Here is a 144179-nt window from a genome sequence, read left to right as displayed (position 1 = left end):
CTACTGCATACGACAATGCATATTGAATACAATACAAATGAGTCATATGCTATTCTAGGCCCTGGGATACAGCAAAACAGACAAAAACCCCTGGGAGTTTATATGTTAAGGAGGGGTGACACATAACTTTTAAAACAATACGCCAATGTCGGGTATGATAGTGATAAACGCTGTGAAACAAAATAACACAGTCAAGGTGGGTCGGGAAGAGAGTTTCACTTTCCATTAGGGTGGCTAGGGAAGCCCCCACTGGGAAGGTGAGTGACATCTGAGCCAACACCTGGAAGAGGCAAAATGGAGATACATGGATGACCAGGGGAAGAGCTCTCCAGGCAAAAGAAACAGCAAGCCACAGGGTCATGACCCACCTCCCCGGTCCAATCTGTAAAATGAGGCGACTGGACAAAACGATCTTAAACCTTCCTTAGAAATATGCTGAGTATGTGGGAGCATATGAAATCAAAGGACCAGCAGGAACCTTGCTTGAAAATACTTCCCACCTGTAAGGAGGTCCCCAAGCAAATCTCGTAGGCTAGAATTTCTCTCAGTCCCATGGGAAGTTTATAGGTGTAATGTAAAAGAGAAGGGAGTGGCGAGAGATTGTTCTGAGGTCAAAGAAGCTTTGGAAACTGGTTTAAAATAGTTAAATAGGATTTAGTTACTTCAAGACTTCTCAGATCCTTTAATATGCCAACGTCCACACGATTATCTCAAAGTGAGTTGTAGTATCTACCTAATTTATTTGACCACAGAAGCCTTTTTTATGCAGAGCATCTGGGGAGACTATTCCTTAGAACACACTTTGGGAACTAGCGGCTTGAAAACTTTTTCTCTAAAGGACCAAATAGTAAATATTTTAGGCTCTGTGGGCCAAATGGTCTGTTGCAACTATTTGATTGTGCCATTTTGGCTAGAAAGCAGCCATAGACAACACGTAAATGGATGGGTGTGGCTGTGTTCTAATAAAACTTTGTTTATGGTGACTGGAATTTGGATTTAATGCAATTTTTACATGTCATGAAATGTTATTCTTCTCTTGACTTTTTAAAAAACTATTTTAGAATGTGAAAAGCATTCTTAACTCACTGGCCATACAAAAAACAGGCAGGGGCCTGGATTTGACTGTACTTTGCCAACCCTTGCTTTAGTGAGATGTACTATTTTCGTAATTTTTCCTTAACTGGTACATTTTTTTAAATGCATGCTAACAACGTACTACTTAAAGTCAACAGTGCTGGTATCTTGACCAAAAGGAAAAAAAAAAAGTGGTTGCAAATCATATTCAGCAAATGTCTTTGAGGCAGAAGAAAGATTGTTCAGAAGCATATCTTGGGGTGGCATATTCTGCTCCCCTTCACACCAATACACTGAGGTCTATCTTAGAAAAAAAGAGTGTCTTACTGGAATGCTTATGGGAGAGACTTCAAACCCAAGGACTTCCTGCTGAGATTTTAAGCCCCATCACCTAAAGGGAAAGGCTTGAGATGCTTGGCCAGCAAATGACAATTCATGTGGAATATCAACTTTTATAGTGCCAATATTTACTTTGCCTTTTATAAAGTACATAACATATATAAATGAGTCAACCTACCGAGAAGTGGCAGCTCTGCACACTGTCATTGGCTTTGGATCATTGCTTGAATTGAACAACATAATAATTTAGAACACAGACGCTCTCAGACTCACCGGAGAACATAAAATTCTTATCAAAGGACAGCGTAACCCAATTGCAAATGTAATAGAGGACATGCATTGCATTGCATTTCTCTTTCCCATTACATTCATTTGCTCTCCACTAGGGGATGTGATTTTGATAACTCTCTGCTCTTTATGTTGATGGTTTGCGGGGAACTGAGTGAGAGTAAGAGCTGAAAAAGAAACAAGACCTTCGCGTTCTCACATTACATTATACTTTCCAACCGTTTGAAGTTAGTGTAACCCTTCTCTAAGTACTTGGCAAACTTTAAACCATACATCTGTGAAGCTGGGGTTTTTTTTCCTTTCACATTACCTTTCACCTACTTTAAAATAAACCACTCATTGTTCAAGAGGGAAAACTCAAATTTGTTTTTCCAAAGTAATCTATAATGGAGTAAAACATTGCTGGAAGGTTTGCAATTAACTAATTTACTGTGCAATAAATCTCACAGGGAAAGTAAGTTAATGAGGGAATCATTTTTCGACCTTCAATATTTAGGCCTCTATTTGCTTTTTTTAATTAACAAAATGTAAACTCTTTTTTGAATTAGAAAAGCATATGAACCAGATTTTCTAAATGTTTAAACTATACAGAAACATATACAGTTAAAGGGAAAAAGTAATACCCACTTTCTTGTGTATCTTGATTTCTTTTAGTCTTAAAATAATAGAAGCAAATGTATAGAAATAAGAAGTTTGTTTGCAAATTGGATTAGATTTAACTCTTCGTTTTGCCTGTATATTTCCAGACTTTATCACTGGAAGAGATAACAAAAAACTATGTTAAAAATCATTACAGAAATACATATATATATATAAGGCCTAAAATGTGCCCCCCTGGTGTCAGCTTCCAGAAGTGATACGAAGATAAATAACCACATAGCCTTAACTCTGTAACAGACAGTCGTATCTAATAAAATGGAAACTTTCTACTTTGGCTGCTGAGGCCTTTCCTGATCTGACCTTGCCTGGTTTCCATTGCTCTCTTACACGTCTTGCCCTGGAACCATATGAAACTCTTTACAATTCTCCAAACACTCTAACCTTTCCCATGCTTTTATGCCTTTGCAAACACTCATCTCTCTACTTGTAATGCCCTTTCCCCCTTGAAGCACTTCATGAAGTTCTAGTCATCCTTCAAGTATCAACTCAAATATCACCTCCTCTTTAATCACTTCCAGGCCCCCGGGGAAGGAAAATTTGGTTACTCCTTTGTCCTTGAATCCACAGCACCCTCAGCACACTTAGGTAAAGTGAATGTTTTGTGTTTACTGATTTCTGTCTCTGTCTAGAGCTAGCTTCTGAAGAATGAGGAGTGGGAATTTGTCATCTTCACTTTCCCATTGACTATCCGTCCTGAGTGATGCGTGGTGCGCGATAATAAAAGTAGGTTGGAAGCACGGAGGAATGAGTGACTTTCTCTTTCTGGATGTTGGGGAACACTCCCCGGAGGAGCTGCCGTTGGGCTTTGACCAGGAATGTCTCAGGAATTCCAAGTAAAGAAAAGAGCACGTGCAGAAGCACGTGACTTGGTGAGGCAGCAGATGAGGCTTTTCAACGGGGCTTGCGCCAAGACTGGAAGACCTGACGCGCCACGCTCCAGGGTTTGGCCGCAGTGGCGGGCACGTGGAACGGGAGACGGAGAACCGCTGAGACACCGTTCTCATAGTCTGGGTAGCGACAGACCACAGCCTAGACTGAGATCATAGCAATGAGGATGGAAAAAAAACCCATTAAGATTAGAGAAAGATTTAGGGGATAGAATTGAACCTTGATTTGATATGGGGTCCTGGGGTAGAAGTAGGGTTTTAAGCGCTGAGTCATAAAATGAGGGAGATCACTGGCCATGGCTGTGTGCGGAGCAGATGGGATTAGGGGTGTAGGCGGTGGGGGGAGGGGGAATAGAATAGAACCACTGCCCACCCAATCTCAGCTACATTGCGGGTTCGGAAGACTTGGGGGGACGGCCCCTTGAGTCAACTTTCACTTATTACACTGCTTCCATGGGAAAAGTGATCTGAGTCCTAAACTGACTTTCAGACACAGCTTTGGAACACAGCCCGTGTGTAGCTCGGGACTGGCTGCTCTGAGGGATGTGGCAGGGGGGCCAGGGCTTGAAGCCACTGGAGTGCCAGTCTGAGTTAACTTCACAATAAGGATAAACAAGCACTGTTGTGTATCTGGAGAAATTACCACTTTGCTGCATCAAATAAAATTTGTACTTTTCCACTTCTATTAAGTGATTGCTACCAATTTGCTAGTTAATAGGAACAGAGATCAACTTTCACAGTGCTTTCTTTGCCTGCCAATAAGTCCAGAAGCTATCCATTTCTAGTAAATGATGAAAAGTATAGGATGACAGGAAATCACAGCATTTGTACTGTGAAAACAAATAAATGATGATATGGAAAATGAAAATCAGGTGTAAACAGGTAAATATAGAAGTAACAATCTGAAGGAAATGCCTTCCATCCCCTTTAGGTTAAAAAAAAAAAAAGATATGTGTCATCACTGCACGAAACAGTTTCAGAAGAAGGAACTATAATTATATACAATGTTTATAGTTAAACCCTTCAGTGTTCTCTGGAAAATAGATCTTGGCTTAATTGTATGGTAATTTATACTTAGGGCGCTTTACTGCAAAAGGAACAGGTTCCTCTACATTTATCCATCCTCCGGGAATGCTGGAAATGGGCACGTGCTCTGGATGGAAATAATGACGGCTGGGTTCCACAAGATGATTGCCAGAATCCAGAGCTTCTCCTGACTCTTTCAGCCCTTTATTGTCAAAGCTTATCTTTTAAGGCAAGCAGGAGCTAGACTGAGTATGGGGCTGGTTGGTTTTGCTCATCAGCTACAGAGCTTAGAGCCAGGAAATACCAGAAAGGCAACATCCAGAAACTGAGGTTTAGAACTAAGCAGTCCAAATGAAGTTTTAACCAAAAGGCTAAAATCGAGACTTGGAGAGAAAGCCAAGCACAAGTGGCAGAAGCAGATCCCAGAACATTGGAAGTCAAGTCAGGCCCATTCTGGGCTTTCAGTCAGGGTGCTGGGCAAGTTCAGACAGATGCCATAACGGCCCCATGGTAGACCAGGGCCTTGGAGGAGGCAGCAACTGAAGAAAGTCCAGGAGAGAGAAGTTGCCTTATGATGGGAACTGGGTGGGGAAAGGGGTTTGCAGATAGTAACTGACTGCTGAAGTGAGTGAGGCTTCATCACCCTGAAGACACAGAGTTGGCAGTCTCTGGGCATTAAGTTAGAGAAACCATATTTAAAGAGAGCCAAACACAAAGCATAGCAGAGGTCAGCTCAAATGGCAACATTTATTAATTTAGAAACTATTTTTTGAGTATTTATTGTGCTCTAGTCACTGGACAAAACCTTGGAAATGCAAATAGGAATCCATAGTGGCACAAGTGTGCCACCTTGTTCTCTATTCATGAATGAAGGACTTTTATTCCCCAGCTCTGGAAGTGCTCTTAGCAGAAAGCCTTCAGCTTTCAGGCCCGTAAAGGGACTGCCTGAACAAAGAAGGCCGCACCTCATTCCCAGAGGAGCCCACACTGCATGGCTGATCAAAGTGGGGCCCAGCACCCTCACCCCAACTCAGGACAATTCAGAAGAGTCATTCCAACTTCAGGGCTGCCCACAGATTTGACTGAGGACTCCATTGAAACTGCATTGCTCTTCAACCTCTCCCTCTGCCCAAACCTTCTTCCTCTCCTGCCCTTCTCTTGTCTTCTATAGGAATTGATGCCCAGTTTACCAGTCAACTTACTGCATACCAATCTCCATCTCAGAGTCTGCATCCTGGGGAACCCAACTCAAAGCAGTTGGTACCAGAAGTACACACAAACCTGGGATGGGGTTTCGGAGCTGGATCACCCACCACCCACTTGGAAATGAGGACCCCCATCACTGGTGGCATTGGAGCACAGGTAGCCCCAGCACAGATCACAGTGCTATTATTAAAACTGGCACCAATAATAAAGTGGAATGGTATTTTGTAGATGGATATGCACTAGTACTAGGTGTCATGTATCAGGTGTTTAAGAAATATGGCGGGAAATAGTAACTTATGGGCAGCTCTTGTTAGGCTGGAGTGATGCTTTGGAAAAAGAAAACAAAAGACCATGAGTGGCTGAAAGCTTACTGTGAAAGCCATATGGCCTCCTTGGTAGTACATAAAGAGGCTCTCATTGTCTGCAGTAGGAAAGCAGAGAAAGCCGAGACCAGACCCAGGACTTAATCATGAAAAGAACTGAGCTCCAAAAGAGGCAGGTCTGCTATGCCGAGATCAGGGCTCTGCTTGGGAAAGGATAGAACTCTCATATGGGATAGGAGTCATCAGAGTTGATGGCTCCAAAATCCCCAGATTCCTCAAATCTGAGCCTGCAGAAAATAACCACCTATCCAATTAGGAGCTACACTCCCTACTTTCTTGAGGATAATGCAGAGGTCTCCCCACTGAAGACAACTTGTGCTCTTCCCTTTCTCCCTTACCCCCTCCCCAAGATCTGTACCCACCTAACCTCTGACTTCAAGGATAATAACTAGGTTAAGTCACAGGTTAAGATGGGGCCATGCTGATGAGGAAGAAAAGGAACTATTACAAAGAAGCTGCAGGTCTTGGCCAGCATGTACTTGTAGGAGCCAAGAGACTAGGCTTGAGAATGAGTTAAGGAGACTGAAACACAAAGATGGATAAAAAAAAAAGAGTTTAGAGTTTATCAGCTTGAATCAAAATATAGGGTTTAACACCCTGGAAAAGACCCCAGGAGGTGTTGCAGGTATGCTACTAGGATGGCTTCTAGATGCATGGAAAAAGAGTAGCCCACACTGAGTGAGATTAACATGCTAAAAAGTGGAAGAAGATATTAAAAGGCTCGGAGAAGTGGGTATGATGTGAGGATATACCATGCAAGGCTGGAAAACCCATTGGAGCACTACATTCCATAGAATAGCCAAAGGATACATCATTTACCAAAGCACTGAGGGATGCACTGGAGAGAGGGGATCTAGCATTACTAAAAAGGTCAATTGTGGCTCTTCTCTCTAGGTCAGGGCTGATGGTGGGAGATGTCATTGAATTATAGGGATCATTAATAGCCATGGGAATGTTAGGACCCTGAAAAACAACTGAGGCCAGGTGGAAGTGCTTAGCTATTAAAAGGCAGGTGGATGCAATTATTGTCATGAGTGGTAAGACTGAAGGTGCAGCCAGGGAAGCCTGATCCACAAAAAATTATGGAGATAGTTAATAGAACACAGCCTCCCTAGTGGAAAAATAGATGGGTGGCCATCTATTAATAGTACCTAATAGATGGGTACTATTCAGTCTGTATAATCAAAAGAAGTCAAGGATGGAAATGTAAATATATGTCCACATAAAAACTTGCACACACATGTCTATAGCAGTACTGTTCAAATGTTCATCAACTGGTGAATGGATAAACAAAATGTGGTATATCCATACAATGGAATATTATTTGGCCATAAAAAAGAATGAGGCATTGATACATGCTACAACACAGATGAATGAACCTTGAAGACATGTGGTTCAGTGAGAGAAGCTGGTCGCAAAAGGCCACATATTATATGATTTAGTTTACACGAAATGTCCAGAATAGGCAAATATATAGATATAGAAAGTAGCTTAGTGATTGCTCAGGACCGGGTTGGGGGTGGGGGGTGGAGATAAGGTCGTGATCCCTAAAGGGCACAGCATTTCTTTTTGAGGTGAGGGAAATGCTCTAAAATTGCAGAGATGGTTGCACATATTTGTGAATACACTAAAAACCACTGAGTTGTACATTTTAAACAGGTAAATTGTATGCTATGTGGATTATATCACAATAAAGCTATTTAAAAAGGAAAAAAAGAAATAAAAGATGGATAAACAGGAGGCTGAAGATAGTTAGCTCAATAAAAAGTCACAATTCTTTGCCAAGTTTCTGAACCTGAACCAGTTTTCCAACTTAGAACCTAAAAAAAAAGAGGGAAGATCCACAGGAGGAAGGGTCCTGAAATACCATGGAACATGAAGAGATTCCCCCAGCCCAAGAAAACAGTAGCTGCGCACCAGGGAAAGTGCTAGAGTTAGCACTGCAGAGGTCATTGGTAACCTTCACTAAAGCAGTTTTGAGGTCAAAAGTATGATTGGAATGGATTCAAGAAAGAATGGAAAGAGCAGATTTAGTGACAATGAACACAGACAACTCTTTAAGTAGTTTTTCTTTAAAGAGAAATGGGTTTGTAACCAGGGAAGAATTGATTCAACAGAGTTTTTTATAGTGCCAGAAATAATATGTTTATGATGAGAATGGGCCAGTAAAGAGGGGGAAGTTGATGATGTAGAAGAGAAAGGGGAAGATTGATAGAGCAATGCCCTTGAGTGGTTGAGAGGATGGGATCTAGTGTATAAGTGGAAATAATGGCCTTAGACTGGAGTGAGGGTAGTTCACACATAAAAATGCAGGGACAGGCAGAGCATATGGACACAAGCTCAGGCATGTGTGTAGTTGCAACGGGAGAATGAAAATTCTCTTCTGATCGCTTCAATTTGTTCAGTGAAATAGGAAGAAAGGTTATCACCTGAGAGTTTGTAAGCGCCTAGGTTTTATTCTCTGTTGGGATAGGGGCCCACTGAAGTACTTTGAGCTGGGATATAATGTGATCAGACACAGATCTAGTGATTCTTGACCAGTAAAGGTGGTGAGACAGGTGGAACAATCCAGACAAGGGATGATGAAGTGTCTTGATTCTGGCAGTGGAAAAGAAAGGATGTGGTGTAGAGACTTAGGAGATAAAATTAACAGACATGGTTAGGTTTCCTAAAGTCTCTCCCCCTCTCCATCTCCTTACCCTTCTTTACTTTTCTGTATAGCACTTACTGTTATCTGACAGTATAATCTATTCTTGTTTGTAGATTGGCTGTGTCCCTCACCAGAATGAGATAGAATGTGAGTTGTGTTAGGGCAGAGACTTTGTCTTATTCACTGTTCTGGCCTCTGTTCTGGCCACTAGAAACAGTGACTGGCACTAATTGGAGCCTTAATCAATATAAGTGGAATGAGGGATTGGACGTGAGGGACAAGTTACAGGAAAGGGTTTAGGATAAGTTCAGAGTTCTGGTTTGGGTCGCAGGGAAAATGGTGATGTGGAAACACTTTGACAAATTCTGGAAGTCCATTAGACCTTGAAATTAGAAGTAACTAAACTTGGAGCAACTGAAGCTCTGCAGCTTTAACGTATACAGCCAGCTTCTCTTTTTACTACTACATGCTCTTCCAGAGAACTTTCAATTCTGTTGCTTGCCTGTAACTACAGTACTATTGATACTTAGATGATAATACTAAGTAGCATCATCTAATGATAATGGTTAAGAAGAATGTGAACTATGTCCTAGGCACTATTCTAATTAATTTACATGCATTAACTCATTTAATCATTTTTTTAAAGTGAAATAGGTATAATTTTAATTTTCTTACTTTGCAAATGAGAAAAATAGTGGCCCAGAGGTTGAATGGCAGAGACATGATTTAAGCCCAGACAGTCTGGTTCTAGAACCCATGCTTTTAATCTCAATGCTGTATTATTACCTCTTTAGATTGCTGCTGAATGACTCCCAAAACTCTATCTCTAAAGCAGATGTATTATTTTTGTTAACAAGTTACCCCAAAAAGGTCGCCCAAAATAATAAATATTTATCTCATACAGTTTCTATGGATCAGGAATCTGAGAGTGGCTTGGCTGGGTGACCCCTGCTGCAGGGTCTCTCATGAAGTTGCAGTCAAGATGGTATCAGGCGCTACAGTCATCTGGCTCGATGGGGCTGGAGGACTGGCTGCTTAGGTGTCTCCCTCACATGCCGCCAGGTTGGTGCTGATTGCTGGCAGGTGGCCTCAGTCCCTTGCCATGTAGAGCTCTTCAAAAAACTGCCTGTGTGTCCTCACAGAATGGCAGCTGGCTCTCCCCAAATTGAGTGATCCAAGAAGCAGCAAAGCAAAAGCCACAGTATCTTTTAACACCTGGCTTTGGAAGACACACACCACCATTTCTGCTATATCCTGTTGGTTACAGAGGTCAGTGTGGGAAGGAACTACATAGGGCATGAATACTGGAGGTGAGAATTGTTGGGGGCCATCTCGGAGGCTGGCCACTGCAGCAGATGTTGTTCCAAAGTCAGTGCCTATCTGAATTTCCACAGGTAGAGCATCCACATGTTCCACTATTTATCTTTTTTTCAAACTTGTTTCTTCTTCTGCACTCACTAATCTACTTCCAGTCATCAAATCTAGGAATCTGTAAAACACCCTACCCTCAAACTTCTCTCTCTTCTTCTCTCCTAAATATATTTCAAATCTCTTCCTAAGTTTTGTCAAGTCTATAATTTATAAGCATCTTGTAATTTGACTGACATTCTGAAATTCATATGTGCTATGGACTGAATTGTGTCCTCCCCCAAATTCATATGTTCAAACACTAACCACTGCAATGTGACTGTATTTGGAGATAGGAACCACAAGGAAGTAGTTCAGGTTAAATGAGGTTCTAAGGGTAGGGGCCTCATCCAATATGATTAGTAACTTTATAAGAGGCACCAGAGAGCATGCTCTTTCCACCATGTGAGGACACAGCAAAAAGAGCTATCTGTGAGCCAGGAACAGAGCTCTCACCAGAAACCGACCATGTTGGCATCCTGATCTCAGACTTCCAGCCTCCAGAACTGTGAGAAAATAAATTTCTGTTGTTTAGTGGAGGATTACCGGACTGAATGTCAATATTATGACATAGTATGAGTGTGTTTCATGTTTGGTAATTGCAATCATTGTTGCTTTTGTTGCGGTCATCCATGTACAATGCTTGGTATCAGTCTATTTATCTCTTGTAAAAATAAAATACAGTGTGTGTGTGTGAAAAAAAAAAATTTCTGTTGTTTAAGCCACCTACTTCATGGCATTTTGTTATGGCAGCCTGAGCAGACTAATACAATATGAAAACAGAAAAACCTAGTTTGTGATTGTTACTGTGATATTTTCATTCCTAGGTATGAGCGACTCTAGATATACCTCCTTCTAGGGCTATTCTGTGATGCTTTCTCTGAACGTCCTAGTAGGAAGGACTCTCCTCTGAGTGCATGTGGTTCTTTGTTAGTATTTCTCTTGCAGCATACCAAGTTATAATAGTTTTTTGGGTGTAGGTGAGTTATCCCTAAGTCATAATGTCTTTAAAGGAAAGGAATATTTTTAGTTTTAGTGTTATGCTTGATATTGCTATTGAAAGGAAGAAGCCATCAAAACAAAAAGCTTAATTTATGGCTTGCTAAGCAAGAGAGAGCTGTGCAGTGTCTCTCTAAACAAAGCAGAAAGCTAGAGTTAATCTTTTTTTTCTTTTTTTTGCTTTATTGAGATCTGATTGACAAGTAAAAATTACATATATTTAAGGTGTACAGGGACTTCCCTGGTGGTGCAGTGGTTTAGAATCCACCTGCCAATGCAGGGGACACGGGTTCTATCCCTGGTCTGGGAAGATCTCACATGCCACGGAGCAACGAAACCTGTGTGCCACAACTACTGAGCCTGCACTCTAGAGCCCGCGAGCCACAACTGCTGAGGCCTGCGTGCCACAGCTACTGAAGCTCACACACCTAGAGCCCATGCTCCACAACAAGAGAAGCCACCACAATGAGAAGCCCGCGCAACACAAGGAAGAGTGGCCCCCGCTTGCCGCAACTAAAGAAAGCCCGCACGCAGCAACAAAGACCCAATGCAGCCAAAAATAAATAAATTTATTTTTTTTAAAAAAGGTGTACAGCTTGATGTTTTGATATACAGATACATTGTGAAACCATCACCACAATCAAGTAAGTAATATAACCTTCATCTCACATAGTTACCATTTCAAAATTTTTTAGAGTTAATCTTATATAAAGTTTTGGAGTGCGAACTTCAGGGACTGGCCAACTTTCAGATGTGGAGTATATAGGGATTGGCTGACCTTTAGCTGTGAAAGTGTGATTACTTGAGAGAGCCTATACCTGACTGCTGGCTTTCAGAAATGTGGATCTGACGCTGTCTTTGGTTAATCAGGGTAAGTGTAAAACTGATCTGCCAACAACTTGTACTACGACTGAAGAATAACTGGGTCTTTCCTTGAAGCCTTTATTCTCCGTACCTAATATGGTGTCTTATTCAGTTAGTATTTGTTGAGTGAATTAATGACATTATTTTTTTCTCCCACTCATTTTAAGTCTACAAGAAACAATATGCTCTAAAAGTTCAGAGACAATATCTTAAAAAGACAAAAACAAAAAGTTTAAAGCCACATGAATGTCCAATAATAAAGTAAGAAAACTATGATTCATTCAGTCACTAGACTGTTGTGTGCCCTCTGAAACGAATGGTTATCAAGACCAAATCACAACATGGAAACATATTTTTGATATAAGAGTAAGTGAGAAAATGATACAAAAATACATAATAAAGCAAAAACCATACAAATAAAAAAATAAATAACACACCAGAATGATAATATTGATTGTGGTTTAAGGATGTGAAGTTATTAGGTGATTTTTTTTCTGTTTTCTATTCTCTAAGTGTTCTTGTGTCAATATTACTATTTATAATTATTTTTAAACATTTTAAAGCTATACTGACGATTTTCTCCTTACCTGTGGCACTTAAACACGGAACAGTAGGGTTGGAAAGGACTTTACACTTCCGCTAACTGTACTAACAAAGTTGGTTTCATCACTACCATGCAGGATATCTCCCCAAGTCACTGATATAGGACAGGAGAAAGCAGATCTAGACAGAAAAGAAAGATGAAAGAAAAAATTTGCCTGGAATAAATTGAGCTTCCCCTGAGTATGCTACGGAAGACAAAACATAAACATTTGTCGTTTAGTCCTCATCTTAAATTCCCCATCTACTCAAACTTGACGTTTTTCTCACTGTCTCTCCTCATGCTCCCTATTCACCTCACTGGCACTCAGACCTGAACTGGTTCCCAAACCAGTACTGATGCAGGCTGGGCATAAATTAAGAATGTCCTCCACTCACTCTCTTCTACGCCCCAGACTTGGAAAGACTTAGTCAGACCTATTACTCGATAGGCCAGTCACAGCTGAGTGACCATATTATCATCTGAGTTTCTTGTCTTACCCTCCCCCTCCTCCATGGCTTGGATCCTATGTCTTGACCAAGCCCTGGAAGCCCTCTCTCTTCCCTAAGCCCATGGTGTCCAACACTGAGTATGACTGGGGGCCAGAGGGACACCTCGACTTTTAGCTATGATTATAGCCACTATCTGAGGTGCTAATCAGAAGCAAGTATACGAAATTTTATTTAACATAGGAAAAAACCACTACTTTAAAAGTGCCGATTAGTAGGCAAAATATATTTAAAAAATGAAGACCGTAAGAGAGGCATTAGGAAATGGATCCCTTTGGTGGCAAAGAATTTAGAATATACTGATATTCAACACAGAATGCAAGACATCTCAAATCCTTTTGGAAACGAAGTGGAAAATTAATAAATACAGGAGATATTGGCATCCAAAAATGGTCATCTAAAATGGACTCATGTCATAGAAAAAAAGTTTGATTGCATTTTAATCTGAAAAGCATAATGAAATTATAAAAGTAAATATATTTTATCATAGTTTATAATTCCAAAAATCAAGAATTTACTACTTTATTGGCATCACTTTCTGATATCCTTCATAATCATGTTTGACTTTTACAGAATGATCATTTTTATAAGAATGTGAATGGGCTTCACCAATTTTCCCCAAAGAGCTCTATTAAATCTTTGGCTAATTAATTCTCTTCTGAAGCACTTACCTTGTTAATTTTTTCCTTCAGCTTTTAGGTACTCTGACCTGGCTAAATTTTGTTGGTCAAAGGCTTTGCCATCTCCAACATTACTTTCATCAACTTTATGTAATCCTGTATATTTGGCAAGATTTGTGGTTTCACTTAGAAATCAATTTGCAGTGACAAAGACTGGTTGACAGACAAAGACGTAGACCCAGAGAAGTGTCTGAGAAGAGTTCATTAGATTATAATTTCATGCTATGCCTTTAAACGCGGGGATTTGACATTGACTGCTCTGAAGACCCAGACCCTCCTAGGGCCAGAAGGAAACTTCCACCACTTAGTCAAACTCTCATAACTAAGCCTCAGAGAATGGAAGAAATAATCCCAGATCGCAGAACAAATTAGGAGCAGCTCAAAGCTAAATTCCAGATCTGCATTGTGTCCCATATAATCAACTGGAAAAAAAAAAAAAAAAAAAAAGAGTTGATGTTGACAAGACTCACTCTCTCACAACTCCCCCACTTGGAGGATCTCCCAGGAGAAGCCAAATAACTCCTCCCCAAACCCACTCAGTGACCCTCCCCGTGGAAGGCTAGGGCTAGGCGGAGAGCACCTGAAGCTTGCACAGAGCAATCTGACATTAAATCACTGTTCAGTGGGTTTAAACAAAGACAGCAGCATGGTTATTAGCTAATCCTGCAAACTGCTGTTTCAAAAGCAATGTTCAGGGGCAAATCATGGAAATAAAAACATAACCAATTCACATATCACCTAACAGGAAACAAAGGGAGCGGAATAACCCCTCTAAATTGTTCAGGGCTTCTAATCCTCCAAGCCAGCCTGCAAGCCTGAGCCTGAAGCCTCCATCCTGCCCAACTCCACCTTATTTGGCTTGGTCTCCAGAACATCTTTAGGGAGGGGTTGGTCTTATGCAAGCCTGATAACACTTTTCTCTGCCTGGTAGCTTCTTGATCCCAGCATCCAGGCACCTGGAGGTGAGGGAGAAAGCAAGTTTACCAAGAGGGAGATGAGTAATGAAGATACAAAAGTTTAATTTTTTTTTCCAACCGAGCAATCAAATTTGCCTTGGAACCAAGCCTGATTAGTAGAGGGGATATTAAAACCCAACTCTATCCCACTTGTAGAGAAATAACAAATCCTCCTAGTTGTTTCTGAGAATTCAGGATTACCTGACCTGAAAAATTCCAAATAGTGTTTTTTAGACTCCAGAAGAATTCTTCATTTGACCCTCAAATGATGTTGCTAATGGTGAGGAACTTGGAAGTAAAATTGTACCTTGCATCTATGTGATCTCTACTCAGAGGAATTTTTCTAAATTCCAAGTCCTTCAATGGTTTCACTTTGCTTGAAGATAAAAATCTACAGTCACTGAAGTTTTATAATTTGGGAGTTCTTCCATGGTCCGGCCCTGTAATTTCACCTTTCCAGTCGGCTTCCCTCTGTCCTTGCTTTCATCCCATCTCTGATCTCTCTAACTGCAGCCTCTTCTCCCTCCTCAGCCCTTTCTGCCCGGCCAGCGCCTTCTGATATTTTTTCCCCTGTCGGAAGGCTCCCCTGACACCTTGAAACTTGCTTAGGGGCCTCTCCCGGGTGCTCCCAGAGCGCCCAGCAATCCTGCCATTACTGCACTCCCCACTACCCGTTCACTTGTCTGTCTTCTCCACGGACCAACACGTTTCTTGAGGGTTATTTTACATTACATCCCCAATGCCTGAAAACTAACAGCCCCTCGGGAACTACTGAATGTGGAAAGAAACTAACTCTGAAGAGTACCTACCAGTGCTAGGCACGTAGGTAATTTAGACACATCTTTCTTTTAGTCCTCAAACAGCTCTAAAATATAAGGATCATTAACCCCATTTTGTGGATGAGGAAATTTGTCTCGAGACCCGTCACTTGAGCGAGGTATCCGTGGGGTAGGAGCACAGAGTCCGTTGTCTGGGGCTACGACACTCGCTTCCCAAGCGGAATGGCGCGGTCGCCTGACTGCCTGCAGCGCTGGTGGCACCGCCCAGGCCCGCGAGGCTGAGCCCGGATCCCGCCCCAGGTGCAGGCAGGTGTTAGTGCGCGGGCCCGCCCACCGCTGCCGAGGGTCCCGCCCCCGCCCGGATGCCCCGCCCACCCTGTGCCTGGCGGTGCAAGGAGCGGCGGGGTGTGCAGGACCTGCAGGGCTGGGGTCTGCGGAAATGCGGTGGAAAACGGCGGCACTGCAGTTCCAGCTGGCCTTAGGGACATGGCAGGTGAGAATGGTGTTCACCGAAAAGGAGTCGCTCGCAAATCTGAGACCCCGGTTCCCCTCAGCCTCACCCAGGGGGAGACACGTGGGGCCCGCAGAAAGCCGTCAGGCCGCCGTGCTGGAAGCTCCTCCAGTTCGCCTCTAGCTTAAGTCCGAGGGTGGTTACAAACCCCAACTGTCACGACAAGTTTGTTTTCTCGACAATATTCCAGCTCCGCCAGGCTGTAAACAATGAGTTTGCCTTAGAAGCGGCAGTTGAATAGGAAGAGCTTGAGAGAGCTGTTTGAGTTGAACTGCCAAGTCCGAGCGTTTGAAGCTCCTCAGCAGTCTGCTTGAATTGCAGCCCAAACTGTATCTTTTCCACAAGGGCTGGACACGTTTCAGGAATCTGGTGCTTCCTTGGAGAATGTTTTCCTCTCCCTGAACTGGAAGCTGCTCTCCACGCTCTACCCTTCTTTGCCCATCAGTTGAAACTTTTCCCATCAGTTGAAAGTGACCTTGTCCGGATGACGCAGAGCCCACCCTGCGTGGAGCAAGCCCACGGTGGGGCAACAGCCAAAGCCACACACACTGCCCCTTCTGATCCCACATCAATGTCTCACCAGGACATTCGCCGGGCATTTCGGAACCTGAGGCCTTGGTTCTGTATCTACTCTGAATTTGCCTCCTTGGACACCTACTGTTAGGTCTGGTGCCCCCCTCTGTGTTCCCAGAGCACCCTGTACATTTCTACCTCAGGCAGAGAACTCACATTTTAAATTTACCTATTTATTGATCTGTCTCCCTCACTAGGCTAGGAAACCTTAGGCCAGAGACATTCTACTGTTTCTGTGTCGGCACAGTGCCTGGCACTTAGAGGCCTGGTTGTGGAATGAATAAGTTCCTTTAGTAGTCAGGAAGGAAAGTTTCCCAATCACGTGGATTATCTCCTTGGCCTATGGAGGACTGTGGAGAACAGGTCAGACTGGAAGATGAATCCAGATAAAGGATGAGGCATTGGAAACAAGAGGACAACACTTTCTTAATTTGATCTTTTATACACTGAAGTCACTCAGGCTAGATTTTGAGTCAAAAAAACTGCAAATGACTGCATTTTACATCTACCATTCTTTCCTCCCCACCTTTAATCCACACTTATGTAGATATAAATTACTCTGGGAATTCTGGAACCGTTAAATTATTTATATTCAATTAAGAGATTTTCATCTTTAGCAGCCCCCTCCTTCTCCACATATTTCCATGCAGAATCAATATTGGGTATTACAGGGATAGTAATATTGGATGGTGGAGTTTTGATGACCATAGAGGCCTAAGTATGAGTTTTCATTTTTGTTTTATTTATTTATTTATTTATTTATTTATTTATTTATTTATTTATTTATTTTTGGCTGTGTTGGGTCTTCGTTTCTGTGCATGGGCTTTCTCTAGTTGCGGCGAGCGGGGGCCACTCTTCATCGCGGTGCGCAGGCCTCTCACTGTCACGGCCTCTCTTGTTGCGGAGCACAAGCTCCAGACGCGCAGGCTCAGTAGTTGTGGCTCACGGGCCTAGTTGCTCCGCGGCATGTGGGATCTTCCCAGACCAGGGCTCGAACCCGTGTCCCCTGCATTGGCAGACAGATTCTCAACCACTGTGCCACCAGGGAAGCCAGAGTTTTCAATTTTCAAAGGAAGGAATTCATGTTTAACCTCATCTCTGGCATTCATTCAGTTATAGATGATTTTTAAATTTTCACTTAAATATTCAAATAATATTGCCTTTTCTTGGGAGGTTGCATGCCTATTTAACAATGCTGTCATTTCTCAAAACATTTTTGGACATATTTTAGGCCACAAGAAAAGTAGATTTGCTTCTCAAATACCCCAGAATTCTGAAGGAAAGATGAGCGGGCACAGTAAATGCAGTGTTAAGAGTTGCCGCTCCCCCTCCAAATTTCTTAAATTCACAATTAGTATTCTTTCAACATGAGAAGACTGAATATCTTAGTTTTCTGAAACAAAAGGAACATGATTTATTGACCTTATTTAACCAGAGGAAACACATGGTGTCATTTAACACTAAGTCCAGATTTGGATCAAATTCTGAGAGTGAGCAATGCCTCTGATTGAACTAAGCATCTCCTGGCGGAAAGGAGTCATGCAAAGCTCGGTTTGCTCAACCGAGAGCAAAGCAGGCCAAAGTTTAAAATTATATTCCCTGGGTTTCTACAGGTTATTAAAATATTTGGCTAAATGGTCAAATACACTTAACTGAAAGTCACAGTATTTTCAGATACAACATTTGGAATTGAACTAATTGCTCTTCATCTGCTTCTCAAATGGATAGTGTGGCCCTCTCAGAGATTGCCTTGGCAGTGGGCTATGGACTTTGCAAAATCATAGACTAATGGAACACAGTTTCTGGAAGGATTGATTTTGCTAAATGGTCTTTAACTTAAAATATTTTATATAAAAAGACCACAGTATGAATAGAATGCAACATTTATACAAATTTTTAGGATAAAACAGGGCATTTTAAAAAAAATTTTGCTTGCAGTGCTGGCATCGTCTCTCCAATTGCCAAAGATATGTGTTCGCTTTCCTTTTCCTTGAGATTGTTTGGGAGAGGTTTAAGATGCTCTAACCTAATAGGTTGATCTCAGTCGGAATTCACTAAATGACCTCGAGAAAAGCTAGCTAGCCTTGACATTGGCCTATGTTTTGGTCATTATCATTCTCTTTCCATTTCCTATGTATGCTAACAACAAAAGGAGCTCATCTAAAGCTTATACTACCTTTGAGGACTGAGAGAAGAGTGCCAAATGGTTATGAACTCTCTTTTTTTTTCTTTCTTTCTTTTTTTTTTTTTCCAGTTGTCTATAAACTCCTAAGTATTGTGCATAAGGCTCACAGTTTCAGACCATGCTGGTTATCTCACATCGGATGTCCCTTTCGCAAGAGCGCCAATTCCCACACATCCACACCAGCTTCTCATATTCAGCATCCTTACCCCTGACTCAGAACTGTTCACATAACTCTACTCCCTCTATAGCACCTTTGGTTTCTCCTTCCAGCTTCTTTTTATGAATGTCTAGCTGCTTCTCCTGCTAGTCTATAGAGACAAGAGGTGAAAGCATGAGCTCGTTTCTGCTAAGTCTGACATGCCATTTCTGCATTTCCCAAGATGGCTAGAGGTAAACATAGTTCATGATGCCATTTCATATAATTTTTAAGCCCTGTATTTTCTTTAATTTTTTTCAATTATTTCAACTCCTCCTCCAGTGTTTGCACAAAGCCTGATAAAATCTGTAAGAGAAACTTTCTATAATCAAAAAAAAAAAAAAGGACCATGCTGTAAAAGTACTTGGAATATGAATAGAGATCAGAGTCTGAAGGATGGAAATATTTTAAAGATACCATTAAAAGCCTAACAACCGACCCTACTCTCCCCAACATGAGACAGAGTAAGGGCAGGAAGGAAATGACCAGCCCACTGAGAGAGAGAAGAGACACTTACTTAACAGACTTCTCATTATACTCTAGGGAATCAAAAGGCAGCGTCCAGGAAGAGGGCAGCACAGGGTGGAGAGACCCATCTTTGGACAGATTTATGGTCCCCTCATCCTCTGAAGACATTATGAGGGACATGCAGTCAGGTAAGTGGAGAGTGTAGAGAATGCATGACTATGGACTTGACGCTAAACCTCATCATTGACTATGGCACAAATCATGTTTCCCATCCAAGTACACAGTAACTTAATGCTGGGTCTCAAGAGGTGTGCAATTAAGTCGTACCAGCACTAGGCAGAAGTTTTAAATTAAACAGATGTGATGTGTATTAATGGCCTAATGTGACATCAAAGGAGCAGTTTGGGATTATTTTCTTTCTTTCTCCAAATGGGCTTTGATCAGGCTTTCTCTCTCATATTGCCGGGATTAGTGTGATGTCTAGAGGCTTAGTGTTGGAAATGGACTGCCACTTAAGGACTCGCTGTGTGGCTGTGACTGCCACTCACTAAATCCAATTTCCTGCGTAAAGACTGGACCATCATCAGTTCTACTTAAAACGGAACAAAGCAAAGCAAATGCAGGAAGGCTTAGGATACTGTACCAGCAAATAGCAAAAATAAAACTTTCTTTAAAGAGTGTGTTTCTATTATTTTATTTCATGACTGCTATTTTTCTAGCATTTTAACATAGAGGAAATTAAAAAATTGGAATTAATCTGTATAAAATCTAATACTTGAAAATGGCAAAGGTTCAGTATATCAATAAAGTACAGAGACCAAACAAAATATAGTCATTTGATTTAAAAGAATCCTCTTACTCCTTCTGTCCTACTCAGTGCAAATAAGGAAAGATGAGCAAAAATACACTCTAGGCCAGTAAATAAAATGGAGACCTTGAATGCCCTTTTTACTGTTGAGGAGTTTGAAAGAGAAACCTCTTCTTCTTGTAAATGTCAATTGATCTTATAAGCCTAACTGGTCATTTGTCATTCCTTTTGGCTTCCCAGCATCCAAGCACCACTTCCTATATTTGCAAACCCCCAGCTCCAGTACAGAAGCTGAAATGTTGGATATTTGCTTTTCCAGGCTACCAGTCTTCCGTATAGAGTGGAGGCATGTACTCAAGGTCCTCCCCATTAGATGTCCCTCTCCAGGACTTTGAGTTGGAAACTAGTGACACAAAAAAGTAGAGACCATACTGCCTCTGTTCTGACACAGGAGGCCACGGTGGTGGTTCCTGCAACCACTTCCCAGAGGCAGCAAACACAGACATTTGTTGTCCTTGTCCAAGACTTGACGTTAGTGGTACAAGTGGCAGTGTGTGTACCCAGCAGACTCCCTCCATAGCATGAGTTTGGGCATGGTTCCCAGATCACCTGCAACCTCTAACTCTGATCCTCTGGTTTCTGCAGAGTCTATGATCGACTCCACGCATTTTTTAAAAAATAAATGTTTTCTGCTTAAAATAGTTTGAGTTTGTTTCTGTTGCTTATAAAAAGAACCTTGATTCGTATAGAAATCAATGACAGGAGCAATTGCAGGCAAAAGCCTCTCAGGAAGCATTCAGAACCTGGGATTCATCATTTGGACTCTGTGGTGACAGCAATAAAAATCCATCTAGTATTAAAGGATGGAACTCTGAGAGCCCATGCCACACAGTGGCAAAACTGTTAACCAGAAGATCATCTGAACTGCTCATTAAAGACAAGACTTTGGAGAAACAAGTGGCAACTGACACAGAACAGTATGAAAGCCACAAGGAATTGAAGAACTATAAGTGGGGTAGTTACTGCTGGACTGCTTAAAGAAAGAGAATGTCCAGCTCAGAGTCCTAAATTGTTGGCCAAGGATCAGCTGAAAACAAAAAACTTTCTGTGATGGTACTTAAAAACACTTGTCTTTTGCAGCCACTGGGCTAAGGTAGATGAAACCAAACTAAAAGTTGGATCTTATTGATTGCCAAACTATATTAGTTGAATTCACAGATTCCCCACTTCTAAAAAGGGAAAGTTAGAACTCTGTCTGGAAAAGAATGTTGCCCCCATATTGAAATAGATTGTGTATGGAATCTGCAGCATATTCTGAGCCTCCCTTGCTAAAGAAAGTTGCCCTGCTTCCCTTCTTACGAATCTATCTTACTTACTTGAAGACCCTACAACAACTTAGCCGGCTTGCAAGAGTAAGTCAGTTCTTCACTTGCCCTCTGCCCTCCATTGTTTGCCAAAACATAACTAGAATCAGAGCCCAGCATGCCCTGAGTGGCCAGTTTAAAAAGTCGAACTGAGGGGAGATTGTTTTGCTAATTTATATTCGGAGGAAAAAAAAAAAAAAGATGGAATACCTAAGTGGTATTCTGATGGTGCTGGGTCAAATAGGAAATATTAAAATTTTAGGTTAGACTGAAATTATCAATGTGGGTGAAATTACCAGAGATTCTGAAATTACTGGGCTAGGGGCAATTTAATTGTATGCTCCATTTTTATATTAAAAGCTGGCCCACTGAAGCTAACTGAGGCAAACTATTGCCCAGACCTGCTGCAACAAATCTTCAAGTTGGCCTGATGATGCAGAAAGCCGTAAAAGCAGCAGGAACCAGGTTATTGTATCTGCAGTTGACTAAGAAATTCCTTTCATGGAAATAAGTGGACCCCTGAATCATGGCATGGGCTTTCGTTCTTTCAGCCTAAATTGGTATGAAAGATAGCCAGCTGCGTTTCTAGACTCTATTGACCTGATGAATTCATTATTCTGTGAGAGCTGTTGAGACCACCAAACTTAAGGTACACCTCTGTGATTAACAGTCGGGATCCTTAGGTATCTGACGGCTTACACCAACATGTATCCTTAATCATTTGTGTATATTTTGCAGCAATTCTGAAACTAAGTGAGGGAAGTCTTAGCCACGTCTGAGTTGTCATTCTCACCAATGTGCAAACATGGACCCGCTTTTGTGGACTGCCCTGGCTTACCCATGCCAACTGAAGTTGAGAAGCTGGAAATTCCTTAGTGTAATGTGAAGGAAATAATTCAAAGACTTAAGGAGACAGGAATGTTGGGGTAAATTTTTAATGGTGAGCTGCTTGCTCATCTCCTAGCTATGTCCTTCGAAGGGCTGGAAGACACTGTTCACCAACAGCTATGGGAAACCACCAAGACCTTAAGAAGTACTGGAAAGGAGAGCACCAGCATCTTTGAATACTGCTATAGTGGCTGTCAGGAAATAACTCAATTGAAACGAGCATCCTGATTTCTATGGGGAGAAAAAATATGACACATGGCATATGGCAGAGGCTCAGTAGAGACCACTAATGGATGGATGCAAAGTAAGTATCATGACAAAAATAGGCAGCAAGGGTCAGAATCATTTTCAGAATAGTCTGACCTACAGGCCTGGCAGAAGCTGATAAGTACGAGTTCCCCATGGCCAAATTATAGGGCAGCCCATGGAGGTCCTACATGATCTGTATAATAATAACAAACAAAACAAAACACCCAAATCTCCAGGTTTGGTTAACTGAGGCCTGTTTTGAATCACTCTTAGATTCACAAGTGATTGGACCTGATGAGCAGGAAATGGCTGATGATCTATATGCCTTAGCAAGACACTTGCATCCCAGAAAGGTAGATAAATCCTACAAAAACACAGGGGCCTGACATCACGTGATATTTCTAAGGGTCCAGAGACCTGGAGCAGTTGAGATATTTTCTCCTAAGTAAAGATTAAAATGATTGTTAAATAGGACTATTAAAAAAAAATTCACATATCAACATAATATCTTAAGCAAAGTCAAAAGACTAGGGGCAAACTGGGAAACATTTCTACATCTTGTATCTCAGACCGAGAACAAATTTCCCATAAAGAACTCTTTCATATTCATGAGAAAAAAATCCAGCAACTCAAGAATAAAATGGGAAAATGACCTGAATGGAAAATTAAAAGAAATACAAATGAGCCTTAAATTTATGAAAGATGCTCAGTTTGACTTATAATAAGTGACATGCAAATTAAACCTGCAGAGGTATCATTTCTTACCGGTTGAATTGGCAAAATGCCAAAAGCAGGACATCACACTCTGTTGGTAAGGTAGAACTGGCACTCTTATAATTTACTGGTGGGAGTATGAAAATGGAACAACCTCTAAGCTCTAAAATTTGTTTGTATTCATTCATCAAATTACAAATGCTTGTACACTTTCCTTTAATTCAGCATTCTCACTTCTAGGACTCTAGCCTATAGATATACTTGTGTATGTACAAAATGATACATGTATCAGGGGATTTATTGCAGCATTATTTGAAATGGCAAAAGATTGGAAATAATACATGTTACTAATAGGAAGCTGTTATGTTATATCCACACAACCCAATTCTGTGCAGCTGTGAAAAAAATTGTGAGTTTTATATATTGATATAGAAGATATGTAGGATATATTAAGTGAAAAAGCAAGGTACAGAACAGTGTGTATAATATGCTACTATTTGTGTAAGAAAGGTGAGGGGGAGTAAGAATATTTGTTGCTGTTGCTTAAGAGGGCTTAAAACCCCTCTTAGCTGACAGAGCAAGGAAATACATGTGTGTATACTAACCCATGTATATACACATATCTATAAATATTTTAATACATAATCACTTGTGTCTAAATTATACTAAACATGAGTTCATACCAGTGTCTCCAATTCTAACCCATTACCACGTGGATCACTTTAGCCTCCTCCCCTTGCTTCTCTGTAACCCCTGCTCTAACAGTGAGAAACCTGGCTCTCACGGTCCCTCATCAATTTAGTTAATTATTCAGTTTCAGCAGACATTCATGGTGGTATTAGAACTTTTAACACATACCACTGTGGGAAACAACTTTATCAATCAGACTACAAGGTTTGTGTGCAGTTCCTTTTTCCTTTAGTCTTACAGACTCCATTCATTTCCAAGGTTACATAGGTCAGCAACATTTTCCCCATTCCTTTCAGTGAGGTTCTTTCATAGACTTGTAACACTTTTAGATTCTTTTGTCACTTTCTGTATTCCATCCTGGGATCCCTTACCTCCTAAACGATCTTCTAAATATTTGCATACTTTAAGGATAACTCTTTGTGTTGTAAAGTTATATGGGTTTTGACAAGTGCAATGTCATGTATGCACCATTACAGTATCATACAGAATTCGTACCCTAAAAAATCTAGAGGTAACATTTTAAAAACGGCTTTATGGGGCTTCCCTGGTGGCGCAGTGGTTGAGAATCTGCCTGCTAATGCAAGGGACGTGGGTTCGAGCCCTGGTCTGGGAAGATCCCACATGCCGCGGAGCAACTAGGCCCGTGAGCCACAACTACTGAGCCTGCGCGTCTGGAGCCTGTGCTCCGCAACAAGAGAGGCCGCGATAGTGAGAGGCCCGCGCACCGCGATGAAGAGTGGCCCCCACTCGCCGCAACTAGAGAAAGCCCACGCACAGAAACGAAGACCCAACACAGCCAAAAATTAATTAATTAATTAATTTTTTAAAAAAAACGGCTTTATGAGATATAAATCACATGTAATAACTGTACTTATTTAAAGTAAGTGATGAGCAAAGTTTCAAATTGGAGATGCATCACTTTACAAGGTCTTCAGAAATATAAATCCCCTGAAGGAATATCATCTACTCACAGACAGACATAGAGATTTATAAGTCACAAGTCTGAAGCTTTTTTATTTTTATTTTTTAACTTAACAAAAGTAATACACACTCATTGTAGAAAAATGAGCAAATAGAGATAAATAAAAAGGAATAAAAATCACATATAATCCTACCACTCAGAGATAATCTCTGTAAACACTTTAATGTCTATAATTCTCTTTTAAAAATGTATTTAGCTATTTTTTTTAACAAAAATGGAGATAAATGTTTAATATTATTGTTTCGCTACTCAGTACTGCTTTGTGTTAGTCATGAGGTTGGTCCTAGGAATATAACTTTGTAACCTGTCTTTTCGTCAAAGAGTATTCAATATTATAAACATCTTTTCATGTCAATCAATATGCTTCTTTAACATCATTCCTGATGGTTGCATAGTATTTTATTTTATAGATATTACATAATTAATTTTGTAATCACAAATTACAAATTTGTATTTACAAATCTCCCATTTTGGAAAACTAAATTATTCCCAGAGTTTTTGCTCTTGTTTTGCTAAATCTTTACACACATCTTCAATTCTTTTCTTGGGATAAGGTGCTAGAAGCAGAAACTACTGGTAATCTTGTTAGACAACTTCAAATCGGATCTCCCATCACTTATCTTTGTTCCCTGGGCCCCTGGGCTACTGAGTTCCCTGCGGTGATGCAGATAAAGGGCCTGCTCACACTCACCACTGCCTCGGAGAAGATCTGCACGTCCCATGTCTCTCACCTCCAGGACTGAAGGTCACTTACAGTAAGGCCAGGAGGTTTCATTTCATCCATTGTCATGTGTGTATAATTTGCTTTCAAAATATTCAAAATGTATCAACAGAAAGAAAGTCTGAAAATTTTAAAGTTTTAGTCAATTTGCAAAATGTTTTCAAGTAAATTTTTAACCAGCCTCCCATTTTGTTCTACGTGTTAAACAATTTGGTGTATGGCACATTGATGTAGTTAGGCCAAATGTGGATTTTAAAATACAATATTTTGGGAATTCCCTGGCGGTCCAGTGGTTAGGACTCCGTGCTTTCACCGCTGAGGGCCTGGGTTCAAACCCTGGTCGGGGAACGAAGATCCCGCAAGCCTCGTGGTGGGACCAAAAAATAAAATAAAATACAATATTTTACATCTTATACCCACTTTATCAGTTCTGATTAATATCTCGGAATGTAATGTATACCATACAGACTCAATTTCCATAGCTGGAACATATTCTAAGAATTCTTTGCCCGTTGATTGTTTGGAACTAGAATGTTTACCCATCAAAAGCAATGTTATGAATGGTTCTCAGTCCCTAAATTAGCACATAAAATCCATCTCATTTATAGAGCAGCTGCAATATTAATCAGGAGTTCTGTGGTCAAGACCCCAACTTGGGTTACGCCAAGAAGGGAAGTTCCTCAAACAAGCCAGCCCCCTTCTCCCTGATGCCCAGTCCTGTTCAGTCCCTCCTGGGCACAGAGGCTCTGCTGCTGAACTGCAAACCCAGGCAGAAAATAGGCACCTCCTGTCGGGTGTGAAAGCCAGTGCCTGGCTTTGTGGGGGGACCTCTTACCCTCACAAGTGCTGGTTTGACCTTAACTGGCTCAGGCTCTTTAAAACTAAAAGGTTCCATCTGGGACAGGGCCAGCTGGGTAGCTGTGAGTCAAAGCAGCATGATGGGAACAGACGCCCCCTTGGACACACCTTGGTGAGAGAGGCCTGGAGTGATGCTCTCTCACATTTCACTTCCTCTGGGAATCTCTTCCTGACTCTCGGTATCTGGGTCAGGTGTCCCACCTATGGGCTCTCTTAGCACACAGGGATGACCCAGACTGTGGCACACTCACCTGTCACTGCGGGTTTACACATCTGTGTGCTTTACCTTGGCTCAGTGTTTCTCAATCTTGGCTGCACATTAGAATTTTCTGCAGAGCTTCAAAAAATCCTGGTGCTCAGGCTATCCCCCTATCCGATTAAAGCACAATCTCTGGAGGTAGAGCCCACACATTAGGGTGTTCTTAAAGCTCCCCAAGGGATTCTAATATTCAACCACTTCCCTAAACAATGAGTTCTTTGAAAGTGGGCACTTGCTTATTCATCGATGGTATTAGAGGAGTTAATAAATCTCTTAGAATAGTGCTGGCATATACTCAGCTCTTAACAGCTTGGTTATTATTATTATTATTATCAGCAGTAACACTGGCAGTAGCAGTAGCAGTAACTCCCCACTGGCCAGTAGGGTTCCTGACGCATAGTGGGCACCTTACCATCCACTGAACTCACACAAACTATATATTCTGAAGATAAAGAGAAGAGAGCACGAAAAAAATAATGTCTTAGAAGCCTGGGTGATTCCATGGACCCTTCCACTCTATAAAAATAGGCGCCAGAGCAATCCTGCAACTGGTGATCTGGGTTGGCTTTTCCTTCCCTCGGTCGTAGTCCTAAGTGCCTGCTTTCCAAATGAGCATCTTGTTGTCCTATATATGGGCAATTTAAGGAGTTTCTGAGTGTAATTTTGACTCTATGTGATTTTTACCAATGTAGTTAACAGGATAAATTCATTGGGAGTCAAAAGTCTAAGGTTCTGTTCCTGGCTCTGCCACTTATTAGCTGAATGGCTTTGAGCAAGTTTCTCCGAACTTTTGGGCCTCGTTCTTCTCTCCCGAGTTCCTCCATTCTCTGATTTTGAAACCTGGATGAACCCTGTCTTATACCATCTTGTCTGCCTCTGTGAGTCTGATGGATCAGTCTCCCCAGTCATGACTGTGCTGACCTCACTCCCGGCTACCCTGCCCCCTTGCCCGGCAAGGCTCTCTCCCCACCAACGCCCCATGAGGCCTCCCCACGCCTGGGGTGGTGCAAGGGAAGTTGTTAGTATCAGTCCTGAATAGTTCAGCAGCCATGTGAGTCGAATAGTCTTGGAAACCAGTTGCCATTTACACCGTTAGCCCAAAGGAAAAACACTCTGCTGTGGCCAAGGGGAAAGGGCAGTACCATAAACAAGTCTCTTCTTTCCTAGATGCTGGTTCTGGAGAATAAAGAGAGCTCTAGGAGTCCAGCTCAGGCTTTAGGGCATTTCTTTAAAAAAGAAAAAGGAAAAAACAGGACCATCTGATGTTTTACTCAGTCAGCTTGGCCTTTGCCCTACTTGTCCCGATCAAGGGAGGTTTCTCAGCCTGGAGGCCTCATCAGGAACAGCTGGACAGATGCCAAAAGCAGCCCCCCCACCCCCCCAAACGCCATACACTGTAAACAAGGTGTGAAGTGCTAATCAAACACACACATGGCATTCTGGTCAATTTTAAAATACACAAAGCCAATTGGAGAAATGAGGTCAATTCCTGTTAGGGATGAAATAACAGAATTGCCAACATTCTCTTGTTGTACTTATAATTTTAAATGAGAGTCTTTGGGTAGGACCAGGGATTTTTATTTTAACTATATACAGATATGTTCTAATGGGATTTGACCTGAACTTAAAAACCGTGAAGTGACAAATCTTTTAGATCCATGTTGTGCATTTGGAACTGTTGTATGTTAGTTTGGGTTTCTTTCGGTTTTGCTCTTGATTTTAAAGGGGTCGTGGATTGAGCTTATTTGTGGAGTTTCCTGGGTGTCAGAGTTTAATGAGATCAAACACACTCCAGAGTTGCCCATTAAATTCATCACCTAAGTCAGTTGTTCTTCATGACAAAACAGGATTAACAGAGCAGCAGCCTCTATTTTTTATCTCCATTTAGCCAACACATCTCTCATGGCTCCCAAAATCTTTATGGGTTAACAACGATCTCAATCATAGTTAGATAACTGTGAAATTCAGGTCGGCCTCTCCCTTGAGATGGTCAGCTCCATGAGCGCAGGGATGTTGCCCTGTTCATCACTCTGACTCCACACCCAACAGAATACCTTCCACCTAGCAGGTGCTCTCCCTATACATTGACTGAATAGTTTCTCCTATGTGGGTGGCTTACTCTCTGGCATTTGTTTTACTCTACAAATTCATTTATCTTTTTCCCGGACACGATCCAGTCTTCTCTTGAATGGAAAGGCCGGAGACAGTTCCTTCAGGACTTATGCCTCTCTGGAGGAGTGAACTGTGAAGGGTACTAGGAACTCATCAACACCGAGCCACCGAGGTCTTGTTGTGACTCCTCTTATAGGCAGCCACCTTTGAGAGCTTCTGGAACCATCTATCACCTACCACCTGTTCTCTGGTGGCACAGCTGCACTGGTCTGTTGCCACTGGTCTCCAGGGATCCACACAGAAGTGAGGTTAAACTGAGGTAGTACTTTAAGATACTTTTCAAGTGTCATCTCTGCTCATACTGGCTTGTGATTGCTGCACACCAGCTGAGATGCTTGTGCTGTCACTGAAGTGCCGACCTCACATCTCAACTTGTGGGCAGTGCCGAAGAGTTTCGACTGGATTTTTGCTTTAGCACATATGGAAGTACTACTGCCTCTTGTTGACAGTAAGTCTGTGACTTCAGTTTTCTTCAGGCCTTTTAGTTGCTCCATTTCTGTTCAAAGACCCACCCCTCCTCCCCCCGCCACAATGGGGTCATGGCCTTTTAGCCTATGAGTAGCTACTCTTGGCGGACTCATGAGGTTAGATTTTCCATAGTTTTTCTTTGCTTGAGGTAAGTTTCACAAGTTAGGAATCTGCTCAGACACCAGATTTCCTAATTTCTATCTCTGTATGATAAATAGAATTATTACCATCTGCAGTACTTCACCGTCTGAGCGAAGTCTGGTTATACCATTGGAGAAACTAATTCAGTTGCCTTTGAAATGACTTCCCCTCCTGTCTTCCATTTGCCATGTAGAAAAAAACTGACCCATGGTATTATGGGAGTGGATCAAAGGTACCCTGAGTTCACTGTTAATCTCTGGGACTGTATATGCAGGTATCTATATTTTTTTCTCTCTTGTGTTCTGCCCATTTTGTTACCCTTCGGGTAAGTTCAATCATAATGTCCTTAAATTATGATTGGATAGCCTGTACTTTAAATAATTTTTGATGGTATTGTAAGACTTTCAAAGGCCTCCATTGTTCATTGAATATTAAAAGTTTTCACCCAGGAACTCAAGCCATACACAGCACATGGTGGTAAGAGGTCAGGTTTTGGAGCCCAAAAGCCACTACTCAAAGGTGTGTGAACTCTATGCCAGTTTTCTTATCTGCAGAACTAGGATAGGACCTACCTCACTGGGTTGTTGCCAGGATTAAATGAGTTAATACATGGAAAGTGCTTGGCCTATAGTGAGCACTCAATACATACTATTATCATCTGGTCCTGGCCATGGAGTGTGGTAAACTCCATGATGGCAGGGATTTGTGTCTACCATAAGAGCGTAGTCCCAGGAGGAAGTAATCTTTCCCTAGACAATACTCTCATGGTACATTGTGTGAACTTCTCTTCAGCACTTAGCAGTCTTATCTATTTTGTGAGCAACTTGAGGAAGTTACCATACCATTTACTGCTCAAGACTAGAATATTACCTGGTAGTGTGTTTGCTGAAATCTACGTACACGTGATTTTTAAAAATGGACAGAAGACTTAATAACCTATTAGAGCATTGTCATTGTTGTGGCAGTCTTTCTAGGATTACCTCTGTGTGGAAGGCACAGTCCCGTCTGCAGTGGGGCAAGGGATAGGGAAGAGGCCCCATGAGTATGGTTAGCCTGTACACGCAAGTTTCCCAGTTATGGGCTATGCCCTCAACTTCTACCAGTCACTTCACATAGTGTGGGATTTGGACCTAGGTTTGAGGCATTTAGTTAGGAATAGCAGTAATACCTATAACATATCTTATAGGACTTGGTGTGATCAAATAAGGTAACATGTACAAGTGTTTTGATAACTATTATAGAATATTCTTCATTATTGTTGAAAACAAACAGCATACTTACATAAAAATGGGAAGGAGTAGGTTACTTGCTGTGTATATTAACGAGAGCAGGCAGAGGTTCATGTACCTATGCAAGTACCCTGAGTAGACTGACTTAAGTTTGAAGGACCATTTTGAATTATCCGATAACAACATAAGTCTCTAAACAAGATGATGAGAAAGATCGTATTCATGTTGAAAAACAACATTGCTTTTAAAGAATGTCAATAGTTTACCAGTTATCCCTATAATATTTTGTTTTGGTCCTTATAACCAGTGTCAGAGGCTGTGTAAATTATAGTATTTTCACTTTACCCCTGATAGCAAAAGTTTCAGAGTCTTCAAGCCCCACAGTAAGTGATGGCAGTGGGATGTCAGCTTGATGGGGAAGAACCTGCTTTTGAAATTTGCCACATTTAGCACGGTACAACGATGAAACTGTTGGAAATGTTCAGGCCTTGAGAACTTTGATGATTTTGGAAGACTGATCGGGATTTGGTCAATAGTTAATTTTTAGTTCAAATCAATGTTAAATTTCCTAAACAACATTCCAGATGTAGCCAGGGCTTTCCACTCCATTCCAGATCAAAGATGTACCCTCAAAGGGGAGTTCGGAGCTGTTTAACATACGCATGTCCCATGAGGCATCAGCTGTTTTTCGATTGGACAGTACATGGGCTCATGCTGTGTAAGGTTTGGATTGTAAAAGACAACTAAATCTCAAGTCCATATTCTACTCTGGCCAGTCTTGTTGAGGTTATATTATAGGGCTCAAGAGACTTGTTGGTGTCCAGAGAAAACACTTCAGCAGAGGGCCTCCTTCAGAAGATACTGCACATGTAGCTTTGCACAGTGTGACTTCAAGCTACTCAGTGGGCTGGCAGTTCATGAATATGATTCTTTGTATCTTTCATAAGATCTAAGGTCCTGATTCATGGGCACCCCAGTGATTGGAATCTCATACAGCTGTGATATTCTGATCATCATTCAGATCTTCATCACTGAGCCAATGAGATGCCTCTGTTGAGCCCTGGCTATAGATACGCTTACCTCTTAATTGGTAGAAAGTGGTGCTTAAATACAAGTTGCTACAAAGCTCATTTAAGGAGAAATGATCTTCAGCCCAGTTTCCTAGTCCATTTATCACTACGTTGGCTTCGGTAGCTCACGGAGATACTACTGAAATGCAGCAGTGCTTTTTCCTCAGATTCTGCCACTTAATCCACAGCTTTGAGAAAATGAATTTCTCTTCTAACTGGCTACATAGAGCATCATTTTAATCCTGTCTAAATCCACTATATACAGGAACTTGATTTGTAACTAATAAAAACATCCTTAAATGGAACTGAGATGTGATTTCTAATAATATCCTACAATGAAAATTATACTCAAAAGGTGATGTTTAACTCATAGACTACTTTATAGGGACTCTGTGAAGGTCATAGGAACTATAGTTTCAACATAAAATATACTTGAGACATAAGGAAATACGGGTAAAGTTGTGTCCTAACCCTAAGAAATAATTTAACAGCCTTAAAAGTCACGTTAAGTAACAGGACATCTTCCTGATTTAGATGCTATTTTTTTCTTTTGTTGTTTCTTAGAGAGGTTTCCTTTAGTAAGAATTAAGCACTGTCCATTCATTTACTTTGCATATAAACCAGTATCAACTTCACAAAGTTACAGTAACTCTAGTATTTAATGGTTTCACTTAAAAAAAAAAAAAAATTCCAAGTGCCAGGTTAGCTGTTTAGGAATTTTACAGAAGTAGACTCTGCTCAGATTATCTCCAAATAGCACACACACAGATCCAGTTTTGTTTCATTTTGTTTTGAACTTCTAACAGGGTCCTCACAGCTTAGATGTCAAGTCACCTAGTTCAGGAGTTTTGTCTTTGGTTAAAATATGACATTAAAAAATGCAGAGTATCTTTTCAATATCATCTTGTTTTGCTAGTGTCTTGATTCTGCAACTGTTTTCATTCGTGGTAGTATAAGTTTGCCAGTTTAAGGCTATGTTTATGGTTAGAAAAATATTAATTTTACTTATATCAGAGCTTTTTGTATCCAAATATGGCAAAAAATATTCCATGTTTGATTTGAAAAAACTGTAGTACTAAATGTCACAGAATTCTCATCTGATATCTAGTTCAGTAAATTTTTAATTGAAGAAGATTATCAAGTTTTTCAGGATTACTTAAATAAAGCAATTAAATGCCAACAGTTTAAAGCAGGATAGGGACCAACATGGAGACACCCTGCCAAAGACATGGTTGATTCCAGAAGCACCAGTGCACATGCAACCCTGAAGCCCAGGGGAAAGCAGTATGTGAATTTACCCATAAATACCAAATAAAGCCAGATTTTCAATATAATTGACAGTTGCCAGGACCAGGGATGGTCTAGTTGCCATTACAGGAGGTAAGAAAATGTGATGGGGGCCCTTGGGGCTGACCTTCTTTTACAACCTTAGCTGACAAGATGGAAATCAAGGGAGATTAAATGTAACTCACTGGTCTGCTGACCACCCCCTGCAGTTATCACCAATGTTTCCTTTTATTACCAGTCCTTGTTCTCTCTAGAGGCTATTTCTCCTGAGTATTTTACTGACTCAGACTGACTAAATCAGTTACCTAAAAGGTTGTACAATTCTGGTTCACAGGCTCCAGAATGACTTCAAGTCATCCAACATAAAGCACACCACCTCTTAGAGCAACTCCCTAGTAAGAGGTGCAATGTCTATAGATACAACATATGGTTTTGAGCTAAAATCTATAACCACTACATTTTGCACAAGGGGAACGATAAATTTCAAGCTCCACAAAATTAGTGTTCTACTACCATAAAGAAATTATACATAATAAAACACTGTTTTCAGATTTGCCTCACCAAAAATGATGTGTCAATAATTGAAGATATTATATACACAAACACAGAAGTAAACCATTTTCAAAGACAATGAAATCTACCTCTTATTCAAAATTTAGGACCTACCATTTAAGTTTGTGTGTGTTTTTATTTATAAAATAATAACTAATAATTTTCACTAATATAAGTATTATATTTTGGAGATCATTAAGAGAATATTTTGGAGAAATAAAACCAAAGGCTATTTTGAAGGAAACAGCAGTTTCTTCTGTGCTGTTACATGAAGTAAAATCATTTAAGAATGAAGCTGATACAATTCAGCTTACACACTATTATTGATGAGGATGGTCTACAGGAAGAGTACAGAACATAAAGTTCAAAGAATTATATCCATACTACAAAAGTTCCAAATGCCAAACCAACCTTAAGTTTAATCTGTCTACTGGTTACCACTGCAATCACCTTTTATTACTAGTACTTGTTCTATTGGAAGACCATTAAGAAGCCAAAAAAGTTTTAAATATATTAATCGTTAAAAACAACAAAGAACAGTTTAAAGAAAGAATATATTTGAACCATATAAACAAAAAGGTATTACATAAGAAAAAATAATGTAACAATTTATGTAAGTACCTAACATATGAGCATGCGCTTAACATCTAAAACAAAAAATAAAAAGGTAACATTGGTACTATATATATATATTTGACAAGTGTGCATTAAAGAATTCTCTAATATAAAACATTTAAAATGTGGAGAATACTTTTTCAAGATACAGAAAACAACTGTTAAGATAGGCACACCCACAACTCTTTAAAAACCGTGCTTATGGAAGATAAAATTGATCTGAGCATTCCTTCTCAGATGTGCAGAAGCTCTGAAATTGTAAATCATTTGATATTGCCTCCCACTTTTGCACTGTTTGAATTTCAACACTGATTGGTATGAATTACACAATTAAATAGTTTTTCAGTGTTTCTGCCAAGGTTCCATATAGAATGCATCTATTTAGTATGAATACTTAAAACAGCAACATCGTTTATATAAAAGTCACTCCCTTATATTCTTTTTATCCTTTTTTTAAAAAGGCACTATATTTAGAAAATAGTAATTATAACAAATAGTGCTCTGGAAAATCTGAAACTCCAAATCAATGTGCTCCATCAACCATAAGTAGATCTAAGAAGCACTAACTAAAAAGAACACGACTGTAAAAAGCTGATAAATTTAAAGATTATAAAATTGGTTTATTGTAAAAGCAATTCAAGAATACCCAGTTAAAATCTTATCCCAATGCCACCCAATACAACCAAGAAGCAGTTAAACACGTTACATTAGGAATAAGGACATAAAACAAGGAAGAGCACATCAAGGCTGTGATTCAAACTCAGAAAGAGGAAGGCTTAGGTCTCCTTCAGGTGAGTACAGAGGGTACGATAAGATCAAAGCACCATGTCTGTTAGGTACCATGGTGCTGCTTCAACACTGAGGTATAACTGGGTAAATTAAAGGTGAGAGGAAATGAAGAACTCCATATTTTTGTTTTGTGGGTGTACTTAAGTGATTAAAATTTTAGGAACAACTGACTTTAATGACAGCAAGATGCAAGACAAGTCTTTATTGAAGAAAAAGAAGCTTATAAAGTTCTCTATCAAGGTCCCACTAAGTCTTCACAACTCCCCTCCCACCTTCCCACCCTCTCCCCTAATCTAAAGCTACTCTGCTGATATATAAAATGCGATCTTAATTTGTGGCTTAATGGCAAATTGTAAGCACTCCTTCCAAGTAGCTTTGATCTTCTGCACATAAAAAAGCCAACATGCTGTATCATCCATCCATAAACTCAATTATGCATTCTAGGCAGAATTTCATTATTCCTCTAAAAAAATCAATACATCTGCACAGTGGCCATTTCCCCCCAGACTTAATTCAAGATTTAATCTTTCTTCTGTTTTCTTAATAATAGCCTTAGAGTCAATTATTACGAATGATCGACCTATGAATCATTATATACAACACAGTGATTGCATTTTGAGCACTGAAATTACTTAATATAAAACTTCTTACTTCCAACTTTTGCACTCCTCTAAATTGAAGGGTCAAAATGCTTAGATTCTGTAATCAAAAAGAAAAAAAAAACACTTGTCTTCCTAAGCTGAGGCTTTTCATAGCAGTTTTAGCCAGGAAAAGAGATTTTATGTCTTATAAACCCTTGAAAATAAGGGCTTACTCTAGAAACACTGAAAGACCCTTAATCTTAGAGGTGCTAGCTGATACCACTATAATTCACAACCAAGTATTACTTCATAGCTTATACTGAAGGTTTGATTCATGCTCATTTTGTTCCTTTAAAAATAGTCTTTGGAAAACATTATTACTCCTGTAGACACATACTCTAGTTATATCTCTTCCAGTAAAAATAAAAGTATAATCATGATTATCTCTATTTCTTTGCTAAATTCAACTACCAATATACATTAATCTGATCACTTTACCGGCTAACTTATGACCTTACAGTATTCTATATACTATCCAGGGTCAATTCTCAGCATATAGAAGCAGAAGCAAGTCTTAGAAGAATGATTTTGTAGGCAATATTTCAATGTAGTCCTTAATGTGTTCATTACAAAAGAGAACTAAAGTACTAGAGTTTACTTCCAAAACTAAGGCAAAGGTAAACTTTCAAAGCTAAAGGAAGGTAAACCACTATATAAAGCTTACTTCTGTCATGTACACTATGAACCTAACTCAGTGATTTCCCATCAAGACTTAAAATTAGTCTGAGGGACTAACCAGGGGATAATAAAGCCATTTCTCGTTTGCTTCTTTCAAATTCATCAGATAATATCCATTGTGTGCCCAGAGGGCATACAGGACTCCTCTAGACACTACCCATAATAACAGCCCTTTCTAGAACACTAAACTACCACCAACATCTGCAGACTGCCCCAACCAGATTTAAACTACCTGTGAAATATAAACTACTAGTCATGTATTCTAAATGCATACATTCAAAGCTACCATTTTAAAATAAATTGGAAAGTAGGGAAAACTTAAAAAAAAAAAGATACATTCTGCTATCACACTATCATAAACATTATAAGTGTGTGTGTGGGTATATATAGAGAGAGCAGATTACCAAGATTTAAATAAGATGGTAAAAAAAACCAGGACATGTAGATTTACCAAAGGAACTACAATAACTGTCCCAAGCTACAAGTATAAACATTTTCACTATAATGGTAATTTGCCTAAGTTCTGAGAAACAACAACAACAACAACAACAAAAAAAAAGAAAAAAACAAAAAAACCCCCCAAAACAATAAAAACCCCAACCAAGACAAAAAACAAACAAAAAAGAAACCAACAACAACAACAAACCACAATAAAACCCACCAAAACCTATACTAGAGTATGTGGCAATAATTAATATATTTCTATGGAAATTACCTCAAGCCTTATAAGCTCCTAAAATAAAATCAAGGTCACTATGTGACTAATGATAGCACTAGGAGGAAAAAAAACCCACTGAAAGTAAAACAGTCTTCAGCCTTGGTTTCAGCTATCTCTTCAAATCAGCGTAAGTACTTAATATCAGATACAACATTTTTGGCTTGTCAGACCAGTAAGTCATGTTTTTCCACTGGCCAAAGGCAGCTGAAGAAACAATTGCTTGAACAAACTAAATGCTGTGACGTGAAGCATTTGACTTCCAAGTCTGAGTATTTAGTTAAAATGATTGGTGAACATCTAACTGGGCAAAAGGAATGGCATCCATCATCCAAACAGGCTCACTTCCCCCAGCCCCCAAAACAAACAGTAGTTATAATAGCAAAAGAAACAAAAAAAGTTTTTTTTGATTCTTTAGAGCCAAATATGGAAGAGGTCAGCAATATATTAACAGCAGCAATGGACAAGGAAGAGCAAAATAGTGGATGAAAGAATCTTGCTGGACGTTTGTTCATCTTTTTCTGTATTAGCCAGAAGATCACAACCGGCTTATTTGGAAATTTCAGGTATATCTCCTTAGATCCTTCACAGATTTAGAATTCAGTCTACCTGAGGGCTCTATAACCATGTAAGAAAGCTTTCTTTATCTAGCTTGGTGGCGGCCAAAACAGACTCCATGTCATTAAGGATGTCAGAACTCAAAGCTTCTTGTAGGCTTGGCATCAACTCCTCTCCTTCTATGTTCATTCCATCTCCTTCCAGTGTTCCAAGGTCCACATTTGTCCCAGGAATGGCTTCAAGATAGTCTGGGAAACGGTTCTGCTGTGAGGGTAGGGTGCTTTGGTTGATAGTGTCACCTAGATGGAACAGGAAGAGAGAAAGAGAATAGGTCCTTTCTGAAAAGCTAACATCAGAGCTGTATCATGTGAGTATACATAAATGCACAGGGAAAGAAACGCATTCCTGACCGACCTCCTCCACTGGCCCACAGTTTACTTAAGGTCAAACAACCGACAGATAGCAAAGTAACAACGCAAGTTTCCTTTTGCTTCAAAATTGTTCAGATATTGAACAAGCTTGATTGCTTACTACTATGTGCTGAGCAGTGAAGGGGGTCCTGAAAAAAAATTCCTTGAAAAATTATATACAGCAAGAGAGAAAGAACAAGTATGACATAACAGCATCACTACTTGACTCTCTTCCAGGTATGCACCACCATAATAAGATAAAATATAAAAATGAATGGTATAGACCTGTCCTTCTCTGAAGTACACACTGGGGAACAGAATAAAAGAACTGCATGAAACTCTATTCCACCCTTGGGAGATTCACATTCACAACAGTAAAAACAAGCCTCCCAAAAAGTCCCTGGATAGATAAGTCTTCCTAGCTTTGCTTCTAGGTTTCCCAAACTTACCTTGCCAAGAAACCTTTTTGCCCATGACAATGTTAACATTCCTTAACACTTCAATGGAACATGCTTTCAGAAAAACTAATATAAACCATTAAGTGTTAAAAAGGTTTAGAGAGAAGAGAGAAATGGGGGGGACAGAGGAGTCAGGAAAGGTGTTATGAATGAGATGGGTCTGAAGCGACTCCTGTGGATGATTTAAGATTTAGATGAAGAGAGTGCACTGTGGATTCCCAGAAGCATCAAAGCCATGAGCTGGATGAGCACAGGTACAGAAGACTTGCCAAACACTTTTAGAAGCTGCCAGCTAAAGAACTAGCTAGCTGGAGAACTGCTTCATTTCCCCGCCAATTCGTGCCCTCTGATAGCTGCCAAGTCCAGGGTCACCGGGTAAGCTACAGGAAAAAGGGTTCTATAATTACCCCTGTGAGGCAGGTATTTCTTAGCTTCTGCAAGATCCCTGCAACTATTCTAATATTAAAGTAGGTAAGCCCCACCACCTAGCCTTTCCTACCTGGCTTCCTGAGCCCCATACCACCTAAATTGGACCAAAGACCCTCACAAAAAAGAGGGAAGCAGACAATGAATCACATATAGAGACATATGAATCACATATAGAGATCTTCTCCAAAATTAAGAACACAAATCCAGGGGCTTCCTTGGTGGCGCAGTGGTTAAGAATCCGCCTGACAATGCAGGGGACACGGGTTTGAGCCCTGGTTCGGGAAGATCCCACATGCCGTGGAGCAACTAAGCCCGTGCACCACAACTACTGAGCCTGCGCTCTAGAGCCTGCGAGCCACAACTACTGAAGCCCGTGTTCCGCAACGAGAAGCCACCACAATGAGCAGCCTGCGCACTGCAACGAAGAGTAGCCCCTGCTCGCTGCAACTAGAGAAAGCCCGCGAGCAGCAACAAAGATCCAACGTAGCCAAAAAAAAAAAAAAAAAAAAAAAAATTATTAAAAAAAAACAGAAAAAAGAATACAAATCCATATAACAGAGACTTCTAATAGGGTCCTCAACTGCTTTGTCAATTAACTCAATGTTTTAAATGCTAAAATATAAAATAAGTCATGTCAAATAGAGCTGAGATATTCATGACATTTAAAAACTGGGAAAAGACTTAAATTACAAGATGCCAAAAAAACAAACAAAAAAACCCCACAAAGCAAACTCAATTTGAATTGAAGTTTACAGGATCTTCATTGGTTTTCTTCTGAATAATCTTTGCTCACAATAGTTTAATTAGACCTGGTAATACAATGACTATTTCTGACTGAAAGCTAGATTACCAAGAGGAATAAAGAATACCAACCTGTATCCATTTCATCAACACTGTTCAAGAAGTCGTCTGGGGTCCGAGGGACACTGTAGCTGCTCATGCTTAGTCCGCTGTCTGTGCTCTCATCTCGAGAGTGATAGGTGCCACTACAAAGAATGAGAGTTGAAGACCAACACAAAAAATTTAAGAAATGATTTCAAGGTAAAAATATAAACACCTGCTGAGTACCAACATGATTCTCAAAGAGGATTAGTGAAAATTCTTGCCCTGCAGCATCTGAAACAAGCACCCTCCTTCAGGGCCCATACAAAGCTCTTTTGCTATGAGGTGAAACAGACAAGTTAATCCTAATTGAAACTGGCAACTTTAGGGGGCCAAAACTTCTCCTAAGGTTCTGGGCTTGGTGGCAATAAGGGAAAAGAAAGATATTTCCAGTTTTCCTAGGTGACAGAAAATTCTCTTGTGTAGATATTCTCTAGTATCATTTGAATCTAGGGGCTCCACATGGCTCATTTGTTACAAGGTCTCAATTCCCCAAGTGGCGGTGGTCACAGGCATAGGTCAAAACACAGCCTCCAGGTGGGTGGTGAGACAGGTCTGCACTAGATTCATGCTAAATTCCTAGCTCTCATGCAGAGAGTTTAAGCCAGAAAAATCAAACCAAAATAAAGAACCAGAATTTCTTTTTGGACTGGGCCAAAACAGATGAGTCACTGCCGATAAGAACTGAACTCCCTAGCTTGATCTCCTTGTTTCTGTTTGGGAAAGGCTCGGAGCCACAAACAAACACCTTAGCATGAGATAGGAGTCCTGAGAGTTCCAGTTGAAGGAAAGATTAAAAACAAAAAACAAAAAAACTACAAGGCACATACCTTGAGAAAAACAGAAAAATATGAGCCAAGACAGATTTTTACTTTAGGCTAAATGAAAAGTATCACAGATTTACATACAAGTATGGTAAATATCCTTAGACTATTACTTTCATAAATACGACACTCTCCTAACCTAGTAGCACGCAGACACCAGGTGGCATCGCCTGTAAAATTGGGGGCTCTACTAATTCTAGAAAATCTTATGGCAAAGTGTGAAATAAAGGCAATTGTTCTTAATGGTCTCTGAGTACAGTGCAAACTCTAACTTTCCCCACAGCTTGGACACTTAAACAGCTGTTTAGCTTACACAAAATTTAAACAAAAAATAACTAAGCTTTAAAAACAAGCTTTAACTGTTGCTCAAGGTCGAAAGCTCAGCCCCCTAAATTTCTTTCCTAAATTACTCAATGCACTTGCCTTGTTCTCCCTCCCCTTCACTCTGTATATTGCAACCACTAGTTTAATGCTTCTGTCAGATTTTGGCAAGATTCAAAAGCCTCACACAGATCCAAGAAAACACACATTTGCCTCTGAGACCATTTGTATACAATGCAGCTACTCTGGAGAAGGTCTCAGGATGTGGTTTGTTTTTATTTTGCCTGTCTTGATCTGGGACAAGGGCCTGGTCCTAGTCATCACTCTATTCCCACTGCTAGGCACGGAGCACATATCAAGACACTCAAGACTCTGTTACAGAATAGCTGAATTTACACAGTTGTTCAGAGTTCTTTCCAAGCCTCAGGGGAAGCACATGGGCACTCCTGAGGACTGAGTTCACACGGCCATTTCCCTGATTAGGAACTGCTCCCTGCCGCCCCCCACCTCCCTTCAATAAACATTCACTGAGCATCTGCTACTACGCGATAGGGATTAGACTAGTCTGAGGATACAGAGGTTAACGACAACAAAAATCTACAACTGATGCTTTCTGAGAGGCTCACAACTTCAGGGAGGGAGGTGAACAAACCCATTAATGAATCATATACAAGGGCTACGTGAGCAAAGTGCTTTCAGAACAAAGAGGAGTAAGCTTGAAAAGTACAGGGGAAAGGTTTCATGGAAGGGGACGTGGGAGCTGGCCTTGAAAGAGCTCAGAGTAAAAGGGAGATGAGGGGATGTTCCACCACCATTAAGAGTCAACTCCATGGCAAGTTAGGGGAACAAGTGTTTAGAGCTTAAGGAATATGTATAAATCGAATAATGGGCAGTGGGGAAACCATCAAGAGTTTCAGAAAAGAAAAATGTTATAGTCAGATGTGTGTTTTAGAAACTGGGGGTACTACAGAGAGTAGACATGGGGTTTTGCCCTGAGACTAACAACACTGGTAATGTTCCACTCTGCGATCTTTACCAGAAAATAGAATCTTAAACTGTAGCTCAGCTCTTATCGAAAGTTTTAAGAAAGAATCTGCACAAATGACTATCAGGAGGATATGCAGTCTATCCATTTTTTCCCCAAATGGTCTAATTTTATCCCTGGATCAATACAGGCCTTCAATAAGATGGGTACTGCAATTATATTGATCTGAAATTTCCTTTGTGGAAAAGAAAGTTCTGTGGCTATGACCTTTCCTAATTAACCTCAGTTTAAGCTTAGAACTACAGTCTTATATAAATACACTCAATTTTTGGCAGAACTTTAAACTGCATATGTCACAAGAGTAAATACAAACTTAAATACATTTTAGATGGCCTTTGAAACCAAACTTACCAATTAGGGCACCAGCACTAACCTTAAGACAGAGCAAATGACAGAAAATTCTACTGTACTAAATATTTTGGTATGACAAGGTATTTTGTTTTTCTTAGGATCAGGATGTTTTCAATTCAATTGGTGAGAATGGAAAGGGTAGCATTATAGCCTTCTTAAACAAAAATACCTCTAAATGTTTTAAAAAGTACACTGTTTAAAATTGGTTAAAAAAAAACAAAAGCAAAGACCAGAAAGCATTTGTTCCTTATTTTAAAAAGCTCAAACTCCATAAATATTTGACAATCTAGAAGAAAGAATTGTAGTCAAATCTTAAGTTTAAACGGCCTTCTAGGCAAAGAATATGTTCCGTCTCCACTTGCAGTTTTCAACATAGCCCTACATATAATAACATCTTTGCAATATGCCTGAAACCCAAGATTTGTGGTAACTCACTAAAAATCATCCTTAAACTATGTTACTTTCAATACTCTTTAATATTAATACATTATTTGAAAGAGGCACAACCTTCCTTTTTATCTCCTTGACCTACAGCCCTTAAGAACATGAGGCCTTACAGCGCTCCTGCAGTGAAACCTCTCAGGCTGAACACTTATGTGGAAAATGCCTTCTAATGATCCTTACGATGCAGCCCTAAGTAGCTTTAAGATGCAGTTCATTTGCTTTTATAGAAAGGCATTCACATGTTCCTTCATGATTCTGCAAGTAACTGTTTTTCAACAGTATAGGCACAAGCAAACACATGACTGTGAATAAGTATCCCCTCTACAAGTCTGAACAACTCATTTCCTCTCACATGAGCCAGCCTTCAATCCTCAAGTTTTACTGTACTAGCCATTTATGGAGAGATTCATTTACAGCTATGGTTTTTGGCCCACAAAGATGTTCAAACAGCTTATTACAAGTACTGAGGAGAATCACCTTAAAACTATGATCTTTTTCAGATGTTGGCCAGTAGCAACTCTTACCAACCTGTTAAGAAAGGGATCTGAGCTATTGGTCGTCATTGTTCTCAATTCCTGAGACATCCCAGAAGATACTGGATTTTGAGTCCCACCATCCTGCTCCAGTGTTGGTAACTGGCTACGGAGAGCTAATTCCTAGAAAAAAATCAACACAAATAAACAGAATCAATCTATTGATTAACAAATTTATCGTTAGGTTTAAAGTAATAAACTTGTACATATAAAGCTGAAGTATTAACATCTAAAAGTTAATGAGTTTCCCAATCAGAAGGACCAGGTTCTTCTATCCATTTCAAGTGATTAAACATTAAATTATATAAACTGAAAGTTTAATTAGTCTTATTAACCCCAAAACATATATACTTAACTACTTAGCTTCCTTTTGGTATTTTCCTTTTCTGGCAGACACTCCTAAATCCCTCCTTTGGGGTAGGATGGCAAGTCTGATCTTTAAAAAAAGAATTCTTCTTAAAGCTTATTTTTACTTAACAACCCTCATATGGTTTTATATGTTTGGCACCAGTAATAAAAATAAAGTCAAAAGAACAAAATTTGGTGATTTACCAAGACACCAACACTCCTCACTGCCCTCCTGCACTGTTTTACACTTTGGTATCAAGTAGCTCATTCTGACTTCAGGTTTTTCAATCTTGAGCTATCTTCTGGGGCATCCAACAATTTCTCAGCAAGATTCTACCTGGAAACTGAGCAAAAGCTATGGGCCATTACTACCCTGATCGTTTCAGAAGGGCTGCCTCAACGTGCTTCCAAACATTCCAGGCCTCAGCTTTATATTTGCCTGGGGCTTCAAGGCTAGTTCACCTCACTCTGGCCAACTCTTACACCTTCATTGCCACCCGGTTCTTTTCCTCATCTTTTCATCTGTTCGCTGTTCCCTGCCCTGAGGATTTCCACCGTGCCTCTCAAGCTCTCATAAACTCAACTCTGCTGGAGCATCAGCTTTCTCTCCCTCGACATCTTTGGTTTGACCTGAACTATGGCTTTTTATCACAAAGGATACTACCTCACCCCCTGCAGCCTTCCTGAGCCAAGCCTGCTTGCTGAGGCACACACCATCTCCAGCACCCTCACTCTCAGTCACCACTGGGTCCAGAAGCAGTGGAGATATTCTCTGAGCTCTGCACCACCACTTCTAGACTATGCAACAACCACTTCTTTTTACTCAGGTTTCTGCCTTCTAGATAACCCACGCTTTAAATGGGTTTCTTAACCGGAGGATCATGACAGAATGCAGAGGGTCTGTGAACTTGGATGGAGAAAAAAAATTACATCTTTATTTTCATTAACCTATAACTGAAATCTAGCATTTTCTTCAATTATAAATATAGGGAACAAACAGTAGTATTTACTATACCTTTGACTTTTCAGCTTTTCATCAATAGAAAACATTTTCATATCATGCTCTAGTTGTTGCAAATATATTAAAATACCATTTATGTTCATTACTATTTCAATATTATATTAATTTTAAGACATGCCACTATATCTTATTACTTATACATTATGTAGATGATTCACTCAACATGAGTTCCTTGAATTTCTGCATTCCAGTGATCTTCATCCCTACCTACCTCAATCACCCACTTGTACAGCCAAGACCTTGCTATTCAAAACCAAACCTACCTCTACAATCTTTACTCATGTCTGGGACAATAATCATTGTTTCACTTCATTGCAACTGCATCTATCACCCGGGAACTGTCAACATCCATGCATAAAATCTATACAGTAATCTAACGTTGAAATTCCTGGCTCTCTAAATTGCAATGATATTGACTACTTTACCATCGTATTTCAGTCATTAACTTCCTCGGTCACACCCTGAACTGGTTTAGAAACTTCTTCTCCAGAAATCTTACATGTACTCATCCCGCTTTCTGGAACCATATTTTTTCTTTCCACCCAGTTTCTTCTGCCTCCTACTATTCCAATCTATTGGCTCTCCTTCCCTACAAGTTTAAATGCAAGGCTGATCATTTTAAATACACATGATTACCTTTCAGATTCCTGATACACACATAATTTTATTTCAACACAGCAAATTCCAACCATGAATCAATATTAAAAATGTGCTTGCTTCATTTCTATACTGAGACTGCTAAGAAATGCTAGAGAAAAATCATACAACTATCCAGACTGTTATAAATTAATAGTCTTTGGCCTTGGCTGGGCCCTTCTTAGTACCACTCATTGTTTTTTGTTTTTTCTTGGGTCCTTGGTTACTTTTTTCTCACATTCTCATGATTACTACTCCAAATCTGGCACACTCTCTCAAGCCCCGTTCCCTTAAGTGCTTTTCCTTTTTCAAGCTCTCTCCCATTTAAATAAGAACACTGAGGTCATCAGGCACAATCTGTGGTTTTCTGGATCCTCCTGTCATCTCTTCCTGCTCCCCCAAAGCCATCTTCATTCATCACCTTTATAACTTTTCTTCCAGTCTCAGAAAATGGATTCCCTCCTGCTGTCTCCTGTTCTAGGCCAACCCACATTCCTAGCAGCTTCTGGGGATCCATTTTACTTGTTTTCTCTATCTTCTATCTTTGATGCACCCCTCGCCCCCATTTTCACCTTACAAAGTGAGAAGTGACTTTAAAACAAAGTGCACTCTCTGCAGGTCTGTAATATGAAATGTTTTCTCTTGGTACCATGTCCTTCCATATATTCTTGACTAGAACACTTTTCTTTCTTATTATTTAAGACACAGTTACCTTCTCTAGGTAATTCTCCAGAATGATCCCATCTCCTTCTTTGGATTGGATTCGATTAGACAGATAGACAATATGTCTTTCACACCCTGAGCATACGTATGTAACATGAGCTTAGCACTTATCACATGGTATTGTAATTATTTCTTCTCTGTCCCTTAAGGGCACAAAATGAATAAATGAATGACCATTTTGGAGCATAAAACAAGAGCTTCTAAATACTTTGAAGAATTTATGTTGCTATTTAAATATAAGGATGTTAAAAGTAATAAATTTTATTTTACTTTTAAAATATTTATTTATTTATTTATTTGGTTGGTTGGTTGGTTGCGCTGGGTCTTAGTTGCAGCATGTGTGTGGGATCTAGATCCCTGACCAGGGATCGAACTCAGGCCCCCCGCATTGGGAGCACGGAGTCCTATCCACTGCGCCATCAAGGAAGTCCCAAAAGCAATAAATTTTAAAGTGAATAAAATTATAGGCTCTGGATGAGGCTGATGCCTAGGGAAGGCATGCTCATATTTCTGTGTACCTAGTTTTGAAGTCCTTGCAGCACAAAGCAAATAAATCATTACTGAAATAACTTAATAAATTGGCTATAATTTTCATATTGTTTTTACAACTTTTATTTTATCCTTTTTGATGGTTTCCACTTATTCAAGGTTTTATGAAGTTAAAGCTAATTGTTATGTGCAAAATCTCCATGTTCTCGCTACTTTGAATTCTGCCACATTGCTTGTTTGAAGCTATCAGATTTTTACTTTTTGCTGCCTTTAACAACTGAATTTCTACTGTCAGCAGACACTGAAGAACCAACTATCCACATTTACAAAGAAAGGTAATTTAGAGATGTGAATAAGAAGGCCAATCTTTACAAGTTGCCTAAGAAGATATCCAACCCCCTGAAAGGCTATGGAAATACTTCTCATCAAATCTATATTTGAGCCAGGACTAACAGTAACTAACCTAGGGATTCATGTAAACTGAACTTGAAAGGAACAAGGGGAAAAAAAATGCCACTTTATTTACTGGTGGTGGTGGTAGGACGGTGTTAGCATTATCCACCAAATAGTGAAGAATATGGCATGAAAACAAATGTAATGTGATAAGGCCAATGATATAAATAACTTATACATAGATTATAGAACCCATATACCAGGTATGGATATTCAGCTCAGGTTTGAAACTTCTAGTTACAGGAAAAACAAACAAACAAAACCCCAAAACCAACCAACCAGGGTTGATTAGAAGTAATTTTTGAAGTATTATTGAGGTATAATTGATATATAATAACTTGCACATACATCATCCAAAAATGGGTATATTCTTACATAGCTCAGTATTTGCTAGAAACAAAATTACTTTAACTAAACTTGACTACTTGGTAGCCCCCTCCCCAAGGCATTCTTTCTTTCTTTCTTTCTTCTTTCTTCCTTTCTTCCTTCCTCCCTCCCTTCCTTCCTTCTTTCCTTCCTCCCTTCCTTCCTCCCTCCCTCCCTTTCTTTTCTTTCCTTCTTTCTTTCCTTCCTTTCTTTCTTTTTCTTATTAGTCATCCATTTTATACACATCAGTGTATATATGTCAATCCCAATTAATTCTTTTGTTAATATTTTCATCTGTGAACATAATTTATTTCACTGGGTTCAATAAGGAAGATGAAACATTTTTGTTGATATTTTAAGGAAATTGTCAAAAATCGGGGAGGAAAACCATATGTATTTATGTAGGAAAACAGGCCAACTTCCCCCCCCCCCTTAACATATATCAATAAGTTCAGAGTTCAACTGAATATAAAAACAGTAACATCCACTTCCACATAAACACACACACATGCATGCACACACACCCCCATATAGAGATGTGGAAATCTGCAGAAGTATCCTACTCCATGCTTTACCTAGTCAGACTTTGAAGGAGAGTGAATGTGGAGTCAGAACTAACTGAAAGAGCTCCTCCCTAAACTGTCCTGCTGCCAGTGAGGAACAGTTAAATCATGGGTTTCATAGTGAGTAAGCTTTGTAATTCCTTGTATCCTTAGCCAAGAACTGTAAATGTGAAAGTGAACATACTGCATAAAATTAATAATTTTAGAAGTAAAATATTAAAAATTTGTTTCAGAGTTGTACAGACTTTTTGCCAGTGACTTTAGAGAAAAATAACTAATATGGGTAAGTATGAAATGAAGTTAAATAATCTGAATTTTTTAATCAAAAATATTTCATATAAACTTTCTCCATTATATGCATTTAAAAATAATTCCTGTATATATCTACATGTACCTATGTAGAATAAACCCACTCTACTGCAATAAAGTAATTTTGTCAAAACACATTTTGGATGAATATGAACATCACTTTGTAATTGAGTAAATCTGGCATAGCTGTTTTAAAAATCAGCCTTGGGACATAATTGGATTGTCTACAAAAACTGATTTCAGTTGAAACACTTCATGTTGAAAGTTATGTCTATCTCTAAGGAGTTTTTTATCCTGAACAAATGTCTAATATTAGAATACTGAGCTAAAAATACAAGTTCGTTAAGCTTCTCTTTTTCCCAAAGGTAGTCAGAATAAACAGTTTGACAGACTTTCAAAAATGGAGAAGTAAGCAAGTTATAGGAAATTCAGCCAAAATTTATCATGCTTCTGTATTTCAAAGGTCAAACAGTTCTTTTAGAGTATTTGACTTTTTCTAAAGGAAGCAAATATTTTTAGCTCATTTTCTTCTGTAATAATACAAAAATGTGGTGGCTTTTCCCATTGAGCTTGTAAATCTTAGCTAATCTGGGACGCATGTGGAGTCAGAGCTATCTGCAACTATAAGTAAAACTGATGGTCCCAGCTTGGTCTGGAGGGAACTTTCCAGGATGGTTTATAAAGGAAAACATGATTTGTCTGGTTCATATAGCGGACTTTTATGGACTCAGGATGCAGCCATGAGCCATTGGTCTTTTTTGTATTTCTCTCCTCTCATTTAAATAGGAGTATCATTTCTCATAGGGTAAAAAAGATAACTTTAAGATAATATATATCTGGTAGTAAAGTATTTTGGCTCCATATAAAACTGATGCTTTGGTTCACATCATTTAGAAAAATAAGGAGAAAGGCAGTAGAAGAAGTCAGTAGTCTGGAAACATTTAGAACATCTCTAGGTTATTAAATTCTTTAGAGTATCCAAGAGACATGGAAGCATATGTCTACACAAGTCAAAATTTAGAAACAAGTCAAATATCTATCAGTAGGTGAACAGATAAACAATTGTAGTATATCCCTACAATGGAATACTACTTAGCAATAAAAAGGAACGAACTATAAATACAACATGAATGAATCTCAAAATAATCATGCTAAGATGAAAAAGTTATGATTCCATTTATAGAAAATTCTATAAAATTAATGTCAACTTTACTTTCTTAAAGCAATTTTATCTTCAGCAAATACTATGTAAGAGTGTTTCATTTCTGGATAACACATGGCACACAAGTGAAGGTCCCCCCTCTCCAACCTAATCAATTTATTTAAGGTAGGTAAGTTTAGCGAACTAGAAATCCAAATTTAGAAATGAAGAATAACTCTAAAATTACACATCTTTTAAACAGTTTGTCTTAGTAATTGCAGTTTATGTCAACAATTTTAAAAACAAACAAACAAAAAGCCATTTCTTCCAACTGTTCAAGATAGGTCTTGCCATACCCCATTTTCCAACACAGCTTTAAACAGTCACAGGATATTTAATTATGTTGGAAGTTATTAAAACATTTAGCCAAGGTTTAGAATGCTTTTTGTTTTTTAATATTTGTGCCATTTACCAAAGTACCTTCAACTTCAGAACAACCTTTTTGGCTAAAAAGATGTGCATCTATGATTCAAAGTCATAGAATGATTCACAGAATCATTTGAATCTATGATTTATTCAATATTAGGACTTCAAAAAGAAGAGAGATAAACTTGGAAAAAGTATTAATTGGAGGGCTTCCCTGGTGGCGCAGTGGTTGAGAATCTGCCTGCTAATGCAGGGGACACGGGTTCGAGCCCTGGTCTGGGAAGATCCCACATGCCACGGAGCAGCTGGGCCCGTGAGCCACAATTGCTGAGCCTGCGCGTCTGGAGCCTGTGCCCCGCGACGGGAGGGGCCGCGATAGAGAAAGGCCCGCGCACCGCGATGAAGGGCGGTCCCCGCACCGCGATGAAGAGTGGCCCCCGCTTGCCGCAACTGGAGACAGCCCTCGCACGAACCCAAGACCCAACACAGCCAAAAGTAGATAAATAAATAAATAAATAAATAAGAAAATCCTTTAAAAAAAAAAAAAAAAAAAAAAAAAAAAAAAAAGTATTAATTGGATTCTGAAATAGCTTTTCTAGTATCTGCTAACATAAAAGAGAGTTTGGAGAGGAAAAAAAGCCAAAACTTTGCTATTATTAAATTCAGAAAAAAAAAAAAACCTGTGGTGATTATTTTCACATGGCTCTGAACAGGGGTACTGTACTATTTTGCTCTATTTGACTAAAACTACGGACATCTGAATCTCTTCACCATTTCGGGCTAACAGTGTAGTACAATATCCTCAACATTAATACTGTGGGTTTAATCCATCATTAACCCAGTAACTGACCCTGGTGTGTATTTATTACTATCCATAAGGAATGGCAACTACACAATATTCATTAGTTGCAAAAAATTTATAGCTATAATTTCTATGAAGAGTAAAGCAATTATTTGCTCAGAGATAAGCTATTTATACACAGCAGTCTTGTTTCTATTTTCTGGGTCGTTTCAAGCATTCTGATGAGGGCACTTGGGGATGCGTTTTGACCTAGGCCTTATGAAGGAAATGGAGAATCTTAATCAGTAAAAGGGAAGGGGAAAAGTCAGGTACTCCTTATGGGGAAAAGCTCATGAGTGGAATCATGGCAACAAGACAGAGGAGTGCACTTGGCTGAAGGAAGGTAATTGGCTTAACCAGAATTGAGAGAGAGAAAGAAGGCTACTGACCACAGACCATAAATGAGCTAGGTTGCAGAGTTTAGGCTTGATCTCATAGGTATTAGGGAACCGCAGGTACTAAGAACCACATTCTTAAGCATAACAGAAGGTAAAAACATTCACACTCAGGGGGAACTATCTTTCCTCAAAGTGTTAGTTTCAAAAGACTTTGAAACAGAAGCTGGGATGCATTCCTAACCCACTGTCTCAAAGGTCTCCCTCCAGTCACAGAGGAGAAACTGATGTATTAGAAAGAGTTATACAGAGAAAACTGAGCATTCCATACATGCTGAATCTCATGGAGCAAAGACGATGTTTATACTTTTAAAAAGTTTCTTTTTCTGAGACCAGAAATTGCTTTAGAAACAAAAATAGTGAATAATCAAAATGAAATTTAAAAATTTAAAGCTCTATGAGGACAAGTTTTTCCAAAATTCTGCCAACAAACCCTAACAAATTAAGGCAATAATTTCCATTTTTAACTAAGAAAATATACTAACCCCTTTAAAGTTGTCTCAATTTTTCAGAATTTTGTATTAACCTCACCCATACTGACACTAGTTTACAAGACCAGAAAATCCTACTATACAGACAGGTTTTGTTAATCCTATGCAGAAGTACTTAAGGATAGCTTTTGAAACAAGTAATCTGTGAACATTCTGAAGTCTGGTACCTTCCCACAGCAAATGCGGTATATAATTACAAAACAATGCCACTGATTTCATGTTGCTTGTTAACTCATCTGCACTGATTTCTATTAGAAAAGTAAAAACAAACAACAAACAGAGCCCAAACCCTCCACAACACTGAACAGGAGTGCCTTGCGCTCAAGTATTGAATGGATCCATCTCTTTTTCTTCATTATTCCTTTTTACAGTCTGTTTTTTGAGACTGGAAAGCTCTTTCTGGCTTTCTTGATTATCCTGGTAACCTTATTTAAAGGCATCTTCACTTAAGATATGACCCTTCTTTGTGGAATCTTTCCTGGCATCTACCTTAAGATAATCTAGAAAATATGTAGGATGAGAAAAACACAGATACTTGCTTGATACAAATACAACCAGATTCTGGGTATTTGAGCAACTCCAAATTTAGCCCTATACTGGAATTTCATACGTTTTCACAATTGTGCCAGGTAAACACATTGACAACTGAATCTTATATAACAAGGCAGTATTTTATTCTCCACATATGCAAAGTTGAATTTAAAAAACCTTTTATAAAACCGATCTCTTTCAGGTTTCCTGCTCTGGCTTAGACAAATCTAAGGAATCAACTCTGTAATTTTAATACCATACAAATTTAACAGAAATTTAATTTACAAACCTTAACTTTTCTAAAGCTTTACTACTAAAAGAAGTATCTAAAAACTCCTGATAATTTTAATGAGCAACTGTTTACACTTATACTGATGTATGAAATAAAGACCTGAAAGTATTTAATTTATTTATCAGATTTAAAGTTTAAGATCTTAGTAGGAAAAAATAAAAAGGAAACAATTTCAAAACACTTTAACATGGAGAACTTTTTGCTTGATCCCGAATCTCATTTGAATTAATTTCTGCTCCTATGTTTCTACTTCATTTATTACAAATAAAAGAAACACTTCAGAGAAAAAGCAAGGAAAAATGTCTTCACTTTACATAAAGATCCAATGCCACAGTGCTCTTCCCAGTCAAATGTGGTATTAGTGGTCCTCATTGTAAGAATGTCGGCTCTGCTTTAGCAAAGATGACGTTCATTAGTTATTCCCTGGATTTCTTGATTAAAGGAGGCATTTACGAGATAGACAATGAATAGAGATTTTCCTCTCACAAAGTTAACTGGTCTCTATGAAGATTCTATCTGGTGCTCCAATGGACAAGTTAACAGTATCTAAAATGAGTGGAGTTCTGCCAATTCCACAGCTCATTCTTACACAATGCACTTGTTAGCCTAGTGCAGAAGAGCTCCACAGAATATGAGGTGTTTCATGGTTGCTTCTGGCAATCTGAGAAAAGTGCAATAATCCCCCAGCTCCTAATTCCTTCAAATCTGTGAACCCTGAACAAAGAGAATCTCTTTGGTTTCAAGAATGAGATTCTTTCCATGAGTCAGATAAGTGCCTATGTTATAGAAGGAAAAAATGGCCACAATCTTTCCATCTAAATAAGGTACCTTCACAACCAGTATTCCTTTGGGATCACCAGGGAGGAATGCTGATAAAAGCCAACAAAGAAACCCAAAACAGTACTCAGGTAGATCCTTTTCTCTTCTGATAATTTTAATATTCTTTCTTTGGAGTGTTCACTAAGAAAACCTTTTCCTTTCCTAGTAGTATGATTACAATTCTCAATAAGGTTTCCTAAAGTAGCCTACCCAAGTAAATAACCTGTACTACCTTTGTTACTGTTCAAATTATTAATTTCTATAAATCATTGTAAGTACTATTTTAGGCTATGCAAATAAAAAATCAGGCACACTTCAAGGCTGACAGGGTGTATATACTACATATCAAATGTGGGGAAAAAAAAAGACCTCAACGGAGTTTTGAATACTACTCTGGGAGGAGTGGGGAGGGAGCAGATAGTGTAAACTTTCTGGGAACAGCAATGTTAACTTAAGTATCATGGTAGAAAGATGCCTCAAAGTTACGCTGGGCTCATCTTCAGTGAGGACAGGCCCCTGGAGCACAAGTTTTTCTCTTTCCTAATTTAATATCTGTTTTCAATGCTAAAACATCAGATAAGAGCCTACCTGACATTTTGGAGAATTTGCTGTGCTGGGATTGATATTCCGCATTGCCTAAGAGTGAAAAATAAGATGGATAAAAATTACTTTAAGCCACATGGTTTGGCTGTGTAGGCTGACTTACAAATTGTATCCAGACATATCACCATAGCACAGAATTCCCAAGCTAGCCCAAGAAGAAGCAGACTAAGGAAGACAGGAGCCAACGGAGTCGCCACATAACACACGGAAACCTCAGAAGTGTTCAACAGCATTGAGGACAGGACAGTAAGACTTTAGGTGTCAGGGTTCAAATGAAACTGGATATTGGTCAGGTAGGTTCTTTACTTCTGAACATTAGATGAAGCAGGAAAAATATAATGTGATGCTTCAGTGATAAGAGAAACTATCAATGGAAGAAGTTCACAGGAAGCCAAAAGACTTAAGATATACTGAATTTATACTGATTGCTAAAAAACAAAACCAAAAAAATCTTAAAAAAATACACCATTAGTATAAGAATAGAGCAGGTCTGTCACTTCAACAAAAGAAAAGACAACAATAGGTAGTAAAGAAGAAATAAAGAAGTTACCTTTAAAGGAAACTATTCTGTCTAGGACCCATCACCCAGAGTAAGAGTGAGAATAAGATTTAGAAAAACTCTTTAGAATGAAGAATTTTATAAGTAGCAGCATTTTGCCCATTGGGCGGGAAGCGGGTGGGGGAGAGCTGACCTACAGCAACAACAAAATGATGGATGGCCCATTCCCAGACTTTAACCTTTCTTATTAATAAGGTTTCTTGGTTTTGGTAGTCTTTAATTCATATGTGAAATTATATTTGCATACGCCATCTAGTACTCAGTAACAACAAAATGAAAACAGGCTGCATAAAACATACCCTTAAATTGCTTTATTTCTTCTAAGAGCTATATAACTATAATTTTGATGGTGCTACCTTGTTCCGATGATAAAGTTTTATTTAAATGAAAAATATCTTTCCTTTATAGTAATATGTTAGAAAGTCCATCAGAGATACAGTAATCTTGTTAATGTGCTTCCTTTCTCTACCTTCTTAAAGGTGGATGAGGGAATATTTCTTTCAAGACCACTTCTTGACATCATATGCTGGCATCATCTTTCTTACTCACTTTGGTGCCAACCACACTAGAATTACACTGGCAGGTTACTGATAGCACAAACAGTTTAAAGGTGTGCCTGTCTGGGATTCCATGGCTTAGTTTAATTCTTAGGTACCAGTTCTTCAAATCCCAAATCTGAGTTCAATGACTGTTTCAAGTTCATGTATTTCCATTAACACGGGACACTATTAAAATAGAACACTCATGAAAAAAAAGTACCTTGTTCAAATGTCTACATCCTGGCTACAAAAATGTAGAGTATAATGATATTTTTAATGCCTATACTTGGAATGCTATGATTTAGGTGAGGAAAAATAGTACAGATACGTATATTTCACGTTCGCAAACAGAGAGAATGTCTCTGGGGGAAAAAAAAAATACAAGAAACCGATAGCTACTTACAACCAGAAAAGAGAACTAGAGAAATGGAAAAGGAGATTTCATTTTCACTGTACGTTTACCTTTTGTACACTTTCAAAATCACATCATGTTTATTATCCAAAATATTTACATAAAAATTTTAAAATATACTGCTTTGAGAAGATCACACTCCCAATATCTGAACTTAGATTTTATCACTCTGAAATAAGATAAAGTAAAAATTCATTTTGAGATGAGGGATTATATATTCTTATGGCACATAAAGACCAACAGTATTTCTGAAAGAAAACTGATAAAAATGGTCACAAAGTTTTCCAGCTCTCTAATGTTAGAACGTACCCATCCCAACATGAAAAAATATCCGTAAGTAGATAATTTTAAAGCACTGTGGGATCTTCTAAACTTGGAATAGCCTGTATTGTTTTAAATAAAACATCTTAGATTCAGCAATACTGAAACATTTATCATTTGAGAAATATCGTATTGTGTATTCCCCTAGACAAATAATTCATTTAAAGTAAAAGATGTTTCTCCCCAAGTGATGTCCCAGAGTTTCCCCCTTAGTGAAATCCTCAGATATACAGTAGTCTGCAATTCCATGTACAGACATACCTCATCTTATTGCACTTTGCAGACACTGCAATTTTATTTTAAACATACTGAAGGTTTGTGGCAACCCTGCGTCTACCAAGTCTATCAGAGCCATTTTTCCAACAACATTTGCTCACTTCATGCCTCGGTGTCACATTTTGGTAATTCTCACAATATTTCAGTCTTTTTCATTGTTATTATATTTGTTATGGTGATCTGTGATCAGTGATCTTTGATGTTACTATTGCAAAAAGATGACTCACTGAAGGCTCACATGACGGTTAATATTTTTAAACAATCAAGTATTTTAAAATTAAGGTATTTAATTTTACATTAAATTTTACATTAAATTTATTTAAATTTACGTTAAATTTTACAATAAACAATTTACATTGTTTATTTTAAGACATAATGCTATTGCACACTTAATAGACTACAGTACGGTGTAAACATTAATTTTCATATGCAACGGGAAACCAAAAAATTCATGTGATTCACTTTATTGTAATACTTGCTTTATTGTGGTGGTCTGGAACTGACCGGCAATATCTCCGAGGTATGCCTGTATATTTGAGGAAAAGCACCCTTGCTTCCTTCGATTTTTGCTTGACTGCAATGAATACGACCAAAACATCTCTTTGTGATACAGGTTTACAAGTTATAGCCTATGTGATCAAAGGCCAGTTAAGAAACTAAGACAACGAGAGCTGGACAGAATATTTCTGTGTCACTCTTGTTTCAGAGAAACAACATTCCTCTGTAACTAATAAATGCCAAAATGAAACACACCCAACTTTATGTAGGAAAACAAAACCCCAAGAGTGGAAGGCTGGTCTCTAACCTGTGGCCTCACCTGCCGAAGCAGTTCTTGCTGCTTCAGTCGCAGTCTCTCTTTCTCCATCTGCAACTGCTGCAGCCGCATCTGTTGCTGCTGGTTGGAATTGCCACCACCCATGACTCCTCCCTGAGGGCTCTGGGGGGCCAGGGGTGGTGGCTGTTTCACTGGAGCACTCTGACTGATTCTCTGGTTCATGGCTGAAATGAAACAGAAGATCTATCCTAAAAAACTAGCAAAGAAAAAGGATAATTTAGTTATTCAAAAGCAACTGGGGATATTCAACATAGCCTTTTCTATAGTCAGACTAGAAATAACCTAAAAATCCACCCATAGTACAATGGTTACATTAATTTATTATTATTGTAGTCACCTTTGTCGTTATCCTAGGATGCAAGGCAGCCATAAGAGAAAAGAAACAAGCAACTCTAATAGGCAGTGACATGGAACAGTCTAAGACATACTAAGTTAAAAGCATAGTACAGAATAGATAGTATTAAAAAAAAGGGGGCAGGTGGAATATATATTACATGCATATCCAGAGAATCTGAATTGAAGGACAGCCAAGAAGCACTTAACATCTGTTGGTTCTGGACCTGGGGAACTGGATGACTAAAGGACCGAGTTCAAGAGAGACACTTTTTATAACTTTTCAAGTTTGAATAATGTGAATATATTGCTTATTATAAAATATAATATATATTTAATTAAAAATAAATCTCTCTAACTGAGACAAAGCATTCTAAGCAGTAAAGCTCATCAAGATTATTAATCTTTAAATATAACTCTAATAAATCAAGTAGATTAAATGATCTGATGCATGCTCATAATAAATTAAGCCTACAAGAATCTGGATGGGACTTCCCTGATGGTATAGTGGTTAAGAATCCTCCTGCCGGACTTCCCTGGTGGCACAGTGGTTAAGAATCCGCCTGCCAATGCAGGGAACACAGGTTCGAGCCCTGGTCCGGGAAGATCCCACATGCCGCAGAGCAACTAAGCCCGTGTGCCACAACTACTGAGCCTGCGCTCTAGAGCCCACGAGCCACAACTACTGAAGCCACGTGCCTAGAGCCCGTGCTCTGCAACAAGAGAAGCCACTGCAAGGAGATGTCCGTGCACCACAACGAAGAATAGCCCCTGCTCGCCGCAACTAGAGAAAACCTGAGCGCAGCAACGAGGACCCAATGCAGCATCAATCAATCAATTAATCAATCAATAAATTAAAAAAAAGAAAAAAGAATCGGCCTGCCAATTCAGGGGACATGGATTTGATCACTGGTCCAGGAAGATCCCACATGCAGCAGAGTAACTAAGCCCGTGCGCCACAACTACTGAGCCTGCGCTCTAGAGCCCATGAGCCACAACTACTGAGTCCGCGAGACACAACTACTGAAGCCCATGTGCCTAGAGCCTGTACTCTGGAACAAGAGAAGCCACTGTAAGGAGATGTCCATGCACCACAACGAAGAGTAGGCCCCGCTCGCCGCAACTAGAGAAAGCCTGAGCACAGCAATGAGGACCCAACGCAGCCCAAAATAAATAAATAAATAAATAAATAAATAAGTTAATTAACTAATTAAAAAAAAATAGAATCCGCCTGCCAATGCAGGGGACACAGGTTTGATCCCTGGTCCGGGAAGATCCCACATGCCGTGGAGTAACTAAGCCCGTGCGCCACAACTACTAGCCTGCGCTCTAGAGCCCGCGAGCCACAACTACTGAAGCTCACGTGCCTCGAGCCTGTGTTCTGCAACAAGAGAAGCCATCGCAATGAGAAGCCTGCACACTGCAATGAAGAGTAGCCCCCGCTCACTGCAACTAGAGAAAGCCTGCACACAGCAAGGAAGACCCAATGCAGCCTAAAATAAATAAATAAATAAACAAACAAATAAATAAATTTATTTTTTAAAAAAAGAATCTGGATGGCATAGATTGGTCTCATTCAACAGTTCAGGTAGTCATTGTTATTTTTTTAGTTGAACATATAATATACCATTTGACAATTAGAAACAGACTGGATTCCTACACTAGTGAATTTCTGTCACTGATACAACATTGACCAAACTGTGGATTGTGGTAACCTTGGTGAACAGATGGAAGTTTTATTATGTGAAAATGGCAATAAGAATGATGTATCACCTTTTCAGACACATATTCAACTTTTTAAGGTGAAATTTCAGGTCATTGTTTCTACTAAATGTTTAATACATACTGACCAAAGAAAACCTCTGGCCCAAATGACTTCACAAACACTCGAGGAAGAAATAATACTAATCTTATACAACCTTTTCCAGAGAACAGCAAAGAAGGAAACTCCACAACACCTTTGAGACCAGCATAACCCTAATACCTTACAAGGACATTAAAACAAAGAAAAATTACAGATCACGTTCTCTCATGAACCTTGCTACCAAAATCTGAAATGACATTCACTGACAGCTCTCATGACATACTGGCTCCCAGCCAAATGGCAAACTCCTTCTGGTGATTTTTCACGTGTCCTCTGTTGAAGGTACAGAGGCTGCTTGGTAACTGCCAACTCTTCTTGGTGGCTACTTGACCAAACCTCCCCAGCCTTCCCCAGAGTCTGCCCATCTGCATTAAGAATCATCTTCTTTCAGGGCACACTGCCCTGGGACATTTGTTTACTGACATTTCTCACCTGATTGTAATTTTTTATTTACAAATTTGTATCTTCTCTTAGACTGGAGTGCCACAGGAATGGGGAGAGTATCCTAATTGTGCATATATTCTCAGTGCCTAGTCCAGCATCTTTGCACAAAACTTGTGCTGAAACAAACACTGTAATGTTTCTAAGTCAGTTAAGTATTCACTGAGGCAGAAATTTAACTATTTAATATATGATAATATAGAAATCCTACCAATTTCCCCTTAGACTGACCAACTCTTCTATGAGGCAGCATAACATTGATATAGAACCAAGGATATTAGAAGAAAGGAAAATTACAGACCAACTCTCTCCTAGAACACCTTGGTTCAATTCAACCTACTGAGATATTTATATAAGGTGATGGTATTTTTGTTCTTACTCTTCCCCTCAATTTTTTCTGTATTTCTTTTTCTAACTTCTTGAGTTGAACTTACTTAGTTTAAGTCTTTTCTTAGAGCATTTAAGTCAATAAATTTACCTTTAAGTACAGTTTTTCCTGCATGTCATACAGTTGAAATAGTACGTAAAATTCATGATTGTTCTACCCCAAATATCTGTAATTTCTATTGTGATTTCCATTTAACTCATGAGTTACTTAGGAGTACACTTTTATGCTCTCAAGCATACATTTAAATTTTTAAAAATAATTTCCATAAATAGAGAAGCAGAAAAAATAATATAGATTATGAATCCTCATGTAGTCATCATCCAGGTTCCCAATGATCAATACATAACCAATTTTGTTTTACATCTATTCTCATCGACTTTTCCCTCAATTATTTTCAAGCAAATAATACAGCATTTCATCCATAAATAATCACAATATGTATCATTCGGGTTTTTGCTTAGATTCTTAGATCTTATAACTATATTTTCTGTCTGATGCTGAAAAATTTGCTTCCAATAACATTAATATGTATTATCCTTCTATACATATGCAAGTATTTCAAAATAACATACAACTGACTATTAAAGTTATGATCAACAAAATGATTATTAAAAGTTTGGTCCTTAAGATATTTCATTAGGTGTATCCAGCCAAATCACTGTGGTTAAGTGTCATCTGAAATAATTCTCTGTGTGACTCGGCCAACTCAATATACAGGCTCACTTGTGGCGATGTGCTTCTGAATTTCAGACACTGGCTTTACTTGCCACTCCCCACTGCCCCTAGCAGTTTGTTTATTCCGTTTTTAAAAATCAAAGCAAACACACAAGATATGGTAGCATACCATACCATTCTTAGATATATGGTGGCATACTCTTAATACTTAACTTCATTTTGCCTTTTTGCTAATAACATATCCTTGAGACTACTCCAAAGCAGTATATAGAGGTCCCCCCCCACCCCATTTTCTTTTAAAAATAGTATAGTATTTCATTCAACTAATTTCCTGTTAGGTACCACAGTTTCAATTATAACCTATATGTTTAATAGCTGGTGGAGCAAGCCATATTTTTTTTGAAGCTAACTTTTTATTACTGGGATCTAATTTTATTGCTTTGTGGTTAAAAGAATCTGGTCTGTATACTGATTCTTGAAATTTGTGACTTGACATGTGGTCAGTCCTTGCTTTCGTACCAGGTCAGGGCCAGCCGGCTGCATGCCTGGCTTTCACCATTGAGAGTGTTTCATGTATCTCTCTTTCTTTGTTCTTAACACTTTGAGTTCCTGATATCCTGACCGGCTGACTGGTCCCTCGCCCTGCCCTTGCTCACTGCTTTGTGTGGTTTTGTTTTCTGACCAACAGAGATTTTTTTTAAAATTTATGATCCCAGTTAAGTCTTTCTGGTTATCTCTTTTAAATGTTTTGTCTGGCATAGCAGAGAAGGGATGTCAAAAAAAACATGACTCACTGCTTCATATTGTTCAAAGCCTTATTAATCTCTTTTACGGCCAAAAAAAAAAAATCATATTTATAAAATGTCTTTACAAAGAATAAATGGTTAAAACCTCAATAATTATGGTTTATAGTTAGTATTTTACAGGGGAATGGATAGAAAAAAAGCCAAAAAATTTTAATGGCTAAGATTTGCCAATCAATAACCTCATTTAATACAATTGCTTATACCTTCCGGTCACCAACATTATTAGATGCACAATTGACAGGCCTCATAGTATGATATAAAAAATATGGCCTTTAGAGTCAAACAAACCATGATTAGAGTTGGGCACACCAGTTCGTAGTTCATCTAATCCTCAGTTTCCTCAGCTATACCTGCGGACATTAACATCACCCTTTTGGATCACTGTGGGGCTTATAAGTAATATGTAAAGCATCTATTATAGTCCTGGAATACAACAGATGCTTTAAAAATGTTAGCCTCCTCCCTTTTCCGAATAGTTCTTTCTAAACTTTAAGATTACCAGTCCTGCAGATAATCATCTTGGCTTGAATTCCCATACCTTCCCTCCCCCATCCTTCCACTTCACCATGCCACTCACTGTTTCTAAGTATTCTATGATTCATAAAGACATGCATATTTATCTTTCCTGTAAGATCTAAACAGAAAAAAATAGGTGGGGGAGTTTGAGCCTTAGCCTAACCTCCCTAGGGATCCTTCTCTTTTGGTGAACATGTTCTTGGCATTCCCAGAGGGCACTCAACATATTTATTTTCCCAAAGAGATGTTTTCATACATTGCGTTATGTCAGGTTCAATCATACGAGTTAAATATGAATTGGGGGACTGATCTGAGTATCTATCACATATGGTGAACGTCTCACAAACTGAGGCCTAGTGCAAACAACTACTGGGGAAAAAATGTTTTCCATTCCAAGCAGTTAAATAAATTAAAAAATTTTTAAAACTGCTGGGAAATAACCCATTAGTAAGTGTTGAAATGATAAAATATGATTGACTTCAAAACAGATTCTAGAGCTATACAATGTTAAATATTTCATCTACTAAGAAACATTTTTAAAAAAGCTCTTGAGCTTTCCATACTGGATTTTTATTAAGTAATACAGCATTTAACAAGTTAATGTAAATATTTACTCCTTGTGAAAACTAATTGGACAATAACAGCACTGCATGAAAATAAACAGGTAAATATCCTCTGCTTCCCACCAGTTTCTCAGAATTAGATACCATTAGCAGTAATCATTAATGACAGTGACCACTGCTGATGGTACACTCAATTGGTTGGGAAGGTCTTTTTCAAATCTAAGCTTATCTGACTATTAAAAACCACAGAAAGCGAAAAATAGGGTATCAAAAGATGGAGTAAGAACTCCACAGAATTAAACAGAAATTTGCACAAAATACGCAATAGAAATAGTCTCTCTGGCTAATAATGCTGAGCGCTTTTGGCTGTGTTTACCTAAATGCTGTTACCTATGGATACAAGCAGTGCTACAAGTTTCCATATAAAGAGCTCACTTAAATGACCAATTCAAACAACTGTGTTTATCTACTGAAGCTGGGATTTCTTCTCTTCAGAAGCATCCTGTTCTTTACCTTCTATCTCAAGCATTTCAACAAAGCACAGAGCAGTGCACCCACATGGGGTGCAGCAGAGACCTCACAAGCAGGCAAGAAACAAAACAGGCTTTGTTTCCTGGGGGAAGGGGGCAGGGCAGCTGAAAAAGAAAAGAACTGCATTACCACCTTCTTCCCCTCCATGACCAACTACCAAAATCCCAATGTTTCCAGTTTTAACAAAATTTCTAAAAGGTAAAGGAGAAAACAAATCCCTAAAATATGACAAATTTTTTTTAAAAATGCTATATTTTAAATTCAGCGTCTGCTGCCTGGACTATGAAATAGTAACTGTTTCAAGTTTTTCTTAACCAATCAGTCCTGACAGCTTTATGGTAGCAAATCATACACTCAGCAATTACTGAAAAATAAGAGACCACCTTCTCAAAAACAAAGGAGGTCATCACCAGGGGTTCTTTCCAGATTTTATTCTAAACATCTGAATTTTCAAACTTCAGACAAATTTTAGATTTGCATAATTTGTATCTTCAACCTTGGAATATTACAAAGTACTACAGATGTAGTAATCAATCACAGACTTCGAGATAATAAATTCAATCCTAGTAACCTCATTAAGTGTAAATTTAAAATTAGAAATTTTTTTTGAACTTTTAAAACATTAACTCACATCAAATCTCCCACAACACAAGAAAGCACCTTTTTACTTTGTCTAATATTTTATCAAGTTTCAGATATTACATGGTTACATGTTAGAATGGCTGTATTAGTTTGTTTATAACATTTAGAAACAAATTTTAGGTTTTTCCCATACCTACAAGGGTACTTAAGACTGTAAAATTGTAGGCTTATTAAAAGAAATGAATGCTTTTCTAAAAACACAAACTAACAGGCCAACTCTGCCAGTCTTAAAACAGTAAAAACAAAACACAAAACACCCACTGCTAGCTAAGTATTTCAATATGACCTAGGGGATTGAATTGTCTACAAAAAGTTGCTACTAACTGGCACAATAATTTATGTATTTAAATATAAAATGATGGTTTTTTCAGTGAAAATTACTTACTATTTGATTCATACTGAAAACCTGTCTCTTGCAAAAGGAGCAAAAGGCCAGGGTCCTAATCTCATGACTGAATATACCTTTTTATTATCAATATGCAAAAGACATCTCCCAACACTCAATTAAGCTATTACCTAGATGATAACACCATGCCCAGGAATGACTTTTTAAAAAAAGTTATACCGAGATATTTCACCCCTTTGGTAATTTTAATATATTCATAGAATTGTATAACCATCACCACTATCTAATTTCAGAACACTTTCATCACCCCCAAAAGAAACCCTGTATCCTTTAGCAGTACACGTCCTATTGCCCCTCCCCCAGTCCCTGGTAACCATTAACCTACTTTCTGTTTCTTTGGATTTGCCTATTCTGAACATGTCATATATATGGAATCAATTTTGTGACTGGCTTGTTTCACTTAATATGCTTTCCAGATTCATCCATGTTACAGTATGTATCAGCATTTTATTCCTTTTTATTACCAAATAATATTCCATTGTACAGATATACTACATTTTGTTAGTCTGGTAATCAACTGATGGATATCTGTGTTATTTTCACTTTTTGGTTATTATGAATCATGTGGCTACAAACATTCAAATGTGCAGGTTTTTGTGTGGACATATGGTTTCCTTTTTTGGGCAATATATATCTAGGAATGGAATTGCTGGGTCATATGGTAACTATATGTTTAACTTTTTGAGGAACTGCCAAACTGTTTTCTAAAGTGGCTGCATCATTTTTCAATCACATCAGCAATGTATGAGGGTTCCAACTGCTCCATATTCTGGTCAACACTTGTTAATGCCTGTCTTTCATTTTAGCCATCTTACTGAGAATAAAGTGGCATCTCATTGTGGTTTTGCTTTGTATGATGTGGTTACAGTTAACCTCCTCTAAAACTCTACCCCAGGTCTTACCATAGGCAAAGTAATCTCTCCCTCCCACACTCTGTACTTCTCTCCCTTACCAAGCATCAACCTCCAGGCCCCCCAATCTGGGTTAAAGTATTTTAATCTTTAAACTGTTCAAAAATATCAATAACATCTTTTTTTTAGGTCAATTCGACACTGTCTTCCTTCAACCACCTATCAAAAGTCTGGCATGAAAATTTATTATAATGGTATTTTTCAAACAATACAATTGAGAATGGAGCTTAAAAAACATTCAACAGGACATTTTCTCCTCATCACCTCATTAAGCAGTTTGGGGCAGGACACAGGAGTTGCTAAATGAGGTGAGGAGGAGAAGGGAGAAAGCGGTCTAACTAGCCTTCAGCTCTCTCTGTCCCCTGGATATAACTGTGTTTTTTCCCTCTACTATGAAAATAAAGTTTAAAGGCTAGTTTGGAGAGAAAGTACAGATAATGAATCTATTAGTCTAAAGAGAAGGGGAATAACATTTTAAAATCTACCTGCCACCTTGAATTCATGTTAGATTAATGAGTAAACAGTTCCATTAATAGCTTTATTCCTAATTACATATAATGTATTACTATTAATCCTCTTGCCCTAGGGGAATTTATAATTTAGAAGAGATGAATCTGAGTTCTGACTGACAAGCACAAAAACTGGCCCTTTTATATAGTGTAGAGCTTGACTGGCTTCTTCTTACCTTTTAATGTCCCTCACAGCACCTTATTTATTATCCCTCATTGTACTTAACACATTTTATAATAATTATTTATTTTGTAGCCGACAACCCCCTGCCCGCCTGCTAGCATAGTACCTGGTACATAACTGGCATTCATCTGTTGAATGAGTAAATAAATACTCAGATAGTTTCTATCCCTAGTTAGTAGGATGCTATTAGTAATAAACAGGAGAATCTCCAAGCTGAAGCAAGTCCAGAATGAGTTCTGAAGCGACCTCAGCAACCAGGGTAGCAGAACAACATGAGTATAAAACAATGCAAAGAATATGAACCACTCCTCTTCTAAATCATTCAAATTTATTTCAGCAGAAATCTATTTGACTTTTCCCTCAAGAAGTCTATAATCTCTTTTTCTGTTTCTTATAACTAAGTCTCTGGGTTGTCACAAAAAGTGACATCACCAAATGGCTCTCTTCTCCAGCACATTTTATAAGATACTTGCTATTAATGCAGAGTTGATACAAATATAACTTGAAACATAGTTTTCTTTTAAAAATGAATTAAGTTTTCTTGTGTTTGATGTGAGGGGCTTGAGTAACACAAATAAACCATTAATTTAAATTATCATTCAGTGACTTTAAGTTTTAAAAATTCTATATGAAAAACTCATTATGTAAACAAAGAAAAACATCTCTTCACTGTATAATTATTTGTATCATTGAACCATCATCAAATAGAAACTACACATTAATTTAACTTCATTAACATGTATGTCTATTCACCCTTGGCAAGTAGGAGAGACTGCTTACCACGATTGATAAACTATTTTGACACCATCCTCCTGACTGTAACACTAAAAAAAAAAAAAAAAAACTAAACTGCAAACCTCAAATATTGAACTAATTTTGATATTCTATAACCTTACGTATTAAAATGTTCATTTCAGCTAGCGTCTGTTTTTTAAGTAAAAAAAAAAAAATGTAGTGACGGCAACAATGAGTAACAATCTCCAACAGTATGTTTTAAAGAGGACTTCACTAAGCACATGGCCTAGAATTATACTTCAAATCAGCTTACATCAGGCTTCCTAACATGGTAACTTTATGAGAGTTCTAAATTTTAGAAACAAAGCATACCAAAAATGCATCATCTTTAAGGCAGTAAAGCATGCATGTTTAAACTCCTGTATGTGTCAGAGCTTGACAGCGCGGACAAAACTTACCTATTCCATCTAGCGCTGCCCATCCCCCATCAGATTTGTTTGCCTGGGCATACCCACCATGTGATAAGGCTTATCTTTAAAGGTTGAAAGATTTCCTGGTCTCCTCTTCAAAAGTAATTCCCAGCTGTGACCAGAGGGCCAAAAGCTAAACTTAAGTGGTGCAATAAACAGTTCAAAAATATCTCTGAAACCTCAGTGCACTCAAATCCATAAAACTATTGAGAAGTAATCTTAAGCAAGGATCCAAAGCAGTCACTGAAGAATTCATAATCTAGCATATTGTATTAAATTAATTAAGGACTGGAAATATTCTTAAAAGCATCTAGTATATGAGTCCAATTAAGTCAAGAGAAGTCAGGTATCTTTCTGAATGAGTTGGTTACACTGTTGATACCAGAAGAACTTGGGTCTCTTGATTCCCAATTGAGTAGGTAAATTTTTCTACAACACAATTTAATTCATTTGAATTCACATGTAGAAAAGAGGATGCTAGCTAACTTCTTCTAATGGATCTTTGGAGGGCATATAAAATGTCAGGTCAGAGCAATGTCATAACTATTTTTCTCACTGGATAATGTGCATTTAAAAACTACATTGAGTATCACATTTAAAGAGGCATCCAGAGAAGGGAAGTAAACCGGTAAAAAACTCAGAACTCTTAATGCATAAAAAAACTGGAGAAACCACAGTTAAAAGAGAACACTCTGGGATTAGAAATGTATTCACAAATTTGAAGGGAAGTAAATTTCTGAGTAATAAAGGGACACATATTTTCTGGTCATTAGAACCTTCCTTAAATAGAATGGACTGCCTTCTAATGCGGTAAGCTCCTAGTCAAGGGAAAGGGAAAGGTCAAAGGTGAGGTTGGAAGGTAATCTCTTAAGGATATGGTAGAGGTGAGGCATGATAATTCATCTAGATGGCTTCACCTCTGTAATTGGAAACTCATTACCTTTGGGTAATTTCCTCAAGATGAGTCACAATACAATATATAAGTAAATGCTTCAACCATTGTCATCTTCCTCCCTCTGAAATTTCTGTGTGCTGGTATTGGTGACTTAGGTGTGCTTCTGAAAAGATTAACTGCATGTAATCTAAATTTCTTTAAAATTCTGGGTGTCAAAAGATCAAGTCCAGATTCTAGTTCTGTCACTTAACTATATAACCGTGGGTAAGTCACAATTTCCCTAGATCTCAGAGAAACTCAGATTTGGGGCAAAATCCCTACCTCTACCAGTATTTTTTAAAAAATATATGTTGGTGGCTTGGGGAGTCACAAGGACTGGGTGGCACTATGGCATTTAGTGGGCAACAGTCAGGGATGTTGAATGTTCTTCAGTGCCCAGGATACACCCTCGCTCCTCCTTTGAGAAATGTTGACTAGAAGAATTACAAATTCCTTTTCAGGGTCAAATTGTATGAGGTTTATTTGTTTTAAGAAGTTTTAGTTAGCAACAGCTCTATTTACCCAAAACACACTGAAACATCTTTTCCTCCCTACCCTAAGTAGTTAATAATATAATTCACAACCAAATACTGACATTTTAGGATCACCAGGCAAGATTTAAAAGAGGGTAAGGAAAACAAAACAAACAAACAAACAAAGAACTTGTTTTTAATGCACGAATATAAAGAGACTTGCTTCAATAAAATTCAAATGATTTGATGTTGGTATTCTAGGTATCCAAGACTCCATTAATGGAGTCACAGATTTAGTTTCTACAGCCTTTAGTGTTTTATCCTACCTCTACTAGAACAGACTTAGGTACATTTAGGTACATTTTCATCAAAAGTAAAATATTACTTATAACAGCTATCAGAAATATTTAGTCTTCAAGGAAAAAGGTTAATGAATGTCTAAACAGTTAAAAAATTTAACAGACCTTTAATTATTGATGCAAAATATTTCACTTTGATAAGAAAGATGTGCTGAACAACTTTTGGCTTTTGACTTAATAGCAAGTTTTGGGAAACTTTGAAACCAAGGACCAAAATCAACACCTAGGTTTTAATTAGCTGTGACATTTCCATGCACAGAATTTCTATGCACAGAATATTGTGGATAGTAATTATAAAGGATATTCTGAATTTGCCAACTAGGTTGTTTATTACCTCCTTTAAGTCTCAAAAGATACACCTTTTAATCCAAATCTCTAGTTCCAGTTATTTTATTTACACCAAACGTGTTTTTAATTCCAGTGGTACCATCAGCACTTATTTCCAGAAACACAGATTCTAACACTACTTATTATGTCCTTTTATATAAACAGGGACAACAACATTACATAAAGATCAGTTCATTGACCATTAGTATTCTGGAATAGATTTTTCATTCTGAAAAACAGGAATTATAATTTTTGTGTATGTTTTCATTAGGGCTTTTACTGGAAAATATTCAAATGGCTATTATTATGTAAAACAGTAAATAATTTTACAACATACAAGAAAATATTTAAACCTGAGACTCTTCATGTTTGCAAGTATAAAATCTCTAGGAAAAAGAGTGTTAATAAGAAATAATTTAATGACCTGCATAATACTCAAGCATCAACTTTCTTTAATACAGTGTAAAAACATTCCTAATATGATTCCTGAAAAACAAATAAAAGCCCTTCTTTTTTCGAAGTCAGTAAATATCAGCTAATTCTTACTGGCACTGGATGTCACTTCATGATTTGTTACAAATTACTAATCAATGCTGTAAAATAATATAAATGTCAATGATATATAGTTTTTAGGGAGGGGCAAGATAAGGGTATGGGATTAAGAGATACAAACTACTATGTATAAAACAAATAAACAACAAGAATACATTGTACAGCACAGGGAAATAGTCATTATCATATAATAACTTTAAATGGAGTATAAGCTTTAAAAATGTTGAATCACTGCTATACACCTGAAACTAATATTGTAAGTCAACGTAAAATAAAAACTCCAATAAAATTTTTTTTAAAGATACATAGTTTTTAAATGTTAAAGAATAAAAAATCAGATAAAAAAGAAACAATGCATAACTAATTATTTAATTTCCTGAATTTATATTACATGGATAATTTATTAACTTCATGTGGGATGTGAATTATTCTAAATATAATTATTCTAAAGCATCTGATAAAGAACAGAAATATAAAAGAGGCTGGTGTTTGAAGGAGGTGAGTGATAAAGTCAAGCTTGTCAGATGTAAGGTGTATCTTCTACTCTAAAATGTCAAAAGACAAAGGTCAACTTGACTTAAGGTAAAAAATGGTAAATACTTTCATATAGATTTGGGGAATACAGGAAAACAAATTTCACAACCATGAAGGCAATAACCTATCATTTGTTGGTGTCTGCATGGTTCAAAGGGTCAGAAAGGGGATAGTCTATATTTTTTTGGCAGATAAAATGCAATCCACCATAGAACTTCAGATTTCAAGGAAAACTCCTTCAAATTCAGCAGCTAACAGCTTGTCTCTATTTGCTGTCACTCTGGATCAGAGAAACCCACACTTTTTTTTTTTCCCTTTCCTGCTCCCCTTCAGTTACACTTGAGCTCTCTGACTGAAAAGGTCTGGAACAGATTAAAAGTCGGGCCTCAAAATAAAAAGCTTTGGCATGTTGTCAAGCCTGTCTGGAATACACATACACAGTGGGCCCAAAAAGGGAAACTAAACGCAGTAAGAGTATTTTATGAAAACTTTTCTTGGCATAGCTAACTGTACGCCGTGTGTACATATGTGTTGAAGGTGGGAGGGAGATTATCATTATTTTTTTTTTGGTACTTTCTCCCATTTAAAACAAAAGATCAACTGTGTGTGTAATTAATGAATCTACTTAAGCTCACAGCCAAGTTGTTTTATTTCATTTTTTATTAACCGAAAATACTTAAAAAAAAAAAAAGCTTTGTTCCAATTGCTGATTTCTACAGTTAGCTAAGAGTTAATCATCATTTTTCATAATCTCGTGTAGAGGGAAAAAAATCCCACAGTACCATTTTTTAAAATTTCCAAAACATGGACAAGCAGAATTCATTTCATTAACGATGATTTAAGGAAACATGTCTGTTATCGTTCTAGTCCATACAAATGGCAACATTTATTAAATTCTCTACCTTACTTGGTTTCCTGTTTCAACCACAAGGGCTTATTCAAGCATTAAATAGAATCTGAAGTTGCAAATTATTAACATGCCACATTACTTTTTTAACACTCAAATAGGTCTTGAAACTCAAAAGGCTAGCATTTAAGCCAAACCGGATATCTGTCAAAATGACAGTCTCTGCCCTGATCCCACCTTTGACTTTACTTGAATAGGGGATTCAATCAGTTCATAAAGCTGACCAATCAGTGAGCTTGGGGCAAACCCAAATGTTGGGGTTTTAAAAAGGTATACATATAGATATAGGAGAACTGCTCAGAACGTTCCTGACGGGGAAGTTATTTTACCCAACCAGCTCTGGATAGAGTTTTTCTTTCTCTTTTTCCCCCAGGACTGTGTTTTGATGGCATTCACAGAGTTAATTCCTCTTTCCCATAAGGGCCCCACAGTTGTTGTTAGGTCAACCCCTGTAAAGCTTCAAAGGTTCCGAGTTCCCTCAGTCTGACCTACTCAGTGATCTGCACATTGTTTTCATTTAGCTGCATCCAGTCCAAGACGAAAGCTTTAAAACCACAATGATCTGCTCCTTTTTAAATACATTTTTCCATGGCTTTGGAAAAATGTCTCAGAAACCCAACTGAAGAAACTGAAAACAGTGAAAAAAATATGTGTAAAAAGGCCCTAAAGAGCTTGTATACTATTATCAAAATATGCACATTCGGGAGGGGAGTATTTCTTTGTGCAAATGGTGATTTTTGTCATTTGATTTGGAGGGAAATATGGCTTTTTTGGGGTTTGTTTCCCAAATGAAAAACAAAGGAAAAACCCCCTTTACTTAAAAGGGGGGTGGGCAGAAGCGAAGAGAAGGAAAAAAAGGCTTTCATTGGTCTATCTCTAGGGTGACAGGGGTACCCACCCCCCCTTAGGATAGAAAACATTATAATACCCTGGCACAGGATGGTACTCATTGCTCTCTTAAGTTAAGCATAAGCAGACACCACGTTACTGACAAAAGTTGATATCCCAGGTTTTAGATGAAGCGACAGACTGATTATTTCTGTGGCTAGAAAGATCATTTTAAACACGATCACTGTGTTTCCCAAAAATGTGAAAGGAACAGTGAGTCTGGTTAGTAAACCACCACAACATTCCTCCAACCCCATCCCAAGAAGTCCAAGCTAAAAAGCTGATTTAGACCTGAATTTCTCAAGTTTAAAGTGAAAGGTATAAAAACAGTACTTGGATAAGTTGGATGGGCAGTCATTTTTTAAAATTATAAAGCAGTGCAATTTAATTTAAATGTACCTTCCCAAATTCACATACCAAAAAACAGTAATCAAAAATATCTAAAAAGATTTTGAGATGAACCTTTACCAAAACGAGGGTCAAGCCTGGGGTCTAGCCAAGAGGTGGTCTTGTTCTTATGGTTTATATAGTATATTTCTCCATCCTGAGTCATGGCTTGTTCCCATCCATCAGGAAGAGGACCTATAAATACAGAAAAAAAATCACGGTTGGTTTTTAACTTGGTGCATCTAAAAAAAAAAAAAAAAAGTGGGAGGGGTGCTAATTTAAAAAGAAAACACATCCTGACATAAAACAACTCATTAATGCAGAATTAACAATGTGTTCAGAGAAGAAAGGTAAACCTGTATACTTGATTCTTCTCCACTAAAAGGAAATTACCCAATAATAAAATCTACACTCCCAAAGACACAGATGTAAAAAAGGTCAGATTTTCGGAAAATGCTCTGGAAGTCATGACCCAAATAACTGTTATTAGTGTTAATATATGACATGGAGTGCTGCAGCTCAGGGACCATCCCCCAATCCAGTCAGTTTTGGGACAGTACCTTCCTAGAGACTCCAAAAGGTTCTTTAATAAGGAATATATGCAAGTGTTCTCAGAGTACCTACAGTATCATAAACATTCTGCTTAATATAAAGCACAGTTTAGCTAAGCCTGCCAAGTACCATTTATTTCCATTATTTATGTGACTGACTCACACCAAGAAAACTATAATAGAGAAAACATGGTTCAAAAAAGCTTATTCTTAAGCAGCCTGGAAGTTGCTAGGAGGTGGGGATTGTGGCTAGAAGTTTAAGTTTGTCAGAGACACTGGAAGGGGGCAGAGTAAACACCAAAACTGCTGGAAGGCAAATTTCTCAGGAAGAAAAAGAGAAATGGTACAAATTTCAAAGCTACAGAGTGAGGAAGTAATACCTGGGAGATAGGGCTAAAGAATATAGAAAGTATAAGAAGATTATTCTATCTTTATGAGGGTAGGGAGGCTAGACAGTTGCTTTTAAGAGGTAATAGCAATGAAAAGAGAGGGAGGCCCAGTGTAAACTACTAAATTCAGGCAGATTTCCTCCTTGTCTCTCCCACTCCCCCGCTTCCACTTCCCACTCCCACCAGGAATCAGGAAAGGCAAAGGTAAATTGGGAGAGTCTGAGTAAATGCCTAAAATTTTCCATCTGTGGAGCAACACGAATTGGCTGCTTACTGTGTGCCAATCACTGTGCTAAGTATATTAGGTACGTTAACTCGTTTAATCCTTACAATGACCAAGGACAGAAGCAGTAAGTAGTACTATCTCCAGTCTAATGGGGAAACTGAGGCACAGAGTGGTATAGTCGGTATATCACAAAGCTAGTGTCAGAGATGATACTCAAACTTAGCAGCCTAATTCCTGAGCCATTTTCCTCATAACAACACTTCTTTTTATTCACCTCCCACATCCAAGGTCAGAGCCTAAGTATGCTTCCTGTGCAAAAATGGAACAAGTTCTTTCTTTCCATACTGGCAGTCCAACACAGCCTTAAGAGTAACGCTGAAAGAGTAACTTTGGTTAAACAGACCGCTCACACAGGCCCATGGGACCCAAGGCCCTAATTCTAGGCCAGTTCCGTTTGTATTAGGAACAGACCAATTTGCTACTATAGTATCATCAAAGATCTACTTTGATGGGGTCAAAATCCTGTTAGGGAATGCAGGCATGTGGAACTGGAGTGTTCTGTACTCCTAGACAGGCCACAGGGGGAAGACCCTTCTCCAGTCCTGAATATGGAATTCTGCACACAATGCTAACCATGTCCAGAGTTGGACTTTGCTGCAGAAATCCCGTGTTTACTAAAAAGTGAATGGGAAGCAGACTTGTTTGACACATATAAATCAAACCAACCACTTTTCTCAGCAGCCTTCAGTGTCACTTTGGGTTCTATTTCCGCACTAGGAAGACAGAACTTCCAGAACTGAATATTAAGGGTTTGTTACTGACTTTAATTGCGAAGGTGGCTCAATTGTAAAATGCTTCTGAAAAACAAGTAATTAAAATTCTAACTTCCTAAGATATCATGATGATGAACAAGTCAACAGAAGTCACTGGATGCCTTTGGAAGCATCAACCCAATGGCCCTAACAGATCTCATTATAGCCTCCAAACCTGCCTCCTGAGTAAATGGATTCCCTACTTTTTTTTTAAAAAACAATATCACTCTCTACCTTTGTTGTCTGAGTTAGAACCAAGAACAGTATCTGGGATACAAATCAACTTTCCCTTTCTGTTCCACCCACCCCATGCTGTAGACTCCACTTACACTCTCATTGATCTGTTGCAGTCCGTCTCTAAGAATTCAACCATCAATAATTTTCAGCTCTTTTTCGTAACCACTACAGACCTTTGTTCCTTGGTGTCTGACTTCTTATTTCCTCTCCTCATTCCAGTGTCTCCTATCAAACAGCCACCAGGGTTTTCTTCTTAAAATACTACCCAATCAACATTTATATGTTACTCACTGACTTTAAAAACGTTTCCCTTGCTCTCTACCATCAAAAGGAAAATGCCAGCTGGACTCATTTCTTAATAAGTCTTCTTCACACACCCAACCCTCACTCTGCTCCCCAAGTTCTCACAAAATCATGCCATCTCCTTGTATGTACTATTCGTGTTATCACAGACAGCCTTCTGCCCCATCTCTTATAAACTCTTATTCACCTTAAAAGAGAAAGCGCAGATGTCACCTCTTTGATTCAGCCTTCCCTGATTACCCCACATAAAATCATTAACTTCCTCTTCTACTCTGTATTAACGTTTTAACAGATAGAGCTGCATTTACTTGCTTACATGTCTGCCTTCCTGACAATGACCAGGCCACTTATCTTTTAACTCATGTCCAGTATCTGAGTAATTGCTCACTAGATATTTAATGGAAGAATGAATATCCTGCCTTCTAATACTTTGAACTTTCTATAAACAAGCTTAAAATCATATAGTACATATATGGGGTTGGCCAAAAAGTTCATTTGGGTTTTCCCGTAAGATGTATATGGAAGATAAATATCACAAATATATCAAAAACTTCAAATTGTCTATGCATTCACACACTGACATGAGCCACAAACATTCCTTCACAGGGACTGTACTCAGTAGCCTACCACAGAACCAGATTTTGTCAAAAACTACAAAATTTTTCATACAAAATCGTATTTATATATTTATAATTCATATACATGCCCTATCTGTGATTTTAAAAAATAAAAGCTACACACTGTATAGACACTCTTAACTCATAGCTGTAGGCAACATTTTTGGATGGAATTTCTCCCCCAATAAAATCAACGGCATATTTTATGTACATGAAGGCTAAACTGCATAAAGACAGCTTCAGTTTCCCAGATATGCATCTCCTTTTAGGGCAGGTTTATAAATTTAAAAAGGCAAGACAAATGTACACCTCAGAATCACTCTCTTAGCTACAAGAGTTGTCATGTAATTTCTGTGAAGTTCTGATACATGCATTTATGTAATACTGGTATTGAAGGCAGTAAAGCAATATATACTTTTAATGTCATGGCCTAATAAAGGCTTCATTGTCATTCCAATCTGATTCTTGATATAGTGATTCATAACTTCTCTAAAAATTCAAATTTCAATGGGACACTGTGTTAAAGAGACTCTAAATAGATTTCTTAAAATATTTCCCTGAAATATCCTTCACATAAGACAAATTTCACTAACATTAGATTAAGTAAAAAGGGAAAAAAAAGAATTAAATATGGCACAAGATGTTACAGAAAAACCCAAAACAACTTTTTTTCAATTAATAAACTTATAAACAGAATATGGGAATGACGTTATTAATCCAGTGTTTTTTGCACCTTAAACCTTTTGTTCATAAGTGTATTCACTTTTACAGTTCATTTGAAATTTTTAAAAAATGTTTAAGTTTTGTAGAAATGCATAATGGAAAAAGTGAAAGTTTCTTGTAATCTATTCCCCGGGGGAAAAACTGAACAACTTTAGTTATGTGATATGTTCTGGATTTTTTTCTTGTGCACATTTTGTAACACACATGCATAACCACTGATGTCATGCTCTACCTGAACCATACTTGCTGTATTCACTTAATATATATTATAGACATCTTTTCTTAACACAACACATAAGTCTCTCTCATTCTTTTTAATGGCTTCACAGATCTTACTGCACAGATGTATTAGAATTCATTTATCCCTTTTCCCAGTGTTACATAGAATTGTTTCTAAATTTTTTTTGCTGTTATAAATAATAGTGCAATGCACAACCTCTGGGGGGCAGCAATGGCAGCAGCACCTCTACCACTAACTAGCTCCATTACTACCATCACACACCATGTTCTTATCCATATCATACAGATGAAACACAGTTACATTCAGACAGATTACCTGTCCAAGGTAAACAATAAAGTAAGCTTCCCTAAGGTAAAGATTTAAACCCAGGCAGTCCGACTTCAGAGTTTCTGCTTTTAAACCATACAACACGCTGCTTCCCAAAGATATAAATACATTCCCCAAAACTTAGGCAGGTGTTTCCATACATTAAATTTGCAAACAATCAAAAACAAAGCTCTAACTAATTTTAGACATGAGGATATAAAGGAGAGACAAGCCCGGTATACAAATAAAGAGCATAGTGATTTCTGCCTATTTTCTCATCATATTTCTAATTAAAGAATTAAATAATGTACATATGAAATAGAATAATTACTATATAGTTAATTTTATAAGCACTCAAATTGATACCAAATATACATACTAAACACAAAAGAATGCTTTTATATTCACTTATGTTGTTCATTTAACATTGGATAAAAATTTAATGTTGTGTGTAAAGAGATGGTCTAAAATAGAATGTCCTCTTTATAAAAAAAAAAAAAAGCTACTACTGATAAAGGCAAAGGAGTAGAGGAGGAAAGATTACCTTTAAACAGCTTTGCACCACAATCGAATTCTCAGTAATAGAAAAAAGAAAACTGAAAAGAAACAAATCTTCTATCTTAAATGTGAACTAAATAAACAACAATCGATCTGGGCTTTATTCACACACAAAAAGAATTTTCAGTTAAATGCTCTCTCTTTAGAAGAAATTTGGTGACCTGATAATGCAGGTTTCTATGTCATTATGTTAAACTAAGCTAACTGCCGAATAACCATAAGAAGCTGAGAAAGCAAGAGTGATATATTTTTCTGAATCATCAAGCTGCACAGGCTACTGAAAGTTTGATGCAAGCATCTGTTTGGGCTAGCGCTGGAATGGAGTAAGGTTAGTAAGTCTAAGGGGAAATCTAGGCTTCTCACAAAACTAGATTTATAATAAGAGGAGACTACAGGGACAGATCAAAATAAATGTAGAAAGCCTTTGAGTTCAATTTACGTCTTGATTTTAGTGTCATAAATATTCTAACTTCTCCAAGAAGGAGTATATAAAATGAAGCAAACAGAAGTAGCAATATTTTATTTACTTAAGATAAATACAAGCTGAGCCCCATCCCTAGAATTTGTGACGCGGTAGGTTTGGGGTTGGGCCTGAAAATTCCCAGATGATGCTGACGCTGCTGGTCTAAGGAACACACTTTTGAGAAACACTGGCCTAAAAATAACTACTTAGAATCCTTTGGCTGGTATAGAACTGTTTCTTGAATTTATGTAACTTGTATAAAACTATAATTATTCACTGTTAGGCATCATGGGCAGTTCAGAGGCCAAACTATCAAGCACTACATGTCTGAGAATGGCACATAGCCACATCTGCTAGAATAAGATGAGGCGAATGGCTCAACAGCTATGAGGATAAATAAAGTCATAAGAAGGGCGATGCTTCTTTTTTTAAAAAACGGAAATGGCTCAAGCAACTATCATGGAGAAGTAGACCAAAATACACTATCTTGTTTGTCCTCTGATGACCAGATGGAAACGAAGAGTAGGACTCTGGAGGCAAGTAAACTGATGTGATCCATGGGAATTACTACTCGTAACTTAGCTTTAAACCATTTTTAGCTGAGAACTCTTCACTTTCTCAGTTCAAATGAAGAGTCCTCTCTCTGTGCTGGCAAAATATTTTCTTTATTACCTAATGCCATAAAACTTATCACACAGTATTATTTATTTATATGCATTTTCTTCCAGGCTAGACTGTGAAATACCTAACACAGGAGTGTATATTTTGCATTTTTCTATTTTACTGTCGAGTAGAATGCCTACTACTCAGAAAGGGCAGGAATTTACATGTTGGCTGACATTCATGTAATCAAAACAAAATTCAATTAAAATTCTTTATTTATGTTTGTAAGAGAAAAATATCCTGTTTCATCCTCTCCACGTAAGTTCAATTTCTCCATTATTTGGTAACACTTAAATTGAAGGCACAGGGATATAGCAAATTCTTTTATTCAGTTAAATATTTATTGAGCCCCTACTATATTCAGCCACTAATCTAGACCCCTGGACATAGAGAGATAAGCAAAACAGTTCCTGTTTCATGGAATTTATGTTCTAGCCAGGAAGACAGACAGATATGTATAGTACAATGTTGGCTAATGATAAGTGCAGTGGGAAAAAAACAAAAAACAAAATGAGTGCAAAAACAACAACAACAAGCAAACCAGCATGAGTGCAAAAACAAAACAAAAACAAAAACCTGGAAATGGTCTTTTAAAAATGTGGACTAAGAAGGGCCAAACTGAGAAAGTGACCTTAAAGCTGAGACTCTAACACAATGCAAGCCAGCATGTGGTGATCTCGGGCATGAGCATTCCAGTCAGGGGAAACAGCGAGGAGGCCAGTATGAAGGGGGTAGAATAAGCAAGGAATGAGGTATGGTGATTCACTTTGTTTTTATGATCCAGACTTGATCAGAAAACCTCTCAGCATTTTAACCAGTAAATAATTGAATGGGTTATACCTAAAGGGGACCGCCAATACTAAAGGATAATAACAATTTCTCCAAACTCATGGACAACCTCTAAACATGTGAGAGTGGGCAATAAACATTTTCATCCCAGATTATGCTTACATACACTAGAGGTAAGCCCTCTGACATGGGAAAGATATGGAGTTTTCCAAGGCTGGGTTATCATGCCTAACCACCACATCAAAGTCTTTTGGAAAAAGGAGAAAAAAAATAAGCCCTGGGTCAAGAAGGTAAAGAGAAAGGGGTCATCATTTTAATAAGATGTAAAGAGGGTGAGAAATTTGAATTAGGACAAGCAAGAGAGAGCGGTAGGCTGTAATTAAAGTAATTCATAAATCAGAATTACTTACCCTTGGGGGAAATAAATTTTTATGTAGGATATACTACTACTGGTTGAATGATAACTACTATAACAAATACTAACTTCCTGCAATATTTTGAAAACAAATAAAATACTCTATGTCATAATACTGAAGGTGACTCAACATCAACTTCCTGCTCTTGCCTAAGGACCTTGCATAGTAATGACTAACAAACCATTCGCAATGTCTAATCAAGCCAGAAAGTCTTGATTATGCCACAAGTAAGATGAACAACCTCTCCCTCTCACCTGCCCCACAATTCAGGAATAAAGAAGTCACCCAGGACACTGAAAGTTTACTAAACACACCCCTATACGTGGTTCAAAGTACAGGGCTATCAAGAAGTAGATCCCTTAGAATGTAAGAGGAGTAGCTGGAGAAGAAGATGCATATACATCTTTCAAAGGAATCTAATTTTGACGAATTTGTTTTGAAATTCTGGTCTCTTATGATGAATCACAAACTGTATTATTATACGTAAGGCATTGTTCTAAGTTTTTTGCAAGCAAATTAACTCATTTAACAGTCCCATGGCATAGGTCTTATTATTATTCCCACTTTACAGATGAGGAAACTAAAGCACAGAAAAGTTGCCTCAGATCACTTAGCCCAGACTAGTAACTGGCAGAGCCTGGATTCAAACCCAGATAGTACTAGCTCTCTAGAACTTATGCTTTTAAGTACCACGCTGCAAATACGACAAACATTAATGAAAAGTAGCGTTTTTTAAAATTTCTTTTCCCAGAACTTTCATGAAATCCCATTGCTTCAGTCATATTCATATAGATGGCTCCTACATCTTTAATGCTTCTCACAGGGTCAAAACTAGTCTTTCTTCTCCACCAACTGGACACCAACACTTCACAAAACATGTCCTCATATTTTGAGTTGACTTTACTTTAAAATACAATTGCCCCTGTTCCTCAAATCAAACTTTAATGTAGACTTTCGTATTTCCAAGACTAAACTTTAGCAGTAGCCTACCAATTGGTTTTAATCAACTGCAACATTAAACATTGTATGTACCTTAAGAGCATCTTGCCTCACACCTTCTCTGGGGAAGTAGCTCTATGACTCAGGGGTCCCTAAAGCCCACAGGAAAAATTCTCAAATCTTAATTGGGTTATTCAAGGTCCTCTGTTGTCAGGCATTACATAACACACTGCACAGGTTCTGAAAGCATCACCACTACCATTCATACCCCTCCTCACCCAGTCTTCTTTCAGTCCTTCAAACTCTTCTTCCTCTCCTCTCTCCAGGACCACCCTGCAGGCACCTTTCTCCCCGCCCTCCTTGCTTAGCTAACACCTTACTCGTCCCTCCCCAATGTGAATGCCCGTTCCTCAAGAGGGCTTTGCTTACATATACAGTAGTTTCCTCTACTACTGCACCAGGTGCTCTCTCTTTGGTAAGATGATCCTATCACATTAGTAATTTAGTAATCCATTCAAAGTTAGTCCTGCTGCATGGCCTGTCTTTTCAGTACTTAGCAGGGTCATGCACTTTTCACCTCCACATATATCCCCAATGCACACACCCCAGCCTGTCTCCTCCTAGCCTCCACTATTTTTAGCCACTGAAATTCTACTCCATTTTCATGCTATACCTTTGCAAAGCTTTTCTCAATTCCTATCCCACTAGTAAAAGTCCTCCCCACCTGTGAACTGAAATTGCACTTGTTTTTGATTTCCTGGATGCTCACTGAAGATTGTCTTGTATTTGTTCTTTTACACTGAGTTTAATTCAGAATTTATCATTCTGCCCTAGAATACAGAAAAAGAGTTTTCTTTTTTTTTTTTTTTTTTTTTTGAGTGGGTATGTTCAATTTTGCAAGGTTGCTCAGGACAAGGATGTCATCATTCATCAGAAACTACCACCAGGTTAGACTGTGATTCTTTGATCTTGCAGACGTGTGGTTCTTAAAGTATTTGAGAACTAAAATATATGCACCCCTGACTCTTCTGCAGTTTTGTTTCCAAGGGAGTCTTTCATAAACATTAACATCTGAAATTCATATGCTTGATCTCATAAGTCCTAAACAATCCTTAATAAAATTCTGTCCGCACTACTAAAATTTTTAGGTAGACTCAATGGAAAAGGTTGTCATGTATAATAAACACTATAATATCACTGTCACTAACTTTGTTTGTGGCTTCAATAAGCAAAACACGGGACAAGCGTGTATAAATGCGTTTGTTGAAGAAAAAGCAGTTTATAAAATCAAGGTTTGGTAAAAAAAATGATTTCTCTTCTGGTTTCCAAAGTAACTTTTATTCTCAGGGTGAAAACTGATTTAAAGCGTGCAGCTCTAAGTTATGAGCTCAGGCTTTGTCATTTTTGTGTACTGGCCTAGAAGCTGGAAACTAAAAAGACTATAAATATACTGATGAAAATCTGCTTCAGGCAAATAAATGCAAGAGTGGTAGCCAAGCCATTTCTTTTTTTTTCCCCCTCGAGTTCAGGTGTTCTCCTATGTCTTATAAGTAGCTAGAAGATTCTTCTGCCCAACTACTAGAACATACTGATGAGCCCAAACCCCCTGTAGATCACAATGCAGTGTAAGATGAAACTCTGGCCCATACATCTGAAGGCTTAGATTGGAATTCTGGCAATGCTACTTATCTGTATTCTACTCACTAGCATATACTGTGTCCCCAAGCACTGTGCTCATGTCCCGTTTTAGCAGATGCCTCACTGAACTCTACTCATTTGCCTACATCCTGACATTTCTCCCCATCAAGCCCTAAGTCTTGAAGGAATCACCTTGATTTTTTTGGTCTTTATATCCGTAGAGCTTAGCACTACCACCAAATACAACCAAAGTTTGTTGAGCTGAAATGATTAAGAACTTATCTGTGAAAAGAATGATTGATTGATCTTGGTCAAGTCAGTCTCTCCGATCCTTAGTTTGTGCTTTTATAGATGATAGACTTTTTTTTATAAGTTGGTAACATTTTGCAGCATTTTTATATTAAATGAGCTCTCGTATGAAATGGTGGAGTCATCCATTTGTATTAGGCACTTAGTAAAGGTTTTTTCCCAACTGAAAATAGAAATATTAATAAAATAAAAGAAGGAATAACAAAGTGGATCTTTAATAACATTTCTATGGTTTTAAGTTTACCATTCTAGAGTCTTCTATCTGTGTAGTCCATGAACCAGCATTATAGCACCTCCTGCAAATCTGTTAGAAATGCAGAATTTCACGTCCCACCCCTGACCTATGGAATCAGAATCTGCATTGAAAAAAAATCCCCAGGCGATTCCTTTACACATTACAAATTGAGAACCACTGATTTAGAATACGGAAAACTAACAATGCTTACTTCAAAACTCTTTTATAGAACTACCTACCACTAACCCAAATTTTACCAGTATAGCAAAAGTACCACTTGATGTGTTACTTAGTTAAAAAAACAAAAACCGATCAACTTTGATGCATTATAAATGAAATTAAATTAAACTCTAGAGACAGCATACTTTAAAGAAAACTGTGAAAGGTTTAGATTCAGACAGACCTGGTTTCAAATCCTGAATCCAACATTTATAATTATTAGCCTTCTAACCTTGGGCAAGTTACTAATCTGCTTGATGCTTACTTTCTTTATCTAGAAAATGGAGATAAAGATCTTCTCAATTAATTGTTGAAAGGATTAAAGGAGAAAGTGCTTGCCAAAGGAAGGGTTTATAGTAGGTAATTATAAAAAAAAGTTGTTCCCTACTCTTTCCTGGAAGTTTTGCCATTTTGTTCTAACAATATATTCAACTTATGAAAATTTGTGTATAATATTGAGATAGGTTTATGAGAAAATACACCTGGATCTCAAAGAGGAAATGACTGAATAACAAAAACAGGGAACCCATAGAAGGTTTTCCCTTAGATAGGGGAAGAATCCTAGAGAGGAGTCATTTTTAATGGGCTCCCAAATTTTTCAGGATAAAGCTCAAACTTCTTAGTTGATCACACAAAGGCCTTCTTTAGATGTCTTTAGTCTCATCTCCCCACCGTTCCATCACTACTCATGCAGTGCTGGGGGTGTCAGGCTCAGTAATCTCTCACATAATGCTACCTTTATCTTTCCTTTTCTTCTGTAAACTTAACTCCCACTCATCTACTAAAATTCAGGTTCTGAATTCAACCACTTCTCACCAATTCCCTTCCACCACCTTGGTTCACTGTTTCCCCTGAGTTATTGCAATTGCCCCCTAACTAATCTCCCTACTTTTAAAAAACTTACTCAGATCGTATCACTCCTCTGTTCAAAACCTCCAAGTCCCTATATAATAGGGCTTCCATGTTACCTTTCAGTGACTCTGTTCCAGTTGCAATGGCCTTCTTACTGTTCCTCAAATGTGCCTCAGGAGCTCTGAATTAGCTTTTGTGTTATGCATGGAACATTCCTCCCCTTTTCCCCAGATATCTTCATGGCTCTCAGTTCATTCAGATCTTTGCTCAAAAATCATCAATTATAGAGGCCTACACTGGAGAAACTATCTAAAATGATCATTTCCCTCCTCCATCCCCCAGTCAGTCACTCTCTGGCCCTTAACTGGTTTACTTTTCTTTTCTCTCTGATACATTGTGTACTTGTTTCTATTCTGTACTCTCATGATTTAGAATCGTGTCCTGCACATATTAAATATTCAATTTTTGTTGAGGGAATGAACGAACCTCTGGCTCCTTAAAGATGTCTGCTCTACCCTCCTGACCACTGATTCACTTGTTCCTCCTCCACTTTCTCAGTACTTGGTGCCTGTCTCCCATAACATTTATTGTTATAATTATATGGGGAAAAAATTTGTTTTACCTTGACTCCATAATCTGAGTGGCCATTACAATGTCTAGTACAAAGTAGAGCATTTGATATTTGTTGAATGAATGATGTGGAAAGAGAACAATTGTCTCAAGGTGAATAATAAGACTGTTAAAAATCATCTGTCTCTTTGTCTGTTATAGCTAGATGAACTTCCTAGAGGAAAAGGCCAAGTATAAGTTCAGAGAACTTTCTAATATGCAACTCTTCAGATTTTCTTCAGCGTAACTTGAGTGTTTTAGATTTTAACTTAATAGCTTATAGAGTTTTAGTATGTAAATTTATAAAAGATTAGCTTTCTGTAAGTTCATTTAGACTTCAGACGTGTTCAAATAAAGCAATGACCTTTTGGTAAAATTTTAACCTAAACTTTTATCACCTCTTTACCTTACTGACATCAAAAGAAAATATTATTTTGGAAAACTCTATTGTTGCAGGATTTTTTTCATTTCACTGATGCTGCCTATATATGGTAGTCTATGGATATCATTTTTAAAGAATTAGCATCTTAATCTTTCACACAAATATTCCTCTTATGAGTCATAAAATTATTGTAGCAAGAGAGTAGCCAGAAGGATTTAGAAATCAGTAGGAAAGACAAAAATAATATTCGAACACTTATCAAGAGAAAAAACAAAACAGGCATTTATTTGGTTCTTAAATGTAAATAATTTAATCTCTTTCTCATCCTTTCTACTCCAAAGCTGAGCAAAGTTTCCAAATAATCACTACAAACAATCACTGGAGAAAGTTGAACATGGACACCTATATTTTTAAACACCACTATCTAATAACTCATTATACTAAGAAAGCTGGTGGCAAGGATACGTATCAAATTTTTTTCTTTATACTCTTTAACAATATTCTCCTACTCTTCTAAGTTAGTCTGTTGGTTAAAATAACAGAAATAAGCTTATATCCTTTTCTTCTTCATTAGGTTCAGTATTTACAATAAAATCTTAGTAACTTTCGGAATTCAAATTACTTTACTTTCCCAAATGATTACTTAAGAGACTTCTAATAGATTTTTTAAAATATTTGTTATTCATGCTCTAAGATCAGATCAAGGGACATCAACAATCTTGAGTTTCTATATATCTCCCTTTGCTTTAGAAGAAAACCCCTAAAGTAAAGCAAAGACAGAAAGGAATTACCTTGTCTGAAATAATAGGGCATATAACTAAATGTATGAATACAGTACTGCCTAACACACTTGAGATTTAGATAATTATTTGGGATATCACAATTCTCAAATGGACACAATCTTAGCAAAATGTAACACTATAAAAAATACTGTTCTGAAGGTACTGAAAAACCAAGGAACTATATGTCCACTTTTCAACACGATTATTTTGGGCTTCTTTAATAAAGGAATGAAGAAATGAGTACTACTTTAAAAATAGTTATATATCGTACATGCCAATACCTTAAGTAATATATAAACACATGCCTCGATTCCAGAATAACTGAATTTAAAGTTCTGCTGATATATTTGGGGTGAGGGGTGTCTTGCTCTGGGAGTCATTTTAGAAGTGTAGCTGGGTAGAATCAGAATAAAGAATGATAATTTATCAGCCAACATCTATTGTTCCATTTGCCAAATGTTGCTGCCTTGCCCAGGTATTCTGAGTTTTAATATTATTTAGAAAATACTTTTAAGTTAAAAATCATGACTGGAATCAGTTAATATCAAGAGTGATCCAGGGGGACTTCCCTGGTGGCGCAGTGGTAAAGAGTCCACCTGCCAATGCAGGGGACACGGGTTCGATCCCTGGTCCAGGAAGATAAGATCCCACATGCCGCGTCACAACTAAGCCTGTGCGCCACAACTACTGAGGCTGCGCTCTAGAGCCCGCGAGCCACAATTACTGAGCCTGCGTGCTGCAACTACTGAAGCCCATGCGCCTAGAGCCCGTGCTCCGCAACAAGAGAAGCTACCGCAATGAGAAGCCCATGCACCGCAAATGAAGAACAGCCCCCGCTCGCCGCAACTAGAGAAAGCCCGTGTGCAGCAACGAAGATCCAACGCAGCCAAAAAAAAAAAAAAAAGACTGATCCCCAGTATAGAGGGAGCGAAAAGCTCTCGCCACCAGAGTAAAATAGAGGTCATTAGCTGCTCTGACACAAGTGGCATGTTTCATCAAGCAGCAAAGTCATGAAGCCATCAAGATTTAAAAATGCCATGTGTAGGGCATCACGGGGTTTAACAAAGACTTCAGAAGAACTCCTATATACTGAAGATATGATAATTGCAAGCTATGTCACCTGCAACTTGATTGGACATTCTCATTGAATTATTTTTTCTATTTCACAAATAAATATTTTTATCTTCATAATCCCTATATATTGTTTACTGATAACTTTTATTAAAATGAAATGGACTGGTCCATATTTTTAAACAGGAAAAATGGTTCTTGTTTCCATATTACTAACCATTTTTTCAGGAACTTAATCAACAAATAAATCAAGATACAAACTAAATAAAACAAACAGAGTTTCTTAAGGATTAGTTATATTCATTTGGATTATGCTTTTGCTTTTTACTATTTTCCCTTTTCCTGTGGCCATCTTTTCTTAATTTACCAAAATTTGCAGATGAGAAAAAAGCAAGCAGTAATTTTGGTTTAAAAAAGATTATTTGGGATAAGAGATTGAGAGTAATAAAGTACACTGCCTCTGTCTCATACTTCATTCATTGCTTTGACTTCGGGCTTTATTACAGTTTTATTCCTGTTTGGTATACTTAAGTGCTGTTCCATATATTACGATTTCAGATTGACAAACAATTTTCATCTTACAATAATAAAAAACTTTTAAGAATCAGAAAAGGTTTGACCCATGAGAAGGAAACCATATTTATATTTAACACTCTTATCAACATTCTCACGCTTGGAGAATCTATGTGAATCTAAAAGCCAGAAGACAACGCATGACTTGCGTAAGAACCAATGATGCATATTTTATGATAAAAAGCTTATAGAGATAAACATAATGCCAAAAAATAGTGTGGTAACAGATTTAAAAACTTATTTTAGGGCTTCCCTGGTGGCGCAGTGGTTGAGAATCTGCCTGCTAATGCAGGGGACACGGGTTCGAGCCCTGGTCTGGGAAGATCCCACATGCCGCGGAGCGGCTGGGCCTGTGAGCCACAATTACTGAGCCTGCGCCTCTGGAGCCTGTGCCCCGCAACGGGAGGGGCCGCAATAGTGAAAGGCCCGCGCACCGCGATGAAGAGCGGTCCCCGCACCGCGATGAAGAGTGGCCCCCACTTGCCGCAACTAGAGAAAGCCCTCGCACGAACCGAAGACCCAACACAGCCAAAAATAAATAAATAAATAAATAAATAAAGTAGCTATAAAATTAAAAAAAAAAAAAAAAAACTTATTTTAAATGAAGTAACAGTAATTACCAGGTAATGTAAACTGATTACACTGTAAAATATCAGATAAGATCACATTTACTTTTATATATTCAGTATATTATACCAAGCACTGTATATTGTTAATACTAATTTCTATGTACCCATCACTTTATATAGATTGTGTCATTTAACCTTCACAATAGCCCTATAAATTCAGTGTTACTATTATTATTGTCACCCCATTTTCCAAGTGAAGAAATGAGGCACAGGTAGATATACTCACTTATCCAAGATCTCATAGTCAGTTAAGTGACAGAGCTGGGATTCAAACCCATGTCCACCTGACCCCAGAGCCCTTGATCTTAACCCGTATTCTAAATTCCTTCTCAGTTCACTCCAAAGTGAAGAGTAGAACTTAGAAGTTTGTGAACTACAACACATGAAGTAGGAATTATCAACTCCTAAAACCTGTGGTCAGCTTTGCAACTTCCCACACATCCTTACCTCTTCTGTGCTTTTTTAAAGTTAAAAACCTCATATCAACTTTCTACCTGTTATTTTTACATTTCACATCTGTCCTATGTCATATTTTCCTTGGTAACAATCTCTCTTTCCCATTTGGTCTTTGGTCCTCTGACACAGATTACACAAAGCAGAAGTAATACGGCAGGCAAATATCAAGGAAGCTCTGTACTACCCACTCTGCTTGCTTCTGAATATTTTCCCCACTGCAATGGAGGTGCTTAGCAAATTCTTCCAACACGCATCACCTTCCATGATCAAGAGGGTATTTTCTGTGCTCGCTTCGGCAGCACATATACTAAAATTGGAACGATACAGAGAAGATTAGCATGGCCCCTGCGCAAGGATGACACGCAAATTCGTGAAGCGTTCCATATTTTTTAGAGAAAGCCCTCGCACAGAAACGAAGACCCAACACAGCCATAAATAAATAAATTAAAAAAAAACAACCCTATTTGGAAATTCTTCACATCTTGTGAAGATGAATTAAAACCAGAACATCAACTTTAAAAAAAAAAAAAAAAAAAAAAAAAGAGGGCATTTTCTCCACCCATCTTGACATATTTCCTAGGAATTCCATGCAGGTTTTCATAATGGGGAAATCAGAAAGTGCTGCATTGGTAGATTTGGGCATCAGTCAAAAATAAATGCCAGACTTAAAACATGAAAATAATGAATCCCTTAAAATGTACCGGTAACAAGACATCTGACTTTGGATTGTTATCAAAGGTAAATTTTTAAAAAGCAGACACCTGGGTTCATTGACTTTGTATAATTTAAATCAAGGTTTACACAATTTTTAATGGTCCTAAACAGTCACCAGTCCTTTGGCACCAAGTTATTTCTGGATTATCACAGAGTATATTTTCTTGACTTTATTGCTGCTTTAAGATTCAGCAATCTTGTGGGTCACTGTTAACAAGCTACTAATAAAAAACTTAACATTTTCATATAAATAGAGCTGGTTAAAGGAGAATTACCACTTTTCTCTCCCCAAGTCCTTATCTTCTAATGTCTAAAACAAAAACCACTACTGTTTACCCAACTCTTAGTATGCAGAAGAACTCTTTTATATAGATCCCAAGCATGCATCAAAAGGCTACTAATGTGCTATAAGCATAATACATTTTTAATATAACTTGTAAAGGGCAATCATCAAGTAATTTAACAGAATAGGGTTTGTGCATACTTTTATATGTGTATATATTATTATATATTTTAATGTAAAGTAAAATAGAACTATTATCTTACTAAATTATACAAATTTCCTTTTATTTTGTAATTTTCTTTTCTTCACTTTTCAAATTCCTTTCACAAAGTTCACTGTCTTGCCAATTAAATGGACAGTTAAAGAACATAAATTTCTTCCTAGGATCAAGGAAGGAACCCTTTCCAGGTGCAGCTTTGTTTTAAGTGATTTCTCAATTACATATATTTAGAAATTTGGCCAATTACAAATCACACATCTCCAGGCTAGCAATGAAATTCATCATTTCAACCTCATATTTTGAAAAAGGACTTATAAAAAGCAAAGGTAAACTAATCATTTTTGCTAAACCAAATTTGAGTGAAAGAAATTGGATTTCATAAAATCTTAGAACTGGAGGAAATCTTAAAATATTATTCAGTTCCATTAAAAATTATGCAGAAAACTGGAGAGTCTAGAGGAAATACAGTATTTTAAAGGAAAGTGGCCTGATTAGAAATAATTAGAACAGAACACAAAGCTGGACTCAAATATTTGAATGAGGAGAGTTTTTTAAAAAGACTAACAGGGGGCTTCCCTGGTGGTGCAGTGGTTGAGAGTCTGCCTGCCAATGCAGGGGACACGGGTTCAAGCCCTGGTCTGGGAAGATCCCACATGCCGCGGAGCGACTAAGCCCGTGAGCCACAACTACTGAGCCTGCGCGTCTGGAGCCTGTGCTCCGCAACAAGAGAGGCCGCGATAGTGAGAGGCCCGCGCACCGCAACGAAGAGTGGCCCCCGCTCGCCGCAGCTAGAGAAAGCCCATGCACAGAAACGAAGACTCAACACAGCCAAAAATAAATACATTAATTATTTAATTAAAAAAAAAAGACTAACACTAGAAAGTTCTTGTTAAAATAATTAATGATAAAACTGTAAATCAAGCTGCATTTAGCTTGATTTAACCCAGTAAAGTGCTTCAAAAGAGCTGTGTAGCTTCCTCTTTTATCTAAAGGCTTCAGATTACCAGGTTCAGAAGGCATTCCCTTTAGGGTGAAAATTGTCTGTAGATACCCTGCTTAACTGGAAACAGGCTTGCTGCTTTGTTACAGTAAATACCCTGGAAATTTATTTAAATACCCTCACAATTCTTGCTCACTGGCTCCAGGCTCTAAAAACTCAGAAGATTATTTTCCAAGCACAGAGGAGCATCAATTTTGCTGCTTTTCTCAAGGAGAAATCCCTGAGAGATAAGATCATTTTCTCTTAAAGCTATTTGAGAAATCATGCTGTGTAACCTCAGTGGAGAATGCACAGCCGCCAAACTCCACGGGTTTGTTCCAGATGGATAAGGAGAAGACCCTGGGTTGAACCCTTATTAAAATGACATTATGGCTATAACTTTATGTGAACATGAGGTTATCAAGATTATAGTTCCCATGACATTCATTCCCAAGCATTTCAACACCACGTAGAAGTCTTCTATTTGTTTTTAAATAGTCACTCAATGTTTCTCAGATGTGAAGTGAGACTAATAACAGCACCTAACTTAAATGACCATTATGAGAATTAAATGAGATTGTACAAAATGACCTCATGAGGAAGCCTGATATATAAACAGGGCTTCCTATTATTATTTAATACCTTCTACTACCATTTAAACATGCTCAAGTCTCTTTGGGGGTGGCTTTTCCCATTTCAAGTCCTCCTTCCAACTCTCTCCGTCTCAGCCTCTCTTCATACAATGCCGCCCCCCACCCCCCCACACTACAATTGTGCTTCTTGCCACTTTACTCAAACTGTTCCTGCCAGTCACCTCTTTAATTAATATACAGCAGTAAGCATGTCTATTAATTTATATGCAGTATATAAAAACACATTTCATATTTTACAAAACACAGCTGAAATACAAGATACACAAATATTCTAAAATCCATTAAAACCAATTTGATATATACTTTTGGTTTTAAACATAAATCTGAACACAAATTCTCCCCATTTCCTTAGACCATTACTATTAGAAAATTTAATAGGAAAAACACTGCACTGCACTGCACTGCTCTAAAAGAATCATTATCAACCTTAATAGATGCAAAATGCCTAATCTTTCAAAATAAAATTTAAATTAATGAGTTGTTACTAATTTCCCAGGTACAGTTTTTGATGGATTATGACAAAATGAAAAATGTGCATCATCTTCTTCAGATTATAAATACGAAGCAGCTTTCAGAACTTTTATTCGGAAATTTGATAATTAAAAAAACGGTTGTCAAGTAAAAATATCAGTCAATAAATACTTGCATAATTTTTTGCTTTTGAAAAAATTTTAACTCAAGTGTCACATATAAAACAGGTTCTGAGGATAAGTAAATGTACTGACATTAAAATTAGCTAAAATGGAAGATAAAATGGAAGATTATATAAACTCTTCAAGAGTTTATATAAAGAAACTTTATGACAAGAGAAGCTCAGTCACGAATCTTGCCTTGACTTTCATTTTCTTGAATCCTTTCAAGTGTTCAACCCACCAAAGGCAAGAACATAGAGTTAATGGAACAGCAAAAACATTCTAACACATTGTCATCATCTTTAGGGGCAGAAGGACATTTCAAATTTTGTGACCTTTCCTGGTCAAGGAATCCTTTTGACAATGAATTGTACCACCCTCTCCAACTCTACCAGTCCCTTTCCAAAGGCTGCTGCTTAAGAAAATCTACAGTGCAGCTTCCAATAGTATCATGTTGATCAGTTTGTTGGGAATGGAAGATGGATGGGCTGTGAAGGAGGAAGCCATTAAGGCCACTAGGGCTGCCAATTACAGTTGCCATCTGTTCCCTGACCCAGGACACTCAGTAAAGGGGATAAAGTGTGTTTGTGTGTGTTTGGGGGGTGGGGAGGGGAATGGTCAGAAATCCAGCCCAAATGCTCCAATCCCTGATGCCAGGCATAGGGTTGCATCTTCCCAGAGAAAGGGGTACCTTTTCCTAATATGCATAAAGATGCATAATGGGTAGCTATGACCTTGGGCCCATGTAAAAGCCAGGCAATATCTAACTGACATAGGGAAGAAGGAACTAAACATTTACTTAGTATCTACTCCGTACTAGAACTGTAATATAAAAGCTTTATACGTATTATATGATTTCCTTTAATATCTTCCTCTCTATAATAAGAGGCATGACCACTCCCCATTATATAGATGAGAAAAACAGCAGATTTAAGTAAACTGCCAAATAGGAAACAGAAAAAAAATTTATACTCAGGTTTATCTTCTGTGAAAAAGGTGGAAATGTGTTAAATAACATGTACCAGCCCTAAGAAAGATGCTTTGGGGTTTATAAGTTGCTACCTTCCAGTTATTCTCAAGGTAGAACAAACATCCACTTTAAGAGGTGAGTTAAGAACACCACAGCTTGGCTTCCCATCCAAACCACAAAAGGAAGAGGGAAACTTCAACTCTAAGAGACACAAGAAAGTGGCACAATAAAACACAAGCATGTCAAAGTTAACCCAACTAGGAATTTGAGATATTCACTTCAGAACTGAAACTTTAAAATCTGTTGGCTTTCAGGTTATTTGAAATAAGTTTCCCTTATGAAAGTGGATAGAAAATAACCATCACCCATGCTCCAGTTTCCTTAAAAGAATAACTACTATTTTCCACAGAAAGTTTTACCAGTGCACGAGCATGACTTGGTGTGCTCTAATTACAGCATTTCACTCACCTGAGGCCGAATTCATCATGTTCTGCTGCACTGGTGGAGTGGTAGGGGATGTAACGTTCATCTGGGAGAGCATGGCCTTCCTGGGGTCCTGCCACGTTGTTGTTTGATCTATGTGACTGAGACAAAACATCCACTGCATTAGATAACAAACACGAGGACCTAAAAACAACCACCTCACTTATCCAAATAGGGTAGCTCTATGAAGTAGTAGGCAAAGGATTCTAAATTAGCTCTGTAAAAGTATACAGTCTTGTCACCTCACTGCTCTCACCCTTCCTCTGCAACCTTTTTTCATGCTTATATCACTGAACTTTCCCCTCTTAGATCTTGCAAGTGCAAAATTTGAAAAAGTTATGTCTGGAGTTTTAAGTGAAGGGAAATCATTTTCACCTAGCAGACAATTATTATCTGCTTCTAATTTAAAGATAAAATGTGATTTATAAATTAATCGTCTATAACAGTAGTCATATGAGCAAAACCCAAGATTCATAAGGGAATCACCCACTTTTTTCCTCCTAGAGCTATAAATGCCAATTAACATATAATTTTAAGACCTAAAACCCTTTACACTGAACAAATAAAACATGAAAAGATGAAGTCTTATTATAGTACATACTCCAAAGCCAAAACAGAATTACAAACTTTAAGTTTTGATTGTTTCCTGTGACTGTTGAAGGCCTTTGTTATTTGCTAAACAAAACATTTAAACATTTTCTACATACTGTTAACGTACTGCAAAATATCTTACACATATGCATATAGATGTCTTCATCTATAAAACTGGGCATGAAAACAGCTAAAAATTATATGAAATATGAGACTACAAGGCATCTTGCACAGTATTTGGCATATGAGCATTCAAAAAATATAGTTTTCTTCTTCCAGCAAAGAGTAATTGTTTTGCTGAAACAAAAACTAAAAATATTATACCCATGAAACCACTTGAAAATTTATCTTGAAGAAATAGCCAGGGAAGTACTCAAAGATTTATGCAAAGTTCTCTTCTGTATAATTAATAAAAGCAAAAATCTAAAAGCAGATAACAACATCTAACGAGAGGGACTAATTAAATCTTGTTACATATAACGTACTATATTGCAGCTATTGAAAATATTTTAGAATAATATTTAATAGCATAGAAAATATTCATAATACAGCTTTTTAAAGTAGATTGTAAAACAACTGAGGCTAATTGTTTAAACGTGTGTGTACCAAAAACATATGGGAAGGATAGACATCAAAATGTTTTAAGTGTGTAGATGGCAAAATTACAGAACTGTTAAATAATAGGAAAACCTAGAAAGACAATCATGAACTTATTATCTTTGAAATGGGGGAGGGAGGGCATTAGAAATAAGTTATTAAAAAAAAAGCCTCAAATCATTTTCTCTATGGCTGTTTAAATTTCAAATCTGATTTCTCTCTTCCTGAATCATCCCATGATAAATACCCATGTAAATAGTAAAGGAAATGACATCCTGTTGTTAATTTTCCTGAAATGGAACCAGAATGCTCTCTCATCAATAATGTTATCAAAAAATAATAATAATAATAATAATGTTATCATATCAATAACACAGTAAAAAAAGGATCTTAGACTCTGGCTAGAATGGACCTTAAATATTATCTACTGGAGATGGGAGAATTCTTTTTCCTAAGCAAGCAGAAAGAAGATGAAAACAGGGGGGTAAAAAATGTGGAAGATTTGTACACTTGGGAATGACAATGGTACTACCTGACAGTTGAAGGCTATTACAGACCAACTAAAAATGCTAAGAGAGAATATTTATTTAGTAGACTATATAGTCTCTCAAATATCACCTTATCAGCACTTCTTTACCAGTCATATATGTTTTTTAGCAGTTGCACTAGCACTGCTCAGGTCTAGACAATACAGGCAAAACCTTGTTCAAGCCTGGCTATGTAAACACCTCATTCTAAAAGATCACATCCTTACCAAGCTCAGTTAAGAGTTTATTCCTTTTCCATCCTCCATGTGAGCCACTGAACAAATTAAACCATAAAATGTTTCCTAGATATTCAGTGCTTCTCATGCTTACAGATATAAAGCAATACACATGATAATTAATACAGCCATACTGAAGGAAAGAAACTTGAAACCTGTACGACAACCAAAATTTAGGGAAATGTTTCTGTTTCTCACTGCCTGTTATAATGTTAAGAAACCAGGAAAAATGGCCAGTGATTCATTATTACTGGCTCTTAAATATGAATGAAATTGTGTGCCACCTGCCTGCTCCTTGTCTCCAGTACTTCTTAAAGTCTGTTACCTTTGTGAGGGGTAAAAGAGAAGAGAGAAGCAAGTTCTGGATTCTGACTGTTGAAGGTTTTCTAAATATCTAACAGTTAGGCTTCTCTGAAAACTCACCAATTATGTAAATCATATTAATCCATTTATAACTAGATTGCAGTCCACTTGAGGGTTCAGAAAGACCCTATTCTGATGACTAAATGACCATATTCTGATAACAAGCACATGAATCTTCCCAAATAGCGGAGCCAATCCGTCGTTAAGTCTGTTCTTAAGGCTTCCTTCTCCTTTAAATAAATTAGGGTTTTGAATATAATGCAGAGAATGTATAGTTTTACTGCTCTCAAAAAAGTGATTATTTTGCTGAAATACTACTAAGTGTACAAATGCTAAAACTTCTCCTCCTGAAAAGGCTTCTGTTGAACCTCAGTAAGTTAGTTTAGAGCCCTATAAAGCTATCCTATGTTACTTCAGCTAATGTTCCACTTACTCAAAAAAGATCTACATTTTTTTAAGGAATAAATATGCCATTATCTAAATTGTCCCAACTATAAAAGCATGCAACCATTTAGATGCTAAAGGGAATGTGAAATAAAATTAACTTCAGAGTTTTTGTCTTCACTTATTCTATAAGATTAAATCATGAATACTGTTTTATCCTAAAAAGTCAATTTGTAGAAGTATACCCAAAAATATCCAGTCTTCCTTTTTATCATAAAAATAAAAATCTTTATAAAAACATTTCATATGACAAAGAACTATTTTTGCTTAGACCAAATAAATAGTTTGCTAGGCCTACTCTTCCCCCAGATATTTGCACGGGACCTTCCCCCATCTCCTGGTCTTTGCTCAAATGTCTTACCCTTAGTGAGGCCTTCTGTGGCCATGTCATCTAAAATCCACCCTATTTAAACTTCTACTCCCTCTTCTTTGCTTTATTTTTGTTTGATAATCCTTTATCATTATCTGACACATAATTTACTTATTTTGTTTATCTATTTCCTCAAGCTAACAAGCTCCAGGGAAAAAGGGACTTTTATCCATTTTATTAACTACCGTATCTTCAATGATTAATAAAGTGCTTGATAAATATTTGTCAATGAATTAATGAAAAGAAAGCTTCTTTCTTTTTGCCCTAAGAACATCAAACTTTCTCCGAAAGTCCTTGTTGCCTTACTGACTTTATCAATACCCACCTTCTTTTCCAAAAATGTAATTGCAGGTAAGGATTATAGACCCACTAGAAATAGTAATAAGGAGATTATTGGTGACACTGGCAAGAGCAGCTTCAGTGGCATGATGGGGGTACAGTGCATAGGAGGTAAGAAAACAGACAAATTTAGTTGTGTACAAAACCACAAATGGATGGATATGAATTTTTGTTTTTTTCAGGAGGAAGAAACTCAAGTGTTTAAATGTGAATGAAAACAGAGTAGCTGAAGATGTGCTAAAGGATCAATGAAGAGTTACAGTCATCCATTAGAGAGTGAGAAGGAACAGAATGTAGACACTGCTTCCACTGTAAGGTGAGGAAGAAAGGATAGGGTAGAAGCAAATAATTTCACTGTTTGGTCAAAGTTGATCACATTCTGGTGTGAGGGCTTCTACTCTCTTATCGAGAGATACAGCATTAAGAGGATTAAGGAGGCTGGCATTATTGGTATGTCCACTATGCAAAACTGAGGGACTTGCACAAGGTCACATACACAGTACACAACAAGACTACATCTGGTACCCAGGAATTCTGAAAACAATTTCTGTACTAGACATACACATGAAAAGGACAATATTCAAAAATGTAAATTCTTTGTAATATACATTGAATAACAAATATATTGCATAAATACTAAAGAGGGAGTATAATAAAAAGGCATGGTATTGAAGATTCAATAAAAGAATTTACAAAATATTACAAAACAGAGTTTCTATTACTACTAGAATATAAGCTTCTTGAAGAAGGTGTACCTGGGAGAGTGCCTGGTACATAGTAGGGCTCAATAAATAGTAACCGAAATGAATATTAAAGCAGTGTGCTTTATTTAAGAATGCAGGTGATTAAGAGTTCACATAAATGCTAACCTGAGAACAGGCTGAAAAGAATTTTCACTTAAACTACAGATTCTAAAAGGTCAAATTATAAATACCAGAATCAAAATATACAAACCAAGGAGATAAAATTAAGCAAAACTCATAAAACAGTATTTTCAGAGTTAAAAATATGAGTGGTTATATATAACATAGAAAATAATTTAAAATTTAGTTTATCTTGTTCCTAAGAATAGTCTAGCTGCTGGACTTACTACAGGAAAATAGTAAGTGTGAAATTCTCCAGCCCCTTCAAGATACGTAAATAAATTATTCTTTCCTATTACTTTGGAAAAGAAAAGGTAATTGGATTTATGACCAAGATAAACCCTATGATCTTACTCTGGAGCAGCTAAGACTGGGAAACAATGAACCTTTCAAAGTTTAGACTGATGAAACATAAGCAGCTGTACTTTGACCAAGGTCCATGTCCAGCAGCAGTCTCTCCTGTGTATACAGAGTCACCTCTCCTGTTGGCTTTTGTCTTTTACTTTATACTGCAGAATTTGGCCTTACATATTGGATGACTTAGCAGAATCCATGTAGAACCAAAAAAGGGGCAGAAATCCAAAGTGAATCATTAGTAAACTGACTTTTTGCATAATCCCACAAAAGTTAATTGAGGCTACAGTATATAGAAATATTTGAAGCGCTTTATATCCTCCTGTGAGATGTGAACCTTATGAAACTCAAACGTGGGCAGGGAATATAAGGAATTCTGATCTTATAAAGAATAACAATATTACTGTCACATCTTCAAATTATGGGGAAAACCATAAGATCATGAAATGCTACCTGAAGAAGCTACAATGGGGAGACCCAAAGATCTCATCTCCCCAGGACCAGTGTTCAACAGGAAGATGATACCATGCCATTGTTTCATGAGTCTCTCACAAAGGTTGAACAAAATAATCACTTACTACAATTTATTTTTATTTTTTAAATATTTATTTATTTATTTTTGGCCGCGCTGGGTCTTCATTGCTGCGCGTGGGCTTTCTCTAGTTGCGGTGAACGGGGGCTACTCTTCGTTGCAGTGAGCAGGCTTCTCATTGCGGTGGCTTCTCTTGTTACGGAGCACAGGCTATAGGCGTGCCGGCTTCAGTAGTCGTGGCACGCGGGCTCAGTAGTTGTGGCTCGCGGGCTCTAGAGAGCAGGCTCAGTAGTTGTGGCGCACGGGCTTAGTTTGCTCTGTGGCATGTGGGATCTTCCCCGACCAGGGCACGAACCTGTGTCCCCTTCATTGGCAGGCGGACTCTTAACCACTGCGCCACCAGGGAAGTCCCTTCCTACAATTTATTAAGATTAAGTGATATGCCCAAGGGCAGCCGAATAGTATGCAGCAGAAATGGGATTTAAACTCAGGAATGAGAATTGATACAAAAATCTGCACTCTTTCTACTATATCAGACTTCCTTTTATGCTGTGAGAGTATTTTGGATGTTGTTTAGATTTCTTAAGACTAACCTCTACATCACTACTTACCCGCCTCTAATCCCTACAACAATTAAGTACAAGGAGACAAAAATCTCCTCTGCAACAACACTCAGTAGACCAAACACCCAGTCACACATAGCCAGGATTAAAATAAATGTTTTTTACCTTCTGGCTCAGTGTTCTTTTCACTTTACCTTACTGGTCTCTAAAGAGGAAAAGATTTTCTAAAATGATAATCTGCCATTAGCAGAATAAAATTTTTTCAGGGAATGTAATTCAAAAAGAGAATCAGAATCCTTTTAAATGCTTCCTTGTTTAATTCACCAACTATTAAGACTATTCCAAGACTAGCAAATGAGCTCTACCATCAGAACAGAAAGTTGTCTTTATTATAAAAATGCACAATCATTAGAGATGTTAATGATCGGTTACCTGATGGCACTGGTAAAGAGACAAATTGGCTATGGGGGTATTATGCCTACCATTTCTACTCATTTAAATTGGTGGACTGCAGCTCTAAAGTTACACTGGTTTTTCTCCTTCCTACTTCGTTTCTTACTTTAGAAACAAGATTCTTGGCACCGGTATAAATTAATATACAGATATGATAATGTGCAAGTTGCTTCCCTATCTAGGCATTGTCTTCTTGTTATAATGTAGTGTCTAATCTCCTAAGAAAGTAATTCCTCAGAATCTACTAAAAGTAACTCTCCCTACTATTTACTTCAACAGATATTGTCACAATGGCACATAAACGTTTTAACAAAGCAGTGAACCCACTTTGGAAGTGGGTCATGGAGAGATGGCTTAGACAATGTATTACTTAAAAAAAAAAAAATCCTTTATGCAAATCAAGTGTTATCAACACTATAATCAACAGCTATAGAAGCTTAATATGAATATCTGATTCTTTTGAAATATCTGCTACATTTCTTGAGACTACTGTTCTTCCTCAGGTAATCTTTTCCCCAACTGGCCCATAAAACACCTAATTTCTACCTAACCTTTTCAAGACCCAGATCCCTCCTTTCAGAAGTCTGTGGAATAGTAAGAAAGCAGACATGGATTCAAATCCCAGTCTCAAATTTGCCAACGATAAACTGGGTTGTACAGGCAGGTCATTTAAACAAACAGTTTTATCTTCGTTAAAATAAGACTGATTTATTTACTTACTTGCCAGGGTTTTGAGAATTCAATTCAATAGCATACATAAAAGCAACTAGTACTGTGGCTCCCAGGACACAAGGCTCTCAAATATTTCTCCGGACTTCATTCCTGTGCTAGTCCAATAGTATTTAAAATAGGGAAAACTTCATGGCAGACAGGTTAAGTCAAGAAAATGTTTAAGAATGAGACGACTTCAGTTAAGTGAGAATGACAGGTCCGGGGCTTTAAGAGCTCTGAAAAAGAGTCTGGTTTCCCCTGATAGATGATGAAGAGATGCAGTAGACACTACAGGTTTCAGGGTAGGAAACAATGTTTCTGGACCATTAGTTCAACTTGCACAAGGCCATCAGTTTAGAATAAGAAGGAACCATGCAAGTACGACCATACTGGCTCCTAGGAAAAGAGCAGCAAAATAATTTGGGAGTAAAAGAATAATCTCATTCATATAACCAAATGTCTTAAAATATTCATTGTGAAAAATCACTCCATACAAATTTTTTTTTTTTTACTTAAGCCATAAAATGGTCAACTCTACCCATCTAAACCAAGGCAAAGAAAAAGCTACACTTCTTATGAACCAGGCAACAAAGCACATCCCAACAAATGCTAAGGTGCTCTTCACATTCTTTGTTGTATGTTTCATCTATCAAACACTATATCCATAACCCTTACTTAAGGGACACAGAGCAACATAATGGGAAATGAGTTTTATAGTGATAGAAAACTACTGATGACTTTATCCTCAAAATTTAGGATAACCTTATGCTACTCATTCGTGAAAGTATTAGAGAATTAAGGTAATGTAGTTTTAGTAAAATAATTTTAGTGATTAACATTGATACTGACAAAGTTTACACACCTCAAGGAATGGATAACTAACAATTCCCTTACATCCCTGCTCCTTAAGAGTGTGGACCTTGAGGACTTCCCTGGCAGTCTGGTGGTTAAGACTCCGTGCTTCCACTGCAGGGGGCACGGGTTCCATCTCTGGTCAGGGAACTAAGATCCCGCATGCTGCATGGTGCGGCCAAGGAAAAAAAAAAAAAGAGTGTGGGCCTTGAGCCAGCAGAATTGACAAAACCTGTGAGGAAGCCTGTTAAAAATGCAGACCCTCAGGCTCCACCCAACACACTGATTAAGAATCTGTAGCTGAACAAGATCCATAGGAGATCTGTATGCACATTAAAAGTTTGAGAAACACTGCCTTAGACACTACTTGATCACCTATGCTGTGTTTTAAGTATGACTAATGCCTGGAGGGTAAATATTTTGTGTATATGAAGAACTACATGGTGTAGATATTAAAGCAAAACAAATAACCTGTGGTAAAAATTCAAAGTTTAATTTGCATCATTACTGCAGATGGGTACACTGAAATCTACTAGCCACTGATTGTACCACTGTAAGTGTACCTATTTACATCACAAGGAAACAGCATTCTCACTGTGTTACATCATGGGCTACACTGGTGATAGTTCTCTCTACTCTTTCATGCCTACTCTGAATTTAAAACAAAACAAAAAGCACTGCAGCTTTTCAAAAACTGATTTGGTATTGTACTGATAATTTTTATTTAGAGCAACAGTTCTCAATTTAGAAATTGGGGGAAGGGCATTTTTCGTTATCACAGTCTTACAAACATACAATGGGGAGAGGGTACTGGATGCTAGGTTTCCTGCAATGCAGTAGATGGTCTTTCACAACTTTCAACATCATGCCACACATTCTAAAAAGCCAAATTTTACACAGAACTCCATTTTATACATAGACAAAGTATGTTTTGCACAATTTTAGTTATATACCAAATTTTTCTGGAAGGCAATCAATTACACTTAGTTTTGTTTGGAAATCTTTTAACAGTATATCCTTTTTGGATAACCACATTATCACAGCAATGCCCTCTTGGTATTTTAGTTATCAACTCAACACACTTGATCTTTATTCAAAACTGTCATGTTCATGGCAATTTTAGGTACAGATGCAGGCACTTGACTACTTTATTATAGCTTCAAATATAGAATACCCAAGCACTTATAAATTAATATACATGTTATTTTTATCATAAATTACTTTATTTCTCCTCCATATTGCATAATTCTGATATAATGTTGACTTTTAAAAATTATGTATGTAGTTAAATTGTTACATAGGAATTTCATTTTAGGATAATACTTTCCCAAATAGTTATGACTAAAAGAGGCTGATGGGACTGACAGGGGTAAGAGCCACTGCATTAAGAGACCATAAACTATCAATATAAATAGAGAGCATTTTTATATAAGTCTAAGATGTCTTTCCCATCAGATCATGAATTTCTGGAGGGTAAACGATCTCACCCTCCCTTTCTACATTTCATACAGGAACACAGTGCTTTGCATAAATCCTCAATAACCCTTCTGATGAATTGAAAGCTTATTCTATTGGGTTATTCTTTAACCACCAAGGAATACTGTGACCTAAATCCTAAATGGAGTCAATATGTATGGTTTATTCCCTTTTCATAATCCACTTCTGAAAATGTTTTTCTTCTAAACTGTAAAACCTACTTTTCACAAAATCCCAACAGTGTAGTCCTAAATTGTTTGTACTTCACAGGTACCTAACAAATTGGTTCTTTCCAACTCTGCCAAGATTCTGTGACATCAGATGGCATAAATTGGTCATAAGAATTTAACAACATAATTTACAAACTAAACCAAAAGAAACTTTAAAAAATTACATCTGACAAATGTTTAATCCCTAACACACCTTTCATACCTTGTGTTGCAACAGGGGAAAACCAAAATAAAAAAAATTTTTTTTTTGGCAATAGTGACTTGCTTAGATAGATCCTTTGACAAAATGCATCTTTGTGGACTTATCTTTTGTTGCTTGGGCCTGTAATTGTGGGAACTGTGGGAATTGTGAGAAGTTCCGAATTCTTCCCAATAAAGGTAAACAAAGATGAAATGATAGAAGTGTGCCCTGCTTTTATGCTTACAGACAACTGGGCAACCAAATCACCACCATTCCTCAAGAAGGTGAGAAAATTTGTACTGAAGTATATGTAAGACCACAAAACCTAAGTATCTAATGAGAAGCCAAGTGACCAAACTAAAGAATTCTTTTTATCAAGCAAAGCTGACTTTTAGGAAACAACAAAAAATAAGAATAAAACTGGATAACCAGGAATAACACAAAATAGATGTGAAAAATGTTTTCATTTAAAAACTTCTGTTACTGCTGTCATGCCCTCTAAATACTATGATGGCAGGACTGGTTCTAAAATTTAGAAGCATGGGCAGTCAGCCCAGATTTATTGCTCACTTATCAAGCCCATGTTTGTTGTGCAAGTGTTATTTATAGAGTCACATGCTAGAGGCTGTTCCCAAGCTAGCCAAACCTACACGCTTAATTGACCCTAGGAACAATGATACATTATTCAAGCTAATCCTTCCATGAGCTACAGTTCCTAAGCCACAACCATATGCTTTTTATATTTGTATATGTCTACCATGAACTATTTTTAGAACCCTCAAAAGTTAAGAGATATGCACATACTATAATTTCTTGATAAGGATGAGAAAACTTACACACTTTGCTTCTATGACAACAGTTTCTATAATTACTGGAAATCAATATCTTATATTGAACTTTAAATAACTGGACTATCACTAAAGGCTTAAAGATCGGTTAAAATTATGAACAAGTGTAGGCAGAAACACATAAAAGCAAACGGGACAATTGATTATACTCTACTCTACAAACTGTATAACCACACTGCAATCTGACCCTATAGCCTTAGGTTGAATAAAATTAGTATTTGCTCACAAGTATGAAATCAATTTAAACACAAACTTAACCATGTTGCCATATAAGAGTGACATGCTTATATACATCTCCCCTTGGAAATGATTATTCCCTAAGGAAGGGGTAGGATGGAGCAGTTATGAGAATAAGGCCACAGCTATAGTGGAGGCTTCTTAAAACACACACAGTTCTTTCAATCCTGATCGCACATGGCTTTTATCTGTAGTTATGTTCAGCAACATTCTTTCGATAATGACTGAGAACATTCTCCCCAAAAGTTCAAAAAAATTGTTCGTTCTTATTTCATGTTATAGAAAATGACAGATGTCAGCACAGTATGAATTGAGGCTTATAATTTTGTTAATAGAACAAAGACCAGAATTCAAGTCTCTTGATTCTCAATTATAAGGTCTACCTAGATTCTTTCATAAGAGTCATCTTAAAAAAAGAAAGGAAAAAAGAAATGGCTGAATGGCAGAACTATGACCAAAAACTAAAAAAAAAAAAAAAAAAAAACTCTAAGAAATATTAAGACACAGAACATCTATAAACATTTTTCAAAATACAGTCCTGAAACTACCTGGAAGACTTATTAGCTCCTCAGTATTTTTAAGCACAATAAGATTGGAGAATAATTTATCTAACATCTTTACATATTCTTTCATAATCTGAGATCCTTACATATAATAAGACATTTATTTACCATAAGAGCTAGATGAGGAATACAATCTCTTCTAAAGATGGTTGATAATTTTCTCACATTCCACTGTTATCCTTAAAGTGATATTCCTCAGCAAATACTGTTTCAAATGAAACTATATGTCAGATGTCAAAAAGAAGCAACTTTCTTATACATGTTAAAGACCTTGGCAGTATCATCCTTTCATTTTATAATTGTCAGTCTAGGGGTTAAAAAAACAAAACAAAACCCTGTGAAGGTAAGGCAACAAATCTGTTGAGTACCAACTCTGACCTCATCTACCACGACATGACTTAGGCCTGAGGCCCTCAACCAGGGACCAAGGAAGACAGGTTTAGGCAGTCAAACAAAGCTATAATCAGCCTTCTGCATCTCATCAGATGCAGTTGGCCTCCAAATAAGGATCTGTTCAGTCTGTTGGCTCATGTGTCTACCATGAGGAAATCACATTAAGTTACAAAGCTGGAACCATATTCATTGCATATTTATGGCTACATTCAAGTTTTCAACTGTTATCAACAGAACAGGGCTTCAGCCACCCAAAACATTAACACAGGATGAATCTAACAGCCTAGGAAACATTTCCCAAGTGGTAAATCACCAGGAAAGCAGTTAACAATATCCACAATAAACACTTTTAAGCAAAGTAGGCAAATGGCACGACTTTTAACATAAACCCCAGGACCTCCTACCACCACCATTTTGATGGAAATGATACAATGAAAGAATCTTATATATATATTTTATTCTTATACATGTATTTTCTTTTAATCACAAATTGCTTTAAACAATAGTTGGATAACACTGTAGAATGTCTTCAATCATCTAAAAAGAGTCTTACTGAAATTAGCAAAATAACTTGGGGAAGGACCCCAAAATCTAAAACAGTTAAATTTATAAACTCTACACCCCATTTTCAGAATGAATAGATATAATGCACGTTGAACAATGAGAGATGGTTTCTATGCAAATAAACAGTAAGCATAGAGTCTTAGTCTTAACTGCATTTCATTAAATGTTATATAAAACCTTTTAATTTCATGTCTTGTTATTTAATTGCAAATTGTCATTTTAGGGCATGCTGGTTGCTCAGATAACTGAAATTTTAGTAATGCCTTCAGGGGTTTCACAAGGGGTTTCTCAGAACAGAAAGCAGAACACTGGTGGAAAAGTGCTACATTTATTATTTAACTTGAGACTTAAGGTACCCAATCTCAGTCAAGTCATTCAACTTTTCTGGACCTCACCTTCAGTAGCTGTGATATATGACAGGCCTCCATTTAATAAGAACCGATACTTCACTTTTTGAACACCTACTGTTCAAAAACCAAGCATTTTATCCATATGGCCATTTTCAAAGTAAATAAATATCTGATGGCAACACTTGGAAAAATTATCTTGAATGGAGTGATAGAACCACTTAGCTAAATTAAGGTTATTGGTAAAACTAATAATAAATAAATGAATAAGTTTTACATGAAGGACTTTTGCAGGTACTAATAAGGTGGTTTGCCAGGCCTGTGTATTTTAAATGTGGCAAAAGGGAAGTAGGACTCTTTCATTCACGGCCAAGTAGACACCCAACTTTTCTTCCATCCAGTAAGTTCTCTTTATATGGTCATGCCATGCTGCTAATTTTTTTTTTTTTTTAATTAAAGAAAATAAATGCTAGACAGTCATCCAACCCAGGTTCACCTTATTAGGTAGAGCTGACTTACATAGAATACTCAGTAGTCTATCTACACTAAATTTATAAATACAGATTAAATGTCTCCTTTCTGTCTCCTCTGGGCTTACTAAAAGAAGAAAAAAAAAAAAAAAACTACTTTATAAATTGCCTAGTTCACCAGAATCAGAACATTTTTGCTCAGGCTGAAAACTAGGATTCAACTTGGTTTTTCTAAGTTGCAACTGAAATGTGATCCTGTCAGTGAAAATAGTTTTCTTCTTTGAACCTTCCAAGTTAAATGACTATGAAATTGAATTATACTATGAAATATATTAACACCTTTTTGAAGCAGATTTTTATGGATATTTGTAGAAAATGTTACAGTCATGGTCATTAAAAGGAAATTAACAAAAAGGTTATACTGTAAACACTAACTAACATGGTCACTTAGGGACTGTCTCAATCTTTGAACCATGCCGGTAGGTTGAATCCTCATTTTCGTGAGACACTGCCCAAAGAGTAGTTTCTTAGGTATCTAGTTTTTAGGTATTTTTTGTTTGTTTGTTTTGTTTTTTTCTTTGAGAGTTCCTGTGTACTCCCTCTACTCCGATTAAGATGAGAAATGCCCACCAGCTTACTGAGAAAAAATCCAAGGTCTAGGAATCTAAAAAGTTAATGAAGAGACTACTTACTAGATCCGGAGTTTTACTGAAATTCTCCTTCAATAACTAAAATGATTAATAACTGAAAAAGGGTCCCCAGAGCAGGAACTTAATTTGGTTATCTGTGGAACTCATTTTGTTAAACTTCTAATTCACATATAATGGACATATAGAAAATAACTGATTCTTTAACACAATATCAGAACATACTATTGGATTTTACGGTAAGACTGAAATACGTGAAGTATAAAATAAAGGTTTCTTCGTTTCTTAAAAACAAAAACAAAAAAAATCCCACCTCTATACAAGAGTTTTCTTAAAACATTTTGTCCACTACAACTTTGGGAAGGAGCAGCAGTTGGGTGGTAGAATGGGCTATAATGTCTGCCTATTATGAATCACTTATATCTGTGAAATTGTGGAAAGTTTCTGTCACTATTGCTTAAGACTGACAAAACGGAGCTGTTGGACAAAGACAAACTATTAAAATGGCTTAAGGGATGGAACAGACTAGGCCTATTTGCTATTTGGAATGCTTCAGTCTATAAAGATGAAGTCCAAGTGGAGATATGATTAAAATCACAAATGGAAAGGAAAATTCCAAAGTTCTCAAAAATATGAAAAACACTTCACACCTAAAGGAAAATTTCAGCCATCAATCACTATTTCATGCCTCCATGCCTTTGTTCATATAGTACCTTGGCCTTCAATTCCTTTTTCTCCCCCACTCCTCTCCTGTCAAAAGCCTTTGAGCTGGCTCAAACGCCAGCTCCTAGGAAGGTTTCCCTGGGCTCTCCCCACCTCCACTCGACCCCTTAACAGGTCTAACTGCCCCCTCCTGCCTTCATGGAAATTTCTTTAGAATTACTACTATACTGATCACAGGGGGTCATTATGCGTACATGTTCTTCAATCTCCAGTGTAATATACATTCATAAATGTTTTAAGGAACAAAAGAGGACATACATGGAATCTTGTAGATTTATGAAGCTCTATGAAGTGTGAGGCATTATTGTTTTTGAAAAAGTACGAAACCACCGTAACAAATATTATATTAAGGCAGAGAAAACATCTAAGGGTCTAAGAGTTTAGTTTTATTAGCATTAGGCCAAACTCTCATTCTATTATATGAACATTTCAGATGCATAAATTGAAGTGGAAACACACCTGTATCAAGAGTTTTTATGTGACCAACCAAGTGGCATCAGCTAGAAGACCCAGTACTTGTCTAGAAGAGTTCCTCAAGATCTCAGAATTACTTAATCCAACAGACTCACATTCCAGATGAGTAAAATGGCAAACAAAAGGAAGAAAAGAAGAGAAGAGAAAAGGAGAGAAAAAGGAAAAGAAAAAAACGCTGCTAGCTCAAGCAATCTTCAAAACCATGTAAAAGCCTTGCAGAAACCATCAACATTAGGCAGCATAAAAGATCCCACATCTGCACAGCAAAAGACACTAGCAACAAAATGAAAAGACACCTATGGAATGGGAAAAAATATTTGCAAACCATATATATCTGATAAGGGGTTACTGTCCAAAATATAAAACTCAATAGCAAGAAACACCTACATAATCTAAATAAAAATGGGCGAAGGACCTTAATAGACATTTGTCCAAAGAAGATATACAAAGGTACATGAAAAGATGCTCAGCATCGCTAAACATTAGGGAAATGCAAATCAAAACCATGATGAGATATCACCTCATGCCTGTGAGAATGGCAAGCATTAAAAAGACAAGAGAATGCTGGAGAGGATATGGAGAAAAGAGAACCCTTGTGCACTGTTGGTGGGATTGTAAATTGATACAGACACTATGGAGGAGAGTATGGAGGTTCCTCAAAAAATTAAAATTAGAACTACCATACGATCCGGCAATTCCACTCCTGGGTATTTATCCAAAGAAAGCAAAAACGCTAACTCAGAAAGATATATGTACTCCTATATTTATAGCAGCATTATTTATAATAACCAAAATATGGAAACAACCTAAGTGTCCACTGATGGGTGAACAAATAAAGAAGGTGTGGTGTGTGTGTGTGAATATCATTCAGCCAAAAAAAAAAAAGGAAACCCTGCCATTTGCAACAACATGGATGAACCTTAAGAGCATAATGCTAAGTGAAATAAGTCAGACAGAGAAAAACAAATATTGTTATGATCTCACTTATATGTGGAATCTTAAGGGGAAAAAAAGTCACAGAAAATTACATCAGACTTGTGGTTATCAGAGGTGGAGGGGTGGTGGGGGAATTGGATGAAGTTGGTCAAAAGGTACGAACTTGCAGTTATAAGATAAGTACTAGGGATGTAATGTACAACATGGTGACTACAGTTAACACTACTGTATGACACATATGAATGTTAAGAGAGTAAATCCTGAGAGTTCTCATCATAAGGAAAAAAAGTTTTTCTTTTCTTTTTGTATCTATATAAGATGATGGACGTTAAGTAAACTTATTATGGTAATTATTTCACAATATATACAAGTCAAATCATTATGCTGACACCTTAAACTTACACAGTGCTGCATGTCAATTATATCTCAATAAAACTGGGGAGGAAAATCCCAAATCTTTTGTTCTTTCAATAACCTGTTTCGGTCTGCTCTGTCTCATAAAACCTTCTTAATTACTTCAGCCCTTAATGATATTTTCTTTTCCAAAATTGTTACAGTAGTTATAGCGTGTTACTTATCATCCAATCATTTAAACATTCAACTTCTTAACACTAAGCATGGTAGTAGGTGCAGGGTAAACATAGATGAATAGAAATGTTTCACAGTTCTGAGGGATTCTATGTCTACTATAGGATGTTTGTTTGGTATGTTTTAACTCACCAACTAGATTATGTTTAAAATGTTTACAATTGTTTGCTTATTATTCATAAACAAAACATTTATCTTCCTTTCTTGTACACTACATCAAGGCAGAGAATAACAAACTCAAGTTACTGATTGGGAGGAAAGGAACCCAGAATATGCATTTTATACACACACACACACACACACACACACACACACACACACACACACACACACACACACACACCAAGATTGGCTGTTAAAATTTCCTTTTAATTACCCAAAGACAGCACAACTTACTTCTACTAATTGAAGCAAACCCTGACTTATATTCAGATCATTCAGTTATGTTCTAGGCATAACTAGAATCTTTTGAATCACTAAATGGGTGATTAAGTCAATACAAATAATAGAACTGCTGAAATCAAAGGGCAAACTTACATAGAACAGGACAATGTTAGAACTAAAAGGAAACTTGAGGACCATCTGACCAATTTGTTTAATTTTATAGATGAGGAAATGGACAGATAAGAGAGTCATTTAACTCAATGCATGCAGTGGCACTATTACACAGATTTTCTATCTCACAGAGTAGTATAGTTTCCTTTGGCAACACCCAGACTGATCTCTTAAATCAAGGAGCTTTGCCTAGAGAGGCCAGAGTGAAAGGTGCATGGGCACTGCCTTACCTGTCCAACAACTGCTAACATCAAGGTCACTGGCAGAAGCATCTACAACTGCTTTGGTGCCTATGACTCAGAGGATGAAAAACAACTCAGGACAAAGCCATTTGATCAGCATCTTATGAGTTCTTCATTAGCCAGGTGCTTACTGAAGACTGAATGTGACCAGATTGAGTATAATACACTTCACTTATCCAGGTCAGTGATAAAGAAGAAAGCATACCCTAAAAGCTACTTCACAGGTAAGTGCAAGGCCCTCTTTATTTGGACTCTCAGTTTTTGGTATTAATTTACTATTAACTACTATTTATAATCCCCTACCTTAAATTACAGGGAAAATGTCTGGAAGTTACACTAAGGCCTCTTCTGTTTACTCCTGGACACACAGCTGTCTGGCCTCCAGGTAAGTGGGCTGTGATACACTGCTTACAGGTTGAGCACTATTCTTGATCTTCTTGTAAGTCCAATTTTCCCTCACTCTGTAAATGACAAAATTGAGACTCCTGATTCAACCACCTGCCTGAAATCATGACCCTAAGTGGGTGGTAAAGGCAGAACTAGAATTCAAGTCTCCTGTCAAGCAACTTTTCTCTCCACAACCCCAACCCTCTCTCATACCACAAAAAAAAACAAAACAAAAACAAAACCTAAACCCAACCCAAACAATATTGCCTGGACTACAGTTCATTTGAAACACCTACTGAACACTACTAAGTCAAGGTACTGCTGACATCAAAATGAGCAGGACATGGTCCCTGACCTGGAAAAGTTTCCTTTCAGTGGGGAAGATCCATTAAGATAAAATTTTAATAAAAAATGATAGAAAGGGAGGCTCATGGTGTTTGTGGAAAGGTTCCTGGTCCAACCTAGGGATACAGAGGACACACATAGGAGATAACCTCTGACCTGAGTGCTGAAAAATCTATAAAATTAGCTTGTTGATGAGGCTGGAAAAGCATTCCACAAAGAGGGGGGAAACACAGGCTAAATCACATAAGTGTGGTTTTTGTCCACTTAAATAAAAGAGCTGGAGTAGATTTTAGTTAAACCACTCTGGCTGAAAAAGATTTAACATGACTCTAGCAATCAAATATGTCTCCAGACATTACTAAATGCCCCCTGGGAGAGAGGGGACAAAACCTACCCTGGTTGAGAAGTACTGCTCTAGACTTAAGAATAAAGATCATGTTCTATTCAACTTTGTAGTACCTCTAGTTCCTAAGAGTCCCTTATATGTTCAATAATGTTGATTCAGCTAAGCTTTTTTGTACCTGTTATATTAAAATGTTATCATTTAACAAATACTAGGCTAATGGATATAGATATATACATATATATGCATATATATACATATATACACATATATACATATGCACATATATACATATATACACATATATACATAAACATGGAAGAATTTTAAAAATAAAAATAGATCTAGGAATACATGAACCACCAGGATAAGGATGGCTACATACCTCTAGAATATACACAGAACATCTGTAATATTAATAAGAACAGATATGGTTCAATTTCCACTGCAGGAGAGATTATTAGAAAACACTAATGATCTTAATACTTATAAGTCCCCATTAACTCTATATGGCAGAAACATTTACTGATCACCAAAAAAAATCCCCAAATGCTCCCCCACACTTCTATGCCCCTTACAATGAGGAGCAACCTAGTAACTTGTTCTTGCCAGTAGGCTATGCTAAGTTCTGTGTTTCAGGCCAAAGAATAGAGCAACATGTATGAATTTTCCATGTTTCTCTGCCCTTTGTGTGATAACAATGAAGGCAATGTGTCTTCATGGCAGTCACAAGAGAGATACATATTGGGATGCCTGAATCACCACTAAGAAGGAAGCACCCTGGAAAGCACCAAATCAAAAAATATCTTCTGAGTGAGAAATAAAGCCCTTAGACACTGAGATTTTTGGGGTCATTTGTTACCCAGCATAACCTAGCCTGTCCCAATACAAAATACAAAAAAGTGCTGTTAGTATCTACAACATGTCCATTCAGATGTTTGAGACATGAGAGCATGTACTTCCTGAAGAATCTTTATGGGCTCTAAACTCACCTATGACACACACACAAAATAAGTGTTCAAAAATTTTCACTATGAACACTATTTTTAATTTAAAAGATAAGGAAGGACATGAATAGACATTTCTCCAAAGAAAATATACAAATGGTCAATAACCACATGAAAAGATGTTCAACATCATCATTATGATAGCCATTAGGAAAATACAAACCCAAACCACAATGAAATACTACCTTACACCCATTATGATGCCTACTATCAAGAAAACAGAAAACAAGTATTGGCAGGGATGTGGAACAATTAGGAACCCTTGTGCATTGCTGATGTGAATGTAAAACTGGTGCAACCATTGGGAAAACATTTGGCAGCTCCTCAAAAAAAACTTAAACAAAATTACCATATGATCCAGCAGTTCCACTTCTGGATATACACCCAAAAGAACTGAAAGCAGGGACTCAAGCAGACATGTGTATATCAATGTTCATAAGCAGCATTATTCACAACAGCCAAAAGGTAGGAACAACCCAAGTGTCCATCAACACATGAATGGATAAACAAAATGTGATGTACGCATACAGTGGAATATTATTCAGCCATAACATACAAAAAAAGAAAAGGACAAAAACTGTATTATTCTACTTATAAGAAGGACCTAGAATAGGAAAATTCATAGAGACAGAATGCAGAGTAAAGGTTCCCCCACTCCCACCTCCCATGGGGAGAATGTTATGTTACTGTTATGTTAATGTAATGTTATGTTACTGTTTAACATAATAGGTACAGAGTTTCCATTTGGGATGATGAACAAATTCTGGAAATGGATATTGATGACGGCTGCATAACATTGTGAATGCACTTAAACACCACTGAACTGTGTACTTAAAAATGGTAAATTTTATGGTATGTATGTTACATACTACAATTATAAAAAAAATTTTAAAGGTAAAAAATTAATCATGCAGACTATTTGCCGTTTCTTTCTCCTTCACAACCTAAGGCCTGGTGAAATTCTTCTAAATGTAGTAATGAACCACAGTTCCAATCCTGTCTACCAAGAACTGCCTCAAAGGAAGTTCAGTGAACTTGCAAACAGGGAAAAATTCACGAAAATCAAGATCTCTATGCAATCTCTACTGACTTCATAAATCCACTTGATACCATTGGCATTGGTAGTAGCCTTTGACAGCTACAAACAAGTACGACAAGCAAGTAAGGCATCAGAAATTCTTGAGGAACTAAAGTAGAGCTATGAACAATGAGCTCTAGCCACAAAACTAGAAAAGTAGACACAAAACCAGAAAGACCAGCCTTGTGGACAATCAACAATGAGATACACTCCCTTCAGGTAAAGGTTTCAGGCTCGTTTCATACCCAAGAGGCATAATTTTAATTGACTCTGAAAACAGTGGATTTGGGCACAAGACAAAGTAGAATATTAAGCTGTGTAGGGTGAAAAATTGGGTACATAATTGTGACACTCCCACACAATCATCAAAATCAAGTAATAAGCATCTCTTAATGGAATCCTAAAGCCATTGAAAGTGATAAACATAACTCTATGTAGATTGAAAAATGGTCTGATAATTTCATCAAAATAAAGAAAACAAAATTTCACACTATAATTACAACTACTGTTTAGACATGTTTTCATAAGTAAGCGTGGACAAAAAATACGCATGTGTAAGAATTTTTCAAGGATTAAAGCATACATCAGACCAGTATACAGGTATTTTCAATTACTGCAGGCCATGCACAACTACAGACACTGTGGGAACTACAAAATAAATACCGCAAGATAGAACCTCTGCTCTCTTGAGGATGCCATCTAAAGGGAGAAAGAGTTATCTAAAGGAAGAAAGAGAGTTGGATGAAACTATTAAATAACCAAATACATTGTTTAACTTAGGCTTAACTAAAGCTATCTGTCATTAGATTTTATATCTCAACAATTTGCCACACAGATAATTGAGCACTAAGCCATCAGTGTTAAAGTTCCCAAAATACTGGTTGGCAATACTTCAGTTGGCCAAAGATCAAAACATCCTGAGACTTCTTGTATGACAAACAAAAGACACTAAAATGACACTCCTAATTTCTCTGCAAGGAAGTGAGCACACTGCTTACAATCTCTTTCTTAGCAAATAATAGCAGGAGTTAAAAAACTGAAATGTAAAGAACGCTAGTTTGTGTTCTCCTCCAGTCTCATTGTATCAAGATTCATGAGTTCTCCCTGGCACTGATCAGCTGGCCCCGTGGCCATCTTCTTACATCATTTCTGACAGCGTTTCCTATTTATTTAGCCTTGAGAAGTTGTATGCAGTGATAGCCTCATGTCCCTCCACAGGATTGTCTTGGTGCTGCAATATCACCCAGTAAAATACATTCTTTCATTTGTTCAATTAGACAATGAAGGTTCCTGAGCACCAATTATGGGCAAAGCCGTCATGTGGGAGTGACATAGGGTACAGAATAAGGGAGATTCAGTCCCCAACCAGAGTCCTAATACTCAACAGAGTAAGGGCTAGGAAGGAAATAAATTTAATGTTTTATATAACTGCAAACAAAAGCAATCATTTTAACTTTCCCGAACAAATTCTTCCCACTTTTCCATGATCACAAAAGCAATATTAAATATTTACATGCCCCCGCCCCCCTTTTTAACCTCCTATACTCAGCAATAACAAGTTTGGCCAATCATTTCACATCCATCTTAATTAAAAGACTTGACTCCCTGCCTCACAGGCCACCTTCCATACAAGCTGCTAGGCCAGCTTCCCTTAAACACAATTCATATTTGTTCTCTCCCCTTCCTTTACAACAATAAACCTGGCTTCCCCTTTCATTATCCCTTGGCTTAACCCTTAATCTGACAACCCACCGCGGCAATATCTCATCAGCTTCTTTTCTCTCTTGAAGATATAATGTCAATTTCTTATCCAGCACACACACAGGTCATGCTCATCTTATTCCATCTCTCTGTACAAACCACGCCTCTTCTTTCTATCATCCTATAGCACCTTCAAATTCTGACTCCAAAACAGCTCCATTACCTGTGCAATAAAAAATGTAATTTGTTTTTTGTTTTTAAAAGTGGATTTATACAATGATCAGGAACAGGCAGAAGATGAGTAAAGACATTTAGTAAGATAGTATTTTAAAAGGCATATCAAATACTAAATACTCTAAAATGGTTCTAGTGTTGCACAGCTATCCCAAAATTGACACCAACAATGAGTAGGTACCATTAACTCTTTTTTTTTTTCTTTTTTTTTTTTTTTGGTACCATTAACTCTTATGGGATCCTTAAGCTTGGCACATTAATGCCATCCCAAAATCACCAGTGTGTGGTACACAGGGAGCACACGGGACTTACTGAACTGAATAAACCACTGCTAAACCATGTCTTAGTTGCAGGTCTTGTTTTTTCAGTTCTTTTCTATTATACAAGATCTTTCAGAGAGAAATTAAATCCAAACCTATTTTCCTTTTGCAGAAACACAGGCTGTCATAAATGTACACTTATGTCAGCTTTGAAACCAATGGTCTTCTTAGGCTCACAGAAAGCCCTGAAACCAGGTATTTACAGATAAGTCAGACATTGCTTGCAGTTTAGAGATCAAAGCTGCACTCTCTTATGAGTCAACTAAGAAATACTAAGTTTCCCAAGTTTAAGCATGCTCTATTATTTTCAGATGTTATGAAATGGGCTAGAGTTTAAAACACACTAAAGACATTCAAAATTCTTTTTTTCCCAATACAGACTGAACGGTATTTTAATTACTCTAAATAATCAAGGGTAGCCAAAGTTAGTACAGACTTATAAAATTCACAAGAATGCTTTAAAAGCTTTTAAAAGACTTTTCTAAAGCTTTATTTTGCTGAAATTCCACAATATTCTCACGTAATTTCTAAAACATAAATAGTAAATGTTTTCCTTCTCCTTTTCATGACTATCATTCTAAGTTTTTTTTAAAATAATCAGTTTTTAAAGTCCATGGTATGGCTGGCAGAGATACTATGTGGCTAATATTAAATATAAATACAGGTTATAAAATTTTTGGTAATAGCTGTTGAGTGAGTTTTAGGATAATTCTTTGGTGGAATAAAAGGATGGTGGAGAAAAAAAAGAGCTTCCTAAAAACCTGAAAAATAAAAATAAAACACCACCACAGACGTTCTGCCTGTTTAGAAGTCATTCTCAGAGGCAGAGATCCAATGCTAAAATTGAGTTCTGCCTGTATTTCTTATTCAATCAGTTGGTCAAGTTATTTAATCTCTTTGAACCTTAGTTTCTTCATTTGTAAAATAGGAATGATGCCCACCTTCTTTAAGTGTAGCAGGTGTTCAATGTTAGTTCATTTCCTTTCAGGTCTGGATTTATTTCAGCAATTTAATAATTTCAAAAGGTGGAAGAGACCTAGAGAGATCATTAACACCAGTACTCTAGTATGTACACTCCTTAACAGTAAGAAATCACTTAATCTTGTTTATCTCTCTACAGTGCCAAAACAGGGACTAGAATTTACATCTAGAGATGACTAGACGGAGTGTCCTACTATATTACATTATAAATCCTCACGGGTCTGTGTTGAGGATTATATGAGAAATGCAGCTAAAGCACGTAGCATATAGTGCCTGGCTAAATACTCGATTATATTTTAGTATAGGGTAATGGTTAAGAGTATGGTCTTTGGTGTCAGACTGACAGAGCTACAATGCTGACACAGCCATTAGCTATATAATCTTGCTTGAAGTGTGCCTTAGTTTCCTCATTAATAAAATGGGGATAAGAGTTGTTGTGAGAATTCACTGAATTACTCCATATAAAGGATTTCAACCAATGCCTGGCACATAATAAACACTCAACAAATGCTAGTCATTACTGTTACTATTGTTGATATAATTTAGAACAAATCATGGCCTTGAAATTCACCTAAATACATTAAAAACCAAATGAATGAATAAAAGCCAATTTCGTTCAACAATATTTGAACATAAACTATTGGGTGTTGTATTGGAAGATAAATGAAAGATACAGCCCCAACAAAGGGTACAAGTTTCAGAACGGAGGCAAGCACAGAACCTCAATTCTCTGTAATATGTAACAGAACAGAAGTATCTTGCTTAATCAAACCTAGGATCCCATGAATTGTAAGAAGTACCCTAATTTCAGAGGTTAAAATGTGAAAAATGTACATACTAGAATTGAAGAAATGCTACAGGAATAAAAATGAGTGAAGTTAACGCTACAAAAGTTGAGACGGGAAGGTTCAAATATTGTCAATGCAAGCTACACCAAAAAATTTGCACCAGTATCTGAGCTGGAGCAGAGTCTTAAATGATAAAATAATAATTAGGAGAAGTTGGGGAGACCGGAAGGATAAGCTACCCAAATAGTGGCAACATGCCATGCAAAGTTACAAATGCATGAACAAGCATGGTCTCTGCAGTGCAACTGATTGGTGGTGCGTGATGGGTAGGGGGAGAGGGCGAGGAGAAGAGGTGGTAGATAGAGATGAGGCTAGAAAGCAGATCTGGGGCCAGGCTATGAACCTCAACCTCTAGGCTGGTGGTTCCTCTGACTTGTACAAGGGCATTACTTATATGTGACTTAACTAATTTAACTAACCAAACTAATTCCTTGACATACCTGACTCAACTAATTCAACCTAACTGACTTTTGATTAAGTGACTTATCTTAACTACCTGGGTCAGGGAAAAGGGCTTCTCTTCTCTCTCTCTCTGGTGGACCATGGCTTTGCACAACCACTTTTGTCCTGAAAGACTCCCGAATATTCAGGCATCAAAACACCACAAAATTTGAAAAGCATAAAGAACAAGAGGAGTAAGCAGGAGAATAGGAAAAGTAGAAATACATATAAGGCAGCTTGGACGTGAGAGTAAGAATCCTGAATTTATGAAGTATTATTAATCTTGTCCACCAACTGAAGACCTGTAAGGCTTGCTGTGTTTTGATTTTGAACAGTTCAAACAAATATGGTCAACATTTTACAAATATTTCATGACTCACAGATGAACCTATTTCTTCATGCTTCCTAATAATCTTTCTTTACCTTCAATTTTTTTTCTCAGTTCAATATTTATGGTTTCTAGGGCTTAACCTTCCAAGGTGAAAGACTTAGATTATACATTTATTACATGTTTCTTTTCAAGTTGGTTATATTTAACATAAAAATGGACACTTTGTTCCACAGACTATACATTTATTACATGTTTCTTTTCAAGTTGGTTATATTTAACATAAAAATGGACACTTTGTTCCACATTTGAAGACAACTTCTATGGGGACAGGTCTTAGGTATCAGTGGTGTTTCTGGTACACTAGAACTCCTTCCCAAACTCTTTGAAGAAATTATTCACATTTTCCCTCTCCTCCTCCCTACAAAGAAATACTTGCTTGTCCACTCAAAAGGCATATAAAACCAACATGTGTATCTGGGATTCTGACCAATTATAGGAAAACACCATAAGCGCTGAGTCTACTCCAATCATTAAGCAGAGTACTTCTATTCTTAGGAAACAGCAGGGTTTGGTTCAGTTGGCAACACTCCTGGCCTCTGGATCAAGAGGTCACAGTCTCACGTTTCAAATAAGAACTCCAGTTTACAACTCTTGCTAACACTCCTGCAGAATAATTCAAGAGGGATTAAATGACAGTTCCATCAGAAACCAAGTATCCAGTAAAACTTCAAATCTAGAAATATAATATGGAAATAAAATGAACACACTAATCTTTCTTTTAAGCAAAAGACTGTAACTTAGAAATAGTAGAAAGGGAAAGGAGGAGAGAGAGAGAAAGAGAGAGAGGGAGGGAGGGAGGGAGGGAGTGTGTATGTGTGTTTTGGCCAAAGGTAGGATAAATGAATTATATTTCATAACTATATTGACATTTGCTTTTAACACTGCCCTGTTCCAAAAAGGGTAGGGTAACATCTGCAATAAAGATTTTATTAAAAGTAAGCTTCTGGTCTTTAAATATTTCTATTAAATAATTTAGATTTATACTAGGGTTGTGGGCTAAAAATATAGGAAAAATTTTTGCAGAAATGAGAGGCCGTATCAAGTGATTTCATGTAGACAATCCACAAGCACACAACTGAGACAGGGTGGCACCAAGTGATTAACAGCCCTTTACAAAAATAGATAAATAATGTTGCAATACATGAGCTCTCATTTGAAACACTAGGCTGTATTCCTGAAAGCAGAAACTTATTCTGTACTTTAAAAATAGGCATCCCAGTAAAATCAATAAGTCTTACTTAAAATTCATACACCAGGTGTCTTAATTTAAAGATTAGAGGTCCTAATATGGCACAAGGTAAATTTCCTAAATAAAACTATTTTTTCCCTACTTAAAATTATGTAATGAAATATTTTACTCCCAGGTAAATAATTCAGCCCTAAGATAAAACTATATAACTTGAACTAATTTTGTACATAGTTGGGAAAAAATTATCTATGTGTGTGAGTGTAAATAATCTTTTATAATGCCATGAATTTTCAGTTTTCATTTTAAATAGGTTTGTCTGGTATCAGTATTTTCAGCATTCAAACAGCTTTAGTTATGAACTCTTGATCACAGGTCTGGAGCCAGAAGGCATCCATAAGGTCATCCTGCCTCTTCTCACACTGGACTGCCAATGCTGGAATGCCCTCTATCACACACTTGCTTATTCTTTAAACGTCTTTATAATAAAGGTCACTTTATCTTAATCAGGTACTCTAAAAGAAATGAATCCTATTGCTTAACATCCCTAGATGTGGGAAATTCCAACTAGGACAATTCCATTAAGAAAGTTATAATGAGTGTCAATATGAATTTGCTACTCTTTTCACAGTTGTTACATGAAGGCAGAGGAACATGAGCCTAACTCAAATCCTTATCAAATTCTAATCCAATGTGTAAGTACTAACACGTAATTTGTTCAACTAAAACACTGGTTTTCAGATAAAGCAAGGTGTCTAAGGTAACCTCTTCTCCCTTAGTATCTATAGCATGTGACCTGCTCTTAGCAATAAACAAAGCTGGGTAATAAAAGACAACATTTATAAGGTCCTTTACAGTTTATGTAGTACTCTTGCATGCATTATCACAAACACATAAACTAATGAAGGGACCTTAAATCAGCAGCAGCTGGGGGGTGGGGAGGAAGTGCCGCTAAACTTCAACATCTGTAAAATGAGGATCCACTCATGTCACAGTTTGATGTATGTATTTAATGATATGAAAGAGTACAGTCTCCCTCAGTATCCTCAGGAGACTGGTTCCAGAACCCCCTCAGACACCAAAATCTGAGGAGGCTCAAGTCTCTCATTTAAAATGGCATCATATTTGCATATAACCTACACACATCCTCCCGTATACTTTAAATCATCTCTAGATTGCTTATTAATACCTAGCACAATGTAAATGCTAGGTAAATAGTTGCTGATGCATGGCAAATTCAAGATTTGGTTTTTGCAACTTTCTGGAAAATTTTTTTCTGAAAATTTTCATTCTTCAGAGATGCTGGAACCCGTGGATATGAAGGGTCAACTGTACGTGTATAAGCATATGTTCAATCTGAAAAGTCTTTTCAGTTAATTCAACAACTATTTAATAAGTAGAATCATATATCAGAATCACTCTGGAAGCTTTTGAAAGAGTAGATAATTCATTCTTTCTGGTGTCATTTCTTTTAAGGAACATGGTAAAGAAATTAAAACATCCTAGTTTAATTCAACAAGTGTTTATTGATCACCAAATGAGTATAAAATATTGAATGAAACTCTGATCAATACAGTGTAGATTTAGCTCAGTCTACAAAAAAAAATGTGTAGGACAAAAACAAAAAATGTTTATGATCGTAAAGAGATTTAATAGAAAGAGCTCATGCGATGGAATGACACAGGCCTGGATAGGTGAATCTGTATGTTACTTCACCTCTTCAAGGCAGAGGCCCAATCTATAAAATAGGAAACACCTACAAGATTATGGAGAGGACTAAATGAGATAAAGTATGGTAAGTACTCATTGTTAAGTATTCACACAGCAAGTATTGAAGGCATGTAACTTTAAAGCACTAATAACAAATGTAGTATATAAAAAATTTTTGCATGCTCAAAAGGAAGTTTCTGTAACTGTTTTTTCTTTGAAATTTAATATAAATATAAATCACTATCTTACTCACAAAATATTAACATCCTTCCATACAGTGGAACAAACAAAGCAACTAAACAATCATCAGCAATTTGCATTACTGCTGACAATGGGCTAAAAAAAAAAAAAATTTAAGTTGTATTTGACAATCAGAACAGTCCAAAATTAAAACTGACTGTAAAGAAAAGATTCTGAAAATATGGCAAGTGTCTGGGACTACTATGCTGTGACTCTGACAAATAAATTGGCTCTTCTCTGAGAGACGAAAGCCTCTTTTTTTGGCTCTCAGGGACAGCGACTGCCTCTCAATTTCTGTGCTACAGAGGAGTTACAAATGAGAAACAGCTGAGTTAAATCTCCAATTTCTTTTTTCTAATATTTATCTTAAGCTTAATAGATAATAAACAATTAGTGATATGTTAGTATTTTCTCATACAAAATATTTCTTAGAATCAGTTTGTATTCTTAACAAAACCATACCCCCAAACTAATCACTGATTCTTTATCTAGAAAGGTCAGCCCTCTCTTTTCTAATTCTTTTCTAACTCCCTTGGCCCTAAATACCAATTCCGTCTTAAATTTCTACCTACATCCCTTAACGTCACTGTTAGAGCTCTTTTACTTTTCATTTTCCTTTACAGTTAAGTCACAATAAGAAAAATCCCTCCTTTAAATATACCCCTCCCATTGCCAACATTACTAAGTGTTTTTGCTTAATGGTGGTATTTATATATTAAACTTAGTATACTTTATGCTAAATGTAAAGCACTGTAAATACAACATCACATCAGGAAGTTAATTTAACATTTATATATAGACTGGGAATTCATGTGAATTTTTTCATTGATTTTCACAGCATCTTAGAAGTGGAAAAGTTCTTAGAAGTCATATATTCCAATCCAGTAATTTTACAGATGAGGAAACCAAGGCTCCTGAGTAAGTAATTAGCCACCCAGCCATATTACTAAACATTTATTATATGCCAGACACTAAGCTAAGTGCCTTGTAATATCCAGTGGGGGAGACAAGTAACGAGGTAACTGAAATTCAAGAGGGAAATTTTTTTTTACCAGACATAGGATTTTACTAAAATCACACGTTGTCAAGTTACAAAACCATTCACAAATAAAGCAAAGTCAAAAAAGAACTCAATATTCAGTATAGAATAAAATGGTCTTCTATCTAATCCTATCCATCCCATCCTTCAAATACAACCAAAGACCAAACTCTTCTACAAACCTCTAACAACTCAGCACAACAATCTCTTCTTTTTCTGGGTTACTAACCTAGACTACCTAGGGCTTACCACATTGCTTGGCAGTCAACTACACATTTCCTTGTACCATTTTTATTGCACACACCCTGCCTCCTAAATGAGACAGGGACCACTTGGTTCTCAATCCGTATGTTCCGTAGCTCCAAGCACGGTGCTGAAGCTTTCTGAAGGCATCAAAACAGTTGAAGATAACTCAGTGCTTCCAAAATGACTGGGAATGACACTGAAAAGTAATTCTCAACATTTTCTGGTGAGCAGTTAGTATGTGCTGGCACTATGCTAGGTGCAGGGGGATACAATATCAACAGGTTGTAAATGAAAACATACTCCTGATGCAGAAAGGTTCATGGGAGGCCAGAAGAGGGGACTCCAAGGCAGACTTGGGGCTAGGAAAAATCTAGGAAGACACTCTAGGGGAATTAATTAACATCTTGAGCTGAACCTTGAAGGAATTTGTATTTCATTTAAATAGTTCCTGGGGGACTTCCCTGGTGGCCCATTGGTTAAGAATCCATCTTGCAATGCAGGGGATGCCAGTTCGATCCCTGGTCAGGGAACTAAGATCCTGCATGTCGCAGGGCAACTACGCCCGCATGCGGCAACTCCTGAGCCCGCGCACCACAGCTAGAGAGAAGCCCGCGCACCGCAACAAAAGATCCCGCGTGCGGCAACTAAGACCTGACGCAGCCAACCAATCAATCAATCAATAAAAAGGAATGTGTGGCAATATTTAAATAAATAAATAATAAATAAATAGTTCCTTGAAAAGGGCTAGGGTGTCGGAGGGCAAAGAAATACAAAAAGCAGTTTCCCAAAAGCTACCATTTAGTAAAATATAGAAATGTCGGGCTTCCCTGGTGGCGCAGTGGTTGAGAATCTGCCTGCCAATGCAGGGGACACGGGTTCGAGCCCTGGTCTGGGAAGATCCCACATGCCGCGGAGCGACTAGGCCCCCGAGCCACAATTGCTGAGCCTGCGCGTCTGGAGCCTGTGCTCCGCAACAAAGAGATGCCGTGACAGTCAGAGGCCTGCGCACCGTGATGAAGAGTGGCCCCCGCTCGCCACAACTAGAGAAAGCCCTCGCACAGAAACGAAGACCCAACACAGCCACAAATAAATAAATAAATAAAATTTTTAAAAATATATATATAGAAATGTCCTAAAACTCAACTTAGGTCACAGAACTAGGAAATTTCTCTCAATTTTAACTACCACAATTAAGAAACTCATTATTTCAATCTAATTGTGAAATTCAAGAGGATTATTCAGCGATTAGGGTGCCATTTTTTAAAGGCCTAGTAATTTGGAGGTCACCCTATAACGATACTGTTCTCTTTTTCCTTTTAGTCTATGTTGTTGACTGTCATGGGTTGTTTTGTGGGGGGGGGGGGTTGAGGGGAGTTGTAGAGACATAGTAAGTTAGGAAATAACTCACTTTGTATAGATAATGTCTGTGACTAGATCCTAGATCAGGGGTCCCCAATCCCCAGGTACTGGCACTGGTCTGCGGCCTGTTAGGAAGCGGGCCGCACAGCAGGAGGTGAGCGACGGGTGAGCAAGCGAAGCTTCATCTGCCGCTCCCCATCACTCTCATTACTGCCTGAACCATCCCCCCACCCCAGTCCGTGGAAAAACTGTCTTCCATGAAACTGGTCCCTGGTGCCAAAAAGGTTGGCGGCCACTGTCCTAGATTATCATAGTTCCAAATGTCAGTACTTTCAAAGAATTTGAATTAAAAGCAGATTTCAATTCTTAGAACATAATTCCTGATTTTATCAACTGATGCTTTCTTAAAATTAAAATTATAGGTATTTCTAAAAATGATTTTTCTCATTTAAAATTTTCCTGAAATTGAATCCAGAACAGTGGAAAATACAGATTTTTTTTTGTTAAAAAGATGGAGACAATTGCGGAACAACGCCTAAATTTTTTAAGACATCAGACTATAATACAGACAAGCTACTAAGTTTTAAAAGTTTGACACCAAAGAGTGGAAAGTTTGTAAAATTCACATATTAGAAGTGTCCTGTTTAAGATAAAACGGCTACTAATTTTACCGAGTGGATTGAAGCTTAGTGGTTTTCAATTAATCATTTGCTGTTAACTAATCAAACATAATTTCCAACCACATTTAGACAATCCAATTTCATCCCTTGATGACAAAAAACCACAATGAGACCATTTTGTTTTATTTTCTATCACTATTAAAAAAAAAAAAAAACTCTATAGAGAAATGTTAGGTAGGCAACAAAGTTACCTAAAACTTTGAAAATCAAACTCCTCTCAAACATAAGACTCCAGATCTAAAGGCTATATACATTATCGTGGAATTCCTGTAATAGTTATGTTTTTGTGAGCTTAAGCAAAACTGCTGGACAAGTTCTGCATTTGATAAGGTGACCTGATTTTAACGAACTAAAAGGGAGTGGGGGATGGAGGAGTCACTCTATTCTTGGATGTTGAACTATTTCCTGAAAACTTAAAAACTAGCTTCTGTTCTATAGTCCCTTAATAATCTGTTAAGAAAGTAGGGTGAGAATGCTTGAAACCCTCCCGCTCTTTAAAAAGTAAGCAATTGACAATAATTGAAGAGGGCAAACTCCGCACAGCAGCAGTCCTGAACTCTTACTCTGTCCAGGCTGCAGGGTGGGGGCCTCAGTGACTGCTGGCATGTCATCACTGACTTGCTCAGCAACTTTGCTGTAATGGCTTCAAATTGCAGGCCTGAGGAAATGCTCCATAAATAGCTGCTCTTTTTTCTTGTAAAGCCTCTTCAAAGACCCAATAGAACTCCACTACCAAAAATGGAGGAGTAAGCATGGACCTTTAAAAAAAAAAAAACCCTCAAGAGAACAAGTAGGAATATCCTGCTAACCAGGTTACTCATTTCGGGAGTATGAATCAGAGTGCTGAAATCTGATCCACTGTTTAAATTCAACTTTTAGGTAACAAAAATTACAAGGGATTAAGTCAGTTTTTATAATCATGCAATTTCATGAAAAGGAAAAAGAACTGTTGTTTTTATAGGCCTTTAGAAAAAGGGATATATACTAAGTTTGAAATTAAATGTTTGAGAATGTCTTTATTAACTTCCAGTGGAGCAGTGCTCCTTCAGTGTCCATTCATAAGCAGCCTGGAAACCTAGACACTTGTGGTGCGGTCACAGAAAACACTTTGGGGAAGCAGCAACCACATAAATATAAACTTCTAAGGTAACTGTGAGCACTCATACCTCCTGCACTACTTACGTTTATAGATATTTACATATATGTAACTTGATAATTCAGATAACTTACTAGTCTGTAAATCAACAAAAATTCAATGATCAGTCAATTAACAAACTCAAATCTATTTGCAATAACAATTAAGACTGTTCTTACTTGAATTCAGGTAGGGAAAGAAAGCAGCAATGTAGTGTTTAAATCAAACACAAGTAGGTACCAGGAAATCCAGGTTCCATTTCTGCTACAATTTTCCATGTGAGTTCATGCCTAAGTTAATTTATATAAGGCAGTTTTTTAAAATAAAACACCAGAGTCAAGTTTTAGAGGAGAGTTACAATTAGATGTTAATTAGAATTCATGGTCTTAAATATAAATGCTGACTTGTAATCAAAAAGCCCATATTCTGTCTAACTTACTGAACGGTTTATAAATAACTTGACTGATTTGATGGCATCTCAAGAGGAAACACTTACCAACTTATATTATTCACCAAAAATGAGATTTTACATGTTAACGGTATAAACTGTTTTCCGGTGACATTATGCTTTACCCTGAGATTTTCAGGCCTCAGGTGATAACTCACCGATCTTGAACATTGCTTTTAAAAAACTTGCAATCCAAGTGTGGTAGGCTGAAAAACATGGCCACCATATTTTGCAGTTCCCCCCATCAAGAGGCAGTCTGCTTCCCAAGTCCTTGAATCTGAGCTGACCTTGTCACTTGCTTCAACCAACAGAATGTAGGAGAAGTGACATTATGTAATGGCCTCAGAGGCTTATGCAGCTTCTGCCTTCATCCCCCTAGAAGGCTCCCACCAACACGCAAGGAAACCTCTGTGCCCAACTGGGCAGCCACCTACAAGCCAAGAGAACAAGCCTCAGAATGAAACCTACCTTGACCTTAGACTCCACAGCCTCCACAACTGTGAGATGTACTAGGTGGTAGTTTAAGCAATCCAGTCCATGGTTTTTTGTATGGCAGCCCAGTTTAGTAAGTCAACCAGTAAGAGCAAATGACGTCCATGTGGCTTAATATAAAACAGCTGAAATCTTGATGGACTAATATGTTGCTGTCAACTATACTCAATTCTTAATTACTAGCATTCCTGAAACTCCTAACATCCTTCCAAAACCATGTTAAACTGAGTTTTAGGTAAAGAATTCTGGCTGCTCTGTGTCCCATAGAAGTTTTATTAATAAATTTAAAATCTGAATGTTTTAAAAGACACAATTTAGCTTATAATAGTGATAGGCAGAATATTATATTTGTTTTACAATTTATTTTAATAAAATTGATTAATATGCACTCAAATGTTTATTTGGGTTTGGTAATGTACAATGGACTAAATTATCTGATTCTGCTTGCCTAAAACAAATTCTAAAGCTTAATTTAAAAAATTCTTTAAATCTCTGAAAGAAAATGTTTCAGTCAGCAGCTTTCCTACCAACTTTAAAAAGTAAAAACTGTACCTTTTTACAGCATATTTTACTATTAATTCAATTTGTCCAGCAATAATATCAAGGAATGAAAAGGGTTTATATTCATTTTGCATATAACTCTAATAAAGTTTACTTGGTAAACAAATAAACATTAAGCTAAACTTAAATGTACCAGAAAAATGAAAACAATCCCTTTTAACTAGCATTTCCTGACAAATAATATTGTCAAAAAGTAGCAAAAAAAAAAAATCTTAAATAGGCTGTAACATGAAAATAAACTTAAAAAATGCATACGGGATACAACTATATTTGACAATGTTCATGTAATGATGGTCTGTAATAGATGGTCTTCACTTTTAAAACTTTGTTTTTTCCCAAGCAGTGAATAAAACCATGCCATTTAGTGGTTTTTCAAGTGTTTTGATATTAGAGTTGTTTTTTTAAATGCCCAAGGTCAGAGTACAGATTTAACCACAATTAATAACCTCATTTTGATGAAGGTAAATGCAAATATATAGATTGTATAATATATTATATTAGAATACATTAACGTTACATAATATATTAGATGCAAACATAATTCAAGGTGGGAAGGGCAAGCTCTTTGGCTGTTACCAGAAAATCTTTTTGCAGCTGTCTTTGTTTCCCCACCTCCTATGCCCCCACATTCATTGAGCTGAAAATGCTAATTCTATAAGCATAACTTGAGTACTGTCTCTTCGAGGTCCCACTGCCACCACCTCATTACTTCTCCCCTGAATTCCCATAGTAATCTACTCACTGGTATCATTTTTATACCTACATAATTTTATTTCTTATTCATTTAATTCTAAAGCTGTTAAATATTCCCTGTCCATGGAACAAATCTGTAACCCTAAAGTAGAACTATTATTCATTTATACCATGAAAATAAGCAATTATCTTTCTTTTTTAAAAAAAATAATTAATTTATTTATTTATTTTTGGCTGTGTTGGGTCTTTGTTGCTGCACGCGGGCTTTCTCTAGTTGTGGCAAGTGCGGGCTACTCTTCGTTGCGGTGCGAGGGCTTCTCATTGCGGTGGCTTCTCTTGTTGCGGAGCACGGGCTCTAGGCACGCGGGCTTCAGTAGTTGCCGCACGTGGGCTCAGTAGTTGTGGCTCGCAGGCTCCAGAGTGCAGGCTCAGTAGTTGTGGCGCACGGGCTTAGTCGCTCCGCGGCATGTGGGATCTTCTCAGACCAGGGATCGAACCTGTGTCCCTGTCACTGGCAGGCAGATTCTTAACCACTGCGCCACCAGGGAAGTCCCACAATTATCTTAATAGTTGTAGTTATTTGAGTTTAAGAATAATCTCAAACTTACAAAATTAACTTTAAAAGTACACAAGTAAATACTCTAGCATCTTTTTAGCATGGAGTTACACAGCAATAATAATTAAGCAGGGACTATAGGCGTTAATCAGGGTGACTATCAACCAATAGACTGAAAATAAATGAGCAGACTGAGGGACATCATCTACCAATAAATACATCAAGAGCTACATACACAAGGCTGAACAGAGAAGGCAAAATCTATCTTTATTGAGCTTATAGTTAGCCTCCACAGCTTCTCCATTGAGAGATCATTAGCAATGAAAAGGTAAACAAGATGACTTGCAATGAATGGTGTCTTGAGACCCACCTGGTCTACCAAGACTGATATATTACTAATTTTGTCCCAACTCTATGGAGGGGAACCCAGTGAACCCTTAAACAATGCCTGCTACATAAAACCAAGAGGTTAAGTGTTTATGAAGAGACCACTAAGCACATATACTGAATTCAAAGAAGATAACTAAGAATAGCAGGGTGAAAGAAACCACAGCCATGTCAATGTAAGTGACCCAACACACACCACCCAGAACCAAGTGGGTCTTTTTTTGACCAAAATCACCCTGTGTTTGAGGGAGTAGAGGGAGCTGGGCAAATTCTTATCTGTAGTGTGATGGGCATTAACTGAAAACTGAAGCATAGACAGGTACACAAAGGGCATGCTTTGTCTTCTGTGTTTGAAGGACAATATTGTGTTTGAGGACAATAATGTTAATTTCACATATCACTGTCTAGAAACAGTGATTATTGTATCACCCACAAGAATAGATCTGTACCAGTCTTAACAGGAAAGTCTGCACACCCTCCGGCTGGGAGGGGTTAACAGTGATCCTATTACATCATCTGGAGCTCATCCAGACTACACGATTTCAGAAACATAACCTGTATCAGTCTGAACATGTGTAGAGGAAAAACAGAAACATCTGTATTTTGGCCAACTTTTCCCCAGATTTTTTTTTTTCCATCTTAGGAAAAAAAAAAGTTATCCAGGAGAGCTTGGTAAATTTTAACTGTGACCCTATCACTGGTAAGGATTAGTTTCAGGCAAGGTCTCAGAAATCTCATTTAGCTCATTTCTAACATTAGTACTTTGCTATTTTAACACACTTCTTTACTTATTTAACTAAGTTGTGTTAATTCTGTTCCATTCCTCTACCCCATTCAACTTAATACCTTTTACAACCCCCAGGTATCTGCATTTTCAGTATCATTTAGCACTCTTCTCTGATGTTAGAGTGTTCTGCTCTGATTTTGCATTGGTCAATTAAGATTTTATGCAGATTTTAAAAGGCTTGCTTCCTCTTTTTCTATAAAAAAATTTCCATATGTAACTGCTTTTTAACTACTCAAGGAAGAGATTGCTGGAAAAGTGGATCTGAAGAAATTTCACTTGAGATCAACAACAAAGGGTCCTAACACATCTCTGTTACTACCTATGGTGAATCCATTTTAACCTAAACCCAGTTTTCATAAAATTCTAACTACTTACATCTCCAAGGTTAGTTTATATGTAAAAAATACTCTATTACTATTACTCTATGACATCTACAAATGGCCTATTGAAGACAGCACAGGCTACTTTTCTGAGCTATCAAAAGAGCACCTGCTAGGGAAAGCAACAACCTAAACTAAGATAAAACCGAGTTATACACCTCTGGGGGTTAACCTACATAAGTATACCAATAACTATTTAATGAACTTAGATATGCATAAATATTTTCTTTATCCTACCATCTATATTGATGAAAACCAGCTGAAAGGAAGGAATGAAAGAAAACAGATGCACTGATTTCATAAGGCTATTTTACTTTAAAGTCCAACTTTTTAAAGTTGTGTATACTAGACGAAAAACTTGAAAATGACATAAAAACAGATAGGATCAGCTCCATTATTCTATGTACAAATAGGAATTAAGTCTCCAGTCTCTCTGCCCCTTCACGTTATTTCAGAATCCAAACCCTCTGAACAAATTCATACACTGCTGGATGCCAACCACCCCGGTGTCAAAGTATACAGTTCTCCCCTTTAAGGAAATCTAACACATAAAGATTTAAAGTAACAAAACTGATGCTGAAGACCAATGCCACTGAAGTAATCATTTGCCTGGTAAAAGCATTTATTTAAGTACTGATTTAAAAGTGATCCTGTAGGGACTTCCCTAGTGATCCCCTGGCTAAGACTCCGTGCTCCCAATGCAGGGGGCCCAGGGTTTGATCCCTGGTCAGGAAACTAGATCCCACATGCCTCTACTAAGGGTTGGCACGCTGCAAGTAGGAGTTCAAACGCCACAACTAAGACCCAGCACAGCCAAATAAATAAACAAACAATAAATAAATATGTTTAAAAAAAAAACACTAGTTAAAAAAAAGTGATCCTGTAATATTTAAGTCAAATAATATGAAATTTTCAGTAGTTACTGTTTCGGGCTTAGAAAACTGGCAACTTTATACAGTCAACCTAATAACTGCAAAATTGGATTCACAAAAATCAAGCCTACATAGAACTTTTTAAAACCTATTGCACACCCCCTCCCTGACCTAAGCAGGAAATGGGAAATTTATTTTCCAGAGAAGTAGACTAAGAGGATCTGGATTCACATACCTGGCACAGCCAAGAGCAAGGATAAAACCCCACACTCTCAACCCTAAAACACTGGCTCTCCATCTTAAAACCCATTACCACCAGCAATGCTCTCTAGAGAGGGGACTGACAGATTTTTTTTTTTTTAAGTATTTGTTTATTTATTTATTTATGGCTGTGTTGGGTCTTCGTTTCTGTGCAAGGGCTTTCTCTAGTTGTGGCAAGCGGGGGCCACTCTTCATCGCGGTGCGCGGGCCTCTCACTATCGCGGCCTCTCTTGTTGCGGAGCACAGGCTCCAGACGCGCAGGCTCAGTAGTTGTGGCTCACGGGCCCAGCTGCTCCGCGGCACGTGGGATCTTCCCAGACCAGGGCTCGAACCCGTATCCCCTGCATTGGCAGGCAGATTCTCAACCACTGCGCCACCAGGGAAGCCCCGGACTGACAGATTTTTATCTGGAGAAACTGACCACTACACGAGAACCTAACAAAGATAATGACATTTAGGGCCTCCCACAACTTCAGGGCCTGGTTGGTTCCTGTTATATTACTCTCCAGTGAAGCCTACGTAAGACATTGAAAGCAGAAAAAATTTAAAAAGAAACACCCACTATAATATCCTTAGAGAGATATTATATTACTACATCCATGAAATAAGAACAGCATGTTATTAAAAATAACAAAGGAGCAATGACTCAGAAAAGATTCCCTGGAAATTAAGAATGATAAATACCTTTTTGGAGGGAAAAAAAAAACTGAAAAATTAAAAGCTAAAGTTGGAGGAATCTCCCAGAAAGCATAACAAAAGGCAGGAAAGATAAGAAAATTCAAGAGTTATTCTGACAAGCAGGAATTCCAGAAACAGCGAAGAGATTAAAAAGACTGGAAGAAATTATCTGGGAACTAATAAAAGAAATCTTTCCTAGGACCAAAGGACAGTTAGGGCAACTATACTGCAAAACTTTAAAGGGCACCACTCACATTGAAGACTGAGTTTCCAAACAATGTAATCTTTACAATGAATTTTAAAAAGGTACATATGAAAGCATATCATGAAATTTAAGACCCCCCTCCCACGCACACACAACCAAAGAGAAAGAAAAAAAAAAAACCAAAAAACTAAAATCCCCAAAGGAAGCAAATTGGGTTTAGCTGTTCAATAAGAAGCTAGAATAAAATGGAGCATTGCCTTCAAAACTCTACGGGAAAATAACTTAACCTTGAATTCTACAACCAAACTGCCATCATATGCCAACAGATAAAGGTATTTTTAGACATAAAAGATCTCAACATAGTTACCTACCATGCACCCTTTTTCTCAGCAAATTCCTGAGGAATAAGCCAACTCTAAGAGTGAGCAAATCAAAAAAGAAAAATGGTAAATAGGATATCCAACCAAGAAGAGTGATGCAGGGACTCACCAGGATGAGAGTGAAGGGAAGTCTCACAGTAAGACAACTCTGAAGCAAGTTAAGAGCAACCAATCTAGCCCAGAGCAGGAAGACAAAGGACTAAGGGATGTCTGCAAGGGGCCAAAAAAAGTAACAGAAATACAAATGAAAAAATGAGGCAATTAATAATTCCAAGAAAGTATCAAAGTTGTTCAGAAAATCATATTATCAATACATTATACAACTCAGCTGCAGGCGAGTCGTAACAATGTAAGAATACTTAGCAAAAAGTTATAGTAATTATACTGGAAAGATTAAGGAAAGGAGGATTTTAGAGGGTGCAGAAAAAATTTTAAATGGTAGTGTAGCATGTTCTATAAATATGGAATTTTTAAAAGGGGGGAAAATCTCAAAGGAGTTGGAAATGTTTGCCTCTGGAGAATGCAAGCCAGAGATAAAGAAAAGTGAGTCAAAACTGCTCTTTTTCTTTATAACCCTAATAGCACTAAGGGATTTTCTGAATCTATGTATATGTTACTCCCCTAAAATTAAATTTCAAAATATATGTTTATAGATAAGACTATATAAACAAGTATGTTCAACCACCTCTCCTTGGCAGAAGAATCTAGGTGCTTCCTCCCAAACTTTCTCCTTTCCTGAATTTTCCAATTCTCTCTAATGAACATGTGTTACTTTTGTAATTAAAAAAATACACCTTATTAAAAATCCACAAAATCAGATACATGGAGAAAGAAGCGAAGGAAGAACTTTTATAAATATAAAACAAAAGAACCGCACATTCATGCTTGTTCAGAAAAAAAAATCCACCTCTTACCCCCATCTCCTAGATTATAGGGTTTAGCTCCTTCCCAAAACCCTGCTTCATACTACAGTCACTTCAGAATATGTGAGAAGTTAAATTTCAAAGAACTTCCTAAATCCACATTCAATTGTGTGGAAGCACAAAGTAGCACTCTGAAGAAAGCCATTTTTACTCTGAAGCCCAGATCAACTAGTCTATAGTAAGTTTTCATGCATGTATCAAAAAGGTCATTCTCTAAAATGTATATTTACTGGTTAAAGAAAGACCTTACTTTAAAAATAACCAAAAATCTCCTCACCTTGGGTTAAGTAAGAAATTGCAAGAGGAAGAAAGGAGCTTTTAACAAAATGTACCCTCACCACCCCCAAAGCAAGACCCAGCTGAAAAATCTGAAAAGTCTATTGACTAACACTATCCTGTGAAGAAAAAAAGAAGCACACTAAAGTGAAAATACGTAAGTAACAGCACTAACCACAAATAAAGCATTGAAAATATTTGGTGGAGGAAAACAGCAATATTTTAAATAGATACGCCTATTTGCATTATTTTGTTAATTTGCAACATTATTCAGAGAAACAACATCTTATTATTTGATGTGTTAAAGATTATGATTCTTCTCATGCTAAAAGCCAAATAAGGATTAAACTACTGACCACTTTTGTGTAAAATATTAAAGAGAAGGGAAAAAAAAAAAGACCATTGTGATTTATACCAAACTTCTTTTGTTTGCTTTTAGAAGGGGTCAAGCCCTACGCAAATAGAAGTGCTTCCACGGTAGCAGTACTTGTTCCCAGGAAACTTGGTGCTACAGTACTTGAGCAGAACCACGAAGCAATTCTTCTTCATAAAAACAGCAATGTCCCTTTCGTGGCTTGAAGTTCCGATCAATCCTCGAATAAGAAGCCTTTCTTGTAAAAAGTGCATCACTTAGTAACCATAGTTATTGAACCACACAGCTCTTTAAGACCTTCCTTTATACAATGCTACTCAACTATTATTAAACTTTCAAGTCATAATTAATGGCTAAATTATGCTATTACTGAAGGTAGCAAATTAAGTTTGAATAATCTTAAATCTTAACTGATTTTTAAAACAACTTCACTTTGATTTGCCCTAAGCCTAAACTTCACTACATATCTTGACAACTAAAAGGTTAGGTTTAGAGTTTACCTCTTCCCAAAAGTCTTAAGGTAAAATACATTTCAGAGTCATACTAGCATTACTATTTGGGGATGTTAATTTACATTATTTTTCCAACTATAATGTAAAACGTATTTTTCTACATTACTAATGAAGACTGATCTCAGGGTTTCAAAAACTTTTTAAAGTTTCAACTATTTGAATATTACCTAGGCTTTTTCTTAATAGTTAACATGAAGCTTTGGGGGAGAAATATGTTTTCAATGTTACTTTTTAAAGAAAATTTGCCTACCATCTTGCAGCTAATTGAGTTTGCTGAAATTAAACATCAGTTTGATAAAGGTTAAGTACTTTTTTAGTTCACTCTAAAAATACTCATTATTTCCCCCAGGAAATAAACTAATCTCTATGTTCTATTTACTGTCACATCCGCTATCTTCCAACTGTTTTGTTTTTCCTTTTCTACCACCGTATCCAACAGTTTCGCCAGCGTTTTTCTACCTAAATCACTGTGGCACCATGGGCCATTCTTCCCCGGGGTGCCCACCCACCGAGCAGAAGCAAGCATTTTTTCCGAGAGCTGAGGGCATACTTTTATCTTCTTTCTCCACTCAGGCTCAATCAGCAAGATAAATGGGCAGGGACAGTCCTTCCCTCAAATAGGGAAATACTCTGCTTTCGGATTTTTAAAACTGAAGTATAATTGACTTATAATATTATATTAGGGAAATGTTTTGTGATTGCAATTTTAACTGTTTATGGTTTTTTTTTTCTTTTGGCAGCTTAATCAACAGTTAAGGGCAATATTACAAGCGTTTCATTTTTAAAGGGGAATCATTTGGGTTACATTTGATATAGCAAGAAACCAAAAAAAAGAACAGCCTTACTCTCAATGAAACTGTTCCTTTTTAAAACATCTAATCTTTATTACAGTAACAATGTACACTGTATGTGTTCATAGTCTTCTGCTGGGCAAGTGTTTGGGAGAAGAAGCAAGACCAAATTACTATAACAAGAAACAGTTTAATTCATCTCCTTTAATTGATACATGTCTGAAGTAGCTTTAATTAGGGCAGTGGAGCATTCATTTCTGAAACAAGATACATGGTCAAAAAAAAAGAATCAAACCATTTGTAGCAATTAATAACACCTGCAAGGTAAGTTCATTTAATGTTGGAATATTGGCTAAGTTATATGCTGCGGAATGCAAAAAATCTCTGAAAAAAATACCTTTTTAAACTGTGAATCAAGATACTCAATATAACTTTTAATAAAATCCCAGCCACAAGAAACCTTGAATCTTCAAGGATTAAAAACACTGAGGCCAGTTATTCAGAAAATGATAGATAATAGAAATGAAACAAAAATGACTTCTTAAAAATTAGAAGATTATTAAAACAATGCAAATCTCCACACTTTTAAAATCACTGGATGAGATTTCTTAAATCAAATTATAAGGTCCTATACGGTACATTTTACACAAGAAGTTCTTTGTATGTGGTAATAGTTACAAGGCATCAGAGTCAATAAAATAAATCTGAGAAGTAAGACCACTCCTTTTAACCAGAAATATTATAGAATACTAATTCAGGAAGTTATTCAGCAGCTTATAAAGAAATAGGAAGTTGTTGACCAACTACTTGAAGAACTATTTCCTGTAGGAAAACTATAAGACAGATGAAGAAAGCAATAATTCTCAGAGCAATAAAATAATTCTTTTAAAATAAAGCTCAATACACAATGTTGAAGAAATTAGTTTTAAACAGTAAATTCAGTAGAACAAGTATACCCAATATACAGACTAAGCTTTTTAAGAATACTTCACAATCATACCAGAACTTGAATATGTGTCATTGATAAATGTAGCCAGTACCATACTTCCTCCTTATCACTTGCCAACCTAAGGTACAAGTCTTCCTCAGAAAATCTCACTGACCTAGGCAGGGCTTTAAAAATCCCAATAGTTGCCTACCTATAATCCTTCAGTAATTATGCTGCCTTGAAACAACAGGATGGGCCAACTGACTTCAAAGTCATTCATCTAAGGTCACAAGACAACAACTAGTTGTTTCTCTACATTTCCTGACATGTACCAAATAATCCATGATTTTGCCTGCTTTTACTGACCAAGATCCATCTAACAGGGAAAACATTTCTATTCCTGAAGGTTTGATATGAGAAAATTATTCCATGGAGTCAAAAAACTTCATGTTTCTCATATAATAAATCTAGTTTTACTTCCATATGAGAGTCCCTCAAAAATCTTCAATAATCATCATGTTTATCTCTCTTCTTCCCAGTTTTTCATTTCCATGGTAACCATTACCCATATGGCATAATTTTCGTATCATTTTGCCCTGGTTTCCCTTTGCTACAGGCTCACTTGAGCGGGTGCTTGGGGTGGTGTGGGGTGTGTGTGTGTATACCCTTCATTAATCCATCTTTGAGAGAAACACTTCTCAAAGGAAGAACCACTGGAAACTAAAAAATAAAGTATAGAACATTTCAGGTCAAAACAGAAAGATCATTCTAAATTATAAAAATGTAGGCCCATGTCACCTAGAAGCAATTATTACAAGATACAAAAGACTAAAAGAGGAGCATAAGTGTTGTTCTTTAATCATAGACTTTTAGCTATAACATCAACCAAAGAAGAGAGGCAAGCCAGCTATTAAGCTGTTTAAAAATCTCCCCAGGTCAGCATGTGACCCAGCAGGCAGAGGTTCAAAAAAGTACAGCCTTTCTTTTTCCTAACAACCTGGTTTGTTTCCACTCCTTTCCCTTCAAGACACATCCCTCACAGCTAGTAGCTCTTTCAATCATTTACTCTGGATGTCTGCTTGAGAACAAATAATCTTGCTCATGCAGATGAGTCTGCCAGACTTGTGTGTACTTTCCAGTCTCAGGCCCTTTATTGTTCTGGTTGAAACCTGACCCTTTGAAATGGATACCAGGACACCAGAAAACGAATTTAAAATAGAAGAAAAAAGTTGTAGGAAAAGGCGCAAAAAACTGCAGAAACTTTTTAAGATCAAACTTTTTCCTCTGCTTTTCTAAATAAGCTTGTTACAAAACTGTATCTTACACTGCAAAGTAACAATCTGCCCCGAAAGACAATCAATATAAAACACTAAGACACACAACAAAACAGTATCATTATTGTATTATCTGATCTAATGAATAAATGTTACATTTCCCTTAGGAGTAGACTGTCAGGACAGATCTCAATCAAAACTCAGACTGTTTTTTACTTTATTATCTCAATGTGATTAAACAGTACTAAGTAAGCAACTTTTTGAAAACATCAATTTCAGTCTATAATAATTACTTTTAGGAAACATTTTGTATATACTTATTCCAAACACACCAAATAAAAATATTAAGGTCCTACCTATAATTTCAAAGCAAGAAGGGACAAAATTCTATTTTGATCTTTTCAGCTTCAATGAAATTTTGCCATTTTTTTTAAACACACAAAAAATAAGGCTGATAAAAACAAATAACCTAATGGCTTTGTTTTTGTTTTCCCAGAGAACAGAGATTCTGTTTTGAAGACCTGCTAGCTCGAAGAAGTTTGCCACTGAGCTGTTTGCCACTGAGCTTGTATATCAAGCGGGAAAATTCATATTTCTGTTTACCCTTTGAGGGAAAAGCAAACTGATAAATCACATCAAACTGCAGCTAAAGGGTCTGTCATCTCACAACCTAAAGTACTATAATATTAGACTCCCAGGAAATTCCTACTTATTTTTATAGTTCTTTTCTACCAGTAAAATGTCTATTTAAAAAGGTAAGTAGTACTGCACATATTTCATAAACCTATGCCAGCCCCAAAACTCTCACAATTTGAAATTCTTCATGGTATCCTTTCAGTTTTGAGCCAGGCTAGTTATAATAGGTTTGGCACAAACTCAAAATGAGAACATCCAAATTGCCACAAAATAAAAGATTATTAAAAGGTTATGAACCAGGAATCCATAAAGCTTTCAAAACGTTACCTAAAGAAGGTATTTAGGTCATACTGAACTGAAAAAAAAAAAAAAATTATGGAAGATATAACTGAGCTTGACATAAATATTAAGTAAATATAAAAATAAATGATGTTTTATATCTTGGTACCAGAAAATTATCTCCTACCATTATTTTCACTTACTTTAAGAAGTATCTCTGACCAGAAGATGTCTTTGCCATCTCCCAGCCCGCTGGCAGAGGTACGTCATCAGGTATCTCAAAAGAAGACTGTCTAAGGTGTTGAGCAGTGGGTGTAGCTGCTGGGCCAGAGACTACTCCCGTGGGTGTCAGTGTCCCAGGAGATACGGCTCCCAGCTGCAGGGAAGCTGGAGAGGAATGAGCTCGAACATGCTGTGGAGTCAGGGCCCCTGCAGTGCCTGCATCAGTACTGGCCTATTAGGAATATTAAAACAAAGATTTCTTAAAATTTGTTTTCAAAGAGAGTCCCTTTAGATTTCTTAGATATTTGGTTGCAATGAAATTCTAAATCCAAAGGCACATTTCAACATTTAATATTTGACATAGAAGAATATAGGTTTGCAGATGGATACTTTTAAACGCTTACGTGAAGGCCAAGGCAGTGTGGGTGCTTTACCATGTTCTAGGTATAAACAAAACCCAAGGAATATAACTATGGATTCTTTTTTTTTCTTTTTTTAAAACTAGGTTTTACATAGTTAATGTTTTTTCCAAGCCAAGCCCTAAACACACAACAGTTGTCATTTTTTTCTCACCATGGACAAATGTCATCAATAAAGCAACCATCAAAATTTATACAACTTTTAAGGAATACAAAAGATTCAGAAACATCCGAATATTCTTAAAAGCCTCCTAATGAATGAAATAAAAACCCAGCCATATATTTGAACCTAGATGATAAAGATGCCAACAATTCCATTACAATATAACTTAAGAATTTACAAACATATTTACAACTGTGTAGTAGCAGAAAAACTCCTGAACTCAGACCCTAAAGTTCTGGGTTCCAGTCCAAGCTGGCTAGTGTGACACTGAACAATATCATCATCTCTGAGCCTCAAGTTTTTCTCATTTGTTAAATGGCTTTTTTTATGATGGAAAAATGAGTATATGAATTTATATCCAATAATTTGTGAACAATAGTATTTACAACCCATATTTGTAGTATTCATAATCTAGTACAGTTATTTAAATTCCTTAACTGAAGAGTTAGGGTTTGATTATCAAAAAGTTAGAATTTCCTAGATTCATACAGGCAAGGAAGACTGAAAGCAATCAGCAAACGCATCTATGCCTTGATGTTAAATCATGTACATTCTGAGCTTCCAATCAGAATAAATTTGAATTAGGACTCAGCAGAAATAAAAGTCAAACTTATAGATGCACGACACTTGGTTAAAAAAGGCATTAAAACAAAACTACAGTAGATTATGAACAGTATGAATCCATAAACTGCTGATATAAATTACTGTGCAATTATTTACTAGAAAAATAAATACACTTTTTAGTTGCAATTCTTTACGGCTTATAGATGCCACAAAATGGGGAATTCAATTTCCTATGGGCATTATACTTTCAAAACGTATTAACTATAAGCATAATCGTGTAGACTGTGGGGTGCAATGCCAACACATTTTTACCCATAATGAGTCCAGAAACTCATTTCCAGGGGTAAGAGAAAAAAGCATACCTAAGTCTACTTCTTACAAATTGAGGTATTTGGGGCAAGCTGCTAAATTGTTTTTCCTTCCTCTTCCTTAACCCAGGTTTTTGTCAGCAGGTTAAGTGAGTTTTTCTGAGTTCCAAAACCCCTTGGTCTGAGGCAGGAGAACACACCACAGGCCTGCTGCAAATAGGAGGGGCGATGGGAGTGGGGCGATAACTGTTCTTTCCACTCAAGTTACAGCCGAGTGGACTAACTACATCGCAGTATTTGGAAAACCAATTAACTTCTGGACAAAGTTCCTATGCTGAAGTTTAGCCTGAAGCAAGCTCTTTTTAAAAAAGGAAGGAAAGAAAGAAAACCCTACACTAACCGAATCTTCTGGGACCGGTCAGAATGTTAACACTTTCATAATAGTTTCACTTTAATGTTGGATCACGTTGACAAAATAATCGAACGTTGTGTATGTGGAACTGCCATGTTCATATCCTCAATAAGAATTAAAGAGCAATGGCGAGCCTCGAATTAGTCATCACTTCCCAAACATTAACTTCTAATCACAGTTGAACTAGGCAGGACTCGGCCTATGAGTCAACCTGCAGTGCGTTATCAAAGGCTTCTGTTAAAACCAAAGCACGGTAAAGCTCAACTCAGGTCCTGCGCAACGTGTAGATGTGGCTAATTTAAAAGCATTTCGGCAAACTGTAAATAATAGTCTCCAACTGGGAAGCCAACACGTGAACCAACTAAGTTTGATAAGAGTAAGCCTGCCCGACTTCCAAGGCGCTAGGTAAGGGCAGGAGTGAAAGCACTAACTCCATAAACAACTTCCAGGAAAGTCTGGATCCTGTATTCAGAAAGCGCCGGGGCCGCGAAGAAAATAAATGCTTTTGGGAGGGGGAGGGGGAGAAAGAGCGAGAAACTAAATGGACTGGTTCAACCCCCACCCCTAATCAACACTGGAAAACAAGAGAACAATTATTTGACTCCCCAGGAGACTGAAGTGGACCGAGAGGCCCCGAAGGAAAGGGGGCCCAGGGCTCAACTTCACAAACCCGGCCGCCGCTGGCAGCTCACCCACACACAGATGCCAGAGGCCCCCCTCCCCCTCCCCGGCCCCGCGGCGGCGGCGGAGGGAGCGAAGGTGCGGAGCGCGGAGGCGCGCGCATTGTGCAAGCCCACCGCGGCCCGGGCCCGATTCTCCCCACCCCCTTCCTTCCTCCCCACCTCCCCTGCCACTCCCGCCAACCTCCCGGGAACCCCAGGAAGAAAGAAAGGGAAGGGAAAAGCACGCCCCCCGGGGCTGCAACCGCAGAGAGAAACTACAAGGGGAAAAACAAATCTCGGCCCCGGACTCCGGGAGGAGTGGGGAGCCCGTAGCCGCGGCCGGCGGGCGCCTCCAGTCCCCCCGCCTCTCCGCGAGCCCCCATCCCCACCCCGCTAGCGCCCCCCGGAACCCCCCTCCGCGGCCAGGGCTCGCGGCCGCCGCTCCCGAGCGCCCCCGGGCCTGGGGTCCGCCCGACGGGAAAGTGGGGAGAGGGGCGGCCAGGTTACCTGTCGGGAGTGGGACTTGGGCTCTGGAGGCTTGAAGAAGGAGTCAGGCAGCTTCCGGAGCCTCATGGGCACAGTCTGGGGCACGTTGGCCGTCTTGGGGTTCATGACGGCGTTGAAAAGCGCCTCCAGGTCGGTCTCCGAGTCCCCCCGGACGTGCACGATCTGGTGCCCGGCGGGGGGGGCCTGCGGTGCCGCCTGGGACCCCGGGGGTGCCGGCTGCCCGGGCCCGGACGGCGGGCCCTGCCCCTGGGGGGGCTGCGCGGGCGGCTGCCCTTGGCCCTGGGGGGCTGGCTGAGGCGGCGGCGGCTGCTGCCCGGGATCCATGGTTTCTCCCTCCCCCGACGCGCACCCCGACCAGGCGGGCGAGGGCTCCGCCCGGGCGCCCCGGCTCGACGGGCCGAGATGGGAGAACCGGCGAGGGCGGCGGGCCGGCGGCGCTGGGCGGCGGGAGCGGCGCTCGCCTTGCTCTCAGCGCCGGGGGGCTGCGCCGCGGCCCCGCATCCCCCGCCCCGGCGCCTCCGCCCCCGCCCTGCGCCCCGGCTCCACTGGTCTGGCGGCTGCGCTTCGGGAGGGGCTGCGAGAGACCCGGACCTGCGCGCCCGAGAACTTTTTTCCTTCACGCCCTTGACGGATGCCGGACAGCTAGTTGCCTTTCCCCTCCCCCTTTCTCTCTTATTTCCTTTTCTTGTTCCTTCCTTCCTCCCTTTCTTTTCCCCGGCGGCGGCTGCGCCCGACTGAGACAGAAACTCGCCTCAGACGCCAAAACTAAAGTTGAGAGAACTGCCCGCCCGAGCCGCTCGCGGCTCCGCCTCCTCCCGGCTCTTCCTTCCTCTGCGCGCCCGCCCGCACAGGATCCGCGGCCGGCCGCGGAGGGAAACTTTCCCCTGCAAGTTAACTACATTCCTGCAGACTCCCGGCCTCCAACGCCCCTCCCGGCCGCACGTGACCAGCCCGCCAGCGGGCCGGGCCTCCACAGTGCTTCACGGGGCTGGGGCCGGGGGGCGGCCGCGGCGGGGAGCGTGCCTGGCGATCCGCGCCGGGAGGGCGGCCGGCCCGACGACCAACGTTGGGTCTGGTCTGGGTCGGAGCTCTGATCTCTGCGGCGAACGCGGCCGCCCTTGGCCGCAGGAAGTCCTCCCTCCCAACCCGGCCCCTTCCCCGCCAGTTCTCGGGAAAGGCTGAAAGGCTTCCAGCTCGCCCCGAGATGCGAAACAGCCAAGGCCGAAAGAAGTCGGGAGGGGACGTGTAAATCCACTTAAACCCTCCCCGCGTTAGCCCGATTTGACCAACTGGAGTGTCAGTGTGGGCTCAAAGCCTCAAACTAGGTTGGATTTAAAATGGTACCCGTAACAGACATTGATTTTAATAAGGGTCCATTTTTTCTTAACATTAACTTGATTTTTTTCCACTCAATATTCAAAACCCACTTGAAAGGGACAAAAGATTTCTGTAATTTGAAGCTTTAAGACTAGATCTGTGACTCAGTGTGATTTACTAAATAACCAAAAATTGCCTTTTTTAAAAGTGAAAACTTTTTTAGTGCTCAGACTTGAAACATATTCTTGAAAACCTCAACGGAAAAACTCAGTGTTTAACTTCGGTTACCAGCATTCCTCGGTGTACCTGTCTTTCATCCTTGGAGGGATGGGAGCCTACCTCTCTTTGTTATCGCTATGCCTGGCACAAGGGTGGATTCTGCGAAAGTTGACCGAATAAGAAATGAACGCACCTGTCTCTTTGTGGCAGTGTCATATATGCAAGGAGTCCACTTGAAATCACTCAAAAGCAATGAAAATTTGTTGGGGTTTTTTTGTTTGACGGCGCCTCTTGCGAACCCGTGCCCTCTGCCGTGGAAGCACGGAGTCCTAACCACTGGACCGCCAGGGCATTCCCCAAATTTTGTTTTTTAATTCATACATTCTGATTTTTTAAAAAGCAGCTTTACTGAGCTATAATTCCATACCATACAATGCGTCCATTCAAGCAATCCAGTATTTTTCGTATATTAAAAGGGTTATGCAACATCACTCTGATTTTAAATCCATTAGTTCATTCTAAAGAAAACTAGCTTCCTGTTTTAATGATTTTGTCTGCAACGCTGGTGAAACAGATGTGTAAACAGGATTAAACAAGAAAAGGTCCCCTGAGCAAAAAAATAAACTCTTCCTCCAGCCAGGACATGCCCTGGATAAATCTGAAGAGGGATCTGTATCACTCGGTGCGGTGGGGCAGGCCAGGAAAAGAGCCTCAAGATTTTACAGCAAGATTCTAATCAACTG

General features: G+C 37.8%; 1 protein-coding gene and 1 non-coding gene across 13 annotated transcripts; one reads left to right on the top strand and one right to left on the bottom strand.

Moving 5' to 3' along the window:
- Window positions 1–34207: 34207 nt before the first annotated feature.
- Window positions 34208–142972, bottom strand: YAP1 (Yes1 associated transcriptional regulator). Of its 12 annotated transcripts, none has more exons than XM_057552361.1 (9): window positions 141901–142967; window positions 138847–139097; window positions 92997–93112; window positions 72165–72284; window positions 56725–56918; window positions 53798–53845; window positions 43361–43488; window positions 39839–39951; window positions 34208–37967 (listed from the first exon to the last, which is right to left on the bottom strand). In XM_057552361.1, the coding sequence occupies exons 1-9, from the start codon at window positions 142222–142224 to the stop codon at window positions 37729–37731; spliced, it is 1533 nt and encodes a 510-aa protein (XP_057408344.1). In that variant the 5' UTR covers window positions 142225–142967; the 3' UTR covers window positions 34208–37728. The 12 variants fall into 12 exon arrangements, with proteins under 12 accessions (XP_057408344.1, XP_057408346.1, XP_057408345.1 ...); XM_057552363.1 differs by having other exon boundaries at window positions 56737–56918; window positions 141901–142964; XM_057552362.1 differs by having other exon boundaries at window positions 72171–72284; window positions 141901–142963.
- Window positions 88361–88467, top strand: LOC114239026 (U6 spliceosomal RNA). The gene has a single exon (XR_003624227.1). It is a non-coding gene; the product is annotated as a U6 spliceosomal RNA (small nuclear RNA).
- Window positions 142973–144179: the final 1207 nt, after the last annotated feature.

This window comes from Balaenoptera acutorostrata, chromosome 9 (genome assembly GCF_949987535.1).
Source record: "Balaenoptera acutorostrata chromosome 9, mBalAcu1.1, whole genome shotgun sequence".
NCBI classification, from domain to species: Eukaryota; Metazoa; Chordata; class Mammalia; order Artiodactyla; family Balaenopteridae; genus Balaenoptera; species Balaenoptera acutorostrata.
Note: the sequence above shows the minus strand (reverse complement) of the source record. Positions and strands in the feature narration are given on the sequence as shown.

Coding starts and splice junctions, on each gene's coding strand:
- YAP1 (XM_057552361.1), bottom strand. CDS start 142,224: ATGGATCCCGGGCAGCAGCCGCCGCCGCCTCAGCCAGCCCCCCAGGGC. Junction 56,919..72,164: donor TGACCCTCGTTTTGGTAAAG/GTTCATCTCAAA, acceptor GTTTCATTTCAG/CCATGAACCAGAGAATCAGT. Junction 37,968..39,838: donor TGTTGATGAAATGGATACAG/GTTGGTATTCTT, acceptor TGTTCCATCTAG/GTGACACTATCAACCAAAGC.